Source organism: Oryx dammah, unplaced genomic scaffold, assembly GCF_014754425.2.
Source record: "Oryx dammah isolate SB20612 unplaced genomic scaffold, SCBI_Odam_1.1 HiC_scaffold_21, whole genome shotgun sequence".
NCBI lineage: Eukaryota > Metazoa > Chordata > Mammalia > Artiodactyla > Bovidae > Oryx > Oryx dammah.
The window spans coordinates 41,446,075-41,590,253 of NW_024070205.1; the positions used below are offsets into that span (position 1 = coordinate 41,446,075).

General features: G+C 38.2%; 1 protein-coding gene and 1 non-coding gene across 16 annotated transcripts; one reads left to right on the plus strand and one right to left on the minus strand.

Moving 5' to 3' along the window:
• Positions 1–1,180: 1,180 nt before the first annotated feature.
• PRRC2C (proline rich coiled-coil 2C) lies at positions 1,181–95,905 on the minus strand. 15 transcript variants are annotated; one of them, XM_040263518.1, is made up of 36 exons: positions 95,643–95,871; positions 67,769–67,934; positions 66,699–66,876; positions 65,042–65,151; positions 63,836–63,961; positions 62,105–62,325; positions 59,232–59,314; positions 58,442–58,575; positions 58,274–58,361; positions 56,709–56,853; positions 55,133–55,186; positions 51,634–52,261; positions 45,822–45,991; positions 45,141–45,390; positions 43,679–43,889; positions 40,229–42,496; positions 36,469–36,677; positions 32,237–32,391; positions 30,378–31,191; positions 29,887–29,972; positions 28,647–28,835; positions 28,271–28,522; positions 26,550–26,642; positions 23,588–23,689; positions 19,369–19,570; positions 17,249–17,452; positions 12,449–12,561; positions 12,079–12,215; positions 8,993–9,224; positions 8,646–8,768; positions 7,151–7,369; positions 6,724–6,827; positions 6,204–6,330; positions 5,122–5,358; positions 3,547–3,599; positions 1,181–3,090 (listed from the first exon to the last, which is right to left on the minus strand). In XM_040263518.1, the coding sequence occupies exons 2-36, from the start codon at positions 67,878–67,880 to the stop codon at positions 3,018–3,020; spliced, it is 8,502 nt and encodes a 2,833-aa protein (XP_040119452.1). In that variant the 5' UTR covers positions 67,881–67,934; positions 95,643–95,871; the 3' UTR covers positions 1,181–3,017. The 15 variants fall into 15 exon arrangements, with proteins under 15 accessions (XP_040119452.1, XP_040119454.1, XP_040119445.1 ...); XM_040263519.1 differs by having other exon boundaries at positions 1,414–3,090; positions 8,661–8,768; XM_040263511.1 differs by lacking the exon at positions 3,547–3,599 and having other exon boundaries at positions 1,187–3,090; positions 66,699–66,870; positions 95,643–95,905.
• On the plus strand, positions 70,753–70,824 carry TRNAS-AGA. The gene has a single exon. It is a non-coding gene; the product is annotated as a tRNA-Ser (tRNA).
• Positions 95,906–144,179: the final 48,274 nt, after the last annotated feature.

Consider the following 144,179-nt stretch of genomic DNA (forward strand, 5'->3'; position numbering starts at 1 on the left):
GGCAAGGGCTTCCCAGGTGGTTTAAGTGGTATAAAGAACACACCTGCCAATGCAGGAGACTTGGAGGTTTTGACTCCTGGGTTGTGAAAATCCCCTGGAGTAGGAAATGGCAACTCACTCCAGTATTCTTGCCCTGAGAATCCCCTGGACAGGGGATCCTAGTAGGCTACAGTTCCCATGAGGCCACAAATAGTTGGATACAACTGAGCACATCTCTTGGCAAAAAAGAGAAAGAATACATTGATCCATCCTCTTTCTGTCCCTCTACATCTTCCTTGAACCTAGGACTTTCTCATCTGGAATCTCAAGCCTGATTAATGAAACTCCCTTCCTTTAATTCTCCACTGAATACTAATGCATTTGGGAGCTCCCTTTTCATTTCAGATGAATAAATTGTTGACTTTGCTTTTTTTGCTCAGCAACCAGTTAAGACCAAAATTTACATATAAATCTACTTATTAGCTAGCATGTCAATAAATCAATTAGTATTACTCATATAATTTTAGAAGGTTTTAATCATACAATCAAGTTAAGCAGTAGGGTCATATTTAGGCAGGGGGAAGACAGAGTGATGGGAAAATGGTCCCAGGAAATAGAGGTCAGGTGTCAGTGATGGCAACCTGCAAGACTTGAGCCACCACTATATTATACTCAGGTAAGAACCGTCTTCTACATTCCCAGCACCTGACACACATATGTACATGTTCAATTGACTAAATTATATCAAAGCCTCATCTCTTGCTTAGACTCTAATTCAGGTAAAATATCCTTCTCCTTTGATATTTCTCTGTCCAGGAAAATGTGTGTGCTTTTGACAATAATTCTTTGGAGTAATTCTATGTTGGAACATGGAGTAAATTAGTGAGTCTTACCCAAGCTTTACTAAGATTTATTCTGGGTCCTTCCATTTCCAGCCAGGATGGTGATTCTATCGTCTACATTCAGCAGTTTACAACACCAAGAAAGATGACTCTCCTCTTCCTCGACAGACTGTTTTCAAATGAACATGGCTACCTTGAGAACAGGGGCCATAAATACTATCCTCAAAAGACAGTCTTATTTTGACTAAGCCTTATAGTTCTTCAAAGTCAGAAATCGAGTTTTGGGGTGGTATTTTTTCCTCCTAGAGCGTAATGTACTCTTACTTCAGATTTTAGGAATTGATAGGAAGCTCCAAGACTCATTATTTAGAGAATACTTTATTAGTTTCTGTAATCAAACCCATGTAGATAAGACCTTACATATTTAATACAGTGTGTTACCCCTGTACAAATGGAAAAAATTATGTTTAACGTTTCTAGACCAATATGGCTGTTAATTTCTGTACAATGCCAACCCAACACGGTACAACTGGGATACTTTTTCCAAAGTTGACAGCACAGCTAAAGTTTCCAAAAATTCAAATTATATATATATGTATATATATATAGATTTATTTATTTATATAAAAAGACCAATAGCAGTATGTTATGCATCAATAGCAGCAACAGCTTTTCCAAGTTCTGCAGTCATCTGAACAAAATTATAGAGACATCCAGCACACTCCATTAAAAAAAAAAAAAAGTAAAAAACCAAAACCTCAGAAAACAGCAAAGTTCTGTTACTGTTGTGGTACCTGGCACCATTTTTTTTTTTTTAATTACGTTTCTCAATCATCATCTGGAAAGAAAACATTCTAGAATAACGTCATTAAAAACAGATCTGATAAAGCACGGTCACTACTACATATCATAAAGCAGGTACAAGATATTTTACATTCACAGAGGTATGATACAGTACTGTCCTACATCTATAATACTAGAGGATATAATTAAAAAGGCATTATTTGAGACTTGATTCTACTTTTCCAGCAGAGGGCCCAAAGGATGGTTATGACACAGCTCTGGTACAGAAATGCACCTTCTTAGATAGGATTTCCTTTCTTTATTGGCATAGTTCTAGGTACTGCTCTTCATGAACATCAGCTAAAAACCGTTTAAAAAAATAAACAAAAACCAACCATTGGATTCATACAAAGATGACTGAAGAGAGGCAAGCAGGACTCAACCTAAGTAGCATTTAACCAACTCCATCATGTCTGAATGGTTAAGAGCTTCATGGAAGAAAGGAGATGCCAAGTAGCACTTCAAAGCTTTGGGCCACAACCAAAACACAGCATCATTTCAAACAGAAGCAGTAGCCAAACACTGCCCACTTGGATATGTTCAAGGATGTTGACGTCAGTATTTCATCATCTGCTCACTCATCCAGGAAGAAGGGGAGATCAGTTACTGTACTTTGATTGTGTTCAACTCAATCACCATGTTACAAAAATAGCAAGCTGCCATAATAAAAAATAAGGCTCCTCTATCCAGCACCAGTTATCTTCTGTTCTTCACCACCAAGCCCATAAATGCTATAGCCATATTCCAAGAACATGAGGGAAACCACATCTGATGTCTTAGCTGGGATCATCACATTGTTCAGGCTGAGCTACTCCTCTGTGGTGTTACTTCCCTCATATTTCTGGTGTTTCATCTAACCATAAGGATTTTAGTTCTACATTATATGCACTCAAGGAATGTGTGCACATATTCATGTACAAATTCTGACTGAAGATGCATGGCCGTCAACAGAGTGCATGTTATACAGTAGGTGCAAGCTGGCAAAGCCTCAGTTTACTGGTGCCGCAGCTGTGTGTCAGTGTAAACTGCTCCTATGTCCCTTGCGCACCTCCAAACTCTGGACAGGATAATGTCAGAGGCCACTTTACCCCTTTGGCTGGCGGCATTGTCTAACTTCATTCTCCCTCTTTCCCCTCTCCCTTCCCCTACCCTCTGCAATAACCCACAGACTTTAAGATTTTGTTTCTTCGGTTTTGATCGCCTGAGGTTTGATTGGTCCAGTTCTAATAGGTTTGGTGGCTATGGTGGGTGCAGGGGGTGGCTTTTCTTCTACTTTTTCCTGACAGACACCAGGAGGGTCGGTCAGGGTTTCAGGAGGTTTACTTGAGTCACTGTCCACTTTCTGGGCTTTGCCTATCTGTTTGTTCTGTTGCTGTTCAGAGAAGAACCGTTGCGTGGACTGAAGAACCTCTGCTCTCTGCTTTGCCTTAAAAAATGAGAAACAACAACTGAAAATGCTGCAGTATAACCAAAGCCTGTCAATCAATCTCAGTTCAAATTTTTTTACCAATCACAAATCAGTTTTCCCCACGTTGGTTTGGCCCCAAAGTACCTCATTGATTTGTCAGCTTTTAATGGATAGATTTCTTCCTATTTTTGAAAACATTCCATGTGATTCAAAACAAAACAAAACAAAACAAAACAAAAACTGAAAAGAATAGGACCACCTCCCACCATCTTTCCAAAGTTTGCCCTTGTAAAAAAATAATAAAATATAAATTGCTGTTGGTTTGTATCTTTTCTGTAAAAAACTTATTGATATCGAAATTTAGGGAGCCTGCTTGCAAATTTGAAAACATATAAATGTAATACTTAAAACTTCTATTTATCAATATGTGGTCTACAATAAAATGAAAAGGAAGCACTTATATTGTGGCATTACCAACACCTAGGACCAAATGTCTTGTGGCTGAGTCCTCTTCCCACAGCTCTCTTCTGCAGGGGAAGAGCATCAGAAATTAGTAACTACAACTTCACTTGATCACTAAGTTCTGATAGCTCCTACCACATTCTGAGCTGGTAAAATAATTTCCTAGTTTTATTGATGCTGTGCCCCCAAAGAATATACTTACGTCAATCTGTAAATTATACCACCATAATATACACAATTAAGACTAAAGTTTCTACACCTCTTGCAAATAACAAAAGCTCTTCATGTTCTACAGGTAACCTGTACTATTCAAAGATCTGAAGCAATTTCATGACATCTGTATCCTTTTCCACCCCATTATTAAGCTCTAATGTAATTTCCAACATGCGGATGTAGGAAAATCAAGTGGCAAGGAGGTAATAGAACTGGAAACCAAGGCCAAGTGGTTTCCACAGATTTCTACACATATAGTATTTTTAATAGTTACAAATGGATGGAAATTCTAGGTACGCAGCCTTAATAAAAGTAGGTAACATTCAACAAGTGTTTCACTGCAGGGAAATCTTTAAATTCAGGATCACAAACAAGGGACATCAACCCAGAAAGAAACTTCACTGAATCAACTGAATTTTCTAACAGGATTGTCCTAAACATATTTCTAATTCAGAATAAAGTGTGACTATGGACATTTCCCATTTGAAAGCAGTAAGCTTTTTTTTTGTTCTCATCTTGCCTGAATTGGCAGGAGTACTAAGACTTCAAAAGTCAAGTCTAGGTAAATATAGAAACAGAAACAAATTATTCAGCTAGCTGTCCTGGCAGAGAGGTTAAGTTTAAGCTGCAAGGACTGTCCCCACACAGACTCCTCAAGGCACCCTTCTGCGTTTAGCAAACCTCATGTTTATCAGTGCCTTTTATCATGAAGGATCCCAAAGTGCTTTTTGAGTTCTTCATCTACAACTACACAATCAGTTGTGGAATACGGATGCCTCAGATGGCAGGCAAAAAAAAAAAAAAAAAGATATGAAACCAGTTTGAGAAGAAAACTATACTTGAATGCTTGGATGACTCATGAAGGAAGAAAAATCAAGATAACATGCCTTACCCATTCCAGAGTTTTCACATAACAATGATTTATATCTTGGGATGGGGGTGGGAAGGGAAGAAAAAACAAAAAGAAAGAAAATGGGGAAGCCTATAATAATTCATATTAATTATTTGCTCTTCCCAAAAAATATAGCAGCTAAACTCAGATCTCAAACATTTATTCTATAAACAATTCATTTGGCCACAGAGTTTAAAATGTTAACTTGCTTGCTGACTATAGTTGCAAAAACAAGAAACAAACAAAAAACAAAAACATAAAAAATAAAAAGAAAAGTGTGTGTGTGTGTGTGTGTGTGGGGTGGGGGGAGTAGGAAGAAAAAAAATTAAATTAAAAAGAGGTGGGGATGAACAAAAGTAGTTAGTCTGGTTAAGTCTGCTAAGACAATGAATGCCTGGATATGCAGTTATGGGTCCAGAGGCATCTTAAGACGTGGTTCAGAGACAGATTTGTGCTCTGCTGGCTGTTAACACTGTACTAACCTTCATGTCTTGTTCAGCCTTCAACGCAGCCTGGGCCTGATTACCTCTGACTCCAGATAGTGATCCACAAGGACCCCTGGCTACATGTGGCAAACGAGCATGGCTCATGAGGCCTGTGGTCAGCGGAGGAGGCATCTGACTGGCCAGTGCCATTGGTGGCCTCTGAACAGGCGCTGGGAAGGTGTTAGTATGTGGGGCTCTTACCAATGGAGGGACCAGGTTAGGTTGAGAGAGAATCTGAGTGAAAAAAACAAAACATACAACATTGAACTGTTACAAAAAAAAAATTGCCAACTAGACTAGGTTGGCTTATCCCAGAGTAAATCTGTGCCCATTCTGCCAGCGAAAGGAAGTGTATGGGTTTGTGCCATTCTATTACAGGACCAAGAAGAAACATTCTCCATGCTTGGAGAATCTGACAAAAATTAGGCAAAGCATGCTATGGCACTTCAGCTGGTTCTAGCATTTCAGCTACAAATTCTGAAGGGGAAATAGAAAAGCTATTAAATAGGATATCTTTTAAAAAAGATGTAACTGCAGAAAAGGCACATATACCAAATATAACCTGAAGATAAATGAAAACAGTACTGATCAACAAATATATGAGAGTTCTTATCAACTTTAGTTAGTCCTTCCAAATGATTAGCGAAGGGAGGAGAAGCCAACATGTTTACACATATATTAGAATGTCTTTTAGAATTTCTGTATCAATTGCATATAGTTGTCTGTAGAAAACAAAAACCAAACCCCCCCGCCCAACTTTAAAACTAGAAAATGTTAAGCACTGGGACCCTTCTCTGAAAAGTCAGCTTCTTCAAAAGATAAAAGGTTTGGGACGGAAATAAATTTTTAGAGCTGTGTGGGGAATCTTTTGACTATATTTCAATTGTCTGCTTTAGAAATATATGGTTACTACTTGTGTCTAGCTAACAATTGTACAGAATAAATTTGAATGTCATAAATTTACTAAAAACTGTTTCTAAACTGGTTATAATATGGCAGGATTATAAAGTCAGAGAATTAGCCAGATTAGCAATCACTTGCAAGTAAGTAATATTCATTTCTCATTTATATCTGCCCACCTGGGGTGCAAACTGTGTAGGAAATGGTTGTGTCATTCTCACAGTGGCAGGGGCTGACTGGAACTGCTTCTGATAGACAATGCTGTTCATTTTGCTGGACTGGCTGTTCGGACTTGTGGAAGTAGCCCTTGGAAAGAAGCCATCACTGGTCAGTAACAGTAGTGCTACATAAGTAATGCGGTTAGATTTTTAGAGACATTGCTTTTGGTAGATTCATCATACTTGGTAGTTGATGAAATTTTACTGGAGTTATCAAACATTATGCTGGGAATGGAAGTGCAGATGTGAGAAAGCACACTAGCTTGATTTTCCCAGGGTTAAATTTTTTTCCCCCTTAAAATAGAGTATAACAAATACATTGCTTATAATAGTTAAGCTTAAATAATAGCTTAACACTGTGGGTAAAACTATGAGAATGTCTTATGCTTATTATAGGAAAAGTGACATATTAAGTATCTAACAGAAACATGGTTCTCAGTTATTTGGAAATTCTATAAGCAAATTTAAAAGCCCATTTTACCGGAAAGGACTAGATGTTGGTGTGGTGCTTCTGCCACTGATTGGAGGAGTGCCTGGTTTTATATCAATGCCACTTCCAAAGGCTTTTAGTTCCATTTCAGACATCTGAGGAAGAGCATAAAGTAAACTTAACATTTTTGCAATTCCATAAATTAAAGTGCTGTGTTTAGTATTTTATCTATAATTTCATCTGGCACAGAGCAAAGAACCTTAGAACAAGATTTTATGATTTCTTTGTTATAAGGTAAAATCAGAGGGCCTAAACACATTAATAGTGAGTGGATTAAAAAATAAGTATACTGAGCCTGACATTTTTTGGGGAGTGGAAGAAGCTGATGGACTTGATTCTTATAGACTATACAGATACATAAATCTAAACTCATGGCTTTAAATTCTCAAAGAAGCTGCATACATTCCTCTTCACTTACTTTTCCTGTGGTTGCGATCATGCTATGCTGTGTTCCAGCAGGGATCAATCCCCTGAAAGGCTGGCTTACTTGTGCAGTACGACTCATGCTCTGGGCCTGTGCTTGTGGGGCAGTATGCTGTAATGGGGGCTGAAGAGTCTGAGGCAGAGCAATTAAAGGCTGCCCTGTAGATCCAAAATTAGGCAAAGAAAGCTGGGATGCTGGTAAAGGTACTGTAACCTAGAAAATAAGCAAAAAGAAACTGCAGCAATTTGCTTAATCTGTTGTATGTATATCCCTTTAACTATATACATGACTCTTCAAATACTTTTGAGTAAGATTTTAAACAGAATACTTCAATCTATTAATATATTTCACATGTAAATATCTTGATTAGTGACTACCTCCATTCTTTTATTAAATGTGCAACAATAAAACAGATTAGCAGTAGAGAAACTCTGTATGAAATAATTATGACTGTCTTTGAATCTACAATACGTCTTAATAACCCCAGAATACAATAAAATCATGAACATACACTTTAAGAAAGTAGTTAGAACTTTCATTTTTACAATAGACATTTTTTATATTATTTTAAGGTGTGGTCAAATGAGCTTTGACAAAAAAAATCTTTCTGGTGTCATACAAATAGTATTTAATTTGAATGTCAATATGGTAATATTTTCTTAATTTCCCCCCTAAAATACCCACCAAAAATAGCTCTGAGAAAATGACTAGTTATGACTAGTGGTCTGCCTCTCTCCTCCAGCCCTCTACCAGCTTTTTAAAGAGTAAGCTGATTTATGAGACTGTCAGAAGACAGTTTCATAAACATACACATTTCACTGAAAATTATTATTACATTCATATACTTAAATGTTTTTGTTATTTTTACTCTATCATACTCTGCTACACAGTCCTATGTATTATATTAACTGGTGTGGGTGGTCTTCAGGGTCTTCTTTCAGCTCTAGCATGGATGGGTAACACATTTATCACACTTACATGTAACTGCTTGTCCTGGACAATGGTTTTCAAATCTTTAGACTTGTGGAATCTTTTGTTAAAATAATTGATTATATAAAAATCCATTTTAGGGACTTCTCTGGTGAACCAGTGGCTAAGACTCCACATTCCCAATGCAAGGGGCCTAGGTTTGACACCTGGTCAGGGAACTAGATCTTACATGCCAAACTACAGATCTTGTATGCCACAAAAAAGACCTTGTGTGCCGCAACTGATACAAAATAAATATTAATAAATAAATAAAAAGAAGTCCCCTTTAAAAAGATGTAAATAGCATTACTGATTTTATGGGAAGTGGGGGTGAGAAGAGGGGTGGTGTAAGACTGAAACATGTCCCACTACCAGTGGACCCCAGAGAATTACTAAATTCCTCAGAAAAAAAGCCTGAGGCCACTGGACCATCTCCCCATCTTGGTTCTATTTTAATCCTCCAACAACAACAAAAGCAACAGCAACAACAATTATAATAAAGAAAATTGAGGAAATTTACCATGCCATAGTTTACCTGCTGGAGAGCACTTGGTGACTGGGCAGTGTTATAAAAACTTGTCTGACCAGGCTGTTGTACTTGTCCAGAATAAAGATTTGAAGCCTGGGTAAGATTCGCTCTAGCCTAGAAAATATTTTATAAGAAGTAAGATTGAAATACTTTCCAATTCAGATATCAAAAGGTTATGACTTCAAAGTAATCTCAATGAATCTTATTAGCATTAGACAGAAAGGAAGATCTGTTTTTTCATTGTGTCTTTTAACATTTTTTTTCTTTCAAAATTCTTTCTTAAATAATTTGCTAAATAGGAATACAAATACAGTGCATGATTCTAGCTCTTGCCTTACCTGGAGAAGATGCGTATCGATCAGTTGAGAACCTCCTAGTCCTGATGCCTGACCCAGCTGATGTTCATACAATATGGGAATAGGTTGAGTATTTGAAGTTTGTTGGAAGGCAAGACCTGACTGTGCTTTGGCGAGTTCCTGGTGTTGGACAGCTGGAAAGTTGTGGATGGCAGTACCAGAAAGGACCATAGATGGCTGGGACAGACTGCTTTGCATAAAGGCTGGCTGAGATCTACAGAATATTAAAGAGAAAGGCATGTTTTAATTTGGACTCTTAAGAATGACTATCTCAAATGACCAAATACTCTACTTAGCATAACTAAAGAGGTAGCGAATACAGACAGTGTCTAAAGCACTTGTTTCAAGATTTATTGAGCCCTATATACAGTAAAGCTCTGCATGTTAAACTTCTGGGAAAAGGCTTATTATTACTCTTGCTGAGAAAATGCTGAAGATTTTCTTCTCTTTAACAATGAGAATAATTCTATTTTCCTGTGTTCATTAGCAAGCTCAGAACCAAATCTGTTGTTTTTCTCTTTGGTATTACCAGTCTATTCGAGTTTATAGCACCAACAGTTCTGATTTTTAATATCTGTATTTCATTACAGTAATATATACATAGTATACATATATAAACATGTAGTACATATATTTCAAGACCTCTATGGAATAAAGCAGAGTAGTAGTTAACAACAGGAGCACCCACAAAATTCTGTTTTGTTAATTGAAGCATAATGGACTCATAACATTACACTAGTTTCAGGTGTATAATGTAATGATTTGGTATTCATACATATGCAAAATAACCACCACAATGAGTCTAGTTAACATCAGTCACTACACATAGTTACACATTTTTCTTGTGATGAGAAACTTTTTAAGATCTATTCTCTTAGCAATGTTCAAATATGCAAAACAGTATTATGGTCAAAGGGTATATGACTCCCTTATAAAGGGGATGTAATGTACAACACAGTGACTATAGTTAGTAATACTGTATTGCATATTTGAAGGGTTTTTAAAAACATACAACGCTGAAATCTAACCCCAGACTGCCCTATTATTTCTGGGATGGAGGCAGGAACAAAACCCATTAAGCAGGAACACCTTTCTAGGGACACAACTAACTTTTACAACATCTACTTATAATGCTTCAAACATAAAATGAAAAAAACATCAGGATACAGTTAAAACTACCCCATCCCGGCAGAAATTAATTCCAACGATTCCCTGTTAATAAATACTACGCTAATTAGGTTCAGAACATGAAACAGCAGAATGATGTGGAAGGGATACAAACAACTACTTTCAAAGTCGAAACTGGTGCCTTCCAGGTAGCCATTTGTCACAATTACATAGATATTTACATACACACACACACATATATTACATATTACATATATATACTTAAAAAGTTCATCTTCCAAGGCAATTGTTAAAATGGGGGTTACAAATACAGAATGTCAGTGCATTGCAAATCCATCTCCCATGACTACTGAAGACATTACTAATTACTGAACTCTGTTTAACACAGCTCAAAGGTAGCAAACTTTCCAACAGTGTTTCAAATAGCTAATTAAAAGGAGATTGGTTTTGAGATTAAATCTATTTGCTATTTCTAAATCTACTGAAGTTTTTTTAATGAATATATATTTTCTGGATTTTTACATTTGTGGAGTTTGGTTTTTTGGTTGCTGTTGTTTTAAGTACAGAGTCTTAACCACTGGAAGTCCCTCTACTCAACTTTTAAGTTTTACTACAAATTTCAATATAATCTCAAATTTAACAACATGAAAGAGACTGCCTATAATTATATTTAGGGTAAATAATTTTACTTGTACTGAGAATTTTTTGGAATAACCAAGGTAAATGACAAGAGTAATATCAGAATTATATAATTTGTATTAATGATACAGATGTACTCAATGCTACTGAATAATCTTTAATAAGAAACAAAAGTGAGAGCCACATTTATTAAGTTACCCATAATTCTGCTCCTTTGAGAAAGTATGACTAGCTGAGACCACCTGCTTTAGGAATGAAACATGATCTGTAGAAATGAGCTATATCAACTGATGCCAATTTTAATCTATAAAGTATGGAAATTCTACCTGAATCACTTAAAAGCAAATTTCTAACAGGAAATGCCTAATTTTGCAAGCTTATTTACACTAAATGTCCTGAACGGAATTTATTTTTCTTTTTGATGGTTCATAGCATTACCATGAGTACTGATGACAGATGTACCATGATGACGACTGAGTTATGCCATGATCACTGCTATCATTCAACTCTTAACCCACCCTGCCAGTCCCATTAAGTTGGAGATGAGAGACACCTGGGTTAAGCCCAGGATCTGCCATTTATTTGTACTGTAACATTAGAATAGAAACAAAATAAAACCCACAACCTCTTCAAATGTCAAATAGGGATGACTTGATCTACTTTATCTGGTTTTGGGAAAATCAAATAAGTTAGTGTATGTCAAGGGCTGAGTAATATATATAAAGTTACATAAAGATCAGTTTTCATTACTTGCTTAATTGCAAAGATAACAGGATGAGTCTTTCAAAAGAATGGTTTCTTCTATATTACACTCATATACTACAACATACTCATCACTACTACTTCTGTTCTGTTTCATTCCACTTCACTCGCTTTTATTACACTCCACTTCTCTCGCTTTTATTACATTCCATCCTGGCCTCTGCCTCCTTACATACTGCTATCATCTGTCGTATGTTAGCTCTTACACAGAGCAAGTCTGATTTACAGCTGTTAGCAGTGAGGTGGCACTTATACCTTTAGGTCCTTAAGCAGTTTTTCTCTGTGATTTCTAATTTTTATGAGACTGCCATTAGCCTCTTCTACAAGAAGTTCTGAAGCTTCACTTTGTTCAATAAAGTCTGACAGAAATTATCAGAGGCTGAAGTTCATGACATACATGCAACACAATTATATAATGCAGTTTATAAGAAGGTCATCTTGCTTTTGGGGGGAAGGAGGGAATAGACAGGATATGGCAAGAAGGTTTAGCAATTACATTGTTTCCAACATCATCACAAACATAATTATAAAGCATTTACCTGTACGGCTGAAGTGAAGAACTGAATAGTTCCTGAGCCTGGGAAACAGCAGGCCCAGCACCCAAACTCAGCTGGGCCTGATGCTGTCCTTGCAGTGGGGCATAAATAGGGATTGGGATCTGCTGAACTGAAGTTGGCTGCAATGCAATGTAAAAACAGTATGTGAACACCATATACACAAGTGACACTTGGAAAATAAAAATGTGAGACATGAAACAAAACATTAATGCTATGTATCAGTTCCCTTAGAAAACAAAACAAAATGTGAAAATCTAAAATTCCTTTTCAATCCATTACTAGTCCTAAATTGAACCCCCAAATGCCATTACACCATAAACATGATAGGGTGAAAGAAGCCTGTGATATTTACCTGAGAGAGACCTGGTTGGAAGCCTTGTTGCTGAGCCAAGGATGGTGGAGCCAGTCGTGCATGTTGGGTATTGAATAGATGACTTGTGTCCATGTAGAAAGCTGGGATCTGAGCTACAAATTAGCAGCAAAAACAAGAAGCAATGAGTGTCTCACCTTCAGAATCTTCCAAACAGTAACCCCAAACCAAACTTTAAAGCAGACTTCATATTAAGTGAGCCTTCTGAAAATTCAAATAGCTAAGGAAAAACTAGAAATGTGAAAAGATGCAAAAGGAAAAATATGTAACACTTCTACCTGACAGGTTATGCAAGTTAAAACAATGACACTCTTGTACTCGTGGAAGGTAAGAAAAAAACACTTTCATATAGGTCCGTCTGGTCAAAGCTATGTTTTTTTCAGTAGTCATGTATGGATGTGAGAGTTGGATCATAAAGAAAGCTGAGCACTGAAGAATTGATGCTTTTGAACTGTGGTGTCGGAGAAGACTCTTGAGAGTCCCTTGGACTGCAAGGAGATCGAACCAGTCAATCCTCAAGGAAGTCAATCCTGAATATTCATTGGAAGGACTCATGCTGAAGCTGAAACTCCAATTCTTGGGCCACCTGATGCAAAGAACCTACTCACTGGAAAAGACCCTGATGCCAGAAAGACTGAAGGCAGGAGAAGGGGACGACAGAGGATGAGATGGTTGGATGGCATCACTGACTCAAAGGACATGAGTTTGAGCAAGCTCTGGGAGTTGGTGATGGACAGGGAAGCCTGGCATGCTGCAGTCCATGGGGTTGCATAGAGTAGGACATGACTGAGCGACTGAACTGAACTGAACCAACTAGAATTTGGCAAAATATTTCAAAAGAATTATGCCAATTTATATGCTCACTAGCAATGTGCTTTAAGAGCATAATAATTGAAAGAATTTGGTATAGATTCTTATCAGATTTCTTCTCCATGTTTATATTCACTACTTTGTGTTATGTTGTTTTTATATAACAGTATATTTGGGAGAACTTTCCATATTGCTTTTATTATCATTATAAACAGTACTGCAATGAATGAACACACCCATACATATAGCTCTGATTAACAAGTAGGTTTATCTATACGATAAGACTCCAAACTGGCTCCTGTGGTGGCTCAGTGGTAAAGAAACCACCTGCCAATGCAGGAGAAACGGGTTTGATCCCTGGTCTGGGAAGATTGCACATGCTGCAGAGCAGCTAAGCCTGTGTGCCACAACTATTGAGCCCAAGTGCCCAGAGCCTGTGCTATGCAACAAAAGAAGCCACTGCAGTGAGAAGCCCTCAAACCACAGATAGTGATGATGAACACATAAAACATTCTGAGATACTTTTCTAAAAGAATTATGCCAACTTATATGCTCACTATCAATGTGCTTTAAGAGCCTAGTAATAATACCTATGGATCCTTACAGATACTGAATATTAAATATGCTAAGTATTATCAATCGTCCTAATATTTCCCAAATAGCTTTACTGTCCTTTTATGTTGAATTTAAATCATGAGTGAGCCTGAATATTTTTCAATCGTTTATTTACAATTTAACTCTGATTAACGTGTTCAGTTTTCAAGGCAAAACATTCAATATCATGGTAATGCAAGTTTATGCCCCGACAAGTAAGGCTGAACAAGCTGAAGTTGAACAGTTCTATGAAGACCTATAAGACCTTCTAGAACTAACACTCAAAAAAAAGATATCCTTTTCATTATAGGGGACTGGAATGAAAAAGTAGGAAGTCAAGAAACATCTGCAGCAACAGCCAAATGGTCTTGGAGTACAGAAAGAAGCAAGGCAAAGGCTAATAGAGTTTTGCCAAAAGAATGCACTGGTCATAGCAAACACCCTCTTCCAACAACACAAGAGAAGACTCCACACATGGACATCACCAGATGGCCAACACCAAAATCAGGTTGATTATACTCTTTGCAGCCAAAGATGGAGAAGTTCTATACAGTCAGCAAAAACAAGATCAGGAGCTGACTGTGGCTCAGATCATAAACTCCTTGTTGTCAAATTCAGACTTAAACTGAAGAAAGTAGGGAAAACCACTAGACCATTCAGGTATGACCTAAATCAAATCCCTTATGATTATACAGTGGAAGTGACAAATATATTTAAGGGACTAGAACTGATAAAACTATGGATAGAACTGTCTGATGAATTATGGACAGTTCTACAGGAGACAGGGATCAAGACCATCCCCAAGGAAAAAAAATGCAAAAAAGCAAAACGGCTATCCAAGGAGGCCTTACAAATAGCTGTGAAAAGAAGAGAAGTAAAATGCAAAGGAGAAAAAGAAAGATATAACCATTTGAATGCAGAGTTCCAAAGAACAGCATGGAGAGATAAGAAAGCCTTCCTCAGCGATCAGGGCAAAGAAATAGAGGAAAAAAATAGAATGGGAAAGACTAGAGATCTCTTCAAGAAAATTAGAGGTACCAAGGGAACATTTCATGCAAAGATGGGCTCAATAAAGGACAGAAATGGTACGGACCTAACAGAAGCAGAAGATATTAGGAAGTGGCAAGAATACACAGAAGAACTGTACAAAAAAGATCTTCATGACCAGATAACCATGATGTTGTGATCACTCACCTAGAGGCAGACAAGCTGGAATGTGAAGTCAAGTGGGCCTTAGAAAGCATCACTACGAACAAAGCTAGTGGAGGTGATGGAATTCCAGTTGAGCTACTTCAAATCCTGAAAGATGATGCTATGAAAGTGCTGCACTCAATATGCCAGCAAATTTGGAAACCTCAGCAGCGGCCACAGGACTGGAAAAGGTCAGTTTTCATTCCAATCCCAAAGAAAGGCAATGCCAAAGCATGCTCAAACTACTGCACAATTGCACTCATCTCACACGCTAGTAAAGCAATGCTCAAAATTCTCCAAGCCAGGCTTCAGCAATATGTGACCCATGAACTTCCAGATGTTCAAGCTGGATTTAGAAAAGGCAGAGGAACCAGAGATCAAATTGCCAACATCTGCTGGATCATGGAAAAAGCAAGAGAGTTCCAGAAAGACATCTATTTCTGCTTTATTGACTATGCCAAAGCGCTTGACTGTGTGGATCACAATCAACTGTGGAAAATTCTCAAAGAGATGGGAATACCAGACCATCTGACCTGCCCCTTGAGAAATCTGTATGCAGGTCAGGAATCAACAATTAGAACTGGACATGGAACAACAGACTGGTTCCAAATAGGAAAAGGAGTACGTCAAGGCTATATATTGTCACCCAGCTTATTTAACTTATATGGAGAGTCCATCATGAGAAATGCTGGGCTGGATGAAGCAACAAGCTACAAGCACAAGCACAAGCTATCAAGATTGCCGAGAGAAATATCAATAACCTCAATATGCAGATGACACCACCCGTATGGCAGAAAGTGAAGAGGAAGTAAAGAGCTTCTCGATGAAAGTGAAAGAGAGTGAAAAAGTTGGCTTAAAGCTCAACATTCAGAAAACTAAGATCATGGCATCTGGTCCCATCACTTCATGGCAAATAGATGGGGAAACAGCGGAAACAGTGGCTGAGTTTATTTTGGGGGGCTCCAAAATCACTGCAGATGGTGACTGCAGCCATGAAATTAAAAGATGCTTGCTCCTTGGAAGAAAATTTATGACCAACATAGACAGTATATTCAAAAGCAGAGACATTACTTTGCCAACAAAGGTCTGTCTAGCCAAGGCTATGGTTTCTCCAGTAGTCAGGTATGGATGTGAGAGCTAGACTATTAAGAAAGTTGAGCGCCGAAGAACTGATGCTTTTGAACTTGGTGCTGGAGAAGACTCTTGAGAGTCCCTTGGACTGCAAGGAGATCCAACCTGTCCATCCTAAAGGAGATCAGTTCTGGGTGTTCATTGGAAGGACTGATGTTGAAGCTGAAACTCCAATACTTTGGCCACCTGATGCAAAGAGGTGACTCACTGGAAAAGACCCTGATACTGGGAAAGATTGAGGGCAGGAGGAAAAGGGGACAATAGAGAATGAGATGCTTGGGTGCCATCACTGACTCAATGGACATGAGTTTAAGTGAAGTCTGGGAGTTAGTGATGGACAGGGAGGCCTGGCGTGCTGTGGTCCACGGGGTCAGAGTGTCGGACACAACTGAGCGCCTGAACTGAATGTTGTGGAATTTAGTAGGATATTACCCCTCCCAATATATAAATTTCTTTCTTTGTTGTTCTTGTTTTATTCTTCCCTCATGTATTTTATCATCAATTTGTCAGGTTTCAGATAACAAACTTTGGCTCTCTGTAGAAGCTTGGTTCCAGGATACCACCCTCACTGTCCCCGGCCCAGATATCAAAATCTGTAAATGCTCAAGTCTCCTATGTAAAATTGGGTACATTATTTGCATATAACCCAAGCATATCCTTTCATATACTTTAAATCTCTAGATTACTTATAATACCTAATACAATGTAAATACTACATAAATAGTTATCCCTACACAGACAATACAACCTTTGTTTTTTGGAACTTTGTGAAAATTTTTTTGAACACTTTAAATCCACAGCTGATTATCTGCAGACTTGGAATCCATAAGTACACTAATCTGTCTACTATCTACGTAACATATGTGTAAGAAACAACTGTCACGAGCCCCTGAATACTTACCAAAGAGAGACAGCATTCAATTCTATGAGGAAACAAATTTGCAATGCAAATAAAAAACCAAAAACTTGAAAAGGTAAGGGAAAGAAAAAAAAAACAGAAGCATTAAAACATCTTCATTTTCTAAATTCCTTATATTCAAATCTTAAAAATCTTACCTGCTGCAGACTGAGACACATAGACTTGTGGACTCTGTTGTTGCTGAGCAATAAGGGAAGGCATACAGCTTAACTGTGAAAAATGACTTGCAGAAGGCAGGCTGCTCGTTTGTAATTGTTGGGGTTTCACTTTACAGATATTAGGAGGGTCTGATGTGGTTGTAGATTTTGTACTCAAAGAAGAGGTAGTATATGTACCAGCTCCTACATGGGGGAGAGGAATAAAATGAGAGAAGCGTAGTATATATTCAAGTAAATTTAAACACCAACTGGAAACTGGAAAATTAATATGTATGCCAAGTAAGTACTTATGTTCTTATATACTGCATCTCAGACCAAAAGTGGATATGAAGTGGCTTATAATAGGAAGAAACAATTATCAGCTGCAAATAGGACTACAAAATCTGGAGAAATATAAATAGAAAATTTAAATATAAACTCACAAAACAAGGAGACTGAGAGCCCACAACACTGTCATAGCTTAATGTCAAACTAATACATAATTTCAATCATCACAAAGGATAATCAAGAACTTTATTCATTTATGGTGAGACATAAATACAAGCACATAAATGGGCCCTGACAGACCACAACTGCTCCCCAAATGTCACAGAAACTTAAGGTTAGATTTTTTTCCTCTTTGTGGCAAAATACCTTAAGGAGCTTTAGAACGTCAAAGAAATATTTGAACATCTATTAAAGGCTAGGCATAAACATAAGAAACAAAGGAAAAAGAGCTGTACCTTAAGAGTAATTATTATTAATGTAATATAAAAATTTAATGTAAACTGCTCCTAGAAAGAGATACAAACTTAGACTATTCTTTTCTCTCCTTGTATTAGTAATACTTTAAAAACAAGACAAACTATTAGTAATACTACAGTAAATAACAATACAGGTATTTGATTCAAAAGCCAGATGTAGTTATTATTATTTTCAGACAACAAATGATGTTCTAAGAGGGGACCAATATTGAAGTATCTCTATTCTTCCATTTGGATGACCAGGCAAGAAGGTCCTTGTTAAAAACTTATCCTAGCTGAGGGAAGGGTAGGGAAACTAGACTCCAAGGAAAGGAAGTAGTTGGGTTCCAAAGAAAAAAGCAGGAAACTTCTCAATCTCTTTATTTCCTAATCTTCCTACCATACTCTCTTCCTGGTTCCTTTACAGCCTCACTCCCTATCCCCAAGCAGTCTGGGGCCTACACTGTTAATATTTAAATAATGAAGATGTCTTGCAAATGGGTGGTGGAAGAAGTACAGTTGGAATACTGTCTTTGATGTGAACCTCTGGGTTTGTCTTAATACACATGTCTGATTCCAGATAATATCAAATAACTATAGTACAACCCAAAGTCTAGTCCTTTTGGTGCTTAAAACTAGCACAGAAAGCTGGAATACTGAGAATCATTACTGCAATCATTAAATGAAAACTAGCCAGAGAAAGTAAATTCTGTGCTGTATACATTTTACATGTATTGGAAAAGGAGTTTCCTACTGTTTTGGAAATATAGACAGTATTAGGAAAGCTTAAAATGAAACTTCTATTTTCAGAAGAAACATGGTTATGCATATTGTAAAAGGATGTACCTTCATAGAGTCAAATACTTCAGAAACATCTCTGGTTCTTTAAGAATGAAAAAGCCCCATATGAGATAAAGGATTACACACTAGTGAAACAGTTAAGAAAAACATCTTCTAATTTGGGGTGTTGACGGACTCTCCTTAAAAACAACATAAAACCCAAAACACCAAAGCCAATGGATATCATTTATTCAAGTAACAGATTGGAAAGTCTCTACCCTGTAACTCTTCCCCAGAAAATATGTCAAATCAATAGACTTAGGCCAAGAGCTCCTTCAAATTAGATACAGATCACAGAAAACTTAAAAGCTTTGTGATTCTGTGTTATTTCTGAATGGGTCTAATTAGCTGTATGAGTTAAATAATAAAAATCAAAATGCAAACTGGTAAGAAGTTTATAAAAGAGCTGATAATTATCTCATGTACAATTTTACGTCTTTTATAAATATATTTTTGGGAAGAGTAAATAGGAAAAGATCTTAAAGAAATTTTAAATAATTTAAGATCACTGCAGAAAAGGTACACGAGGATTTCTACCTGATAGTGAAGTTGTGGGAGTGACTGAAGCAACAGGAATCTGAGGCATCGATGCACTTGAGAACGAATTGTAATTAGCAGTGCTTGGTCCACTGGCACTACTGCTAACTCCACTTGCAATTGGAGGTGCTGTGGAAGTTACTGGGGATCCCTTTTCCCTTACATTTGGAGAATTCTCCCATGCCTTGCGAGCAGACTCCATCTGGAACAAAAAGAACATTTTTTAAAGCTGAAAAACAAAAAAAAAAAAATCACTATCCTAACACAGAACTAATACACATATATAAACAAATATATATACATAAATGTATTCCAAATACAACCTTTCAGATTAGGACCATAAGGCTTTTAAACCTTTCATTTTCTCCTTTATCTCCGCTCCTTTACTCAAATTGCAATGGGTTTTAATTTTGTCTCTATAGAGTTTGTTGAATGCTCTGGCAAGCAGGTCAATGAAATATAGTGACAGCTTTAATCATCTAAATATGAGTCCCTATTCCTACCAGTATAAGGAAACGGAAATACCATGTCCTTTCGGACTGATTTAAGGCTCCGATTCTAGTAAGCAAGACAGTAAAGGTCCTCCATTAAATATCCATTCTCTCCAATCTTTCTTTTTAAGCCTTTAAGCCAAATCTCACTTGAATGGCAAGTGAGATGTATCTTCTGTTTGGCTATTTTATGTTCAGTGTTTTAAAGGCAATGTAACCAGACAGGCTTTAGGCTTGGGTTCAGTAGAATTATTTCGTTTCATGTCCAGACACCATTAAGCATTTCAGGTCTGACTGCCACCATTTGTATTTGTGGGTGCTGATTTTACCTGAAGTCTTGGTTTCTTAAAAAGTAGAAATGGGTCTATTTAATCTATTTAGAGCTGTTCAACAGACATAAATGTAAGCCACATGTAATTTTATATTTTCTAGTAGCCACACTTTAAATAATAAAGAGGTAAAACTAATTCTGGTAACATATTTCATTCAACCCAATATATCTACAATAATAAAAGCTATAATCAATATAAAAATTGAGATGTTTTAATTTGAAAAGTAACATTTCAAATCCGGTATCTATTTCCTTTTACACTTACAGCCCACACCTCAACTTGGATTAGCCACATTCAAGTGTTCAGTAACTATATGTGGTGTGTAGAAACTGAAATGGAGAGCAAAGATGTAGATCCTCAACTATCCTGAGGCTCACTGAACAGGAAAGGAACAGATACAGAAATTTTGAAGTTTCTTGTTCTACTAGTCAAAATACTGAGTGGAAAGGAAAACTCCAAGGTAATCTACAAAATTCAGCAGCAATGACTTATATGGGTATATGTATACTATGTGTTAGTTGTATCTGACTCTTTGCAACCAAAGAAGACTGCAGCCCACCAGGCTCCTTTGCCCATGGGATTTTCCAGGCAAGAATACTGGAGTGGGTTGCCATTTCCTACTCCAGGGGATCGTTCTCAATCAGGGATCGAACCTGGGTCTCCCATATTGCAGGCAGATTCTTTACCATCTGAGCCCCCAGGTAAGCCCCATGAGAACACTTTTCACAAATAAGATTTTAAAATATCACTGCTGGGAAGTTTGTAGGTCCCTGAAGTACCAACTTTATAAAAATTTCAACCTGAATTTAATAATTTTAGAAATATTACATATCTCCCTACCCCTTAAAACACACACTATATACAATTTAACCTTGATGGCTAATATCATTACTACAAATTCAAAATATAAGACACTTTTAGGTTTGCTTCTTTCCTTTTCCTCAGAGTCACCTTGCTGATTTCAAATGTGTTTTATTTTAAAACAAAAGTCTCAAGAGGGTAAGAAACAAAAGCAAAAAAATCCCACACACTACCACTTAAGAAGTCCAACAAAATGCAATTTGCTGGAATTGAGATTTTATGACTTAAAGCAGTTTTAAAGACTACAATGCCTTTGAAAACCAGTTTTGTTGTACTGGAAATAAATTATAGCTTACCAATTCTACATAATATTTAAGCCACACACATGGTTTCATTTCTTAGGCAGCAAGAAAATTTAGATTCTAATTTTAGAAATTCAAAGAACCTAAAAAGTATAATTACTTAACTATATTCATTTTTCCTTTTGACAAATATACTGTCAGTAATACCCATATAATATTAATAGAGATTTCCATACTTTATAAATCTCTCAAATAAAGAGAGGCATTAAAAAAAAAAAAGTAAACACAGATAATCAACAAGGACCTACTGTATAGCACAGAGAACTTTACTGACTATTCTGTAATAATCTATAAGGGAAAAATACCTGAAAAATAATGTATATATGCATATGTAGAACTGAATCACTTCACTGTACATCTGAAACTAACAAAACACTGTAAATCAACTATATTCCAATATAAAATAAAAGTACACTAAAAAAATAATAAAGAAACTAGAAAGTCTTAAGCTAATACAATTTAAATTTAGTTTAATTCAACTGTATTTTTGGGGGTATTAAAAACATCCAGTGAAAGGCAATGTGAAGAATCAACACCCAGCCTAAAGAATAACTAATGATATTATATTTGCTTATTCGAGAAATCAAATGTAAGATATAAGTATAAAATACAGGTTGAGACAGTCATTCAAGGGGAAAAAAATCAAAAAAGGCTGAGTATGAGGTTCAGTTCAGTTCAGTGGCTCAGTCGTTGTCCTGCTTTTTGTGACTCCATGGACTGCAGCATGCCAGGCCTCCCTATCCATCACCAACTCCCAGAGCCTACTCAAATTCATGTCCATCACGTCAGTGATGCCATCCAACCATCTCATCCTGTATTGTCCCCTACTCCTCCTGCCTTCAAATCTTTCCCAGCATCAGGGTCTTTTCCAGTGAGTCGGTTCTTCACATCAGTTGGCCAGTATTGGAGTTTCAGCTTCAGCATCAGTCCTTCCAATGAATATTCAGGACTCATTTCCTTTAGGATGGACTGGTTGGATCTCCTTGCAGTCCAAGGGACTCTCAAGAGTCTTCTCCAACACCACAGTTCAAAAGCATCAGTTCTTCGGTGCTCAGCTTTCTTTATAGTCCAGCTCTCACATCCATACATGACCACTGGAAAAACCACCGCCTTGACTTTGAGTAGGAGGAACTGGCAGTAAATAGTAAGGACTGGGTAAAGATGGAGATGACACAAAGCAGAAGTGGTTGTCTTGTAAAAATTTTATCATCTCAAACTTATATTTAAGCAGCTTCTTAAAAAGAAGTTGGGGATATTAAAAAAAAAAAGATGTTGGTGGGGGTCAAGGGGACAAGTGGTCAGGAGGCTGGAGAATCAAACACCAAGAGTCTAGAAACAAACACTGACCACATTATAAAACAACTTAGTTACTTCCTCTCTTGACCATCATCAAAAAGATTCACTGGCAAACAGTGCAGCACGAGAAAGTCCTGCTATATTAGAGGATAAATACTGGCCCAGGTTATAAAACTATAAATACATAGCACCAAAGAGATAAATAATTTGCAGCTAAAAATAACCCTCACTTAATTCCATATCTGTACATCTGTTCTTTTTTAACCACTGACTACTCTTGAGGTGAACAACTGATATAAAATAGTCTCAAATAACTTAATTGTACAGGAGTATTAGTAACATGTAGCACAGTTCAAAATTTTAAGTGTAATAGGAGATTAAAAAAAAAAAAAAAAAGCCTAAACTTCTTGACAACAAAAAGCATGTGCTGTGTAAAATCTCTTTTGGACTCTTATTCAATAATTATCCAACAAAAATCAAATCAAAAATTACTTGTTTTAATCAATTACATCTTTAGAACTACCACTCTGCATCCATTCAATTCACATATGACTTACAGGAAAGACAGAAAACTAGCATTCTTAACCATTATTGGTACTTACGATTAAAAAAAAAAAAGCAACACCAGGTTACTTGGTTTCCAGTAATTATTACAGTCTCTAAGAGGAACCCAACACAAACCAAACATAAAACGCTCTCTTATATTTTTAAGACAAAATTCACAAGCATAGGCCTCATTTTAAATATGAAGATATCAACCTACTACTATGTGGTATTAAAAACTAATAAAATTTTAAGGTGTAATTTGACATCACTCCATTTCTTCAGCTTAGTATTGCTGATTATTGCACTCAACTAGTAAAAATGCCGAGAGTATTAACTTATGTCCCCTTGCATGCAACAATCAAGGACCTTTAGAGATGGATGTTGTACATACCTTGAAGGTGAGGCTGAAAGTAGTGGGAGGAACTGAAGTTAGGCTGGAGCTCTGTTGTATAGTCTCCCTCTTAGGGAGGGGGAGGGTGTTGGGCAGGGGCACCTGAAAAGGTAGGCAACACATATCACAATCTAACTAAGTCTGCTGCAAAAGCCCCATTAAATATAATGCTAATGTATTCTAAGGTTATTTTCACTAGAACCAACAGGAATATTTGACTGAAGTTACACTGCATTTACACTAATTGATAACTCTGGACATCTTAGATCAAACTTCTGAAAAGAAATACTATCTGCTTATTTATACATCACTGACAGAAAAAGAATCTGTCACAGATATAAGGTATAAACTTAAAGGCCATGCTCCTATATTTTAATGTATATACAAAACATTTGGGGTTTTTATTGAAATGCAGATTCAAATTCGCTTAGTCTGGGTACGTCACAAAATCCTGCCTTTCAACAAGCTCCCAGGTAATGCTGATGCTGCTGGTCCCTGGACCATACATTGTAAAGCAAAGCTCCAGGGAATATAATTTCTACCATTTACAGAACCCACAGGTTCTATATGAAGCATTTAACATGATAGAATAAATATAAGAAAGTCTCTCTACAGCAACCTAGTCAACTTATAACTAGATTCAAGAACAAAAGTAATGCTGGGAGCAAAGGCTATAATTATCACCTCACCTCCACCTTGTTACACTAAAGAAATTGTGGTAGCAATACATAATTGTGATAAGTACTGTTATTTAATAGAAACTTGAAGATATTGGAAACTTGCTACCTTTATCTCTTTTTTTCTAATTCTCTGGATCTTAAGATTTTATTATGTTCTACTACATGACTGATTTTGATGGTTTTTCAGTCAGTTGTTTAAATAAAATGAAATGCTGGGGAGGGGTTTAAGATAATCACTTTGTGATACTATGGGCAATCTAACAGAGACTATTTTATAAATCTTTAAAACAGCTGCGCTTTAATGATCAAAAAGACCACCTGCATTTAAATCTTCAAGATTTAAATTGATGTGAATCATTGAAGATTCAAAACAACTGTAATATTAGGTACTACAACCAATAAATCTGTTGAGATCCTTAAAAAAAGTGTGTTAAGCTTCAACAAGGGCAATAAGCCATCTTTCAGTTTAATTTTTATTTTTTAGACACGCCAAGTGGCTTGTGGGAATCCTAGCTCCCTGACCAGAGATTAAACTCACACACTCTAGAAGTGCAGAGTCCCAACAACTGGACTGTCAAGGAATTCCCCAGTTTAATTTTTAAAAAGACCACAGTTCTATGCATAAAATGGAACCCCTAGCCTAATGAATAAACAAAGGACATTTCAAAAAGTCCTAAAAATTTCCCCATACAGGAAATTTGTTTGTTTCTAACACTATATTAAGCTCAGAATCACCACCAAACTTGGCACAAATAAGCAACACTGTGAAATCATTTCACACTCATGACTTTTTATAAATGCTCCCTGACCCAAACTGAGCTTGTTTTCAAATACATTCTGAATACATTGCTAAAAATCAAACACAGACTGTTCACTTATACACAAGATGGGGCATCTTCCCTTCAGTAGTCCTCTGCATACAAGTCACTATGCAGATCAGACGGAAACCATTACAACGTTCATGCGGATATTTAATGAGTTTTAAGGGTTTTGAGATTAATGATCTTTCCTTCCATATTCATATTTTATAAATTAAATTTTTAGAAAAGGGTAGTTTGGCAGAAGGCATCATAATACTCTGGAAAAGGTAACATATTCTATATTTTTCTAAAATGAGAAAAGACAACACAATTCAAATGATAATCCACATAGTGACACTAGGAATTAAACTGACCAAGGCTTTTTGCCCTTCCCTAGTATTCCACTGCTTCCTACACAAAGTTAAATAAACCTTTCCTCAAAAGGTCAGGGGAAGAAGAAATTGGACAAATTACATTCATCAGCTCCAAAAGTGCTCTCCTATCACAAAGACAAAATGTGTGACTTCTTCCTTTCTATACCTTTTCCTTCAGCCAGACTACAAAAGCTGGATTAAATGATCCCTAATGCATTTCACCTAAAAGTCTCTATACCTGACACTAAAGACAAAAACAGAAAACATAGCAAAGATGTAATAAAACATAATTGAGAATTTTTATTCTCAAATTTATAGAATTGAAGCCTTTTAAGAGATCCCTAAATGTATTTGTAAAGGTTATTATTATTATTTTTTAAAGAAAAGCCTTTGTTTATCGAGGACTATATTTAAAAAAGAAAGCAGATGATCAAATTTCCACCGTATCTGCTCTACAAAACAAGAGCCACACATGTAACTTCTAAATGCTTTTCTTTTTTTTTTTCCACTTACCCATTTTTCACCTGTCAGTCTGTGAACTAGGCAAAGTATTGGACTGTACCAATATTTAACAGATTCTTAAATTATAATATGGTTGCTTTGGGAGGTGAGAGCCAGGTTTATATAACTGACTGTCATCTTTTAATAGAGTATTCAAGGGTTTATGAAGATAAACCCTTCAGTCTTTACAAGAGGAATGAAGTTGTTAATGTCCAGTATCATTTTTCAAATTAAAAAAGAAACACATAAATCTTTAGTAATAATCTAATTGTCTTTTTAAGTGAACGACCTTTCACAGCATTATAAAAAGGTGTCATTTAAGAAAAAAATTACCAACAAAATTAAATGCTGAATCAGTAGAATGTGAAAACTAAGAATAAAATTTTTTTACCAAAATCAGGTTAACAGGATTAGTACATATGAAACCAAGCCTAAGCATCACAAGCCTGGGCATAAAAGTGATGATTTTCAGGGGAAAAACAACTCAGCTTTGACTATTTCCTTTAATTACCTTACAGTGCTCCTAAATTCAAACTTACTACCAACTCTTAGGTAACAATAGCCAGGTTCTTATCCAAACCTGCAATATCTCCAGTTGATGACTTACGTTATTAACCAAAGTATCCTCCATCTTTGCATTATTAGTAGCCACAGTGTTAGGCAGAGAGGAAGAAGGTGTAGTATAGTCTGTTACAGACTCCTGTGGAGTTGTAAGAGAAAAAAAAAAGTTTTAAATTCAGTTAGTTACTTTCTAATGGCAGCCTAACAGTTGTAAAGTTATTTTGGAAGAAAGCAGGAGAGGATACCAAACCTTAACACTCAAATCTAGAGACCAACAGTGGGATAAAACAAACACGGACCTACCACATTTCAAGCATTGCTAGAGTCCTATACATTTAAAATATATACTGCAATATAGGAGGCTGCCAACAGTACCAAATATTTATTTCTGTGGATTTCTAAAATAACTCTGTGTGGTTCTTATACTCAAATCTATAGCTTACTTTCAACTATTGATTTTTTGCTTTCTTCAAAATAAAACATGGATAATGAATGTTAAGATCTTAGTTGTCACAATTAGATTTTAGGATAAACTCCGTGTTTATCATCATGAATCTCTCCTTTAAACATGGTAGAGTTAGATCACACAAGCTTTTCACCTCCATGAATTAAGTTGCATGGCAATTAAAAAGAGAAAAATATTCAAGTAACATGAAAGGTTCCATCCACCTTTCTTTTCAGTGAGCATATGTTCCAGAGTGAGCACCAAATGGCAGATAGAAATCTGCTATTCCCGCAAGTGTCGGTCCCCTTCAGTCACTCAGTGTTATCTTGCCTTAATGGGTATTTTTAAAGACACGCATTTTTCCATTCAATGTAGACCCTAAATGCAAGTCAGTCATTCCTCTGGTGCTCAATCGATGAAACAAGACTTGTTCCAACTCTGGAAGAAAACTGGCTATAGTGGAGTTACTCTGGCTTGTGAAGTTGCTCAGTCGTGTCCAACTCTTTGCGACCCCATAGACTGTAGCCTACCAGGCTCCTCCATCCATGGGATTTTCCAGGCAAGAGAACTGGAGGGGGTTGCCATTTCCTTTTCCTTCTCTTAGTACCTGGAGTTACTAAATTTATGTTATTTCCTGACCTCAGAATCTCATTAGTGTGCAAGATAAGGAGGGGGTCCATTATAACTCCATTAACAAAATAAAAAGAAATATGCAGCAATTCTTTCAAAGTCTATAAACTCACTGAAAAGCATTCTGCTGCTGCTGCTGTTGCTGCTAAGTCGCTTCAGTCATGTCCGACTCTGTGCGACCCCATAGATGGCAGCCCAACAGGCTCCCCTGTCCCTGGGATTCTCCAGGCAAGAACACTGGAGTGGGTTGCAATTTCCTTCTCTAGTGCATGAAAGTGAAAGATGAAAGTCAAGTTGCTCAGTCTTGTCTGACTCTTATTGACCCCATGTACTGCAGCCTACCAGGCTCCTCCGTCCATAGAATTTTCCAGGCAAGAGTACTGGAGTGGGGTGCCACTGCCTTCTCCGAAAAGCATTCTAATCTTGTATAAATATTCTTTCACTTTAAACTACTCAGTAGTTCAGAATTAAGAGTTAGTTTCCACAGAAAGAAATAATTTACTGTAAGGAATTTTAGATCACATATGCACACAATGAAATAAAATCTCTGTAGAAATAATAACCCATATAAGCTATAGAATTATATGCCTCAAGCAAAAAAACCCCACAATAAGTATATTGCTGCTGTTTTCCCCATTCATGTTAGACCTGGCTTCCATCAACTGACTTGGTAATCACTGCCTGTTGCTTACCTTCACATTAGTGCCATATTCTGTGGATGAAACTGAGATCATTGTTCCTATTTCAGTAGACATTTCTGAAACTGCTTTGGTTTCCTTTGTTGTCACAGGATCTGTACTTCTGACTGTAGCAGGACTTGGTTTCTCTTGTCCTTCTGGCTCCACCTGTTGGGCATCTTTAACTTTTCTATTTTTTAATGAACGTTCCTTTCCAATAGGACCAGGTTTATGTTCTTTGTTTTCAACTGGACTCAAATCTGGAAGCTAAATTCAACGTTTATGACAAAACCACGTCATGATCAAAGACATTTCATTGAAAACTAAATCCAATTTAAAAACTTATTTATTCTCCTTATACGTTAGTGGCTGGAACACGAGTGGTATTTACCTTCTGGGCTTTGATAGGGCCTGCCCGTGGTTGCTTCTGCCGTTGTTCTTTAGGTTCAGATATTTTGTCGGTAGTTTTTTCCGAAAGCACAGGAACAATTTCATTTTCATTCCCATTTGAAGCTGGAGCACCAAACTGAATTGTGTCAATTCCAATTTCAACTCCACTTTCTTGACTATTCTTTGTTCCCTAGTAAAAGAACATTTAAAAACTTGCTTCAAAGTAGAGTTCAAATTTGACTGAATGATTTATGTAATACTACAAATTTTAAAAGTACAATAGGAGGTTTAAAGCAGTCTACATTTAATTGAGATTAATTGATAATGCATGCATGCTAGTCGCTTCAGTCGTGTCCGACTCTTTGTGACCCCATGGACTGTAGCCCGCCAGGCTCCTCTGCCCACGGGATTTTCCAGGCAAGAACACTGGAGCAAGTTGCCATGGCCTTCTCCAGGGGATCCTTCCGACTCAGAGACTGAACTCACGTCTCTTACATCTCCTGCACTGGCAGACAAGTTCTTCACTATAGCGCCATCTGAAAAGTCCCATCACTGAAATTGGTTGTATTTTAAGAAAGTATCCCTTTAACCACTACTGATCTGTATTAGAAAACAACTGATAAAATAAAAACTAGGGCAAGACTTAAGTTTTAAAGTTCTGGCTTTAATTGCCCTGAACTGTAGGGCAAATCACACCCTTAAATGTAAAAAATCATTTAAAACAAATGTAAAACAACAAATAGATGAATAAATTAATGGAAGACAGAAAAAAGACAGGAATCCCAGTGTCATCCACTTCTGCTCTGAAAATGAAAATTAATATACAAATTAATATACATAAAAGCACTTCGTGATTGGTAATGGAGCACACATACCCGAGGAATTTATCAATTAAACTTCTAATTTATATAACACCTTGTTTGTGCTAGGCACTGATTCAGGCAGACACTACCAATCTAACTTGCAGAATATGCACTATAATGGATAAAGAAAATAAGTAACAAGTTTAGATAAAAGATGTGCAACAATTAAAATATGGTTAAATCACTTAGAAAAAGGTCCTTAAGAGGTCACACTGAAACTGAATCTAAAATACAAGATTAGTGGAAGGTGTTTTTTTGCAGACTAAGAATCAGGAATTAAGCTTTCCAGATGATTCTGACACAGGACAAAGTTTGAGTAACTGTTTTAAGGAAACTGGCATAAAACCCCACAAAAGCCATTACTAAATCTGCTCCTACCTCTGATGAAGTAGCTGATCCAAATGACGTTAGGGGCTTATTCCACGCACTGACAGAAGGTGGCTGTGGTGGACTGATGGGACCTACTGAAAAGAAGAAGTCACGGGAAATACGACCATTAAAATTGGTTAATAATTCATAATCCACTTAACCCTTTCTTTTAATGGTAGCTAGACAATAAAGGAATGAATTTTCACATGCTACTTAAAGAGATTCTTGCACACCAAAATAAATGATTCCCCAAAAAAACTGTACCTTGTTTTATCAACAAAAGTTGTGTCCATAAAATATGGCTGTTAAAAGTGTAACACACTTGTCTTAGAAATAAAGGTTTTAAGAAAGGAAGCTAACATTACAGATTACTGTTACTGCTTCCTACCAAGAAAAAAAGAGATGGCTAGAAAAAACCCGTGCGTTTATAAGTAAAATTGAAAACAAACTCTCAATTCCCACACCATTCCCCACCCCTCACTTCTCTGTTGCACACTTACATTTCTTAGAAATGTCATTCAGCACAGCTGGTGGGGCCACCTTGTTCTCCCATAATTCAGCTGTAAGAGTGCCATGTGACTGCGAGGTCTGGATGGGTTTTCCTGTGGCTACATAATCTGTGCCATTAGGTGTCTGAGCTGAAGGAAGTCTAATTGAAGGAGGTGGCTGTTTCGAAGATTGTGTTGTAGTCTGTAGTGGACTCTGGACGGGTTTGTGAGTCTGTCCCTGCGTCTGACCTGGGGCAGTGGGAGCTGGGACTGGGACCTGGACTAGGGTGGGGGTTGGGGCTGGGGCTGGGGCTGGGGCTGTTGGAGCTGAGGCAGGGACAGTTGGGGCTGAGATGGCTGGAGGTGGAGCTGAAGCTGGTGCTAGGGCTGAAGCAAGGATGGGAATTGAGGCTGAGGTAAGGATGGGGACAGACGCTGGAGAGGAAGCTGAGGCAAGGATTGGGGTTGGAGCCGGAGCTGGAGAAGAGGCTGTGGCTGTAGTTGGGGTGGAGGATGGAACTGGAACTGAGGCTGAGGCTAAGGCTGGGAGTGGAGCTGAGGTGGAGGTTAAGACTGGGACTGTAGCGGGGGCTGGAACAGAAGCTGCAGGTGATGCTAGAAGGGGACCTGGGGTTGAGGCTGGAACTGGAGCTGGGATTGTGGCTGGAACTGGAGCTGAAGTTGACCCTGGACCCGGAGCTGAGGTTAGAGCTGAAGCTGGAGGCTGTACTTGCTGGGTTCCTGTAGCCTGTTTTTTGGCAAATCTTGGTGGGAGCTTAGAAGTCTGATTTCTTCCCTTTTCATTTGCATTCTTTTTATTCCAGACCTTAAAAAATTTGCAGGAATCATTTGTGTCAATAACACAGCTGAAATGTAATAGTTCATGAACAGATCTTCCAACAAAGTCACCTACTACTAATTTAGTTCCTTTACAAAATACCTACTCAATAAAATAAAAACATCAAGGTTGCTAATGAGATTTTAAATTATGAGAAGCCAATATGCTATAGGGGAAAAAACATATATTCTTGATACACAGGTCCACAAGCTCTTTTCCACAATTCTGAAATTAAAGAAATTAAGTAAATTTGCACTAATTTCATTTGGCAGCAAAATCGGACTCTACCTGACAAAAAATTATTGGTTCCACTCAACTGATGTTTGCCACAAAAACATTAATTCTGGGAGTGTTGGTGGGTGTTATGCTATACAGAATGTATGCACTAATTTACCTTCTTAAAACACAGTAACAATAAATGACTTCTGAAAATACCTAGTTCAAGGACTATGCTCAATTAAACTCAATATTATTACACACATAGGATTTTTACAGTGCTTCCTGTTTTAGAACCTTCTAATCTATTAGGGCTCTTTATCACTGTGACCCACGTGCTCTATTTATGTTTATACTGGTCCAGCATTTAGCAAAATGGGTGTTTGGGTCGATAAAAAGAAAAATTTAACTTACTGTGATTCATACTATGCATTTAAATAAACTAATTTAGATTTTAAGAGAAACTGGCTTAGGTCAAGAATCTGCAAGTTATTAGAGATCATGGCAATTGTGTTAGTTAGATTTCCAAGATGATTTAAAAACTTTAACACTGCAATAAAGTAAGATGGGGCAAATAAGCTGCTCTGAAATAAAGATGATCTTCTCTAAGGCAGATAGTAAGATACAGTAATTACGTTTTATTTAAAACTGATCTCACTGCAGTTAAAAACAGTTTAAAGTTGTGAAAAATCAGGTCATTCTCAGCACTTGAGTAATAAATACGGCCCTGACCTTATAGGTGGAAGAAATCTCAACCATTTCCTAGTATATTTTGGGCAATAATCCAAATAAGCAGCAACAAATTGAAACAGTAAACCTGTATGATTTGTTCTTCCTTCTTTCGGCGTTCTTCATCCTGTAAACGCTTTTGCTGTTTTTTGGATACCACTTCAGTAAAACCATCATCATTCAAATTTGACTGGGGGTCTTCAACTACTGTTACTTCAGGATGGTCATCAATTATAACAACACCTATAGGAATAGAATAAGATTTAAAGTGAAATTTTTTCAACTGAAAAGATAAAACAGAAATGTTTACTCCAATAGTGATTAAAAATAAAAAAGGCAAAAATCCAATACTTATAATTCATAAAATAACCCATTTTCCACACCATAAATAGCCATTACTAAAATTTGAAGATTTCATAGATAAACCAAGCCCTAAAACTACCTGCTGTGAATGATACACATCTTTTTTTTCCCTTAACAATGAAGTGGTAATGCCTTTTTTTAAAAAAGAAAAATCAAAAAAGTCTTTTATCTTATAGTCAAATCACTTTACCTCTCCCAGTCTCAAGATGTGTATCACACTATGAAGATCGATGTTAGCACTTTTATCTTATTTGCATCTAACCATTCTAAGAGGTGGGCATTACTATTGTTTCCCCTTTTCAAAGGACGCAGTAAGCTCTAAGAGGCTGATCTGCTAACAACACGGTGCTGACAAGCTAAGCTGCTCTTCTGATTCTTAATGCCTTTAGTTTATGTAGACTATTGTCTACAATGTGAGCTGTTAAAAACATGAAATATATGTTACAAAGTTTCATGGGAATGTAAAGTGATATAGATGTACATATATCATAATAACCCAGCAAAAGAATAATTCAAGATACACTTTCAATGAATTGTCTAACAATTATTCTACTTTGTTAAATTATCCTATACATTCTAGTGAGTCTAAGAAATTTAGACCCATTAACACTTAAAAGAAAAATAAAAACAGTTCAGGTGATGTGATTTTGGGTTGCAGGTATAAAGCTTACACAATGAATGTAAGAAAAGGGTGAGGCAATTCAAATAAATTAATTTGGCAAACAATATAAATATATGGGTTTTTTTAAGCAGGTAGATTCTTTTTTAATATAATTAATTTACTGTGATTTTTTGGTTGCACTAGGTCTTTTGTTGCTGTGTGTGGGCTTTCTCTAGCTATGGAGAACAGGGGCTATTCTTTGCTTGTGGAGCACAGGCCCTATGAGGGCTTCAGTAGTTGTACACGGGCTTAGTTGCTCCAGGGCATGTTGGATTTTTCCAGACCAGGGATCGAACCCATGTTCTCTGCATTGGCAGGCAGATTCCTATCCACTGTACCATAAAGTTTTACACTATGTTGTGATTGGGGAACACATAATTAAAAATTGCTTGGCAATGATATACACACAATTCAGAATGGTGATAACTTGCGGGGGTTGCCAAGAGAATATGACCCAGAGTAGATCAAAGGGAATCTACCTGCAAACAGTTCTTTTTAAATAGCTAAAAATTCACATTCATAGAAATACTCACAGGGAAAAAAAATACTAAGTTTGGCTTTCACTCTTTACAAACCTATTACTGTTAGTCTGTTCAGTAAAAATCTGATTTAAAAGGAAAAACATTGATTCTGATTTATCTATGGCACTTCTATTTATGTTTTAAATCCTTTAAGAAATTAACTGTGTAAAACAAAGCATATGCTTATCTCAATGCAAGGTTTTAGTTCAATATTTCAAAGGGTGTTATGTACTCCAAGAGATTCCTTCATAATTCTGAATTTGTCTTGGTTTTTCACTTAAACTAGAAAGTATGTGTAAAGCTTGTCTTCATAGTCATACCATCACTAATTATTTTCATTTTCTTGCCAAAAAGCTCCTTTAGAAACCTTCTGAATAGTTCACTCAACTGCATAAAGCATTTATGGACATGAGAACAATACTTTGTGATCAACACCCTGTTCTTGTCTGGTGCTACATAAGATTTGGAACTAATTTTAGGAAATTTAGATTATTTTAAAGAACCTAAAGATGACTCAAAATTAATTAAAGGACTTCCCTGGTGGTCCAGTGGCTGAGAGGTCACCTGCCAAGGCAGGGCACACGTGTTTGATCCTTGGTCCAGGAAGATTCCACATGTTGTGGGGCAACTAGACTACTGCCTCACAGCTACTGAAGCCCGTGTGCCTAGAGGCTGTGCTCCACAATAATAGAAGACTTTACAATGAGAAGCTGGTGTTTGTAGCAATGAAGACATAGCATGGCCAAAAATATTTTTTTAAATGTTGTAAAAAAAAAAAAAAACCACACACACAAAACTTCAACAAGTTAAAACTAATGGCTCAATTTTCATTATCAATTCAGAAACAATACTTACCTTTTTATATTGTCTTAATAGTACTATGCAAATGTATTCCAGAAGTTGTTTGGAAAAACTAGTAAACAAATATTTGAAAAGACAAATCTGCCATGTTCTGTGGACTTTTGTTATCTTCATTTGTCATTTTCCAAATGTGATGTCTAGATGGATGCTAGCCTCTCTTCTCATGGACCATACAATCATCCAAATTTCCTATGGATTTACTTTAACCACTTTAAATTAAAGCTTTCTAACTTTAGCACTACTAACATTGTGAGTTAGCTGTTCTGTGCACTATAAAACATTTAGCAGCATTTCTGGGCCTAAACCCACGAATATGTCAGTAGGTGACTTTTCTGGAGGCCCAGTGGTTAAGAATCCACCTTCCAGTGCAGGGGACGTGGTTCAATCCCTGGTCACAGAACTAATATCCCACATGTCAAGGAGCAACTAAGCCTATGCACCACCAACTACTGAGACCTCGAGCTCTAGAGACCATGTACCACAACCTGAGAGAAGCCCATGTGCTGTAGCTAAGGCCTGAGGCTGAAAAATATATACATATATAAAAATGGCAGTAACATCTAGCCACCAGCTGCAACACCAAAAATGTCTCTAGAAATTGTCACATGCCCCTGGGGTACAGAATCATCCCTATTAAGAACCACAGTTCTAAAGAATCTAAAAATTCTTAAAACATACAGTTAAGATTCTTTCTTTTCCACATGGATCCTAAAATGATAGTCTAGAATTAGCTCTCAAGTTTGCATGCAATGGAATTAGAAACCCCTGGAGAACTTGTTAAAACACAGATTGCTTTACATGCCAGGAGTTTCTGATTCAGCAGACCTGGGGTAGGGCCCAAGATTTTATTTTTCTCACAAACTTCCAGGTAATGTTGATGGTCTGAAGACCCTGTTTTGAAAATAGCTGGTCTATAAATAATAATGTCAAGATCCTGGGCCCAAATCAAATTGAATATGTATAGAAAGTGAAAGTGAAGTTGCTCAGTCGTACCCGACTCTTTATGACCCCATGGACAGCAGCCTGCACCAATCTCCTCCGTCCATGGGATTTTCCAGGCAAGAGTACTGGAGTGGGTTGCCATTTCCTTCTCCAGGGAATCTTCCTGACCCAGGGATCAAACCCAGGTCTCCTGCATAGCAGGCAGACGCTTTACCATCTGAGCCACCAGGGAATATGAGCCACCATTAACTAGATGAAAGAAAACTCTTGTCAATATCTCTAATATGCAATAACAACAGTACCTGACCAGTTTCCCATACTACTATCTAGTCTCAACTTAGTAAATCTCTCAATCTTATTCAGTATTTCGAGCTTAAGTCTCATCTGAATGAATGGGAAATACCAATATTCATCTGTATTAAGTGTCTACTCTTAGAGATTCCTTGTTAACGTCTTCATCATATCTTTCCTTCTGGCTGTGTTATCCTTCACATTTGACATCCTATCACTCCATGGCTTTCTGAAAGTATTTATCCACAGCAACACTACCTCCCATCCTATTATTTATTCTCTGTTTACCATATCCTAGATACCAATTTTCTCAAGGTCATAATTCATTGAGGTTAACACTTCTCTCTTTTCAAACACAGCATATATACAAAGCATCTTCATTTAGTTTTCTGTGCGTCCCCCCACATCTGTTTAGCAAGGAAGAGTGGTTAATTTACTTTCTTAAGAAAACTGAAACTGTGGATTATCTTTAACAAGAATTTTATCAAGCACTCACAGGTATGGTAAAAGTTGCTGTTATTTCAGTTAAAGCTCTATCATCATCATCATCATCAGTCTCTACCTTTACCTTGAAGTCCAACTTTCTTTTTCTGATGCCTTATTTATTTATAGTATCTACTTAAATGTAACAGATGGACAGACAGACAACAGATAGACAGACAAAGCTGATCTGAAACGCACTTGCATAGTTGTTGAGATCAAACTGTGACAGCGCATCCACCTTCTCTTTGGGTTTTTTAGGGCCTGGTTTGGGGTCTTCTCTTTTTTTCCCAGTAGAATCTTTGGAGTTCTTTTGCCCTGTACCATTAGGTGCTCCTTCTTGATGGTGTGCAGAGCTGCCATTGATAGGATCAGCACCACTGGTGCCTGCCGACTGGTCATCAAATGGCCTACAAAATAATCATCTGAGATTTTATTACTAGCTCCACATGTGTGTGTGGCATGTGGCTTAGCTGCTCAGTCATAACCGACTCTTTTTTGACTCCACAGACCGTAGCCCGTCAGGCTCACCTGTCCATGGAATTTTCCAGGCAAGAATACTGGAGTGGGTTGCCATTTTCTACTTCCCAAACCAGGGATCAAACCTGTGTCACTTGCATCTCCTGCATTGGCAGGTGAATTCTTTACCACTGAACAACCTGGGAAGACCACTGTCTCCATATCCTTGATCAAAAGAAAAATGCCCTTAGTGGCAGTTTCTAAAGTTCAATCTAAGAAGAAATAACAGTTGGATAGAAATGCCTCAGTGATTTCTGTTGGGTACAACTTTACTAAGATGGAGCTTCCCAATAAAGGAAATAAGACTAGTTCCTCGGAGTTCTTTCCAGCAATTAAATTCTAGAATTCTAATTATTCCCGGAAGGTTCTTACTGTGTCTATTCTTACTGTGTTCATTATGTTTATAAATGAGCTAATCGACACTGTTCATAGCAGAAAATTTCTGTGATCTAAGCTAGTCCAAAGTATTCAATGGTGGATCTTCTCCACAAGAGGGTGGTATATGAAAAAAAAGTGTAAAGAATTCTACGCTTACAAGTCTTTGTTTTAAAAGTTCAATCAGATTTATACATATACATACATATATATATAAACATTTTAAAAACCAGTTTTAATATGGAAACAATTCACTTCACAAACCAAAAGTATTTCTATAGGGTTTTTTCCTGTTAACAAATTCTTTTCTTGGGTTCATTTTATAAAAACTTCAAGAACATACACCATGAAAAATGGGCTTAGCAATTCACTTTCAGCTCAATCTATAGTATTACTCAAGATAAAAGCTTATCAAGAGCCTGACAAAAACCATGATCTCAAACATGTGAGCTATGAATTCTTTTCTTCTACATGTGACACTTAGAAAACATTACTCTATAGCCTGTAACTGCTGTCTGCAGGTTCAGGTTGCTACCATCTATATGGTACAAAAGACTTGCTAAAGTAGCTGAAACCTTGAGTATTACTACTTGAAATTCGAATAGCTTGGTTATAGTCAACAACTACATTGTTAATGTAACTATATATATTATCCTATTCTTCTGACTTTTAAAGAGAGGTTTAAATTCTGTGATAAACTGGTACTCAATAAACACAACTGGTAGTATTACTTTCCTGGAACTTTTTCTAAATTATCAGGAAGTGAAAATATTTTTTACTGACTGATATAGTAACCTGACATGCTAAGTGTATCTAACCAGTACAGATTAAGATAATATTTTGTCTGAATAAATTTCTTATCAGCTCAGGCAGCAAATCTGGGAATTTGTTTTTTTTTTTTTAAACGGGTACACCATAATAATAGTTGCTGACTATATACTAGGTGTTACGCTGTTTCGTAAATATCATGTCACTGAATCTTCACACATTTTTAAAGTTCTACTGCTTTCTCCTCATTTTACTGGTGAGGAAGGAGAGAATTTATACAAACAGAAGTACCAGAGCCTAGATTTAAAACTAGAAATAATGCTACTTTATAATTTTTTTTAGTACTAAAAAAAATTTACTATAACCAACATTTTAATATTTAAAAAGAACAGACCAAATTTAGCACAGTTGAGAAAAATTCTTTTAAAAACACCAATGTCATGCTATTTGTTACTGGTGGCCCTGGTGGTGGGGCAGGACTTTGCTTTCTAAGCCTCTCTGTAAGCTAGATGGTTTACTGTAGGTTTGCAACTTGAGAGGGGAACATAATGTATCCTTAAGTTTCAACATTCACTCTCTAGAAACCAGTACAGAGGTACTGAATATGATTACAACATACTAATTTAAGTCCCAGAGGACACCTGTGAGCCCCACAGTTTTCCAGAGAGAAATCAAGAAAGGCAGGCTACTCATCATCAGTAAGATGATCTCCCAAATGGCAGACATTGTATACGTCCTGTCCTTGGGTGTGTCGATTTTCCCAAAGCTACAAATTTTTAACAGGACTCTTTTAGGAGATGTACATGAACTTCCAGATGTTCAAGCTGGTTTTAGAAAAGGCAGAGGAACCAGAGACCAAATTGCCAACATCCACTGGATCATCGAAAAAACAAGAGAGTTCCAGAAAAACATCTATTTCTGCTTTATTGACTATGCCAAAGCCTTTGACTGTGTGGATCACAATCAACTGTGGAAAATTCTCAAAGAGATGGGAATACCAGACCACCTGACCTGCCTCTTGAGAAACCTATATGCAGGTCAGGAATCAACAGTTAGAACTGGACATGGAACAACAGACTGGTTCCAAATAGGAAAAGGAGTACATCAAGGCTGTATACTCTCACCCTGTTTATTTAACTTCGATGCAGAGTACATCATGAGAAACGCTGGACTGGAAGAAGCACAAGCTGGAATCCAGATTGCTGGGAGAAATATCAATCACCTCAGATATGCAGATGACATCACCCTAATGGCAGAAAGTGAAGAGAAACTAAAAAGCCTCTTGATGAAAGTGAAAGAGGAGAGTGAAAAAGTTGGCTTAAAACTCAACATTCAGAAAACAAAGATCATGGCATCTGGTCCCATCACTTCATGGGAAATAGATGGGGAAACAGTGGAAACAGTGTCAGACTTTATTTTGGGGGGCTCCAAAATCACTGCAGATGGTGACTGCAGCCATGAAATTAAAAGACGCTTACTACTTGGAAGGAAAGTTGTGACCAACCTAGATAGCATATTCAAAAGCAGAGACATTACTTTGCCAACAAAGGTCTGTCTAGTCAAGGCTATGGTTTTTCCAGTGGTCATGTATGGATGTGAGAGTTGGACTGTGAAGAAAGCTGAGCACCAAAGAATTGATGCTTCTGAACTGTGGTGCTGGAGAAGACTCTTGAGAGTCCCTTGGACTGCAGGGAGATCCAACCAGTCCATCCTAAAGGAGATCAGTCCTAGGTGTTCTTTGGAAGGAATGATGTTAAAGCTGAAACTCCAGTACTTTGGCCATCTCGTGCGAAGAGTCGACTCATTGGAAAAGACTCTGATGCTGGGAGGGATTGGGGGAAGGAGGAAAACAGAACGACAGAGGATGAGATGGCTGGATGGCATCACTGACTCAATGGACATGACTCTGAGTGAACTCCAGGAGTTGGTAATGGACAGGGAGGCCTGGCGTGCTGCGATTCATGAGGTCGCAAAGAGTCGGACATGACTGAGCGACTGAACTGAACATAACAATAGGCAACAACTTTTGTGATCCACTAACCTCTTTCTCAAGCACTCTTACACTTTTAGAACAGAAAAAAAAAACCTACAGGACAAGAATGTCTTGATCCTCTATACAGTGGTGCCTTTGCACAGTTCAACCAAGAAGTATAGTTTCAGTTTCTCTGTGCTTCCACTGCCAAGTGCCTAGGTTCAATTCCTGGCTGGGGAATTAAGATCCCACAAGCTGAGTAGCATGCCCCACATCCTCCCCCGCCAAAAGATGCAAAAGTAATTATATGTAACATAAAATACTCACCCTCGCTTTCCACTTTTTGATGGTGGGCCACTTCTCCTTTCATTCCTAGGACCTGAAAAATTCCTTCCAGATTTGGGTGGACCATTGTTACCACGCCGATTCTGGCGATCTATGCCAGGTCGCTGACTAGAAAAACTTCTCTTTGCTATTTCCCTCTTTGGAGGTACAACATTCTCTCCTGTCTTTACCACCAATTGTGCATTCAAATCAGCATTTTTTTTTTCATCCCTCTCACGCCTCTCATTGAAATCACTGCTTTCAGAGGCTGTTTCCCATTCTTCATTTGCCTGATCTGAAGAGTTCTGGTTAGATAAGTCTGGTGTCTTATTCCCAGAAATATCCCCAGCAGTATTAACTGGTTCCTGAACGACATTATTAACTGTGCCATTTGTGGGCACTGCCACCTCATTGGTTTTTGAAGCAGCCTCCCTCTCCCTTAGTCGTCTAAATCGGGGAGGTTTATCTTGCCTTGGTGGTCGCGTAGGACGCTGCCTTCGGGGCCTCTCTCTAGCTGGGTCAAATTTTCGTTCAAATTTTGGAGGCCGTTTATCTGCTGGGATAGGGATAAACTGCTCATGTCTCCTTGGTGGCTCCCCATTGTCTGGTTTAGGAGCTTCTGTCTGCCTTGGGTTCCACTGATTATCCCGATAAGCAGGTCTTCGTAAGGTAGAAGGGCGTGATGGGCGACCTCCAGGATCTCTTCCACCACGTCTGAATGTTCCCCCTCTGCCTCGCCTTGTAGGCTCTCCTTTAGGAAGGAAGCCTGGTTTAGGTTTATCATCATCCCTTACAAAAGGTTTTTCTAGAGGTCTACCATCTATTCGGACATGATTTTCGGGCTTGAAAGAAGACTGAGGCTTTCCCGGCTTTCTGCTCTCAGGCCGCTCCTCTCTTTTGGGGAGCTTACTCTTGCTCAAGCTATCCCTGTCACTCGCGCTCTCATGAATTTCACTGTCTGTGTCAGTCTCTGAACCTCGCTGCCGTCTTCTCTTGGGAACAACTTCAAAGTCCGAGCTCTCACTCCGTGTCTCACTTTCTTCTCGCTGCCTGAGGGGCCCTGGGGCCAGGTGCTCTGCTCGTGGCTTGCTGTCTCTGTACTGAGGATAATCTCGAGTGTGCCCTCTGCCACCCCTGCCACGCCCTCCGTAAGAGCCTCTGTAGCTTCGCCCTCTGGAGTAATATTCACCTCGGCCTCGACCTCTGTATCCCTGATCTGGAAACCAATCTCTATCTCTAGCTTCTTTCCAGTAGGTCCTAGGGGGTAAAGTAGATTCTTTTTTAGCTGTTGGTCTTGAATCTGGTCGAGTTCTCTCTGTAACAAGGTCTTTGCTGATGACTTTCTCAGGTTGCTTTTCTTCCTTGACTGTTGGTGCTGTGACAGTTTGTTGGTTTACGGTTTTAACTGCAGGCTCTACCTCAACACTACTTACAGATTCCAAAGGCTTCTCGGTATCTTGAGGTGGCTTTTGTACCAAAGTTGAAGGCGAAGTTTCTACTGAAGGAAGTTTTTCTGGTTCTGGTTGAGGCTGTGGTGGAACCGACTGTGGCTGAACTGGTGCTGCAGGTGGTGCGGGTGGTGGAGGAAGAGCTTCTTTCTTTTCTGTCTTTTCAGGTTTCACCACTTTTTCAGTGACCTTTTCTCCTTTTTCTCCCTTTTCTCCTTCTTTCTCCTTCCTTTGCTCCCGTTCTTCTTTCATATCTCTAAGTATAGGTTTTTTAATAGGACCTGATCTTCTCACAGGCCTGTCGTTACCTTCTTCTCTTCTGTTGGAACTAGGCCTTGGGCCCCAACGAGTTTCCGATTTAGATTTATACAATTTCTCAGGTTTTGGTCCATCAGAAGATCGGATAAAGCCCTCTTTTTTTGGTTTTTCTTCTGGCCTTTCTACTGGTTCTTTTGAATCAATACCTCTGCTAGTTACTTTAGGAATGCTTGCAGATGGCTCATTCCTCAGCTCCTCTGATTTTTGAGTATGGTTAGATCCATGGCAAACACTTCTTTTCCGGGCAGGCTGACTTTCTCCAGCTGAAATTCGCTCTTCTTGAGGAGTGGCTATAGTCTTTTGATCAGGTACATCAAAACAAGTAGACTGACTATTTGCGTCAGTATGACGAGGTCTAATGTCTTCTACTGATCTGCTTAAAAACTTCTGTACGTCTGTCTCACTTGATTCTCTGACAAAGTCTGGTTTTGGATGAGCCTCTAACTGACCATGTTCTACAGGATAAGCAGCAGTTATCTGTTCCTGATCCAATGGAGCTTCAGGCCTACGATAATGAGAATTCAAAGAAATAATAGCCATCACAGCAAAAAATCTTTTTCACGTGTACATGTACAGCAAAATAATCCCTCCAATTTAAAAACAAAAAATGGGTCCTAATCATAAAGAACCTTATGTCTCTACAAAAAGTTCAGTGCAACATTATTCGTAAGAGCCAAGAGATCGAAACAACCTAAATGTCTACTGCAGATGAATGGGATAAGAACATATATATGCATACAAATAGCATGTTGTTTAAAGAAAGAAAATCCTGCTATATGCTACATCATAGATGAGGAGATTACCCTATGTGAAATAAACCAGTCACAGAAGAACAAATACTGTATGATCCCACTTATATAAACTATTAATATAATAAAACTAGTCCATAAAGAAGTAATTACCAGGGACTAGGAGGAAATGAGTTGTGATTAAATGGGTAAAAAATTTTGGTTGTGCAAGATGAAAAAGTTAGAGATCTGTCATCGATGTCATGCTCACAGTCATCAACACTGTACTATATGCTTAAAAATTGGACAGGAGGGTAGATAGTGTGTTATGTTTCTACTCTCCTCAATTAAAAAGAAATGAAACTCAGTCGTTAAGAAAAAGAAGTTTAGACCATGCTTATGTGAAAGTTATCTATCAAAACTGGTAATTTTCACTTATAACCAGAGTGCACTAGAGTAGGTCCATCTTTCCCAATGAATCAGAATTTTAAAACATCATAAAACAAATTCCTTGAAAGGGCAAAAGCTCTAACATCATTATAAATTACCGAAGATCACCAATTGTCTGATACTTCAAAGTAACTGTAAATTAGTGTTTATCCTTAACTTGACCTCAGAAAATTTCCGTAAGATATTGATAATTAAATGTCTAACATTTCTAAATAAGTGGAAGAATTATATCAACACGTTAGCCAGACTATCTTGACAATTTTGACAGCTACCACTAAATTTCAGTATTTAAATAAACGTACAGAAATAACTATGTTACAAAATGCCCTAATCAATCAATACTAAATGCCAGGAAAAGGAAAATACATCCTAGAATGAAATAAGGCATATTAAATGGGAGAAAATCAGATCTGTGGCTCAGTCCTAAGTCAGAATGATCTCCAGGGAGACTATGCAGTTTTCATTTCCCCACAATATTCTATTGGCTTGCTAATGACTTTAATAATTACCTTATATCCTCAGGTTCTTCTGTTGCTTTGGGAGTGGTGGCCTGCTGAGGCTCAGTATGAGGATAGGGATCTGACCCCCACATCATTCGAGGCTCAGAGAGCGAAATCGCATGATCTCTTGCAGAGCGAGCCAAATGCTCAAATGACTCAGAATTGTTTGGTGACCCTTCCATCTGATCTCGTCTCATTAATGGCTTAGGAGGAATCATTCCTACACAAAAGATCAGAAAAAGATGGGGGTGCGGGGAGAAAACAAAGGAAACAGAATCATTATAGACACAGTATCCAGGTTAATACTTAATTACTATTTGGACATCTCTATATTTAAAGAAATAGTTTTGGCAAGTAAAACTGATTAACTCAAAAAATCATCAGTGAAAATTGAATTTTTCTGTGAATGAGATTTTTATTGTTGCTGTTAAATAAACAGATTTAAAAACCCAGGAAGCAACACAAGCAAAACCGTAAGAACAGTCTATTTTACTTTAAAGGAAAGAAAAGGTAATGCCTATAAAAATCAGATAACAAGTACCATGACTCATGTTAAACATTTGGAGAATTATACCAAGTGATGAATTTTCAGAAAAACATTTTCCATAGAAAATTCTATTAATTTAATTAGTTGATCAGTATGCCATACATTATGTCTCTTAAATTTAAAGTTTTCATATATGATAATATACATGTTTCAATGCTATTCTATATGAAACAGATCGCCAGTCCAGGTTCAACGCATGAGACAGGGTGCTCAGGGCTGGTGTACTGGGATGACCCAGAGGGACAGGATGGGAAGGGTGGGAGAAGGGTTCAGGATGGGAAACACATGTAAACCCATGGCTGATTCATATCAACATATGGCAAAAACCACTACAATATTGTTAAGTAATTAGCTTCCAACTAAAATAAATAAATTAAAAATTTTTCAGTATAAATTTAAAAAAATCAAGATGTAATTCTTGATCGTATTTTTATCACCTCTAAATTTTCCTCTATACCATCTTAGTACTGGATTATCTGAATTTATTCTGATAAACACAGCTATTTGTTTTTAGCTAACCTATTAGGAAATTCAGGTGGTAGGCTGGTAAATGACAGAAAAAATAGCTGTAATATATAACATATGGATAAAATTAAATGCTGAAACACCTGAAAGAATGAAAACAATGAAGCAAACAATAGATGTTATAACTAAGACAGTAATTTTCCATCTGAAATTTTTGAAATAATATTCACAAAACAGAAAGTACAGTATTTTGGTCTTACCATACTGTAGGTACAGTAATTGGAATTTAACTACTCTGTGCTCAAAGAAGATAATCATTTTATGACTAAGAAGTCCTATATAAGTTCTTACTAGATTTTAACTCTCAAAGGAAGTAAGATTAAAATTGTGGGGAAAATGAAAAACTCTAAACTTGCACAATTGCAAGTAAGCCAGGAGACAATGCCAATATCAACTTACCAGGATGAATGGGTGGAATATCCATAGCAGGTCTACCTGATATCATCCGAGGATCCATGTATGACTGCATCATGAGCCACCTTGGATCAAAACCCATGGAAGCCAAATGCTGGGGGTGAGGCTGCATGGGCTGGTAAAGAGGTCTATGTGGTGGTGGAGGGACAGCACTGCTGGATGGCTGAGAAGGAACTGTTTGTGGAAGCACACCTTGCTGTTGCTGCTGCTGCCACTGCTGCTGCTTCATCTGTTCCTGAAAAAATAGGCAGGATCTCACATTTTGAGCCTTTAGTTCCATGTGATAAATTAATACAACCAATCATATTGGAAAACAGGCTTTTTTGAAACCCTGAGGGAAAAGAACTCAAAACACATTTGCCAGTGAGAGATGGCAAGACAAGAGAACAAAGGTTCAGTTATGACATTCTGCCTTATATTTCAGCAACTAATCACTCATCAATTACACTGCAAGAAACCATTTCCTAGAAAGGAAGATGAGGCATAAGAAAAAAAGGAACGTATAAAGCCCATATCAGCAAACTTTTACTAATTTAAAAGAAGCAAACTTTTCAGAGGTAATTTGTATGTTTTGGTATTTTGAATTTTATGTTAAATTATTTCTCATACTACTGCACAATAAACCTTTCAAATCACACGTACAAGATAAAATGTTTTTATTGTTACCTGCTGCCGCTGGAATCGTGGTGGTAAAGACTTCTGAAACTGTTTAAAATAGCCAGATAATACAGCAGGCCGAGGCTGAGACCCTGATTCTGGTTCTGTTTCATGTGCTACCTGCGTGGTCTCCTTTTCACTGCGATTGCTATCTTGTCTAGTGAAAACTGGGTCATCCTCTGTCCAAAGAAAAGGTGAAAGATAATTATACTCATCTCTGACACTTAATATTAATACATGCTGTTCATACTGGAGTGAAATAATCAGACATATTTTAAAAGTTAATCAGGAAGAAAGTATCCTTACTCCAAAACACCATTTTGTACTTTAATATTGGTAACCATCAATTGAATGAGGTAACCTTAGTTTAACAAAACCTGATTTTCTCAAAGCTGGATTCTTAAGATAGAACTCACATGCCCAGATGCTTTATCATGCAAAAGTCTGTATTTGATATTTTGTGATAATAAACCATTTCAAATTCTATTTTTCACTGTTTCAATAAATGTTAACACTGCTGTCAACATTTACTTGTGGTTCACTAGCATTTAGATGAAAACAAGAATGGCCTATAAATACTTAAAATAGAACATGTTGGTTTATAAAATTTTTTTGATTAGAGAATTATCTATAGAGAAAACTAATGAATCTAAACTATGATCATTCATTTTAATGATCATAAAGTGAATGATCATGACAACCAAATGATCACCAATATCTTCAAATATATAAATCATTGTTCTATGTAAAGGGTATCAATTATGATACACAAAAAGAGGAACCATACACATTCCCTCAACCAAAAAAAGTTCTCATCCCAAAGAAAACCAGAGTTATATTCATTCTAGAAAATGACATTTGTTACAACTACAAAGCCATGTTATGTTATAAATTCTTTTCTCAGAGAATCAGAGGTGAATTTTAAGGGGAAAGCTCATGTAAAGCCAATGTAAAACCATGCAGTAAAGAATCAAAAGTCACACTTTGTATTACATTCAATATTAAAAATGTTTTAAAATTTATAAAATATTAGAGGGAAAAGACAGCCAAGATGGTGCAACATTTAAAAATACAATGGGTATATGTTACTGGTAAACCCAGCTAAAGTTAAATTGCCATCAGAGGACATATAAAATGTGAATGAAAATATAAGTGCCACCAAATAATGATCACTAAAAACAAAACCAAAATTAGTTCATGTACAATATATAGTCGCTGTTGACAGTAAATTAATCAGGGTCAATACATGTATTTGCTTGCAAAACTATGACTAAAATGAATTTCCTTGTTTCTAATTCATGGTTTTTTCTCATTAACTGCGAATAAAATTCTCTAAGATTGTTCTTTCAGAATTCATCAAAGTATAAAAGTATTTTTCATTTCTGTGGTGAGAAATTTTGCTTTACCTTTTTTAAGTGTTTTGAGCTAAGTGCTTAGGATACATAATAAAAGCCCATAATCAACATCAAATTATCTCTAGACTGCTTAATATAAGAAATCTGTGCAATTTGGTAACTCAACAATCTGCACGGACTATATCTTATTTTTTAAAAAAGTTGAGATAAAACACTCTTATTTCTCTTTATAGTGACATTAAGGACCACATTTGAAGGCAACTTAGAATACAGATTAAAAACTTAAAGGAAAATTTTAAATAGCTTTATAACTTCAAATAACATTGTCTTATAGAAACAGCATGGGTTTTACAGTAAAAAATTTTCAGTATTTCCGTAACAGAAATGTACTGAAATAAAACTCTATTTTAAATCACTGTTAACTCTACTAAGACCAAATGTTAATTTTGGAGCATGGTTCTATTAATTAGAGTTTCTGATCCAATTTTGGGAAGAACACATCAGCTGATTATAGCTAGCAAAGAAATAGCTTTTTTTGGGGGGTGGAGGGGGTGTGGTGCCACACATCAACAGGTATGAACCCATGCCTCCTGTGATGGAAGCACAGAGTATTAACCACTGGACCACCAGGGAAGTCCAGCAAAGTTTTTTTTTTTTGGGGGGGGAGGGGGGAAGGGGAAGCATTCTGGTAAGCATATAGGTAACCTATGAAAGCTTTTATATATCCAAGCTGGTAGAAAAACAAATATGAAATTATGAACAGAGCAGTCGTTTAATTACGACAATCCAAAATTCCCATTAAGCTCTATTCAACTTAAATTTTAGAGGTATTAACCCATGTATAAACAAAGGAGATTTCATATAGTTAAATCCTGTGGAATCATAAAAGAGTAAAAGAATCAGCATGTAAGTATGAAGCCCATACTATTTTGCTGACAAAATAGAATTGAAGGTCATCTAACTATATGATATCTACAATAAACTCACTTTAGATCCAAAGATACAAATAAACTGAAAATGAAAACATACTCCATGGAAATAGTAACCAAAAGAGAGCAGGGTGGCTACATTGAGATAAAACTGACTTAATCAAAGTTTTACAAGAGACAAAGAAGGTCATTAAATACTAATAAAAGGTTCAATACAGCAAGACACAACATTAATAAACATTTACACACCTAGTAACAGGACCATCAAAAAAACTATGATGCAAAATACTGGGGGATACATACTTGTACATTCAGAGGCTTCAACAACCCCATCTCAATGATGAATAGAACAGCCACACAGAAGTAAGGAAAAAGGACTTAATAAACCAACTAGACCAACTCTGGACTTCCCTCGTAGCTCAGTTGGTAAAGAATCTGCCTACAATGCAGGAGACCCAGGTTTGATTCCCAGGTCGGGAAGATCCCCTGGAGAAGGAAATGGCAACCCACTCCAGTATTCTTGCCTGGAGAATCCCATGGACAGAGGAGCCTGAGAGGCTACAGTTCATGGGGTCAAAAGAGTCAGACACGACTTAGTGACTAAACCACCACCAAACCAACTACATTCACAGACACATACAGAACACTCTACTCAAAAACAGCACATTCTTTTCAAGGACATTTTCAGAACAGACGGTGTTAGGACCCAAATTAACTCTCAAAAGAGCTCAAAAGACAGATATAGAAAGTTTTTTCTCTAACCAAGATGGAAAGAAGTTAAAAACCACTAGAGAAGTAGGAATATTCATAAATTTGTGGAAATTAAATAACTTCCTTCTCTAAGAAATTAAATAACACTCTTAAACAACCAAAAAAATTAAAAAAGTAAGTGCAAGGGAAGTTGGAAAATACCTAAGAGATGAATGTAAACAAAAACACAACATACAAAAACTTACAGGATACAGGAAAAGTAAAGGGGGGAATTTATAGCTATAAATGGTTAAAGAAGAACAGGAAAGCTCTGAAAATCAATAACCTAGAGTTATGACTTAAGGAATGAGAATAAGAACCAAACCCAAGGTACCAGAAGGAAATAAAATTCACAGCAGAGATCAATAAAATAGAGAACAGAAAAATAGAGAAAAATCAATGAAAACAAAAGTTGGTTCTTTGACAAGCTCTACAAAATTGACAAATATTTAGCTGGGACAGTAAACTAAGGGGAAAAAAGACACAAATTACTAAAATTAGAAATGAAAATGGGAAATTACTACCAATTATACAGAAATAAAAAGGGTTATGAGAGAACTATGAACAACTGTACACCAATGAACTGGATAACCTAGATGAAATGTACAGTCTCCCAAACAAAAACATCTACCAACACTAAAATTCACAAAGAAACATAAAATATGAACAGACTTTTTAAACTAGTCAGGAGATTGACTTGGCAATCAAAAATCTTGCAGCAAAGTCAAATCCTGGACCTCATGGCTTCACTGATGAATTCCACCAAACATTTAAAAAAACTAACATCAATTCTTCTCAAACTTCCAAAAACAAAAGAGGAGGGAACACTTCCTAATTAATTTACAAGACCAGCATCACCATGATACCAAAGCCAAACAAGGACACAAGAAAACTGCAGATAAATACAAATATCTCTTATGAACACTGATGCAAAAATTCTCAATAAAATACTAGAAAACAGAATTTAGCAACATACTGAAAGTATACTAATTACCATTACCAAGTGGGATATATTCCTAGGATGCAAGGAAGGTTCAATATATACAAATTGACCAATATACTACACATTGACAGAATGAAGGGAAAATAACATGATCATCAAAATTAATACAGAAAAGGATTTTTGACAAAATTCAACACATTTTTATGATAAAAATACTCAAACTACGGACAGAAGGAAACTACTTCAACATAATAAAATTCACTTATCAGAAACTCACAGCTAACACCACACTCAGTGTTGACAGGCTGAGTTTTTCTCCAAGATCAGGAAGAAGACAAGGGTGCCTCCTTTTGCTACTTTTATTCAACTTAGTATTGGACAATTTTGAGGGGTTCAAGACTGCAGTGGAGGAAGTAACTGCAGATGTGGTAGAAACCGCAAGAGAGCTAGAATCTGAAGTGGAGCCAAGATACAACTGAATTGCTGCAACCTTATGAAAAAACGTGAAGACAGTAAGCTGCTTTCCAATGGATGAACGAAGAAAGTGGTTTTACGAGATGGAATCTACTCCTGAGGATGACTATGAAGACTGTTGAAAAGACAACAAAAGATTTAGATTATTATTACATAAACTTACTTGGTAAAGTGTCAGCAGGGTTTGAGAGGACTGACTCCAATTTTGAAAGATTTTTTGTGGATAAAGTTATGAAACAGCATTGATGTTATAGAGAAATCATTTGTAAAATAAGAGCCAACTGACGCAGCAAACTTCATTGCTATCTTAAAGACATTTGCCACAGCTACCACTCCAACCTTCAGCAACCACCACTTGGATCATGAGCAGCATTAACACTGATGCAAGACTCTCCCAGACCAGTGAAAAGATCATGACTCACTGAAGGGTTAGTGATGGTTAGCATTTTTAGCAATCAAGTATTATTAAGGTATGCACATACTATATATATACATATATATATATATTTATCTAAAGAAAATGCTATTGTACACTTAATAGTCTACAGAACAGTATAAACCTAACTTTTATATGCACTGGGAAATCAAAAAATTCACATGACTTGCTTTATTGCTGTGGTCTGGAACAAACCTACAACATCTCTGAGGTATGCCTGACTCAAAAGAAATGAAAGTAGGGTCTCAAAGAGATATCTCTGTACACTCACAGTCACATCAATATTATTCAAAATAGGTAAAACATGCAATCGACCCAAGCGTCCATCAACAGATTGGGTAAGCAAAATATGGTGTGTGTGTGCATTTACGTGATGGATTAGTAGACTTAAAAATGGAGGAAATTCTATCCTTTCTTTTTTTTCCTTCACTCACGCTACAACTGATGAAACTTAAGGACATTATGATAAACAAAAATGTCAGTCACAGAAAGACAAATACTATATGATTCCACCCACATGAGGCACTGCCAACAGTTACAATCACACCCACAGGAATCACCACCCAGGGGCTGGGGAGTTATTGTTTAATAGATAAAGAATCTTGATTTCACAAGATGAAAGGAGTTCTGGAGATAGATGGCAGTGATGGTTCATTATGAGTGCCTTTAATATCATTTTAATAAAAAATGGTTAAGATGCAAAATTTTATGCTACATGAATTTTATCATAATAAAAAAATTACAGAACCCCACATTTTCAAGTATTCAAATAAAAAAAAAAGTATCCAGTAAAATTCAACCTATAACCAAAAAACATCAATTACTTTTATTTGGGTTACATATTTTAAAAATACACAAACATTCAACATTCACAATATAAGTTAATAGGAAGCCTTTTGCAAAGCTTACATAAGGACAAACAAGACTATCATACCTTTGTTACAGCTGTTTTCACTTTCTGGTTTTTCTACCATAGGTTCTGAAGTAGGTTCTTTGTGTTCAATTTTTTCGTCCACTTTGTCTCTCTCTCTCTTCTCCAACTCACATTCCTTTTCCTGTTCTTTCGTCTTTTGCGGTTCTTTTTCCTTTTCTTGCTGCCGTTCTAGCTCCTTCTCTTTTTCTTGCTTTCTTTCCTTCTCCATTTCTCTCTGTTTTTCCTGTTCTCGCTCCAGTTCTTTTTCCTTTTCCTGTTGCCTTTCCCTTTCTTTTTCCCGCTCCTTCTCTCGCTCCCGCTCTTGTTCAAGTTCTTTCTCACGTTCCCGTTCCTTTTCTCGTTCTTTTTCTCGCTCCCTTTCTCTGATCTCCTCTGGAGAGGGCTGTTTGTCCACTATGCCAAGCTTTTCATCCAGTCGTTTAAGTTTCTCTGCACATGCTGCTTTCCTTTGCTCTTCCATTCTTCGCTCTTCCTCTTCACGCCGTTTACGAGCACGTTCCACTGCTGCAGAAAGTTCTGACTGCTGCCTTCTTCTTTGCTTCCATATTTCATCTTCATCTGGGACCTGCTGCTTGGGAGGAAAAGGGCCTGGTCTTCCAGGTACTGCCTGTCGGTCTGGAGGAGGATGCTGAAATTTTAAAATAAATTCTCAGATGAGTATGACAACACAGGATATATCACAGACAAATAGCAGGAGCAAAATTCTCCACAGAATATCAGAAAATTTCCCTGAAAAACATACACATTAAACGCAAAATCAATGTGGGGAAAATAGTATATCTAGATAAGTTTCTAGAATAGTTAATCCAGCCATCGAATATTAACTGAGCATGTACCTGTCTATTGTGCCAGACATTAATGCTCACTCAGTATTTGCTGAGTAAAATTAGAAGCTGCCACAACAAGTATTTCAAAATCTAAATCTAGAGACAAAGGAAATTTAGAATATGAGTGCTTTATTAACTGCGAGGGATGGAATGCTAAAGAAGGGGAAAGGAAGCCCATAGAGATGCAACATGGCACCACACGAGCCAAGACTGGGGTGCAGTTACAAGCAAAGAGGGGACAGTCAAAGACGCTAAGTGAAGCACACAGAGACACCGCTGCTGCTGACACACCAAAGGAGAAGAAACTCCTAGAAAGCAGCCTGGGTAGAGAATTCTTTTTTTTTTTTTTGAGAAGTCTATGTTTAAAGAGAGATTCATATCTGGAGCCCATGGTGGAGAGGGAATCACCTTAGAGACTGAGTTTTACTGATTTAATTTTCAACTGATGAGCTCTAAAACATATTACTACAAAGTCTAAAATCAATGCCAACAACTGTGCGAAGACAAGCAGAATGAAAAAAAGCACATGAAGAGCTGAAACATCAAGGAACTAAAAATGTGTTTTAAAAATACTGATTTAAAAAAATAAAATAAATAAATAAAAATAAAAATACTGATTTTTAATAGCTACTAGGGTGAAGAAACCTTAAAAGCCATGTAACTATTCAGAATTCCTACAAAAGAGAAAACAATGATATGGTGAAAACACTGGACTGAATACTACAACCAACCAACCAACCAACCAAACCATGAATCCAGACTCTACCATTTACTAACAGGGCTATCTTAAAAAAACTGCTCCATCTCTCTGGTATTGTTACTTAATCTATACCTCAAAGACAAGCTGCAAAAACAAAGTAATTATATAAGCACACCTAATTTACACTGTAAACTCACAGGGTAAGCACTGTTTTGAAAAGCAACTTTACTGAAGTATAATTTACATAAAATGTGATGCATATATTTTAACTGTATAGTTTGATGACTTTGGACAAATGATAAACTTATGTAACTATTGCCCCATTCAACATATAGAGCATTTTCGTCAGTCCTCTTTATGAATCCCTGACCCCATGCAACCAGTAATCTACTTCTGTAGTATAGAGTAGTCCTGCTTTTCCTAAAATTTCACAGAAATGGATACAATAAGTTTTGTTGTTTTGTATCTGGCTTCTGGTGCTCAGGGTAGTAGTTTTAGAGTCACTGTGTGCAACAACTGTTTGCTCAATTCTATTGCTGGATACTACGGCATCTGAAGCATACTGTTTTGTCTGTGGACAGACATACTTTTGGATTGCTTCTAGTTTTTTAACTAGGAATAAGACAGCTACAGACATTCCTGCTTAAGTATTTGTGTAAATGCATGTTTTCGTTTCCTTTAGATGAATACCCAGGAATGGAACTGCCAAGTCATATAGCAACTATGTGTTTTACTCTGTAAGAAACTGCCAAACTCTTTTCCAAAGTGAATACAGGTTTTATGGCTTCATCAGCAATGTATGAGGGTGTCACCTGCTCTATACCTTGCCAACATCTGGTGCCATCAGCCTTGAAAATTCTGACGTGTAACAAAATTTCCATGTGATTTTAGTTTTCATTTTGCTGGGAACTAAAAATATTGAACATTTTTTCATGTGCTTATTAGCCATCTGTATACCTTACTTTACGAAATGAATGTTCAAATCATTCTGTTGGACTCTTTGGTCTCATTGTTGAGTTGCAAGAGTTTTTCAACACACGTACGTGCACCCCCGCACCGCCCAATGTAAGTTCCTTGTCAGATGAATTGCTAATATTTTTCCTGTGATATCTTTTCTTTGCCTTAGAGATGTTTTTCAAAAATCAAACTGATTAATCTCTTCTAATTCATGTCTTTTTTGTCTCATCCAAGACGTTTTTGTTGGCCCAAGTTCATAAAGACTTTCTTCTACATTTTCTGCTAAATGTTTTAGTTTTAGCTTGTATGTGTATAGAAATGCTACAAAGAGCATGCAACAGTTAAAAGGAAAATGACTAGTGCAGATGATGGTGATGGTATGTGCACCTATCACAAGACAGTGATCAGGGAAGGAAGGCCTGTGAACTGTTAATATCTGTGATATCTCAAAAGCAAAATTTTAGAAGGATGGAGGGACAAAGAGATTACCTATGCTAACTGCTGCTGAGATTAAGTAAATGAATACAAGAGAACTGACTGTGGCAAGATGGAACAGTCATAACTAACCTTGATAATAACATTTTTTCAAAGGTATACTGGGAGACGAAAGTATAACTGGAGAGGGTTAATGAGAAAGTGATGGCAGGAAGTGTAAAGAACTCACTAAAACAATTTTGCCATGAAGGAGAATAGAGATATAGGGAGGAAACAAAGATGGGATCCAGGGAACAAGTAGAAAGGTGGTCCTAAGGAACAAGGACAATAGAAAAAAAGTCAGTACAGGAAAGGTACTTGATTAGGAAGAACAGGTGCTTCTTATTTTCTTAGAAAAATTAGGAGCATGCTAATCAGCTGAGAAGGAAGAGGGAAAGGCTAAAGAAAGAGGTGCAGCTACAAGGTAAAGTTGATAACTATTTCATAAAAATTATCAATAAGAAACACAGAACCTTTCCACTGTAACAAATAGGGCAAATAATACCTACAGACCATTAATAAGCATTTAGTTAAGATTTACCTGCTGTGCAAGCAACTTTGGAGGTGGTGGCAAGTGTGATGATGGTCCACGTTCCTATTATAAAGAAAAGAATTTTTACAAAATAAGATAAAAAATATCTACTTCAAATATTTCTGACTGTAATGTTTTTCAGTGAGACCAAAAGACTGTAAAAAGTAAAACATCATTACTCTTTTCCTTTTAAAATAAAAGTACATCAGTCCCTATAATATAACTACATTCTATAGAGTCACTCAGGCATTTCAATAAGGTTACAAACACAAAATAACTTTGTTAAAAGTAGATTCTTAGTGTAAAAATTCTAGAATTGTAGCCCAAGTAATCTGGCTGTGGAGAATTATGCCTTTAATTTCAAATTTTTATTTATATAGGTCCAATTCTTTTTATGGAATTTTTTTCCTAATGGCAGACTAAACTTTTTAAGTTTATATAAAGAAAAGAAACATCTAAAACACTGGAACCGGATATGAATGGATTAGTCACTTGTTATTATATATCAGTATCTCACACACACACATATCAAGATATTGTCTATATTTCTCCGTTCATTCATCATTCCCTATTATGTCAGTTAAAAGTCACACAAAATACAGGTTTTACTTAAAAATTACTTAAAAAAACCTGCTTTTCCAGAATTCACAAATTTACTTTCCAATGACTCACCAATGGCTTATGAAATTTAAACTTCTGGTATAGCATATACTACTCGACCACTACTAGTTCTTACACAGCTCTCTTACTCCTCTAGAATATCATACTGCTGGGGACTTCTTCACAGGGCCATGTTTTCTCGATGAAGCTTTCATACTTCTCTACTCTGGTAGGAACTGGTCCTTTCCCTTTGGAATTGCTCCTTTCCTTTTACTGGCTATTTCTTGCTTTAAGTAGCATGTTTTTTATGAAATCTTTTACATAGAAGTTTCTAAGAACTATGTGCACTCTGTCACTGCACTGTTAGCTACTTATTTTTAACCTCCCTGAAGGCACCATTCCTCCATTTGTTTTGTATGAATTCAACAAATTCATGCTGAGTATACCATGAATTACTAAAGTAGGCTTTCTGGAAGACAGCCCCTTTAAATTCTCGCATTGTAATGTAGTTCTTACTACATTTTAGAAGCAAGATCAAGTGTATCTACTGCCCATATGCTTCCTTGAAAAAAAATGTTTTTCAAAATAGCTCAGACTTCATAGATTTCTTTACTCCCTAGTGTGATTTCCCTACTGGGATAATATATAATTTCACACATGAATACTAACTAGGATTTACAAAGCATCCAATAAACTGAGGAGCACTTCAGGTATGTTTGTTTGGAAAAACAATTTATCCTTCCACTCTGACCTGACCAAGCTGCTATAAGAAGGAAAAGAGTGAAACTTTAGTTTCTACTCGATATTTTTAGCTACTATAGTATTGATAGTTCCCGTTGGTATGCAATAAACCTATGGTTTATGTCTCTTTAAGAAAAAATATATAGTTTCCATTTCCTAAGTCTTTTTCCAACTCTATGATTATAAGATTAATTCATCCCTGTCCCTTATCTGCAGTGACAAGAATCTCATGATTCCCACAAACCTGATTGAACGGCGGTCCTTTCCCATAGGGACCTTTTGCTACTGATGGCTGGGTAGGTATCTGAGAAGATGATTTGGTGTTGGAAACTTCATCTGGTTCTTTTCGGTTTTCAGTATTTTCAGAGGCTTTTGAACCTTGATCCTCACTGAAGAATCAAAACCCAAGTGAAATAATAAGTAGAATGGACAAAATATAAATGTTAAGTAAATGCATTTTCTCAACATAAAAAAGACATTACCTTCATACAGTTTTTGGGGAAAATGCATTAAGGAATGAGATGGCTTTTTAACTGAGCAGTGCAAATTTATTCACTTGAGAAATATACGCTATTATCTACAATGTGATGGGGCCTGGGCTTGGCCAGATTATCACAAGATATAAGCTGCAATAGAGTACTTGTCAAATACAGACACTCACACTTGACACACAATATGATTCCATCATTTTCTATTATTCTATTATTCTCACCCAAAACTCTCATCTGAATGCAACTAATACTCCAGATAATTAATTATTCTCATTTACTCTAATTTGTTCTGATTTAATGAAAAAGAGCAATCAAGCTGTAGTATTTAAAAGTAATGACACATCACAGGCATCTCACAGCTGATCATCAAACAGCAATGATTACAACATTATGGCTGAAAAACTATACTGATATGTATATGCAAGCTCCTGTTTAAGAGCCCAATTTTTATGCTTTATGACCCATATATTCCTGACCTCGCCCCTATATTTAAAAAAAAAAAAAAGAGGAAAAGCTCCCATTTCCCAAGAACTTATTGCTCCTTGCTAAGTTTTAAAAAATCAAAGACTTGAAACAGCTATTGTAACCCAAGTAAGTTTTCTCCAATTTTATAAATATGGATCAGGTCAAGCAAGTAAAAAGTTTTAAATGATCCCTGATACTGTCTCTCAAAGTATCTCCATTAGATGACAAGCATCTATGTAGTTTTTAACTTTTTATTTTGTATTGCGTATAGCCAATTAACAAACAATGCTGTGATAGTTTTAGGCGAACGGGTTAGGGACTCAGCCATATAAACAGCTTCTTTTTTAAAAATAAATATTTCTTTAGAAACATCAGACTAATTCCTTGATTATTCATACTTTGAAAATTTGGCTCATCAATCACCTTCCCACTCAGTAAAAATCCTCAGAGTAGAACGCAGAAATTCTATAAGCAGGGAGGAAATACCTATCAATGAAAACTCTTTGCATAAATGGCTCTTATGGGATTTCCCTGGTGGTCCAGTCCTTAAGACTCCAAATGCCACTGCAGGGGACATGGACTCATGTCCAGGAAGATTTCACATGCCAAGAGGCAACTAAGCCCATAGGCCATAACTACTGAAGCCCACACTCTCCAGAGCCCGTGCTCTGCAACAAAAGCTGCCACCGTAAAGAGAAGTCACTGCACGACTAGAGAATAGCCCCTACTCAACACAACTAGAGAAAGCCTGTGAGCAACAAAGACCCAGAGCAGGCAAAAATAAAATTAAATAAATGGTCCACGTTACATTAACAAATTCACACTATTATTAGTAACAGATATCACAACTTACCTGCTGTTTTCTTTAGGACTACTACTTCCTTGCTCATCATCATCACTGAAATTCAGCTGTTCTGTATAATCCACTTCCATCTGAGCACCTATTAAATTAAGGAGAATTCAGACTGACTGTTTCAAAGTGTATACAATCTAAAAGTGCTTTATTAATCTTGTCTCCTACCTGCCCAACCTTCGTCAGCTTCAGCATCTAGGTTATCAAATTTATCAAGCTCCTTCAGTTCTGACGCACTAAGGATGGAGGGACGTTCAGGCTCAGAGGCCCATGAAGGAGGTGGGCCTCTTCCTCGAAGGCCTCTATGCAGTGACAGGTTATGAGGGAAAAAGGATACTAAGTTTTAATGATACTAAATTAGGAAAATAGTAAAAGATTGGAATTTAGTTAATTTCAATTCAACATTAATGCTTTCTACGTGACTATATACAAAGTATTCTGCACTGACATGTGTATGAAGAGACTGTAAGATTAACACACAAATTTAAGACAATACATAATGATATTTCTTATGTAGATATTTAACAGCAAAATTTTCAAGCATTTAAAATACAACAAATATACATTAGAAGTCTATATGGCTAAGAGTACTACTCATATGAAAATAAAGAACTCGAAGGAAAATCATCATTCAGGAGGATGCTCAAGGTTTACAATTAAAAAAAAGAATGGGGGTTATCAACGTCATGGAAGGAACAAAGAGAGAACAAGTGCCATCCATTTCAGGGGCCACAATTTTCAGTTTTCAGTATTTTATGTCAAGTGACTTAATGTTTTAGATGATTAAAGTAGTTTTGCTCTATCTTGATGAAAGTTAACCAATTACTTGTTGATGACAAATGTACCTTGAAGACAGAATAATAAATCCCCACAATCTACTCAACCTACTGAAAATTTTAACAAGCATATATACATATATATATATACCCTGCAAACTTTAATCATTTAATAGTCTTACTTGTTTGTTTCAGATAAAGAAGGTGGAAACCTCATGGGACCATGTAGAGGAGGATAGGCCATCCTAGGATACTGCTGAAACATCTGCATAAAGGAAACAAAAATTGGTAAATTTAGCTACTAAGTTATTAAAAAAAAAGTTAACCCAAGCCTGAAATTATAATACATAGAAATGATTAAATAGCACTGTGAATATAGAATTTTATCTACTGGTATAGATAAAACTGTCAATAACAAGCCTTTTATAAAACTATTGCCTCTACCAAGTCATTACAAAGAGGTAAGAACTAGGACACATCATATTAAGAACTTGTTATCTGATTAAAAAAGTTTCATAAAAATAACTGTGCATGGAACTGAAAATATAACAAACACAACATGCATGCACCTCAGAAAACTTCAATTTTCATAACCAAGTTTAAAGATGTGAAATGATACAACGTGAAACCTCATCCTAATGCGGTCTCGGTAGATTAACTGAGAGCAGATTTGTTGGTAAAGAACTCAGTTCAGATACAAGGATAGCCCATAACCAGAGAAAGGTGAGGGAGGAAGTGGGCAGGCAGCTAATTGAGGGATTTTCTATGGGTAGGGCACAAGTGGATTCTGAGTCAAGTGATTACACAGATAGTAGTTACATACAAAGGCCCAAAGATGATGCTCTCCATGGGAACTTGGCTCTGTGAATCTGACTTTAGGAGAATTTATAAGATAGTTTATGAAGACAACTAGTAATACCAAGGGAATTATCCTATGGTTTCTAAGGGAAGAAATGTCAAGCAGTGCTTGGTTATTTACTCTTCTCATATCCAGGTTAAATTATGTTTAAAAAAAATGAAATTGTATTACCTTAAATACATAATTTATATCCTGAAATAGATTAGTTTTTCTTTAAAAACAAAAAAACCATTAGATGAGGAAATTACTTCATACTTGAAGAAAAGCTATGCTTATATGATTGTGCTATGTAAAGAAGAAATTTCTAAGCAGGGTTGGAGCAAAAGTTAATTAAGATAAGCAACAGCTGAAACTCAATTGGGGAAGCTTTGTGTTTGGGGAATACTCCAGAGAATTTTTGGTTCCATCTCACTTCCACACTGAAATTAGCAAGTAGATGATTGGAGGCAAATGGTCATAGGTTAAGTTGCATTAGATCTTTCTGATTACTCAGGCATAGATATTAATTTATGTGGTGTTAAATGTTTAAAATTTAGGAATTTGCCTCAAAAACACTGTAGAAACAACTTCTCAATATATAATATTTTAAAAAATGTTTGTTTAGTGAAACACTTTATTTGAATAAATTCATTGATGAAACTGGTAACAGAGCTCACTTGATCTTCCCTCTTAACTTCCCTTATCCCACCCCCACATCTGGAAATTCAGGGGTCCTTGGAAGCACAACTTGAAAAATACCAGGAGACAAGTATTTGGATAACAAATCATTACTCAAGGTCAGGTTAGCATTTAAGACTGATCTTATTATACACCCCAATAATTAAAGAAAATACTCAACAAGCAATTGTACTAATAATTTATTTCCCTCTATCTTAGAATGCTTAAATAAAATGTAAATTTATTTACTTGAATACATGTAACTCGCCATATAACTTCACAGTAGACTGAGAGCAAACAAAAAGAGGGCAACAAATTTATAGGAAATACGGGGGTCAGAAGTATATATAGTAATATATACTTTCAAAATTAAATTTCCCCTGCCACTCTTAGGTTCTTTTTTTTGAGGTGGGGGTGCAATGTGTGGCATGTGGAACCTAATTCTCTGACTAGAGATCAAACCTGCGCCCCCTGCACTGGGAGTGTGGAACCACTGAACTGCCAAGGAAGTCCCCTCAGAAATATATATTAAATGAAACTATAAGGACAGAATCAGCAAAATCCAGACTATGAGAAACTCCACGGGATAACAAACTGTAATAGATATGCTCCAAAGAAAATAAGAGATGGAGGAAAAGATAACCACAGATAATAAAATTGCTAAGAAAAATACCAACCAATCTCAAGAATAGATGGTATCTGGATCCTAATTAAGAGATAATCAGGGAAACTGGAACAATGATTTAGTATTTAAAGAATTTTTTTTATATATGTGTGATAATGGCACTGTGAATTTCCCCCTAGTCTTTCTCTTTTAAAATCTAATCTAAAATATATATGGATGAGATGATCTACTAGGATTTGTTTAGTAATCCCAGATGGTGAGAAATGTAAGTGAAACAAGATGTACCACAAATTGGTAACTGTTGAAGATGTATGGCAGATATGGGTGGAAGAAAGTTCATGCTTTCTATTTTTGAATGTTAAAAGTATTTCATTATACAAAGATTTTAAAAACACTTAAAGGTATATTAATAAACTTAAAGGTATATTAATAAAAACTTTAGAACTAAAGCAGGTATCAACCTTTTTTGTGCTGTGAACAACCCCTTTAGCAGTCTGATAAATCCTATGGACCTCATCTCATAAAAATGTTTTAAAATGCATAATTGAAAACACAGGATTACTAAGAAATTATTTATACTAAAATTCTGTCACCATATTTAAAAAACAAAATTTGTGATATGGTAACATGCATACTTCAATAAGTAACACTAATTTGAATTATGCTGAGTATAAAAAATATTTGCAGTATCTTAAAATAATGTAATGTTATATGAAAATACCTATGATGCCTATTAAGGGTAAAACTCAGGTACTGCTGTGATTGATTCCTAAATTCATAATCAAAGGAAATGTTAATTTTTAGTTAGATGTTAATGAACATAAAGACCTAAACTTTTCCCCATTCCAATTCTTTCCTTGGTATCCAGATCAAAAACCTCTTATTTAGCCCCTTGCTGATCCAACAATACTCACATAAGGAGGCATCATAGCTCTGTACTGCGAAGCAAGGGCAGGCTGTTGTCCATTCAGTTTAGCCTGTGGAGGACCACAAGCTATCCTCTTTTCTACCACTTTGAGGATATCACTTTGCTCTGATGTTCCAGCTGTGCTTTCATCCTGGCCAGGCTTTTCATCTTGGTCAGATGTTAAAGATGAACTAGCAGATTTACCACCATCTCTCCAACAAGCAACATCTGGTGTGAAGAGAGACAGGAAAATAAGAAAACAAAGAAAATCTCAAAATGTAACAGAGTGCAACCAAGTGAGGCATATTTCAAGAATATTTTAGCAAGCACAGTGAAGGAACAGTAAAGTCTAATCTAGTCTGTACTAGATATCTAGACTTTGAAGGTGTTTAGGTAGTCAGAGCAGTGACTTCCAAAGTAGAGAGGATATACCTCAGAGGCTACCTCCAGAAGCAAACACTGAGGTTGGGGAAGAAAATATTAACAATTCCCTATCAAACTGCACCCCAGTTTTTGATACAGAGATTAAAATCAGTTTTACCAGAGCAGTCCTGAGGGAAGGGAGTTCTATACCCCCAAAAGGATTGATAGTGACGCATGCTCTCATTCATTTTTCGTCTATTACTGCCTATTACATGTGCCCAAGTACACAGATTTAGTGTCTGTGTAACCTGATTCAACTACACGTAACCAGATAAAACAGATAATTGGTTTTACAAGGAAACCCTGTTTGGTTCAAGTGGTCTCTACTTCTATTCACACCTGATGTAGTCCACTCAACTGTGTACCAGGATTGGTCTGTGCAACCTGTAGAGTAAGACAGATGTGTTGGCGGTCTTCTCTGAAAACAGGCTATGAAAGCCTGGGGATTTCCATCTTGAGTAAGAGATGTCTGTCTGTCCCTCCTTATTTTTTCTGAGGAAGTCATGTTGTGAGCCGCCCACACACAAACAAGCCACGAGAGAGCTTGACACAGCAGCCCCAGTCAGGCCAGCATCAGATGAGGGCTTCACTGTAATTTTGAAGAGAGAACCCCCAGCTAAGTGGCTGCCAGATTCCTAACCGTCAGAGACTGAAATGTCCAGTTCAGTTTGTTATCTTAAGCTGCCAAATACATTACACAGCAACAGATAACTGGTGAAAAGAAATTAAACAAGAAAATAGTGGAGCTGACACTATTATTCCTAATATAAACTCATCAACCACATAACAATAATTAAAAATAAAAATAAACTAATTAGACATTTTAAAATCTCTCAAAGATTTTACATTTCTATTTTTAGTTTATGTTTTATAATGCACATAGTACAAGTATCTCTTACTATTCAAACTGATTAGCTCCTCAGTTTGAATTCAGAAAGCAAGGGATCCCTGAATATTAGCAGAAAGCAAGTGAATGGACATAATTTATACATAAACAATGCATATTGGGAAGGTTTGATAAAAATGTTGACTACTGTAAAAATAACCAAATACTGATGTAAGTTCCCTAGTCATTTTGTTAAAAAGCTAACTTTTGATTTAGTAGGTTGGGTGTGAGGCCCAAGACACATACTTCCAACAAGTTCTCAAGTTAAACTGATGCTGTTCATGTAAAAACCATACTTGAGTGGCAATCAACTCTAGTTACTGCCTGCCTTTTCAAACTACATATAACAGCAGCAGGCAGGAGGTTATATCAAAACAGAACACAAATATAATCTCACTCTATACTTTTACTAAGAGAAAATATTCTTACTTGGTGGGCGTAAACTGGGTCCAGGTCCATAATTGTCATCATTTGCTTCTTTTTCTTTTTTTTCCTGATCCCCAGCTGCCTGTAGGCTGGGAAATTCTTGTTGAAAATGACTATTCACCTGGATTCCTATGCATTAAAAAAAAAAATACATACAATACTGAAGATAATACAAAAACTCTCCCAGGATAGAGCTCTCTCCTTTTTTGGGTAATTTATTCCACACTGCAATGACTGTTCATATCCATAAAATTTTCAATTTATCTAGAATTAGAATTCTTTGGAAAGTTAATGAACAGCCATGAAGAGAAACAAAAATCTGAGAAAGGCATCTGCCAGACATCGTTCTGGCAGACTCATTAAAATTGGTGCAGCAAACAAGTAGAGTTTCACTTCTGTTTCTCTTTTATTATGACTCCTTTCACTTTCAACACAAGTTAAATTATTTTGCTAATAAATAACACTAAGAACCAGTTCAAACAACATTACTAAAACAGAATTTATGAGTCAACACTACAAATATGGTGAGGCTATGATGTTTTTGTTTAACTGCTGAGATACTGATGGCACCTCACTATTCACTCATTTGCCTATCTACCTGCCTGCCTATGTATTTTACACTTCCATAAATTAAAAGAACTGACTTTATTAGCTTGAGGGCCTAGATGGGTTTCTCTATATGTTTTACAGACATATTTGCAAGTGGGGAAATTATATTTTGTTGGGGAGTCCATCATTCCTAGCGGGGAGGGAAGTATTACAGCTACTGTCCTTGATGGCTATTCTCCTAGATCTTCTCTGCCGTGAAACTGGGAGTAGCATGCTTGAAACAGAAAAGGTTGAAGGGCACGGATGGAGATTAATATGGTTTACAGCAATCAACATTAATGTCTGCGTATTTTCTGTCTCAGAACTGAAGGCACAAGATTTTGTCTGGTTACAGAGGGTAAAGACAGAGTAATGTGGTGCTTGGGGTATCTTAAAGACTACTTCTTTGATTCCTATTACTGGCTCATATATAGGTCTTAATACTGAAACTTAACTAGACCAAAAGATTTTTTTAAAAGATCCTTTTTTTTAAGGGTCTAATAATTTCTTCTGACAGTGTTCTCTGCCCCTGCCAAAACAGTCTAATTTGTCCCTTATCTTCTGTATGGCTGTTCAGTAACTATCAAGCCTAACCAGTTTCCCCAGCTAATGTCTACTTACCATCTCCTTGCCCACCTTGCTTGTTACTGGCCCATGATTTGGGAGCAGGTGCTACTTCTGGGGGAGCTGTAACCCCAGGTTTTGGTTGTGCTGGTGGAACTTCTGGTGCTCTTAAAAAAATATGAATCCATTATTTCAGATATTATATGTTTAAACAAAATAATTATTTCACTTAAGCTAAATCTGTATACAAATGATTTTGGCTACATATTTACTCAGATGCACCCCCCCATGCGTTCTCTCTGCAACATTCCTTTAAAAGAAGTACAGCTATTTTTGTCCTCTTTTATTTGTACCCTTGAATAACCCAAGGAGATGACAGCTTTGTTTTTAATTTTGGAAGGAAAGGAAGGGAAGAGGGAAGGAAGAGAGAGAGAAAAAATAGAAGCACTCATTATTGAACATAGCTACCAAAAATTACTTTTGAAGAAGTAAACATTTATAATTAGAAATAACATTATAGGCATACATACAGTCTGGATTGGTGGGATTAGCCAGGAGCTAAGGCTAATAAGCAAGCTCTCCCTCAGCAGTCAACAGGTTCACCGCTACATATTACTGTTAATCAAAAGAAGTCACAGCAACCTGACTGATGTGTCCCCATGAGTAAAACGTGTTTTACAAGGGTCTACAGTTTCAACTGACATCCCTGGTGGCTCAGATGGTAAAGCGTCTGCCTACAGTGTGGGAGACCTGGGTTCAATCCCTGGGTCGGGAAGATCCTCTGGAGAAGGAAATGGCAACCCACTCTAGTACCCTTGCCTGGAAAATCCCATGGACGGAGAAGTGTGGTAGACTACAATCCATGGGGTCGAAGAGTTGGACACGACTAAGTGACTTCACTTTCACAGTTTCATTCAATCCTTGCAATGAGTTAAGGCTTAAAAATAAAACAATTAACAGACTTAAGAAATGCAATATATTTCTGGTATACTCAGACCTAAAACTGACTTGCTACTACAAAATAATTCTATTAACTAAGAAGTAGAGAACAATAAGCCTTTGATAAGCTTCACCCAAGTAGTAGCATTTATCATATAAAGCTCTCCAGAATAGAGCTTTAGTAACAGTTATAGACAAAAAGTATCAAGTACTCATTTTCTTATCTTATTTTCAAAAATTACCACTACTTGGCTTGGTCGTTCAATAAACCAAGAACCCCGCATAATTCTTGACACAGAATACTAAATATTTATTGAATGAATTATGATTAAGAGGGACATTACTAATTCCATGCCAGTTTTCTTGTTAATTCGTTATTCATTCAAATAGTATTACTTGATTACCTATGATGTACATCAGGTAGTTTCAATGAGACAGGCAGGAACTCTAAGCTTTGTGGAAATTATTTAACAGAATCAGCTCTTAAATCATAGAAAGAGAATGCCTGATTTGGTGAGGAATAGGAGGGAGCCTAACACAGTGTACGATAAAAGGAAACTTGTGATCAGTATTTCTGTCATCTGTCCTATTCTGACACCTGAAAATACTGCCACTAAACCCACTCCTAGTAAAAATTACACAAGAGCTGACTATATATAAAACATTTTAAAGGGCATGATATCTGTAAGACACATAGCATAACAGCTAGCACATAGAAGGGACTCAAACATAAAGAATGGAGAATGATTTCATTTTTTAGTAGACTCTGACTTACTTTTCTTCTTCGTGTTGCTCTTGTTTAGATGCCCATCCTGTGCCGTCTTTAGGTACAATGTTCACATTAGGATCATTGCCTTTGTTTTCTGCTTTGAGGCTTGGGAGGTTAGCAGGTGGAGGCATACGCCGAGAAATACCAACTTTTCCAAGACTCTGTAATCCATGGCGAGCTGCAACTAAAGATCAGTAACATCAACTTTCTTAGTAACTATTTTATTCTTAAAATAACACAAAAGACAATAGGAATTAATGGGAATCTTGAGCTATTATTTTCTAGTATTTTAAGAAAAAAAGTGTAAAACTAAGCCACAAACCTGCAACATAACCCAAGGTAGAAGTTGTATTCAAATTTAACTATCAAGTCACTGAACAGATGCTTGAAAAATTCTAACAGATGAACTAACTCTATAAACTACAAAAAAGAAAACACTGAAAGTGCTGTTTTGTACTTTTTCCAAAGGAACTGATTTTAAACTCAAAACTTCATACGTGAAACAATAAATATGATATAAAACAATCTCACAGACGTATAGGACCGACCTGTGGTTGCCCAGGGGAAGTAGGTGAAATGGGAGTCTGGGATCAGCAAATGCAAACTAGTACATATAGAATGGATAAACAAAGTCCTTCTGTATTCAATATACTGTGATAAATCGTAATGGAAAAATAATATAAAAAAGTATATATATGTATAACTGAATCACTTTGCTATACAGCACAAATTAACAAACACTGTAAATAAACTACACTTGATTAAAATAATTTTAGCTTTATACCTATTAATCTCATTAACCAAAAACCCTTTGGAACCATATAGTTTAACTTATTTTCTGCTGACAACAAACTGGAAAAAAAAAACATATTTTAAAACATTTATAAACTTTTAACTTTAAAAACTTCATATCCCCTCAAAGATATGTATGTACATAAAAAGCCCAATACAAACAGGGCTGCTTTAACACAGGTTTGCCTAGATCCTAACAGCAATAGCTCTAGTTTACCACTTAAGAGTAATAAAATGAAACCATGAAAATTACAAAAAACATAAAGCCACTTGATTTTACTCACCTGTGGTTTTCTGAGTTTCTAATGATTTACCCTTGTAAGTATTAAATAAACTGAGTGTGGCATACTTTTTCCCATCCTTTGCTTTTGTGCTCTGGCCTGACTTCTCCGACATTTCGGTGGAAACTCATCGAGTCTAGAACCTTCTGCCACACCCTTTAAAATCAGTCTGTAAGATTAACAGAAGAAAAAGAAATAAGGAGGAACATTTTAGAATTAGTTTACTAAAAACTTAGTAAATTCAAATGATCACAGAAATTCTGAAAAATAAAAACAAGATGTTAAATCATTCTTTAATAACTCACATTAATAATAATTCCATGAGCCTGTTTAATACTGTAAAATTCCAACAACCAACATGTGACAAAGTTAATCAAAATAAACTGCCATGTGCTTGGTGAGTATACTATTTATGGTTTGTAACCACTTAACTATTCTATAGAGAATAAGGGTTTTAAGCCATACTGAGATGAACAGTTGAACTACAGTTAATCGACGGAGAATGTCTTTCTAATAAACAAATATTATTCAACCTAATATGACTGATGACTGGCATGATCAGCTTACACATATGGAATCCAAACGTGACAGAAGGATAACATCCTTTTCTTATAAACTGCATGCCTGTGTTTTCAGGCAATATGTGTCTAACAAGAATCTTTTATTTGTTTAACAGTCTAGAATAGAAAGAACATTCTATTTTCTCTGCATTCTGCAAACGGTAGAACACTCCCTCATAAATCTAAGACACAAAATTCTATTTCACTACAGAGTAAGTGTTCAATAAATAGTGTAAAAAAAATAGTGTACACTTGTCAAAAGTCTCTGTATATATGAGAAGTAAAGAGTATTTTAATGAATATTCATATACAAAGAGAATGTTCATCTTTGGAATTAATATACCCTAATTAAAAACTAGCCTAATAATACACAGGGGAGGAGATACTGATTAGCTCTCATACTATTTCTCTTCAATTTATTAAGGTATACATTATCAATCTTAGGAATTGTTTCTTTTTTTGTGCATGTTTGCTTTATTTGTTTTGAGAGTAGAAGTAGGGCAGGAGGTAGTGAATCTAACAAGAAACCAACAATAGCTAAAAGCATGGGAGCTAAAGACAGTACAGAATAGGATATAATGCAAAAAGCATTCAAAGTCAAGGAATGCCTGAGTAGATCCTATGATCATAAAGATCCTCTCATGCATTGGTTTTACATTTGTCAATTACAGAATAAGCATCACATCCAGAGGTATGATTTTACATTCATATCAACATACAGTATTCATGTAGTTCCATAAAGTTTATCTGTAATCTTCATATCTATTATCTCATTTTAGACTAAAAATGTTATGATACAGTTAGCATTCTGGTTTTACAGATGAGGAAACTGATGTTCATAGATAAACGAGACTGGCTTTGAAATCAAGGCTTCTGGTCAGTCGGTTTATACCATGCTGCCTCCTAATTACTTAGCTTCTCCAACTATACATTTACAATTTGAAATAAACTGTGTAAACCACTCACCTGCAACCAAAAGAACTACATTAACATATAGATCACTTGCAATCATAGGTGCAAGTGAAGTGAAGTTGCTCAGTCGTGTCCGACTCTTTGCGACCCCATTGACACCAGGCTCCTCCATCCGTGGGATTTTCTAGGCAAGAGTACTGGAGTGGGTTGCCATTTCCTTCTCCAGGGATTCTTCCTGACCCAGGGATCAAACCCAGGTCTCCCACATTGTAGACGGACGCTTTACCGTCTGAGCCACCAGGGATTTAACATGTATATAATTAATTTTATCCTAAGGGTGCTAATGATGACAGTGTGAAGACAGCTATACTCACGAGAATCTCTCTTGTTGACATATTTTTACCAATAACATGGACAAAGACATACAGGAAGAATATTCGTCTCCAGTGACAAAAAAGAAGACAGTGCATTTTCACTAGATGACAAAATTAAGATTCAAGGCTATCTTTCTTCAGGTGAAAATAAGGTAACTTGTGTAGAATAAAAACTGTCAACTTCTTCTTTCACCCTCATTTGATGGCAATTTAACACCTAACAATCTCCAAACTTCTCTTAATACCACAACTACTACTCATGGAGACCCTCACCTGCCTACATCATAAAAAAAGCAGTAACATTAAGAAACTTAAGTTTCCTTGGGGCAAACCTACAAGCCCACCTGCATCTACATCCATCTTTCCGAAGGGTTGCCTTTCCTTCACCTGTTGTTGAAAGTGGTTCTCAGGATCATCCAGAAACTTGTTAGATATGCAAATTCTCAGGATCAAAGTCATACCTACTGAATCAAACTGAGGATAAGACCACTGTGCTTTAAAAAGCCCTCCCAGTGATTGTGAAAAAACACAGAAGTTCAAGATATAATGATTTACTATAACCATGTATATATGCTAGGGCATCCCTGGTAGCTCAGCTGGTAAAAGATTCTGCCTTCAAGGCAGGTGACCCCTGTTTGATTCCTGGGCCGGAAAGATCCGCTTGAGAAGGGATAGGCTACCCACTCCAGTATTCCTGGGCTTCCCTAGTGGCTCAGGTGACATGACTGAGCGACTCACCTTCATATATATGCTAAGCAGTGGTCCTTAATCCTTGCTGCAAATTAAAATCACGTGGGGATTTTAAAACACACCAGTTTCTAGAGTTGTGAGGTGGGATCTGATTATCAATTCTTATTTTGAAAATGCTCCTCAGGCAATTCTAAACATGTAAGCAGTCTTCAGAATCACTGCAATAAAGGAAGTGTACCTTTCCTTACATTCCATCAAAAACCAATCCTTCCTTCTGTGCTACCCATCCTCTCACCACTTTCTTTCTCCTTCTAAATTTGTCTGCAGGAAATCTCACCCACTTCTAAGGCTTCAACTACCAACTGTGTATGTCAAATTTGTGTCTCCAGCCCAGAATTCTGTGTTCCTAAAGAATCCCACTGCCTGTTTACATTCCTCCTTTGTTTTGGCTTCCCTGGTGGCTCAGACGGTAAAGCGTCTGTCTAGAATGCGGGAGACCCAGGTTCGAGCCCTGGGTTGGGAAGATCCCCTGGAGAAGGAAATGGCAATCCACTCCAGGACTATTGCCTGGAAAATCCCATGGACAGAGGAGCCTGGTAGGCTACAGTCTATGGGGTCACAAAGACTCGGACACGACTGAGCGATTTCACTTCGTTTTGAACAGTGTTCCAACTTTACCTGGAACACAGGCATCTACTTCACATTAAGGGTTTCAGATGCAGACCAACCAAATGTTTACAAAGCATGTGAGGAACTGGAGAGGGGGGAGGAGAGGATACGAATTGAGAGAGTAGTACTAAAACATATACAATTACCACAAATTCGCAGGGAGCTCAAAACACGTGCTCTGTGACAACCCAGAGGGGTTGAATAGGGTAGGGTGGGAGGTGGGAGGGAGGTTTAAGAGGGAGGGAACATATACCTATTCATATGTTGATTCATATGCTGATTTGTGTTGATATATGGCCAGAAACTACAATATTGTAAAGCAATTATCCTCCAATTAAAAATAAATAATTAAGTTGGGGGGCTTCCCTAGTGGTCCAGTGGTTAAGAATCCACCTTCCAATGAAAGGGACAAGTGTTCAATCTCTGGTCGCAGAACTAAGATCCCACATGCCAAAGGACAATTAAGTCCACTCACTGCCCATGTACTACAGAGAAGACCCAGCATAATTCAACCCCCACAAAGCTGAGTCAACAAGAAAAATATCTCAACATTTGACAAAACGCAAATGTTATACAAGAGCTCACAAACTGAAGAAAAAACTTGAAGAAACCCAATTATTAATTATTAATGCTATGTTAACAGACAATTCACTAGAGAAATAATACCACTAAGCAAATGTATTGAAATGCTCAATTTTATAAATAAACAAAACTAACAAGTTAGGGCAGTTCAGCCTGTCCATATGTTTACACAAGGAAAACAAAGTAACATAACACAATTTAACCATAGGGTGATAGAATATCTAATTCAATTCAGTCATCACAAAACATTTAGAGCTTGGAAAAAAAAATCACAAAATGAACTTTAATTTTCCTACTTAAAAGTAAAATGAAATAAAAAATGTCTTATAAATTATAAGGAATTCCAAATACAAAGAAAAAGAAAAATTCCGGAAAATATACTAAAAAATTCTGTTCGAGTAGTTCTTTTTAAGGTTCAAACTTCTGTACAGAGTTTCTCCTTCCACTATTAACAAACTACTGCCTATATGGTACTCCCTTCAGTGCATGCTCTTCCACCAAACAGATAAACCAAATACATCCTGGATGTATTCTGAGGTAAGAAAGATGGACAGAGTCAAATTCTCAGGCCAACAGAACAGAGAATTTATTCTTTCATATGCATATGAGTCTCTCTAATATAAAACCCAAGAAAGCTTTACAGTACCAACTAACTCTCCCAAAAAGTAAATCATCAACACACATGACTGAAGCTAGTACAAATGATAATTATGAAAAGATAATTCAAAGATGAAACTATCACAATGTACCCATTTTTATAGGAGTGTATGCATTTCTAAAGACAAAGAATTTGTAGCCATAAACAATGCTGGATACATGAGAAAAGCCAACTGCACCATCATGGTTTGCCAGTTATGTGTGGGCACTTTTAGCAATCCCATTCCTAGGCATATATGCCAAGAAAACTCTAGTGTGAAGACACACATGCACCTCCCCCCAACTTCATACCAGCACTATTTACAATAGCCAAGAAACGGTAGCAACCTAAATGTCCACCAACAGATGAATGGATAAAGATATACATATACACAATGAAACACTACTCCGGCATAAAAAGCAATGAAATAATGCCACTTGCAGAAACATGGGTGGGTGGACCTAGGGACTGTCATACTAAGTGAAGTCAGAAAGAAAAAGACATATACTATATGATGTCACTTCTATATAGAATTGTGAACTTCCCAGGTGGTCCAGTGGTCAAGAATTGAACTGTCAATGCAGGGGACATGAGTTGGATCCTTGGTCCAGGAAGGTCCCACATGCCACAGGGCACCACGTGCTGTAACCACTGAAGCCCTCGTGCCCTGGAGCCTGTGCGCCGCAACAAGAGAAGGCACCACAGTAAGAGACTTGCCCACTCTAACTAGAGAAAGTCCATGGGCCGCAACAAAGACCCGGAGTAGCAGAAAACAAACAAAATTTAAAAAAAAAAAAAAAGATGGGTTAAGTTCTGGAGAGATAATGTACAGCATTATGATTACAGTCAACAATACTGTATATGTATCGCAAAGCTGTTAAGATGTTAAATGCTGTCACCACACTCAAAGTAATATTATGCATGTGATTTGTGGAGGGTTTAGCTAATGCTACAGCCATAATCACCATTCACCTTAAACTTACACAATATCATATGGCAATAACAACTATTAAAAAAAAAAGAACTACAGACACAGACAAAATGTAAAACCTGAAACCATAAAACTTTTAGAAAAAACATTGGAGAAAATCTTTGCAACTCTGGATTACATTATATAAAGACTGCTTAGTACTCTAAAAGCACAATCTATAGGGAATTCCCTGGCAGTCCAGTAGTTAGGACTCTAAACTTTCACTGCTGAGGGCATGGGTTCCATCCATGGTCTGGGAACAAGCCACATGGGGGTTGGGGAACACAATCCATAAAAGGTGAAATTTCTAAATTGGACTTTTGCCTTTTGAAAGTTCTCACTGTTGAGAATGAAAATGCAAGCTACTCTCTTGGAAAAAAAATCTGCAAATCATGTATCTGACGAAAGACTTATCTAGAACATGTATAGAACTCTCAGACCTAACAGTACAATCCAGCTGTTTTTTAAAGAGCACAGGATTTGACACCAGAGATACCTAAGTGGCAAATAAACACATGTAAAGATGCTCAGCATTTCAGTATCTGGGAAATTCAAATTTAAACCACAGTAAGATACCTCTATACTTCTACTGTATTGGCAAAAACTACAAATTAAACCAACTGTTGATAAGGATGTGGAAGAACTGGAACTCGCAAAGTCTGCTCATGGGGGTGTAAAATGTTATAACCATTTGGGAAAACAGTTTGGAGGTCCTTAAAGAAGAAAAAACATCCAACAACCATACAATCACAATTCCATATGTGATTGTCCATATGGAATTGTCCATATGTCCATATGAAGACTCAGACTTGTACTCTGGTTCATAGTTTTATTTGTTAACAGGCAAGCACTGGAAACAACCCAACTGTTTACCAACAGGTGACTAGAAAACCATACTGTTGTATATACATAAAAGAAATGAATATCCAAGCAGTAAAAAAGAATGAATTACTGGTAAATGTAACTACATGGATAAATCTCAAAGTGATTATGCAGAAAGAAGCTAGATTTCCAACATATGCACTATATACAGAATTTAACTCTGGATGAAAAATATTGCCTTCCATTATCAGTAAACAAAGGATATTACTGCCATCAAGCCAGCAGCTACAGCTGACAAAGCCAACTGTGCACCCTGAGGGGATTCAGGATGAAGAAAAGGAGGACACTGGCCCAAGACAGTTAAGGTGCATATAAAAGGAATGATTTCAATGGGCCCAGATCCTTGAATCATACATAGAAAAACACTAAGTTCATTAACTTGAGATGTCTGGTTTTCTTTAATTAACAGTAATTTTTCGATGTTCCCACTACCTGGGTTTCTTTGTAAAGTTTCTATATATCCTGGCTCCTCCCTTACCTCTTTGGACTGATTTCTAAGAGCCACCTGAGAAGCTAACTTCCAGACTTAAGTCTTCAGTTTTGTTCACCAAATAAAATGTAATTCTCAATTTTTACGTTGTAGTCGACTCTACAAAATGCAAACATATCTATGGTACAGGGAATGGGTAGGAACAGAAGGAATTTTTATTGATATGTTCCTTATCTTGACTGTGGTAAGTTTCATGATGTGTATATGCAAAATATCAAATACTTCACTTTAAGTATGTACAGTTTATTACTTATCAATAAAAAATATTTTTAAAAAGATCAAGGCCCTGTAGACTGAAAGCAAACAAGAACATTACCATGCAAATCTACCAGGGCAAATTAAGGAAGAGAGGGCTTCCCTGGTGCCTCGGACAGTAAAGAATCCACCTGCAAAGTAGGAGACCTGGGTTTGATTCCCGGGTTGGGGAGATCTGCTAGAGGAGGGCATGGCAACCCACTCCAGTATTCTTGCCTGGAGCATTCCATAGACAGAGGAGCCTGGTGGGCTACAGTCCATGGGGTCACAAAGAGTCTTTAATACTTTGTAATAAACTGGTGATCTAATAAGTAAATTGTTTTCCTGGATTCTGTGAACTGCTCTAGCAAATTAATCAAACCCGATTTATAGCCAGCCTGCCAGTCAGAAGCATGGGTAACAATCTGGACTTTTGACGGGCATCTGAAGTGTTGGGGGATAAGGGACAGTCTTGTGCGACTGAGCCTGTACTAATCTTTAGGATGTGATGCCATCTCCAGGTACCTAGGTCAGAAATGCGTTAGATTTTAAGACACCTGGATAACGGCTCGAGAATCTAATTGCTTGGTGTGGGGAATCTCCCCCCACCCCACAAGGCAAACAGAAATGTCAGAAGTAAAGTAGAATATTACAAGTACAGGAGACATAAAATAGTGTTTTTAATTTGTAGAAGAAGAAGATGGGGACAGCAGAGAGGGAAATAGGCTGGCAAGATACGAAACTGGAATCGGTAGGCCTGATAAGGAATAATGAAGAACAATGTAAAAATAGGGCTAATACTGAAGCAAAAGAAAATATCAGAACATAATAAGCAAGAAATCAACAAACTGTTTTTGTTCCCGGGATTGGTAAGAAAGCAGTTTAAGATTCTTGTGGCTATAAAGTTAACCAAAGGACAAAACTAGAAACATACAAGAAAATCAACTGGAAATGAAAAATAAACACATCTCTTGTCAAACTATGTTGCATACATCATATAATTGAAAGGAATGCTCTTAAGTACTTTCGTTACCAGACAAATCATTTTAAGTTATCTCAAAAAGAGCAGAAAAATCAAATTAAAAACAGAATAATAATAACTGATAAATTCAAGAGCTGACTCTTTTGGAAAAAATAATATAGAAATTAGCTGAGTCACTCTAATTTTAAGTTAAACACTAAGAAGAATGAGATAAATACAATAAAATACACACATGAAGAGAATGCTCTGAAATAAGTATTTTCTAGGAAAACAGAAATTACCAGATCTGGCTGAAGATAAACAGGCAAAAACAATAAAGGAGAAAAAAAACCCAACAACTCTGTTCAAAAACTGCCCATCCTCAAACAGTGTCTGGCCCAGGTGATTTCACAAGAGAATTTTGACTTTAAACAGAGACAATTCACATGCTATTTACAGTGAACTAAATGCAGGCCTTGGCAAACTAAGGCCTATGGCTAAATCCAGTCTGTAGCCTGTTTTGTAAGGCTTGAAAACTAAGAATGTTTTAAGCTGTGCTGCTGCGTTCTAAACTGAAGTCTAACGTGCAAAATACATACACATAAGGATATTCACTATGATATGGTATGTGATAAGGTCAGTCATTAAGTGATCCATATTTTGAAACATTACTGAACTGGAGATTTAAGAGCTAAGAATCTGCTCTCACAGATCTTTTCAGTTTGATAACTCAAATAACAGGTAATCAAAGTCATTTCACATGATGACAAATACTGTAAATAAAACCAAACAGGACAACAGGAGAAAGTACAAAAGGGCAGGTGATGGACAGGGAGGCCTGGCGTGCTGCAATTCATGGGGTCGCAAAGAGTCGGACACGACTGAGCGACTGAACTGAACTGAACTGAACTGAAAGTACTTTAGATCAGTGGATCATTATCAGCCTCTCTAGAGAGAGCTTCTGACTTGAATCTAACAGAGAAGCAGGCAGCTTCAAGGCTTAAGAAAATACAAATGCAAAGGCCCTCCCGCACTGATATGCTAATCATGTTCAAAAACAAAAAAGTGGTGAAGTGGAAGCTATTAAGAAAGGGAGGATTGGCTGGATGACCATTAGGATTTAAAATTTTATCTTTGAAGCAAATGAACTCTGAGTAGAGGCTTTTTGTTTTAAAGATATTCTGGGAGTTCCCTGGTGGTCCTGGGGTTGGGATTCGGGACTGTCACTGCTGTGGCCCAGGTTCAATCCCTGGTGGGGGAACTGAGCTCCCCACAAGCCTCTTGGCATGGCCAAAAATATATGTATCATTCTGGCAAGAACGTGGAGAATGGATTGCAGGGGCTCACATGTGGAATATGAAGATACCAGACTGTCACAACCTAGGGACAAGAGGTAGGCCGTGGCTGAAAAATGGAGACTAGTCACAGGAGTGTAGGAAAGAGGAGTCAAGGACAAGGAGTCAATGAGTCAAATTTTACGTTAACACTAAGAAGAATGAAAAAGATGAACGTGAAAAGCTAGACATTAAGTAAGGTGGGAAGCCTAGATTTAGAGAAGATGGGGGAAGAAAGAAGCTTCCCAGGTGATGTTAATGGTAAAGAACCTGCCTAAGAGATGAGAGTTCAATCCCTGGGTTGGGAAGATCCCATGGAGGAGGACATGGCAATCCACTCCAGTATTCCTGCCTGGAGAAATCACAGACAGAGGACTCTGGTGGAGAGTTGGACACGACTGAAGCAACTTACCATGCAAGCACAGGGGAAGAAAGCAAAAGAAGCTGTTGAGTTCGTCTCACTTCTCATCTGCCTTGTAGTTTACACAACAAATAAAAATCAGAAAGTAGTACCCAAATACATGTATGAAAATACTTTGTGTTCATTAGGTACAACACCATTGTCATTATTCCTCCCTATATCGTAAAAGGTGCTTCCAAGTGTGGTAATGAGAAATGCCTCTTCCTTCTGAGCACTGGCATGAGAACCTAACCCACATCAACACCACTGTATCCAAGGGACAACATATCTTCTCTCTTGTGTGCTCTTGCCCTTGGATACTAAAACCTAAAATAATGAAACCTACGTTCTCTTAAAGCCTGCTGGAGTAATTAGTATAGTCTTGAAATATAATTTAGCAAAGCAACCCTCTACAGGTTACACAGAAACAACAAGTCTTCTGAAATACCTCCCTATTGCTGCAGTGACAATATCCATTCAACACTTGTATAACAAAATGTGCTGAGAACTAATAAACTGCCAAATGTTGTTTTAAATGTTCAGTTGCTCAGTTGTGTCCAACTATTTGCAACCCCATGGACTGCAGCATGCCAAGGTTCCCTGTCCATTAGCAACTCCCCATGATGCCCGTGTTCATGGAACTTATAATAATAAGTACATGAAAACATGGAAATGAAAAAACTGGGTAAAGAGACAGCAGAGAGGAAAGAGACTTTAGACAGGATGATGAAGGTTTGAAAGACCTCTATGCACAAGGGGATATGAGTTAAGAAAATCCATCTGTGGTTCTCAATGTAGGTTGCACAGACTTATCCAGGAAGATTTTGAAAGGTAATATATGTCCAGATCTCAGTGCTAGACCAGAAATCAGAACTTCTGGGGCTAGGTCCAACAATGGCATTCTTTAAAAAGCTCCCCAAGTGTCTCTCAGTTCAGTTCAGTCACTCAGTCTTGTCTGACTCTTTGTGACCCCATGAATCGCAGCATGCCAGGCCTCCCTGTCCATCACCAACTCCCGGAGTTCACTCAAACTCACGTCCATCCAGTCAGTGACGCCATCCAGCCATCTCATCCCCTGTCGTCCCCTTCTCCTCCTGCCCCCAATCCCTCCCAGCATCAGAGTCTTTTCCAATGAGTCAATTCTTCGTATGAGATGGCCAAAGTACTGGAGTTTCAGCTTTAGCATCATTCCTTCCAAAGAAATCCCAGGGCTGATCTCCTTCAGAATGGACTGGTTGGATCTCCTTGCAGTCCAAGGGACTCTCAACAGTCCTCTCCAACACCACAGTTGAAAAGCATCAATTCTTCGGCACTCAGCCTTCTTCACAGTCCAACTCTCACATCCATACATGATCACTGGAAAAACCATAGCCTTGACTAGACGGACCTTTGTTGGCAAAGTAATATCTCTGCTTTTGAATATGCTATCTAGGTTGGTCATAACTTTCCTTCCAAGGAGTAAGCGTCTTTTAATTTCATGGCTGCAATCACCATCTGCAGTGATTTTGGAGCCCCCCCAAAACAAAGTCTGACACTGTTTCCCCATCTATTTCCCATGAAGTGATGGGACCAGATGCCATCATCTTAAGTTTTCTGAATGTTGAGCTTTAAGCCAACTTTTTCACTCTCCTCTTGCACTTTCATCAAGAGGCTTTTTAGTTCCTCTTCACTTTCTGCCATAAGGGTGGTGTCATCTGCATATCTGAGGTGATTGATATTTCTCCCAACAATCTTGATTCCAGCTTGTGCTTCTTCCAGCCCAGTGTTTCTCATGATGTACTCTGCATAGAAGTTACATAAGCAGGGTGACAATACACAGCCTTGATATACTCCTTTTCCTATTTGGAACCAGTCTGTTGTTCCATGTCCAGTTCTAACTGTTGCTTCCTGACCGGCATATAGGTTTCTCCAGAGGCAGGTCAGGTGATCTGGTATTCCCATCTCTTTCAGAATTTTCCACAGTTTATTGTGATCCACACAGTCGAAGGCTTTGGCTCTAAAGGACAGCTATGGTTGAGAACCACCACCAGAAAAACAAAGCAATTCTGATCTTGAAAACAAGGCAGGAGAGGAAGTCAGGTAGACAGAGGTCAAATTTTGCAGAATATTTTAGGCTAAGATAAAGAATATCGCCCATGTGTTTGTTCTAAATGCCATGAAGAGCCAATGGAGGAGAAAAAAGAAAGAAAGAAAATGAAGTCGCTCAGTCATGTCCAACTCTTTGCAACCCTATGGACTGTAGCCCACCAGGCTCCTCTGTCCGTGGGAATTCTCCAGGCAAAAATACTGGAGTGGGTTGCCATTTCCTTCTCCAATCGAGGAGAAAATAATAATAATAAAAAAATCTCAATTTCTGAGTAAATGCATGGCTGCATTCAGCAGACCCACATCGTAAGTAACAAAGGGGTACAATTTACATAAATTACTAATTAAAGAAAAAAAAACTTCTGAAGCTGTCTGCTCAAGAGGAATACTCTCTTCAAACTTGCTATCTTCTGACTTCAAAAAAACACATGAACAGTTATGAGAAACCAAAGAACTATATCCTCTACTTGTATCCCTTTAACTTTGAAAGCTTTTTATCATCTGTATACTATAAAGAATAGTTTTTAGTTCCATGGTGGCCCGGGTTCAATCCCTGGTCAGGGAACTAAGCTGCACAGTGAGGCCAAAATACAAACATACATACATATTTATATTAAATATATACGTATCTTATATGGCTTATACATAATAAACCACAAATATTTGCATTTTCTGGACATAAAACTGATTTTAAAAATTTATATATATATAATGTTACTATCCTGTCTACTACATACTTAAAAGTCTAAATCATCATGATTTGAGGGTCAGTCTGCAAAAACAAAGCTGTGTGAATAATATATCCTCTTTCTCTGTTTAACAAAAGAAAAAGAGAACATCTAAATTCAAAGTTCTATGACTCTGAGCAAAGCTGGTAAGAAACTAGTTGTTTTTCCCACTGCAATTAGATGTAGCAAAACATGCACCTACATTTTCTAAATTTTGAACAGTGAATATGTTACCTTTTTTGAGCAAAAACCAAAAAAAAGTTAAAATGAAAGGAAGAAATGGAGGAGAGTGGAAAAAAAAAGGAAGTCAGTGCTTTCAAAGCAAACAGTCTGTTTTCAAAAGGTCATAAGCGAAATTTGAAAGGCAGCAGTTTACCATAATATAAATACCAACCTTTTGAAATGAAAGAATGGAACAATGGTAACACGAATATGGTTTTCATGAAAGAATAGGTATTGCAGGCTGAATATTTGTGGGAAAAAAATCTTAAGGGATATCCACACATCAAGAGATTAGGTACCATTTCTAAAATTTCTTCAGGTGACTGATTTATAATTACAAAAGTATTTGTAAGTATTCCATACCAAAAATATTAAGTGATAGTTAAAATCTAGTATATTAGGGGGGCGAACACCATACTTTTGTAAATCACCAATCTACAAAATTCAATTAAAGGGCAGAATTATAATCTTTCTGGCCTCCATGAGCTTCTAGGTATCCAAGACCTGTTTACTTCTCTTCCCTCATAGTTCTTATGGTGATTGTTTAGTTTCTCTAGGAAACACAGCACAACGTCCCACTCATTTAACTTGCTTAACATTAAAAAGAAACTGCAAACATTTCCAGAGAAGCGCACTGGACACATTTAACAAATGTTTTATTGAACAAATAAAAGAAGAATATATACTAATAATAGTCAAGTATCACATACAAATATAAAGACCTTATGTGTAAACCATTTTCACTGGTTCCTGTAACTGACATCTGTATCATTTTTTTTCCTATCCCTATACAGGAGAGTTGGTTTTGTTAGCTTTCTCTTCTCTATGTGTTTTCCTCTTTGGCCATCTAACCTACTGTTCACTACTTCAGTAAGTATAATTCCCAACCAAACCCTTCCATCAGTTTTTTTAATTGTGTATAAAACAAAATATCCTCACTTAAATTTACTGACAGAATCACAAACTAAAAATGTTTAATTTCCCCACTCAAGCACAAAAACATTTACTCAGCGTGTACTATATTATCTACTATTAGTACTAGGAACAAATGAAAGAGACATGCTGATCTCCATCAACTGAGTATAGGTTTGAGAAGGCTGGAAAAGATGTTCAGAGAACTGGGAGGAAAGAAAGTCAACAATTAAAATGAGGCATTGAAAACACAGAAGCAGCTGGAAACCAGGGACACAAGTATTCCCAAGACTGTGGTTTGAAGACTGTTAACAATGAAAAATGGAGAAGGAAATGGCAACCCACTCCAGTATTCTTGCCTAGAGAATCCCAGGGATGGGGGAGCCTGGTGGCTGCCATCTATGGGGTCACACAGAGTCAGACACGACTGAAGCGACTTAGCAGCAGCAACAATGAAAACACCTGGCTTATGGCATCACTTCATGGCAAACAGATGGAGAAACAATGGAAACAGTGAGAGACTCTATTTTCTTGGGCTCCAAAATCACTGTGGACTGACTGCGGCCATGAAATTAAAGACTCTTGCTCCTTGGAAGAAAAACAATGACAAACCTAGACAGCGTATTTAAAAGCAGAGACATTACTTTGCCAATAAAGGACCATATAGTCAAAGTATGGTTTTTTCACAAGTCATGTATGGACGTGAGAGCTGGACAATAAAGACTGAGCGCTGAAGAACTGATGCCTTGGAATGGTGGTGAAGGGTCCTGAGAGACTCCTGGACTACAAGGAAATCAAACCAGTCAATCCTAACGGAAATCAACCCTGAATATTCACTGGAAGGACTGATTCTAAAGCTGAAGCTCCAATACTTTGGCCAGCTGATGCAAAGAGCTGACTCGCTGTAAAAGACCCTGATACTGGGAAAGATTGAAGGCAGGAGAAGGGGACGACAGAGAATGAGATAGTTGGATGGCATCACCAACTCAATGGACATGAGTTTGAGCATACTCTGGGAGATGGTGAAGAATAGGGAAGCCTGGCATGCCGCAGTCCACAGGGTCACAAAGAGTTGGACACGACTGAGCAACAACGTTCAGCAGCACGTCTAGGAGTGAGGAGTAATAGGAGGCTTTGTAAGCAGCTGGATTGAATATGAAATTAAGAGTTGTGTCAGATAAGTGTAAAGAAAAGGGAAGTAAGGATACTGCCAGAATGATTAGAGTAACATTTCAAGAAAGTCTAAACTTCACAAGAATGAAGAGAAGTTGGAAAAAAATAAGGAAGGTAGAAGGGACTGGAAATTTCAAAAAGACTGAATTAAAAACTTTAACAATAGTGATTATTTAATGCTTGCTGAATCAAGTTTATTTCTGATTGCTTTGTTCATTTAACAACAACAACAATAACAACACCAGGAGAAAGTGTACTATCTGTGCGAGAAAAGTGGAGGCATAGGAGCTTGTCATTTGAATTTAAGTTTACAGGTAATGACAGGGTTTAGATCAAGACATTAAAAGTTAAGTACACGTAATATGCACTGAGTGTGTACACATGTACAACACAGAAAATGGTAAAACAAATCCAGTAATAAACCATTAATAGTCAGGGAATATGGATGAACAGATGTGGAAATTCTTTGTACTGTTTTTTTAAAATATTTATTTTACTGCACCAGGTCCTAGCTGCAGCATGTGGGATCTTTGAGATCTTCACTGTGGCACTGAGGATCTTTAGGTCGCATGTAGACTCCTAACTGAGGCATGCAGAATCTAGTTCTCTGACCAGGAATCAAACCCAGATCTCCTGAATTAGGAACACGGAGTCTTAGCCAGGGAAGTCCCTCTTGGAACTATTTTTACATTTTTGGGAGATTAAGATTATTCTCCCTCCCCTAAAAGAAGTTTTAAAAAAATGTTTATCTGCTTTCCAAAACATGTTCTTCTCCCTGATTTTACCATAACCTTTTCCACTAACCTCTGGTTTAAAATCCTGAGTAATCTTTGATATTTATGTCTCCCATTTCTAACATAAAGAGGGATCCAAGTTCTATACATTCTAACTTGGTAGTGTCTCTTGAAGCCACATTGTTACTTAAATCTGAGCTATAGAGATGGGGAATGTAAAAATATCAGGTTGGATATAAGAGCTCAAAGCCTAAGTCACCAAAACTTACCAATAAAGAAACAACTTTAATAAAACTCGTAATGTAGGAAGTGATGACTTGATGTCAAAGCCAGTAATCAAGGGAAACTCACCATATGAAAATCAGAACTCAATTTTCATTACAGAAGAAATAAATATCAAACATGTAATAATAAATATCACTTAAAACATGTAATAATAAATATCATTTGAGGTTAAGAGATTTTAAAAGAGTCAAGTTATTATTATCAAAACTTACTGTATTATAATAGAGTTGAATATAAAGAATAAAGAGTTAAAGCAACAAGACAATGATATCTCAATCAACAAATCTATTTCAACTGTTGTAGAAACATCATTTTGAAGTATATTAATGCAAAAAGCATAAGAATCAATGCACTATAGACTGTAAAAGGAGGGGTGACTACTAACTGAATTGTGTCTCCCCAAAATTCACATGCTGAAGCCCTAAACACCAATTAACATAAGGTATTTGGAGCTGGTACCTTTGGGAGTTAACTAGGGTTAACTGAGGTGATGAGAGTGGGCCTCATATGGGATTAGTACTCTTATAAGTACTATAGAATGGGAACATATATATATTGGGTTAGAATGGGACAAACATAGAATGGCCAAGACTAGAGATCTCTTCAAGAAAATTAGATACCAAGGGAACATTTCATGCACAGATGGGCACAATAAAGGACAGAAATGGTATGGACCTAACAGAAGCAGAAGATACTAAGAGGTGGCAAGAATACACAGAAGAATTGTACAAAAAAGATCTTCATGACCCAGCTAATCACAATAGTGTGATCACTCCCCTGAGCCAGACATCCTGGAATGTGAAGTCAAGAGGACCTTAGGAAGCATCACTACGAACAAAACTAGTGAAGGTGATGGAATTTCAGCTGAGCTATTTCAAATCCTGAAAGATGATGCTGTAAGTGCTGCACTCAATATGCCAGCAAATTTGGAGAAAACAGCAGTGGCCACAGGACTGGAAAAGGTCAGTTTTCATTTCAATCCCAAAGAAAGGCAATGCCAAATGTTCAAACTACCCCACAACTGCACTCATCTCACATGCTAACAAAGTAATGCTCAAAATTCTCCAAGCCAGGCTTCAACAGTATGTGAACCAAGAACTTCCAGTTGTTCAAGCTGGATTTAGAAAAGGCAGAGGAACCAGAGAGCAAATTGCCAACATCTGTTGGATAATACAAAAAGTAAGAAAACTCCAGAAAAACATCTACTACCCTAAAGCCTTTGACTGTGTGGATCTCAACAAACTGGAAAATTCTTAAAGAGAAGGAAATCCCAGACCACCTTACCTGCCTCCTGAGAAATCTGTATGCAGGTCGAGAAGTGACAGAACCAGACATGGAACAATGGACTGGTTTCCAATTGGGAAAGGAGTACATCAAGGCTGTATATTGTCATCCTGCTTATTTAACTTACATGCAGAGTACATCATGCGAAATGCCGGCTGGATGAAGTACAAGCTGGAATCAAGATTGCCTGGAGAAATATCAATAACCTCAGGGATGCGGATGACACCACCCTTATGACAGAAAGCAAAGAGGAACTAAAGAGCCTCTTGATGAAAGTGAAAGAGGAGAGTGAAAAAGCTGGCTTAAAACTCAACATTGAAAAAACGAAGATCTGACATTGAGTCCCATCACTTCATGGCCTATAGATGGGGAAACAAAGGAAAGAGTGATAGACTTTATTTTCTTGGGCTCCAAAAATCACTGCAGCCATGAAATTAAATGATGCTTGCTCCTTGGAAGAAAAGCTATGACAAACCTACACAACATAAGTAAAGAGATGTTACTTTACCAACAAAGGTCTGTCTAGTCAAAGCTATGGTTTTTCCAGTAGTCATGTATGGATGTGAGAGTTGGACCACAAACAAGGCTGAACACTGAAGAATTCATGTTTTTGAGCTCTGGTATTGGAGGAGACTTTTCAGAGTCCTTGGACTGCAAGGAGATCAAACCAGTCAATCCTAAAGGAAATCAGTCCTGAATATTTATTGGAAGGATTGAAGCTGAAGCTCCAATACTCTAGCCACCTGATGCAAAGAACTGATTCACTGGAAAAGACCCTGATGCTGGGAAAAATTGAAGGCAGGAGGAGAAAGGGATGAGAGAGGATGAGATAACTGGATGGGATCATCGACTTGATGGACATGAGTTTCAGCAAGCTCCAGGAGTGGGTGATAGACAGGGAAGCCTGGCATGCTGCAGTCCATGGGGTCAAAATGAGTCAGACATGACTGAGCGACTGAGCTGAACTCTTATAAGAGGAAGAAATATTAGAGCTCTCTCTCAGTCATGTGAGGACTCAGCTAGAAAGCATTTAGCCATGTGCAAGCCAGGGAGACTTCACCAGAACCTAGGTATGCTGGCATCCTGGTCTTGGACCTCCAGCCTCCAGAACTGTGGTAAACACATTTCTGTTGTTTAAGCCACCTTGCTTATGGTATTTTTCTCATGGTAGCTGGAGCTAACAAAGATAGAGAAGATTGATATATAACTTCAGAAAACAGCATTCATCACTCAAATTTTAACTTGATCTTTCATTTAAAATAAAGAAGCCAAGACATTCACCACTCTTGAGTTCCAGGTCAACTAGCAGTCACAAAATTCTACCTTTCTTTTTAAAATTAACTTTTGTTGGAATATAGTTGATTTACAATGTTGTAAAATATTATCTTTCTAAAAACCTTACTTTTGATTAATCCCTCCTCCAGTTGCTTGACTTTAAACACACTAATCGAAGTACTCATCTTTATGTACTCCTTAAATACAAGACAAATGAGAATCACACAGTATTTGAGGCTGAAAACTATTTTATATTTGAACAGTCAATATGAATTAATGGGACCAGAAATATGAATATATTGGACCCTGTCCTTTCTTATTTGTCAAAAAACTCAATAGAGACCTGGAAAGTAGACACCACATATGACACATACATCTGAAAGAGTAACAATGCATTAAATGACTTTCTTAAGACTTAAAAAGATCTTCAAATGTTGAGTAGAACTAAATTGGATCTAATAAATAGCTACATAGTCATACTTCAAGAACTGACTTTCATAAATATAGAATACAGATTTAGTCTGTTCATATCAAAAAGGACAGTTAGTGAACAGTGAGCAATGTGATACTACTGTTTTATAAACACTGCTACTTTAACAGAAATCCAATGTACAACTCTGGAACTCTGACAGTTCTACTGAATCTTATGCTTATCACACTGTTTATAGAGTATTACGCTCAATTTTTGTCTTCATTAAGATAACCAATAAAAACAAACGAAACTGGATACGAAAGAAAAATTTTCTGTTCAGTTTATCCACAGGTGGAACAAGTTATATCTTAAACTCATTCTCTACTTTCACCATTAGCCAAGCAACCCAAAGAGCTGTGAAATGAAGTGTTACGTATTTTTGCTGAGGCACAAAATGTGCATCCAATACCATGAGGTATGTGAGAGAAGGGTGCTTCTAGGAAATAAACCTAAGATATTCTCTCTCATCTCCTGTTGTTCCATGCCCATGGCTTGTTTTGGTTTTTAGAGAAACAGTAACTCTTGTGAAGAGATACATAACTGTTTCTGTGTTGGGGGGCCCAGGGAGAGGAAGAAGAGCTCTGAAAAGAAAGCCAAATCCTGGTGCAGATGATGGAAGCCAAGAGAAAGTGAAGAGGTCTGAATACTATTACGGTGTTCAAGTATTTGGAAACTTAGATCTTAAAATATGAATGTTAAAGGTCAACTACAGCATCTTCCTGGGCACCAGATACATTTAAGCAGAAGAAAGATAAGCCTCTATCAAAAATATTTTAAAAGGTAACTTCTGCTTTGAATGAGAAGTTGCACTGGTCAAGTTCTGTGGTCATTTTCATTTTTAATTGTTATAATCACTTTGTTGTTGTTTAGTCGCTAAATCGCATCCAACTCTTTTGTGACCCCATGAACTGTTGCCCACCAGGCTCTTCTTGTTCATAGGATTTCTCAGGCAAGAAACTGGACTGGGTTGCCATTTTCATCTCCAGGGGATCTTCCTGACCCAGGGATCGAACTCACATCTCCTGAACTGCGGACAGATTCTTTACCACTGAGCCAACCAGGGAGGCTCATAACCAGTAATTCTGAAGTCAGAATGACATAAACGTTATTTGCAGCAACATGGATGGGCCTAGAAATTATCATATTAAGTAACTCTGACAAGAAAAACAAGGATATGATACTGCTTATATGTGTAATCTAGGGAAATAACAAATGAACTGACTTACCAAACAGAAATAGATTCACAGACAAAGAAAACAAACAGGATTCCCAATGAGAAAAGGGTTTGGGGAGGCGGGGGGCAAAAATTAGGAGTTTGGGATTAACAGATACATACTACTATATATAAAAGAAAGAAACAAGGATCTACTATATAGCACAGGGAACTATATTCACCATCTTGTAATAACTTATAATAGAAAAGAATATATATGTATAACTGAGTCACTGTGCTGTACACCTGAAACTAATATTGTAAATCAACCACATTTTGATAGAAAATAAATTTAAAAAAATAAAGCAAAGAGTGACGGCCAATATTTCTTAAAATCATCTGCTTCTATAATAGTAAAGCTAAGAATATCGCCATATGTTGAATGCCTCTACTACAATATCACTACAGCAAAAGCATTAAAAATTGTCATTTTAAAAAACAAAGTGTAATATAAATATCTGTTGGCATTCTAATCAAAATGGTAGAAGCACTCAGGCTGTTCTTAGGAACTTAAATGTAAAATTAAGACTCTGGGGCCAAGAAAGCCGTAATAATCAGAAAAGAAATGTAGCTATCAAATCTTCTGTACTATATAAGCTACTATAAACCAGCAAAGTGAAGGTGTGTGCCTATCACTTCCTCTGTAAGGTGATTGTCAGGGCACTCTTTGGACAACCTGAAATATTTTAAAATTGTTCCTATTTACACAATTACTTCTCTTAAAAACTGATTCAGTTAAAATCTCAGCTCTAACATTTAGTAGTTGGGTGATATTTTTAGAGCATAATTGTGGCATACACATATTATGGCATAAGCATTTTCTGTCATTAGATGTAATTCTGAATTTTTCTTTCCCATCTGTGGGCTACATCTTCTGGCCTGTTGTGAGTCTTAAGTGTGTAGAGAGCTGTTAAATGGTACTAATAATGAGTTTAATAAATGGTAATTTAACACTTTCAAACTTAAATGTAATAAATAAAAAATAACACATAAATAATTTCTTAGTCAACTTTGTTTTTTTGCAAGGTTAAGTATATTGGGTATTATGGAAGAAAAAGAGAACCACTCTCTTAAGATAGTCATCCAACATCATTAATTATTCAAAACTTTTCATGACTCAAAAGCTGTCTTTATGGGTTGGAATTTAAAGTTTAAATTTTTAACTGTAGAAAATTGGTTAGCATCCCTTCCCATCAAGCACTGGCTCTATTCCTCCACCATTAAAATGATCTGTCTCAAGACATGTTAACTTACCCAGCTCTTTCTACTTCCATTTTTATACTATGTTTTCAGGTTTGTGACAAATACAACCAAAGAAAAAAAATTTGGGGGGGTGGGATGGTGATGGTTATGGTGAGGTCAGAATTTCAAGCAATCGGCACATGTAAGCTGTTCTTGACTTTTCAATCCATATTCAACAGTTCTTTCTTCAAAAGAGATAATTTGTCTCCAAAATGTCAGAAGACTCTGATTCTACAGCTGGGAGATATTTCACCTTTCTACATTCTGTATTGTGCAGCTGCATGTAACTGCTGCTGCTGCTAAGTCGCTGCAGTTGTGTCCAACTCTGTGCAACCCCATAGACGGCAGCCCACTAGGCTTACAGAACTGTACATTGAAAAATACAATTTTTCTTAATCTAAATTTTAACACTTATACAGCAATATAACTAACCTTCCATATCTCTGTCAAAAGCTTTGTTTCAATAACATCTTTTCCCTGCTTTTGAAACAAAATTCCTCTATCTGTCCCATTTCAGAAGCAATTTTTCATGTAATATTCTTCAGTTAAGATCTACAAAATTTAAACCAAACATTAAGTTACTTAAAAGTACAGGTCAAGAAAAGCCAAAATATTTAGTTTTTTTTTTAAAGATTAAATAGTAAGTATAGTTTTACTCATGTATGCTCTTGCCTCTCTGAAAGCTGATAATCTATGTGTATTTTAGTATACTGTTCCCAAATTACTAGAAATATTTAATATGCTACAGTGCCCATCTTTAAAATATATGAGATAAACTGAAATTCTGTACTTGTTGTTGTGCAACTACTTAACCCATCTTGGTAGTAAGTTCTAGGCTTTCTGTTCCTAGAGACCACTTCTCCAGTCTCCCAATTGTTTTTGATGTTCTAAACGCATCTTTAACATCTCTCCTTAAGGAGCCTTTCAGAGCACTGGCCTTCACAGGGCCTTTGTGCACAGGAAAACAAAACTCTGGGAAGAAACAGGTACTCCTCTTGGCGAGGGGGTTGATGCCTTGGGAGGGAGAAGAGGAAGCACAAATTTCCCTAGGAGGCCTACCCAGGGCACAGGACTCTGCAAGCAGATTATGGATGGATTTCAGCCCTTGCTACCTCCCTCAGCCTGGCATCTCTGTGCAGTACACAAATGGTACAACCATAGCCAGCAGCCCTGCACTTTCAGATTATACATTAGGAAAGAATGAGGAAGGAAAATCAATTTTAACTTCTGTAAACACCCATTCTCTAACTACATATACACCCATGAGGCGATCTTCCAGTCTCATTGAGAATATCCTCAATGGAAGCTTTCCAATTTCTATTTTTCATGTTTTTCTGTTTTAAATGTCATTAAGACTCATGTTAGTCACTCCGTTGTGTCTGACTCTGCGATCCCATGGACTGTAGCCCACCAAGCTCTTCTGTCCATGGAATTCTCCAGGCAAGAATACTGGAGTGGGTAGCCGTTCCCTTCTCCAGGGAATCTTTCCAACCTGGATCAAACCTGGGTCTCCAACGTTGTAGGTGGATTCTTTACTGTCTGAGCCATCAGGGAAGACTCATGTGATATCAAAGATTACATTCAAAAAGCATAGGAAACACATTTAATGTGATCTTTGTAACAATCCTCTAAGATAGGGAAAACAGGTATTATCTTTATTTTCCAGATGAATACAGTGTATCTACAATTTGAAGAAGCCAAGTCACTTGCCCCAAAAGTTTAACAGCTTTTGGCACAAAGTGACAAAAGGACTAACCCTAGGTTTTAAAAGTCCTAGTCCAGAGCTTATTTGAATATTCAACCTACCTAAAAATTAAGAAGTCTCACTACTAATTCCTCCATGCTTAACCTTTCAACCTCATTACCTGATTTACATTCTCTTAGGGTCCACCACCAATCACTGAAGCCAAAGCCAAGAGCCAGTTTTCACATATTTTTCTGAACTTGGCTACATTTGGCTCTAACAAAACCTAATTTTCAGACTTTTCTCTTCCACTTTGATTTCTGTAGTGACAAGTTACTCATCAGTGTTCTCCTCTTGCCATAGATTGTCTTAGACATCCTATTACATTTCTCTAAATAAGCCCATTCTACCTTGCAGTTTATCCTGGTCATGGCTGACCCAAGTATGTAGTTAAGGTTCTAATTTATATCTCTACTCCTGCAGTGCTACTATTTCCTGTTTGATGAATCTATTTCTAGACTTTCATCACTTCTGGCCTTCATTAATTCTAACTGCTGCCTGATTCTATGCAGTATTCATTTCTTACAGCAGTTCTGTTCCAAAGGGTGGAATACAAATGACTACTGATGGTATATTACATGATTTTAAGTGGTCCATAGAGGGATATTTAAAATTACATGTTTACTTCAACATATGTTGAGGGAAAACTCTAACACCAAATAGTCATGTAAATTTTTCTTTCAAATTCATTTGATTAAAAGACAGTAAGCTGAATTAAAGAAAAACTTTGACAGATGGTTTGAAGATAAAGCAAAAACTGTAAATGACTAAAGTTTGGGAAACAATGGCCACTGGGAAATTCATGTAGTATACAAGTTAAGCACTGAGGCCCTGGGTCAATGATTCAAACCTCACTTACTAGCTAAGTAACTTTCAACAAATTACTAACTCTCTTTAAATCCCAGTTTTCTACTTGTGTCATATTAATAAAGTAGTCCACATTGTAGGCTTACTGTATGGACTGAGAGAACCCTCAAAGTGCTCTTGGTTCAGTACCTGGCATGGTGAGTGCTCACCGAATAGCAATAACTACAGTTCGTCTCTTCCAGCCATCACACCTTTACTTGTCATCAGCTGGACACTTGACCTGTACTAGAGACAGTTTTCCATATATGAATTTTCTGCCCAAATTTTCATTGCCTGCCTGTATATTTTTAATTTTCCAGGATGAATCCAAAGATCATGCAGTAACTTTTAATATTAAAGACTGTGAGCATCTTGGAAGTAGGAACCAAAAGCCATTTTCCTCTGATGCACTGTGCCTTACAAAATTAAAAGAATCTGTAATGTTTGTTGAATAAATCTAAAAATTAGGAAGGATAATCTGATGCAAGTAAATCTCACAAGTTACAGTACAGAAACACAAACTACCTGAAAGCATTTGATTCCAATAGGTAAATAAAGGTGGGTGTGTGGGGGGGAATGATGGGGTATTCTTTTGCCCCACTATTTGTCAGCTGAACCTTAGTTGTGGGTCTAATCTTAATGTTTCCTAATCTCATTCATTAGCATATAACAAACTCTAGGCATATGCCAACTATTGTACAAAGTGATAAGAACACAGAAACTGTCTAGTAAGGGAAAACAGACTAGTATCAGAACAGACAAGTAAACAGACTACTACTAGATACTGTTATGTAAATAATACCCAATAATGTTTTGAAGTGCTCCACAAATGCTGATGATGTCCTGCTCTTCTTTAATGTAGAACCCCTGGCACTACCACATATGGATCAGTATATTACACTGACAGAAATAATTTCACTGCTATCCTGTGTTCAACTCTAGGTACAGACTAACCACACAAACGTTTCTGTCTGCCAACCAGGCAACTGTTGAAACTCAGTAACAGCCTTTCTTCTGATTTACCAGCAAATATGTTCACACACAGGCCCCCAAATGTGATAGGCATTCTGTCAATCAAGAGCAAAATAATGACTAGAAATATAACTGGCAAAAAGGTCAGACTATATTTAGCCTGGGGGGAGGGTGGTGGTGGTGGATAGATACACAATAAAAAGTTTACTGTAAGTTAGCCTCCCCAGTGAACACTTTTACCTCAAAAGATGTACTGACTGAGGCAACAAGGGCATTACTGAGAATTTTTAAATGTTATGACTCAAAACTAACATATCAATTCTCAAGACTTCTAAACAACAGTTAACACAGACTGAGAAGTTTTCATGGGGTTATCCAGTTCATAAAGTGACAAGTTTTGCTTTACTGAAGGTATATCAGTCATAACTCAAGCAGACACAACTTTTGGATCTCCTTCATAGTAAGAATAGGGTTCTATACCAATTTGTGTTAACATTTTATCAGTGATCAATCCTTGCCTTACACAAATACAGCATAAATAGAATCTGAAACACAAGTTACTCAAGTGACTTACATACTGAAGTGCTGTTTGGGGAATGACAGAGGGAGGAAACCACTTGGGAGGTTTAACATAGTCTTGGAGGACATAATTTAGTCTTCAAAGATATATTACCAGTAAAGACAGAGGGGTAAGTGTAGAGGAGAGAGAGGAATTGGGATGACCCAGAACTTCTGTATTTTCAGTCATGCCCAATATATTGATACCAGGTGTACTGACTCCAGAACATGAAGAAATCTTTAAGAAACAAAACCTAACACACATGTGTTTTGTAAAAAAGATATTTAGGTCTAAAAATATCTTAAAAAAAAAGGGGGGGGACTATTTATTAAGTTCTCAAAGAAGGTATACCCTATTCTGAAAATATACAGGTTACCCTCTGCTGAGAGTGTTTTCTTCTATCATTATCCTGCCATTCTCCTTCCACTGCTAGTTGATGTCTTTGTATGAGCACAGCAATAAGCCCTTTCCATACATTATCTATGATAATCCTATAACAAGACTTTGAAGGAGTTATTATAATCATCTCCAGTTTACAGATGAGAAAATATTTTATCAATACAGGCCATATAGCAGAATTTAAAACTCATGTTGTACCACAGAGTTTTACTCAACTGGCCTTTAAATCATAAAAAGTACAAAAATTAGCTTCTACCCCATCCCCAGAATAGCTGTTATCTATTTTTTACATCTTGCAACACTTTAACCTTAGCATGCAACAATGTTTCTATACTGACTCAAGCAAAACAAAAAATAGGCTAATAATACTGTATCTTAACTTAGTTACTATAGTTTATAAAATTACAAAGAACAGGGAAACAGCTTGATAGCTCAGAGCATCCCCTTTCTGTTTAGACAATCCCCCTTGCTGTTTAGACAATCTGGGTTTGAATCTATGCAGCACCATCAAAAACTGCCCTGTGACCTTGGTCAAACCACTTTAATTTCTCAAATTTCATTTCCTCCTCTGTAAAATGGGGATGATGATAGTACCTTCCTCAAAGGCTTGTTGTAAGATTAACAGAGAGAATGTCTGTAAACAGCATATTTCTGTGCTCAGTAAAGGTCAACTAGTGGAGGTGGGAAAACCACCATATATAGACCAAAATATAAACGTAAAATTAAAAGTCTATATTCTGAAAATTCCACTACGGAAAAGGAGAGAATTATTAGTTGACTATATGCTAGAAACTCAAATTCCATCTATTCCTCCTCTTTTTAGGAGATCAATGCATCTGAGGGGGGCCAGGAAAGATGCTGCAGTGCATCTGATGGCACACACCTAAAAATGGCTCCAGTCAGAGCAGCATCTTAATTACCAACAGGGGCGGTTAAATCTACTTTTAACAAATGCTGGAGTTGGACTTGGTGGGCGCTTAAGTTATCATCCCATCATTTCTATCTGCAGGAGTAAGCTATCAAGCCTTCAAATCAAGAATCCTGATTCTTCTGAGGGCATTACAAATGAAAATCCTACAGCACAGCCGCCTACTGTACAATTCAAAGTACCCTGGCGAGGTATGAATCTATGGACCTAGGTTGAAGATCGGTCAATGCGGAAATCCGGGTAGCCTTAGAAGCCAGCAAACATCAGGCATGTCAGAAACCTCAAAAGAATCTCAGATCAGGTCAAAACATATATACACCCCTTTAAAGGAATTAGACACATTCCCCTCGACGAAAGGAAGAATTTAACAGGATTCCTATTGCCCGCTCCCACCCACCATTCCTTTTTCTTCAAGTCCTAAAGTGGGGCCTTTACCGTAACACCAATACTAACGCTATCTCAAAGCCAGGAAGCTGAAGGGTGGGATTCACCCTGCAGGTTAGGGGATGGAGGCCTAAGGGGAGAAAAGGCTATCTGAACCCGCCTCTGGAGTGGGGGCAGCAAGTCCCTAGCGGAAGTAGGAATGGTGCCGATTCCCTCAAGAACCCCTGACCGAGCCGATCTTTAACCCGGTCTCTCCCGCACACGACTCACTGCAAATTTCACCCTCCACTGAACGCGAAGAAGAGGCAGGCATTAAAAGGCCTATATGAGCCCTTCAGTCTGGGGAACGCGCACCCGTCTATCCTGCGGGAAGGAAAACTCCCTTCCCTTAACCGGCAACACGCGTAATCCCCTGCAGGGCCTGAGCTAAGGCCTGGGTGGGAGGAGACCGACGGGTCCGGAACTCCCGCTGCAGACCACATGGGGCGGATCCGACTCCGGTTTCCCGCTCCCCGAGCAGGAGGCCGAGGCTCCCCCAGAAGCAGAGACGATGGTAGTAAGCGAAGAAAAAAGGGGATGCCCGACCCGAAGGCCCCACTGCACGCGGCTCCCCCGACGGTGGGCACCAGGGTCGGGGTGCGCTCCCATGCCCCGGGCCGCCCCACGCCAGCCCTCCCCGGTGGGGCCCGCTTTGATCGCAGCTCCTACGCCCTCGCTTTCCTTACCCGCCAGGGTGAGTGTCAAGCTGAGTGTGTTTGCGCACTTCGAGGGGCTCCGCCGAGTTCTGATACGGGGAAAGGGAAGGGGGAAATAGGGGTAGGGAGCGGCTGGAAGGATCACGGGACCCGGAAAGCCTAAGCTACAGGGTGGACAAACCGCCAAAGCACTTTCGCTGCCGCCCGAGAGGGAGATAGCGAGCGAGAAAAAGAAGCAAGATGGCGGCTAGCCAGCCCCTACGTGCGACGTCATGCGGCGGCGTGCGTAAGGCGAATCCCCGCAAGACCGCCCCCACGGCGCGGAGACGGCCGGCTCACGTGAGGACTCCGTGGCGGCCCAACCCCGGCGGCAGGCTACGGCGCCTCTTGCTGGACTGGGGGAGTTCCTAAGATTAGAGCTCGCGCTGAAGGGTAAAGATTTTGTCTGAGATCTTTCCAAAAACTTGGAGAGACCTCAATTACAGGTTGTTATGCTTCAGAGAAGTGAGCGCTCTTGGTAGGTGCTGGATAGTTGTGTGACTTGGTTCAAACAGTTTGACAGTTTAATTAAAATTAAGCTATGCATAAAATTTAACCTTGATATTTGGCAATATGTTGGTATTTTCTAGAAAGGTGCAAACACAACACTCAGTACTCATAACACCAATACTTGTGTGTTGATAAAGATATAGAGATAAATGCATTATGATATATTTATATTATGGAATATTTGGAAGCCATTAAATTTTGAGTAATGTCTAAAGATAAGGGAAATGCTTAAGCCGTAATATGCTTATGCCGTAAATATGCTATAAAAACACACATATTAAAAATAGACATATATGCATGTTTATAGGAAAAAACTTTAAAATGTATTTTGAACTATTTGTAATGGCAAACACATTAATAGTGTTTAGAGCCATCAGATTTTTTTTAAAAAATGTTATGTTCACCTTTCTATAATACCCAGATTTTACAGTCAGAAAAATGGTTTTTTTTGTTTGTTTTGTTTTAAAATTTTTGGCTGCACCCACGGGCATGTGGGACCTTAGTTTCCACACCAGAGATTGAACCCTTACCCCAACGTTGGAAGGCATAATCTTAACCTCTGAACCACAGAAGTCCCAGGAAGTCACAGAGTTTTAATGTGTAATGAAAAAAATTCATAACTCATAAAATTGTTATGAGAAACAAATGATAAATGTGTGTGTACATATATACAGTGTATGTATATGCAGTGCGCATGCGTGTGTCACTATAGAGCATTGTGTTTCAGGTTTTAAAAGATTGCATTTTTTTAGGCTTTAAATAAAGCTCAAACAGGTTAGTTGTCTTCTACACCATTATGATTATGAAATTGTCACTGTAGAAGTGTTGGAACAAATAAAATAGAGGTAAATCACAGGCATTCAATCCCCACACCATTGATATCAATGATCTTTTGAAATGGAAGTGCTTGGCTGGTATAGCCAGGGAAAGGCCTGCTGGCTGCCCTCAAGCAGACAGGAAGCATTACTTTGGTGAATTTTCCGGAATACTCTAGAATGTTGTCTGGAGTTTGTTAGAACAAAAATATTTTTCATTAGCAACATGGAACAGCTCCAGCAATCAGATGAACTTACCTTAACCAAGGTCACAAGACTGGCACGTGTAACCAGAATAGTTATTAATTTCCAAGAGCTGTAATTTGTATACCTGAATACTCACGATGGAAAGCCAGTGCATTTTCTATGTAGACAAACTTATTCAGGAAACCAAAGACATTATCAGAAGGTTGCTCGATGAGCACAAATTCAGAACAAGCTGAGTTGTGTGTATAGACTGTTCTTGATTCATCTATCTCCATGACAGGACAGTTTCATCCCAAAGATAGAAATACTCAGTTTCCAATAGTTGCAGCTTTATATATTGATCTCCAGTACAGTAGGGACATCTTGCTAGTCTGTTGATTTGGGCTTCTTCTCTCCTGACAGCATTTGGATGGACACTAGCCCTCAAGTGCCTCTGTATGCTCTTTTCTCTGTTTCCATGGCTACCCAAACCTTTTAGTAATATTCTTCAATAAAAATCAAGTCACAATCAAGTCAGCCAAGTTTGCATTTTAAAGGTGACTTTGCCTACTTCTGCTCGTGTCCATTGTGTATAATCTTAAAGTTTAACTTTCAGGAACCGGTCTTACCATCCCTATTTCAAATATCTTGGGAAAAATCTGACTGCCATCACTAGGTTTTGGTACAATGTCCAAAGCCAAATAGTACTCTTTAAAAAGTTTTATTTTGTTTTGGATTATTTGCAAATCTCCCCTAACACCCTTTTGGTGTAGATAAATTTGTCATAACAAAAATGTTTCATGACAGTTTGAATGAAAACATGCGTTTAATTTCCTGTTCTACTTTTTAAACATTAAGATAACTATCAAATTGCCAACTGATATATGAAATAAGGACAGTCTAGTTTTTTTACTGAAAACAAATTGATTCTCCAAACAATATGACCTACTTTGTTTGTGATTGTCCAGCTTTATTTGCTAGTGGTTTCATTGAGTTTCTACCCTTCTCATTGGAATTGAATCTGTAAACCTGTAGATACTGAAAATTTATAAGGTATGAGATGAAAAATAAAAGAACCAATGAAGGTTTCATTCTTCATTAGTAATGGTGTTTCTTAAATGTTTGTGTGCACCTGACAATTTTAGTTTCCTTTCACCAATAGTCCAGCAAATCATATTTAGTAAATTCTGAAATAGTATGAGTCTGATGTAATGAAAACCATAATTCCCAAATACTGAATGAAATTGTAAGCTCATTTTATAAACCTCAACAGATATTGTAGTTTTTCCAATAAAGAAAATGTATTGCCAGTGCTTTGAAAAATTACTTTTGTGAACTTCTAAGAAGTTATATACTAAATATATTGTATGTTATATAAAAATATTCTATTATGTATAAAATAATAGAATATTACTTTAAAGATTTTCATTATTTATCAGACTATTATTAATTTGCTTAGCAGACCCTTTTTTAAAATAATAGAATAAAAGGTACGTTTTGGCTAAAAGCATTGTTCATTCATTGCAAGTTGTGTGTCAAAGAAATTTGAATAATTGGGATTTACTGTCCACCCCCCAGAATCTTCTTAGCTGAGAAGAGAAACTAAGTTCTTGGAGCCATGGATTTAAGTCAAGAGGGTATAATGTCATTAATGAACTGAGAGTATCATGGAGAAGAAAGGAGGGGAAGAGGAAGGAGATGGGGGAAAGAGACTTACTGGTTTACAGTTTTGCCTCAGGTTGGAAGTTACTCACTGAAGTCAGGAAGTGAGTAATGTTATAGGGCAAGGATCCAGAGGCCAAAAGGAAAGGGAGAGATCTAGGGAATGCAAAGTAGAAATGATTACAAACAAGCTAGGCAGGTGGTAATTGAAAATACAGAAAAGGTGATTTATAAATGTTTTAGGCCAGATAAGAGAAACTTGAGATGTTGCTGATAAACATAAATACAGTACTCAGTTATTACATCTAAAATTGTAACTTTGGTTGCTACCTGTAGCATTTCTGAAAGTATAAGTCACTTTTAACTTTTTTGTTGCCCAACCAATTGTATATAAAATGTGTAAATGAAGCCACAAATTCAAATCATTTATTGTCACATAGTAATGAAAAGAAGTAAGGTTGATAATACATTTCTCTTTTTTAATTGACATATATATATATATCTGTGTTCTCAGATTCTTTTCCATTATAAGATATAGTTCCATTATAAGATATAGTTCCTTTATCTATTTTATATAAAGTAGTATGTATCTGTTAATCCCAAACTCCAAATTTATCCGTCCCCCACCCCTTCCACTGTAGTAATCATGTTTGTTTTGTCTAAGTCTGTTTCTGCTTTGAAAATGAGTTAATTTGCATCTTTTTTTTAGATTCCACATATAAGTGATAGCATATGATATTTATATTTCTCTGACTTAATTTTTCTTGGTATGATAATCTCTAATCCATCCACAGTTCCTGCAGATGGCATTGTTTCATGATAGTAGCACTAGAGTTAGATATTTTGAATAACCTTTAGGCTTCTATAGAAGAAGAGAATTTCATGTGGTACAAAATTTCATGCCCAGTTCAGATTCTGTTTCTTTGTATTCTCCATTCTTATTTCTGCTGGGGTTAATTAAACAGTTATTTCAGAAATAGTTCTTTGTGTTGCTGAGAGTATCAGTGAGTTAATTGCTTCAAATGGGAATTAATAGCACAATACTCAAAGGACTGGACTATTGTTAACTTTGTAAAGAAAAGAGGAATAGTGAGTCAAAGAGAATTGAGAAAAAGCTTCTCAAAGTTTTCAACAGCTTGGGTAAATTGCAATGAAATGAAACTCTTCATTTCAATGTTTATTATTACCTACATGAGAGTTTTAATTGGAAAGTGTTAATCATTATAGTATTAATAAAATGTATTGTTGTTCGATCACTTAAGTCATGTCTGATTCTTTGCAACCTCATGGATGCCAGGCTCGTCTGTCCTCCACTATCTCCTGGAGTTTGCTCAAATTACTGTTCATTTAGTCAGTAATGCTATCTAACCATCCCACTACTTGTTAGGCTACATATTATCAGGCCACCTGCCCAACCTTGGAAAATGCTAGGATGATAAGTCATCTCAGTTTGCCTGAGATTGTCCTGATGTTAGTACTGAAGGTCCCATGATCCAGGAAACAGTCCAGGGCAGAATGGGGCAGTTAGTTACCCTATACTGGCCACAACGAAGCAGAGGCATAGATCTTAGTTCTAAAGTTCTTCCACATTAAGGTCTCTTTTTGATCTCTGTGATCTGCTGAGAAGATGCCCTTTCTGGAGACCACTAACTCACCTGCCAAGACATTAGAGACACGAGTTTGATCCCTGGGTCTGGAAGATCCCCTGGAGCGGGGCATAGCAACCCACTCTAGTATTCTTGCTTGGAGAATCCTGTGGACAGAGGAGCCTGGTGGGCTACAGCCCACTGGGTCTCAAAAAGTTGAACATGACTTAAGCGACTTAGCGTGTGTGCACGCAAGAGGAAGGGAGCCCTGTCTGATAAACAGAGAAGGTTCTCTTAATCTTGAGGAGTTAGCCAGTTTGCAGAAAACCAAGAAGTTTGGCCTGAGGAGCCCCTGGCAGCAACTGAACACATCAGTGCTGTGTTCCTCACTTGGCTGTTAGTGCTGCATTAACTACTGCATATAACCCTGGTATAGCTGCAAATTATTACATGCTGGGACTTCCCTGGGGGTCCAGTGGTTGAGACTTCATCTTCCAATGCAGGGGGTATGGGTTTAATCCTTAGGATCCCACATGCCTCGTGACCAAAAAGCAAAACACAAAATACAAGCAAACTTGTAACAAATTCAATAAAAACTTAAAAAAATTATCACATGCTTAATGGGGGCAAGCACTATTCTAAATCCTTTTAATACAGTTCAGTTCAGTCACTCAGTCATGTCCGACTCTTTGCGACCCCATGGACTGCAGCATGCCAGGCTTCCCTGTCCATCATCAACTCCTGAGGCTTACTCAGACTCATGTCCATTAAGTCAATAATGCCATCCAATCATCTCATCCTCTGTTGTCCTCTTCTCCTCCTGCCTTCAGTCTTTCCCAGCATCAGGGTCTTTTCCAGTGAGTCAGTTCTTTGCATCAGGTGGCCAAAGTATTGGAGTTTCAGCTTCAGCATCAGTACCTCCAATGAATATTCAGGACTGATTTCCTTTAGGATTGACTGGTTGGATCTCCTTGCAGTCCAAGGGACTCTCAAGAGTCTTCTCCAACACCACAGTTCAAAAGCATCAATTCTTGGGCATAGCTTTTGTTATAGTCCAACTCTCATATCCGTACATGACTATTGGAAAAACCATAGCTTTGACTAGACAGACCTTTGTTGGCAAAGTAATGTCTCTGCTTTTTAATGTGCTGTCTAGGTTGGTCATAGCTTTTCTTCCAAGGAGCAAGTGTCTTTTAATTTCATGGCTGCAGTCATCATCTGCAGTGATTTTGGAGCCCAAAATAAAATCTGTCATTGTTTCCATTGTTTCCCCATCTATTTGCCATGAAGTGATGGGACCAATGCCATAATCTTAGCTTTCTGAATGTTGAGTTCTAAGCGAACCTTTTCACTTTCCTCTTTGACTTTCATTAAGAGGCTCTTTAGTTCTCCTTTGCTTTCTGCCATAAGTATGGTATCATTTGCATGTCTGAGGTTATTGATATTCTTCTGGCAATCTTGATTCCAGCTTGTGCTTCATTCAGTCCAGCATTTCTCATGATGTACTCTGCATAGAAGTTAAATAAGCAGGGTGACAATAGACAGCCTTGATATACTGCTTTCCTGATTTGGAACCAGTCTGTTGTATGTCCAGTTCTAACTGTTGCTTCTTGACCTGCATACAGATTTCTCAGGAGGCAGGTCAGGTGGTCTGGTATTCCCATCTCTTTAAGAATTTTCCACAGTTTGTTGAGATCCACACAGTCAAAGGCTTTGGCATAGTCAATAAAGCAAAAGTAGATGTTTTTCTGGAACTCTTGCTTTTTCGATGATCCAACGGATGTTGGCAATTTGATCTCTGGTTCCTCTGCCCTTTCTAAATCCAGCTTGAATATCTGGAAGTTCACCATTCACACACTATTGAAGCCTGGCTTGGAGAATTCTGAGGATTACTTTGCCAGTGTGTAAGTGAAAGTGAAAGTGAAGTCGTGTCCGACTCTTTGCGACCCCATGGACTGTAGCCTACCAGGCTCCTCTGTCCATGGGATTTTCCAGGCAATAGTATTGGGAGTGGATTGCCATTTCCTTCTCCAGGGGATCTTCCCAACCCAGGGATTGAAGCCGGGTCTCCCGCATTGTAGACAGATGCTTTACTGTAAGATGAGTGCAATTATGTGCTAGTTTACATGTATCATTCTACGTGGCAGGTTGCAATGCAGTTAATAAAACTGTGCTCAAAAGGATCTGGGGCTTACTTTGAGCTCACAGTGCTGATTGGTGCTAGAGTTGGTATTTGAACTTAGGTCTAGCTTCAAGCAAGGCTGATATCATTCTCCCAGCTTGTCTGGAAGGCTCTTTGCATACTTTCTCTGACCCTTCACTCAAGGACTGTATCTCTTCATCACTTGCTGTCTAACCTGGAGGGACAGTGATGATGCTATTGACTAGATTAGGCTCTTTTCTTACCAGTAGAGCATTATGCCACATGACCATTACTAGTGAAATCTCCCTCAACTCAACGACAGGACGTGATTTAAAGTGATTATTTAAAAAGCACAGAAAGAATAAGCATGAACAAATATTATTCATTGTTAAAAGGTCAACACCAAAAGCAAGAAATTCTGTTGCTTAAAATCATTAAGTAATACATCATCAGTAATTTGGTCTGATTCAAATAAAAACACTGAAATAACCAGCTTATTGATTTAGAGAGTGAAATCCACAGTCATTCTCCTTAAAATTCAAATTGAATCAACAATTCAGCAATGAATTAATTATCCAGTTTTACCAGTGTTATGAAACGAGGAGGTAATGAGAAAGTATTTATGCTTATTTGGTACCATGCAAATATAAGTTCTAGTTATTTGCTTGACATTTTGACTTTTTTTTTTTTTTTTGCCAGACTACATAACATGCAGGATCTTAGTTCCCTGACCAGGGAGTGAACCTGTGCCCCTGCGGTGGAAGTGCACCAGGAGTGCAGTGGAAGTGGACCACCAGGAGAGCTTCTTGACCTTTATCTAAGGTCAAAATATGAAAGAAAATTTGGGCTCAAGATTATTATCATTACTTTTTGCTCACTCAAATTTGCATAAGGTAAGTTTTTTCCAGGTACAGTGGAGAAAAAAAACAAAGAACAACTTGTTGCCTGTTCTCTAGCAATGTGACTTATGGGCTGGCCAGCCAACCCCTGGTAATAATTGAGGGTTTAAGGGCTTATTAAGATGAAGTGGATTGTTAACAAATCATAACTAACTATTGTCACCTTGTATTAGAAGAAAGTTTCCCTAAATCAGCCTAGAGGGAATTTTGCTTTAAAGAATTGACATCAATCTTGCAAGTAAGTGTTGCATAGAACTTCCTGAGGTCAATAAGATGACCTAATGTCATGGGGATAATTCACCTTTTCGAAGTGGATAGCATAAAATAAATGGAATGGGAATTCTTAATACATTACTCAAATGGCATATTTGCTATTTGTCTATTTGTAAATGTCATGATGTTTATCATGAATCTGTATTTTTTGCTTTGATTTTAATACGTAACACTTAATATATGTTATGCTTTCTTTTTCCTTCAACAAATATTTATTAAGAACTTACCAGGTGGCACAGTGGTACAGAATCCGCTTGCCAATGCATGAGATGCAAGTTTGGTCACTGAGTTGGGAAGATCCTCTGGAGAAGGAAGTGGAAACCCACTCCAGTATTCTTGCCTGGGAGATCCCAGGGACAGAGGAGACTGATGGGCTGCAGTCCATGGGGTCAAAAAGAGTTGGACATGACTGAGCATGCATGATATTCTAGGCACTGTGCCAGCCACAAAGGAGATAAAAATGAATAAGACAGTCTAAACTCCTGCTCTCAGGGAGAGTATAATCAAGTGGGGTGAGAAAGGGGTGAGGTTAAAAAAAATTATAAGCAGTTTTAATTAATGGTGATAAATGGTCTGATGAGAGAATCAAAAGGTAGCATGTGAGCCGAAAGAATGGGCACCTAAACCAGATTTGCAGAGAGGGCTGGTCAGGGAACATGAATCCTAACATTGTATAGGAATTAGCTACATATGTGGATGTATGTTAAGAGTGAGTGTGTGTCTGTGATGGGGGAGGTATGGCAATATTTGGTGGGACAGTATTTAGGGAAAGAGAGGCAGTTGGCTTGTATATAGAGAAGGGTGAAGAATGGTCCAGGCAGAGGAAACATCATGTGGAAACACACCCCTAAACCAAAGGGAACATGGCATATTTGAGGAATTAAGGAGAGAGAGGAGAGGTAGGAGTAAAAAGCGAAGGTGCAGAGGTGATCAGAGATTATACTGCCAAGAACCTTATGAACTGAGTCAGATTCTACCCCAGGGGCAAGAGGAGCCTTTGGATGAATTTACACTGGGATATTATTTAGTCTAGGTGAAATTCATGAATTTTCGTGGCATTACACATTGAATACAGTGTAATGTATATTATTCCTTGGTCATTTTTTTTCTTTCAACAAGTATTAATTGAGCAGGTACTATGCACCAGGCACTGTGCTAGCTTCTGGTTAGTAGTTAGTATAAATGGTTAGCATTTGAAATGTAGAGAACAGGTTGGCTGAGCATAGGAGCAACTGTTTTAGGAGGCTAGAATGATAATCAAAGGAGTAGTCAGGGTTTGGGGTGGGGAGGTGGGTTTGAATCCTACCGTGTGGATGGAGAGAAATAGAGAATAGACAGAGTCAGTCTCCTCAGATTATTTTTATTTCCAAAGAAACTTCCTCATTATCATCTTAAGAAATTGGAGAGTTTTTCCTGCAGTGGTGTGATTTCAGAAAGTGAGGCTTCTAAAATCCTTCTGTAACCATCAGATTTAGACTTTATCAAACTATTTATAGAATCCTCCTTGAGTGCTGTTTGTGCCTTCATTATAAGTAAAGTTGTTATCAGTCTAAGAACTAAGTGTCCTGTGTCTCTCAGTGAGAGGGTCCCCAACAGTGGAGGACCCTGGTATCTGCTGCCCAAATTAATGACTTATTTTTCTGGTTCCTGAGAGATGGCTAGCTGGCAGTGGCCTGCAGATATGAGTCCTCTTTGGGGATTGCCTCATCTGAAGAGAGCTGCTTTGCCCAAGGCACTCCTCCGTCCTCTTGTCCCATTGGTGTGATGGTGTAAAGGTCTGGCCTTTCCACCTCCTCTGTGGGCTATTTGAAGGGCCATCTCTGTTCCAGAGCTCCACAAATGGCTAGCTAATTCTCTGTCTAATTCTGCTTTCTTCTCCCCCTTTCATTGGTGTTGATCTCAAGAGCAGTCTAATTAAAGTTCTGCATGCTAGTTTTTGTTTCTTGTCTGGGGAACTTAACTTGCAATACCACCATCTACCTAGCTTGCTCAAACTAGTAATCTGGAAAATCCCCAGATTCTTCTCTTTCAGACTTTATCCTTCATACCCTCCATATCCAATGAAGCATCAAGTTTTTTCTCCATTCCAGTTGCCACCATCATGATCTAAGCCCTCACCATCCGTCATCTAAGTAGAGTATTTTGGCCACTTCTAATTTGTCTTCCTATCTTTGATAAAAATTACTTATTTTTTAAGAAAATAATTTATTATTTTTAATCCCTGTCATTGATCACAACCTTGTCATGGCGAAGGGGCTTGTGTAACTCAATAAAGCTATGTGCAGGGCCACCCAAAACGGATGGACCGTAGAGGAGAGTTCTGATAAAACATGGTCTGCTGAAGTTCATGGCAACCTACTCCAGTATTCTTGCCATGAGAACCCCATGAACAGTATGAAAGGGCTAAAAGATCATGACACTGGAAGGTGAACCCCCCAGGTCAGAAGGTGTCCAATATGCTACTAGGAGGAGTGGAGGGCAATTACTAATAGCTCCAGAAAGCTGGGTCAAAGTGAAAGGTATGTTTGACATAAAATATACTGCATACGCTTCCCAGGTGGTGCCAGTGGTAAAGAACACACATGTCAATGCAGGAGACATAAGAGACATGGATTCGATCCCTGGGTCAGGAAGATCCCCTGGAGAAGGTCATGGCAACCCACTCCAGTATTCTTGCCTGGAGAATCCCATGGACAGAGGAGGCTGGCAGGCTACAGTCACAGAGTCAGATATGGCTGAAGTGACTTAGCACACATGCACATACTGCGTATATTTAAAGTGTAAAAGTTGATAAAATTTGACTAATATCTGTGAAGCTATTACCACAATCCAGGTAACACATTCATCACTGAAATTACTAAAGCTGCATGTGCAAACTAGTTGGAAATTATTACACACACATACAGGCATATGTAGTTGTTGTTCAGTTGCTAAGGTCTTGTCTCACTCTTTGTGACCCCACAGACTGTAGCCCACCTGACAGCCTCCTCTGTCCAGGGGATTTCCCAGGCAAGAATACTTCAGTGGGTTGCCATTTCCTTCTCCAGGGGAATCTTTCTGGACCAGGGATAGAATCTGAGTCTCCTGCATTGGCAGGCAGATTCTTTACCACTGAGCCACCAGGGAAGCCTGTCAGTTCAGTTCAGTTCAGTCGCTCAGTCGTGTCCGACTCTTTGCGACCCCATGACCCGCAGCACACCAGGCCTCCCTGTCTATCACCAATTCCCGGAGTCCACCCAAACCCATGTCCATCGAGTTGGTGATGCCATCCAACCATCTCATCCTCTGTCGTCCCCTTCTCCTCCTGCCTTCAATCTTTCCCAGCATCAGTGTCTTTTCCACTGAGTTAGCTCTTCGCATCAGGTGGCCAAAGTATTGGAGTTTCAGCTTTAGCATCAGCCCTTCCAATGAACACCCAGGACTGATCTCCTTTAGGATGGACTGGTTGGATCTCCTTGCAGTCCAAGGGACTCTCAAGAGTCTTGTCCAACACCACAGTTCAAAAGCATCAGTTTTTTGGCACTCAGCCTTCTTTATAGTCCAACTCTCACATCCGTACATGACCACTGGAAAAACCATAGCCTTGACTAGATGGACCTTTGTTGGCAAAGTAATGTCTCTGCTTTTGAATATGCTATCTAGGTTGGTCATAACTTTTCTTCCAAGGAGTAAGCATCTTTTAATTTCACTGCTGCAATCACCATCCACAGTGATTTTGGAGCCCCCTAAAATAAAGTCTGACATTGTTTCCACTCTTTCCCTATCTATCTGCCATGAAGTGATGGGACCGGATGCCATGATCTTCATTTTCTGAATGTTGAGCTTTAAGCCAACTTTTTCACTCTCTTCTTTCACTATCATCAAGAGGCTCTTTAGTTCTTCTTCAATTTCTGCCATAAGGGTGGTGTTATCTACATATCTGAGGTTATTGATATTTCTCCTGGCAGTCTTCATTCCAGCTTGTGCTTCTTCCAGCCCAGCGTTTCTCATGATGTACTCTGCATAGAAGTCAAATAAGCAGGGTAACAATATACAGCCTTGACGTACTCCTTTTCCTATCTGGAACCAGTCTGTTGTTCCATGTCCAGTTCTAACTGTTGCTTCCTGACCAGCATATAGGTTTCTCCAGAGGCAGATCAGGTGGTCTGGTATTCCCATCTCTCTCAAAATTTTCCACAGTTGATTGTGATCCACACAGTCAAAGGCTTTGGCATAGTCAATAAAGCAGAAATAGATGTTTTTCTGGAACTCTCTTGCTTTTTCGATCATCCATCGGATGTTGGCAATTTGCCTATATATACATAGTGAAGGTGAAGGTGAATTCGCTCAGTCGTGTCTGATTCTTTGTGACCCCACGGACTGTAGCCTACCAGGCTCTTCTGTCCATGGGGTTTTCCAGGCAAGAGTACTGGAGTGAGTTGCCATTTCCTTCTCCAGAGGATCTTCCTGACCCAGGGATCGAACCCAGGTCTCTAGCATCATCATAGGCAGACGCTTTACCTTCTGAGTCACCAGGGAAGTCATATATATATATATATATACACACACATACATATATATATGTATGTACATAAAATGAAACAGAAATTCTCTCCACCCTCCCTTGGGGTTGTCTTTTAAAATTTGAATCTCAACAACAAGTCTCTTCTTGTCTTAAATTCCTTTAGATGCTTCAGTTGCCTTTGTACAAAGATAAACATCTTTACTTGAAGGCTTGATGTGGTCCCCACCTACCTGTCCAGCTTTCTCTGGCAGAGCTCTCTACAGCAGGGGGCCCCAACTTCTGGGATCTAAGGCCTGATGATCTGAGGTAGAGCTGATGTAATAATAATAGAAATAAAGTGCATAATAAATGTAATGCACTTGAATCATCCTGAAACCATCCCCCTTCCCCAGGCCTGTGGAAGAATTATCTTCCATGAAACTGGTCCCTGCTGCCAAAAAGGTTGGGGACCTTCTCCAGGACTGGATCTTACAGCAAGTTATGTGATACTTTGCCCCTCTTAGCTTAGGGCCTTTGCCCTGCATTTTCCTTCTCCTACTGCTCTTTTTTCTGTTTTACCCCTGCTTTTGTATATTCTTAAATATGAATGAAAATTTTAAATAGCTGTTAATTAATGATTATTGAGTGGTTACTTTTTGTCAGTTTCTGTGCTTTACATACGCTGTATCTCTTAACCTTCACAAAATCTGTAACTGGTGTTATTGTCATTATTTTGCAAATAAGGAAGTGTAATTCTCCCCAGATCCTGCAGCTGGGAAGTGAAGTTCCTGACTTTAAAGGATTTGGCTACTTCCTGAATCCTTAGACCAAAATAAGTTCCTGGTTACCCGCTCCTGAATAATATCCTGTAGTTCTCCCTTATAATCCTCACTGCATTTACTGTTAAATACCTCCTTTTCCAGTTAAACTAGAAACTGTATGAAGACAGAGACCCTGTGTATCTGCATCTATGCCAGGACCTAGTATATAGTAAGTGCTTATTACATACTTCTGGAGTGGATAACATTGAATGGATAATAAACTCCATTGAACAATATATAGTAGCTTAGGGTTTATAGCTTCAGTTCTAGACTCAGAAAGAAGAGAACTTCAAATATAAACTCTGTCAGTATATAATTGTGAGATGTATTTAACCTCTTGAAGCCTCAACTTCTTCACCTGTAACCTAGAGATGATAATACTTTTCTCCCCTAGAGAATTGCTCTGAGGAATGAATAAGATGGTATCAAAAGGCTCCCAGCACAGGATGTGACACATCCTTCTGTCTTATCAACTTGAATATTCAAGGTTAAGTATCAAGTCTTGTAATCATTCTGTATCCTCTACTGTGCCTGCCACATATACAGTCTATAGTAGATAACCAATAAGTTGTTATGTTGAATATCAGGAGGTATTTCTGTGAGGCTAGGGTTTATGATTTCAGTCTATTTACTTTACTGGTCGAGGGGTGAAAATAAAGCAGTTTTCTTATCACTGTTTTTTGGCTGAGTAAGATTGTTGGTGGCTGCTTGGGGTAGAATGGGGTGAGGTCACACAGATCAGAATTCAGTCAGCATCTGTCTAGGTCAGACAATGCAAGCTGCAAGACAGAAGAGACTAGACCTTATCTGTACGAGAGGGCTGAGATCAAAGGTTCTTTAGGAAAATTCAGTGAAGTCATATAAAAACAAAAAAAAAGAGACTAGACCAGTAGATCTTGGGTGTGGTTAGAACTCAGAGAGTTGCTGATTTCCACAGTCTTGACTTATTCATTCATTCATCAAATATATGTGTGTGTGTGTGTAAACATTTGTAGGGTTTTTATAGCCCTGGTGGTCCAGTGGCTAAGACTGCAGCCTCCCAATGCAGGGGACCTGGCACCTGGGTTGATTCCTGGTCAGGGAACTAGATACCACATGCCACATGCCACCGTAGCCAAATAAATAAATATTTAAAAATTTTATATAAAGTAACTGTATATAGAGTGATGTTCTAGGTATTCTGGGCAGTGATTCTCACACACTCTTGGTGCTGGCCATAGAAAAAGCATCTGAGGAACTTAAGATCACAGATTCTTGAGTCTCACACTTTGGTATTTGTGATAAAGGGCTGGGGGTTCCTGGGCATTCATGTTTTTAAAAAATTCTTTCTATGATTCTGATATAGTTTTCTAAGAAAGCAAATATACTGAAGGCATTATTCCTGTTAACAAAGATGATTGAGAGAGGAGTATAGCTAATAAGAAAAACTTAGTCAAGCCACATCAGTTTCTTAAAAAAATTCAGTTAGTTGTTTTTGGCTGTGCTAGACCTTCTTTGCTGTGTGCAGGTTTTTTCTAGTTGCAGCGCGTGGGGACTAGTCTTCATCATGGTGGTTTCTCTCATTGCAGAACACAGGCTCTAGAGTTCATGGGCTTCAGTAGTTGCAGCTCCCGGACTCTGGAGCACAGGCTCAGTAGTTGTGGCACACGGGCTTAGTTGCTACGCAGCATGTGAGATCTCCCCAAACCAGGGCTTGACTCTTAACCACTGGATCACCAGGGAAGCCCAAGCCACATCAGTTTTTGTTGGTTGGTTGGTTGGTTTGATTTTGGCTCTAGGTAGTATAAATGGAACCAGAGATCAAATTGCCAACATCCACTGGATCATGGAAAAAGCAAGAGAGTTCCAGAAAAACATCTATTTCTGCTTTATTGACTATGCCAAAGCCTTTGACTGTGTGGATCACAATCAACTGTGGAAGATTCTGAAAGAGATGGGAATACCAGACCACCTGACCTACCTCTGGAGAAACCTATATGCAGGTCAGGAAGCAACAGTTAGAACTGGACATGGAACAACAGACTAGTTCCAAATAGGAAAAGGAGTCCGTCAAGGCTGTCTATTGTCACCCTGCTTATTTAACTTCTATGCAGAGTACCTCATGAGAAACTCTGGGCTGGAAGAAGCACAAGCTGGAATGAAGATTGCCAGGAGAAATATTAATAACCTCACATATGCAGATGACATCACCCTTATGGCAGAAATTGAAGAAGAACTAAAGAGCCTCTTGGTGAAAGTGAAAGGGGAGTGAAAAAGTTGGCTTAAAGCTCAACATTCAGAAAACGAAGATCATGGCATCTGGTCCCATCACTTCATGGGAGATAGATGGGGAAACAGTGGAAACAATGTCAGACTTTATTTTTGGGGGCTCCAAAATTACTGTGGATGGTGATTGCAGCAATGAAATTAAAAGAAGCTTACTCCTTGGAAGGAAAGTTATGACCAACCTAGATAGCATATTCAAAAGCAGAGATATTACTTTGCTAACAAAGGTCTGTCTAGTCAAGGCTGTGGTTTTTCCAGTGGTCATGTATGGATGTGAGAATTGGACTATGAAGAAAGCCGAGCGCCGAAGAATTGATGCTTTTGAACTGTGGTGTTGGAGAAGACGCTTGAGAGTCCCTTGGACTGCAAGGAGATCCAACCAGTCCATCCTAAAGGAGATCAGTCCTGGGTATTCATTGGAAGGACTGATCCTAAAGCTGAAACTCCAATACTTTGGCCACCTCATGTGAAGAGTTGACTCACTGGAAAAGATCCTGATGCTGGGAGGGATTGGGGGCAGGAAGAGACGGGGCCGACAGAGGATGAGATAGCTGGATGGCATCACGACTCGATGGACATGAGTCTGAGTGAACTCTGGGAGTTGATGATGAACAGGGAGGCCTGGCGTGCTGCAGTTCATGGGGTCGCAAAGAGTTGGACATGACTGGGCGACTGAACTGAGCTGAATATAAATTTTTTTGCCCATATCATCCCTCCTGCAAAATTCAGTCTACGGCTTCAGAGAGAGGCCAAGTGCTATTGTTTTATTCATGTTACTGTTGAGAGTAAAGGCGTGCTGCCAAACTGATATGTGGGCTGATGGAATGTGTTTATATACAAGCTGGTATGTGATTAGAAGCATACATGATAATGTAAAGTCTACTTAGGTCTAGTGAATTCTAGGTCAGGAAAAGATGAAGCAGAATTGTCTGGAGAGGTCTGATGTTCTTACCGAGTAGACTTTCTGGAATTAGTCCAGAAGAATTAGTGTAAAAATAAAATGTTGACCAGTACCTTCCTATCAGTGTCCAGAACATGCCCCCATTATCACCTACTCTGTGGACAGTCCTCTGGCTTTCCTGAAATTTGGGAGTGGGGTTGAAGTAGAGATGCTGCAGTCTCCATTCACACAGATGCAAATTCAGCATGAACCCTGAATATAAATGTATAAATTGGGGACAGCAGAAAAAGCGCTGAGTGCAGAGCAAAACACGTATGAGAAAAAAACTTTTCTCCTCCTCGGTTCCAGAATGTGAAGTAACACATATCTGTTGCATTTTACATAATCAGGAATTTAATAGTTACTGTGTCGAAAAGTTTGGTTCCAGTGTTAAACCCAGTCAGCAGGTGTTCTTGAGCACCTTCTGTGTATGGCAAGGTCTTCCAACAGAAGCAAAACGCTGGTACTTTGACTCCAAAGTTTACTCAGAGTTTTTTTTTTTTTTTTTTACAAGCTATCTCAAAATTTCTGTTATTAGCATCTGCTTTTAGTATGGAAGGTAATGTGACCTGTCACCCAATTACCATTAACTTTTTGTGATGTTTTTACATTTCTAGGTGTGAATTTTTTGAGGGTGTTTTGTGAGGGTGTTATGAGGCAGATAGTTGAGTCATAGGACAGATTATTAATATAAGACTTTCCAAGTGACTAAGTAACACTTCATCCAAGGTCGTGGATACAGACTCTGACAACCACCCTGATTTAGCTTTCAGTGTATCTTTTGGTCAGAATTTTCCACCTCAACCTAAAATATTTTTTCCCTGAAAAAAAAAAAGTGTGATTAGACATATTAAACTGATTTTGAATTAAAATATCAGGAAGAAACATAACTAAAAATAACAGGATATGATTAATGGTTTTGATTCATAGACTATTTTTATCTTCTTTTGGAATCTGAGTGTCCAGATTTATATTTGCAGAGCAGCACAAGAAAAAAATGAGATTGCAGTCTTTAGTTTTGAAGTTCTTTTCTTCTGAATTCTTAGCCTTATTGAAAGCTTATCAAGCCTTATTGAAAGACTTGTAATCTTGATTCATTCTTGAAAACTTCCATACAGCTAAATTTCTCCTGAACTAGATGTTAGCCTTTTAAGGGTTTATTGTTAATTTTAAGGGGTATGATAATATTACTGTGAAGCCATGCAATTCAAATTGGGACCTGAACCCATGGTTTTTTAACTGAGATCACACACCTGGTTTCAAGACTTAATAAAGCTCAGTTGATGTCTCATCGCAGAAAGAGTTCAGCGAGAGACTAAGTGATAGGTAAGAGATGGATTTATTTAGAGAGAAACACACTCCATAGAGTGGGCCATCTCAGAAAGTGAGAGGTCTCGAAATATGGCTTTGTTAGTTTTCATGGACTGGGTAATTTCATAGGTTAATGATGGGAGGATTATTCCAACTGTTGTGGGGAAGGGGCAGAGATTTCCAGAAATTGGGCTGCCATGTAGAGGAAAAGAACAGAATGGGAAAGACTAGAGATCTCTTCAAGAAAATTAGAGATACCAAGGGAACATTTCATGCAGAGATGGGCTCGATAAAGGACAAAAATGGTATGGACCGAACAGAAGCAGAAGATATTAAGAAGAGGTGGCAAGAATACACAGAAGAACTGTACAAAAAAGATCTTCACGACCCAGATAATCATGATGATGTGATCACTAATCTAGAGCCAGACATCTTGGAATGTGAAGTCAAGTGGGCCTTGGAAACATCACTACAAACAAAGCTAGTGGAGGTGATGGAATTCCAGTTGAGCTGTTTCAAATTCTGAAAGATGATGCTGTGAAAGTGCTGCACTCAATATGCTAGCAAATTTGGAAAACTCAGCAGTGGCCACTGGAATGGAAAAGGTCAGTTTTCATTCCAATTCCAAAGAAAGGCAATGCCAAAGAACGCTCAAACTACCACATGATTGCACTCATCTCACATGCTAGTAAAGTAATGCTCAAAATTCTCCAGGCCAGGCTTCAGCAATACGTGAACCGTGAACTCCTTGATGTTCAAGCTGGTTTTAGAAAAGGCAGAGGAACCAGAGATCAAATTGCCAACATCCGCTGGATCATGGAAAAAGCAAGAGAGTTCCAGAAAAACATCTATTTCTGCTTTATTGACTATGCCAAAGCCTTTGACTGTGTGGATCACAATCAACTGTGGAAAATTCTGAAAGAGATGGGAATACCAGACCACCTGACCTGCCTCTTGAGAAATCTGTGTGCAGGTCAGGAAGCAACAGTTAGAACTGGACATGGAACAACAGACTGGTTCCAAATAGGAAAAGGAGTACGTCAAGGCTGTATATTGTCACCCTGCTTATTTAACTTATATGCAGAGTACATCATGAGAAATGGTGGACTGGAAGAAACACAAGCTGGAATCAAGATTGCTGGGAGAAATATCAATAACCTCATATATGCAGATGACACCACCCTTATGGCAGAAAGTAAAGAGGAGCTAAAAAGCCTCTTGATGAAAGTGAAAGAGGAGAGCAACAAAGTTGGCTTAAAGCTCAGCATTCAGAAAATGAAGATCATGGCATCCGGTCCCATCACTTCATGGGAAATAGATGGGGAAACAGTGGAAACAGTGTCAGACTTTATTTTTGGGGGCTCCAAAATCACTGCAGATGGTGATTGCAGCCTTGAAATTAAAAGACACTTACTCCTTGGAAGGAAAGTTATGACCAACCTAGATAGTATATTCAAAAGCAGAGACATTACTTTGCCGACTAAGGTCCGTCTAGTCAAGGCTATGGTTTTTCCTGTGGTCATGTATGGATGTGAGAGTTGGACTGTGAAGAAGGCTGAACACCGAAGAATTGATGCTTTTGAACTGTGGTGTTGGAGAAGACTCTTGAGAGTCCCTTGGACAGCAGGGAGATCCAACCAGTCCGTTCTGAAGGAGATCAGCTCTGGGATTTCTTTGGAAGGAATGATGCTGAAGCTGAAACTCCAGTACTTTGGCCACCTCATGCGGGGAGTTGACTCATTGGAAAAGACTCTGATGCTGGGAGGGATTGGGGGCAGGAGGAGAAGGGGACGACAGAGGATGAGATGGCTGGATGGCATCACCGACTCGATGGACCTGAGTTTGAGTGTACTCCGGGAGTTGATGATGGACAGGGAGGCCTGGGGTGCTGCGATTCATGGGGTCGCAAAGAGTCAGACACAACTGAGCGACTGAACTGAACTGAACTGAATACTTTCTCAAACTTAATATGATTATTTTCCTTACTTGCAAAGAGTGAGATCAGGATGCAGTAACATCGCGGTATTAGGACATTGGGAAAACTTCAATTTTACCTACTATTAAAAGAACAAATAACCAGGGTATCCTGAAGAAATGAATTCGAAGTAAATGTGGATAATGTGTTTAGCAGAAGCATGAGGTTTACAGGGTGATAGCTTACGGTGGACAATGTGTGATTCGTGATCTTTGAGGAAGATTTAGCTTCGGGACCAGGGACCAGGCTTGATCACTCAAGAGCTTTTGTGTAGCAGAGTTTTACTAAAGTATAAAAAGGGATAGAGAAAGCTTTTGACATAGACATCAGAAGGGGGACAGAGAGTGTCCCCCTGGCTAGTGTTAGCAAGGGAGTTATATACTTTTTAAATTAGCTACTACAATAAATCAAAAGAATGTCTCAAGGTTGTAAAGATCTTAATAGACCCCCTCCCATAACTTACTTTTAAGATAGCAGGATTAGCCAGAAGGTTTTCAGGAAGGAGAAACTGTCCTCAAGCAGGTTACATTGTTGTTATATAATCCTTAGTACAGAGTTTAAGGTGAGTTGTTTGTTGTGTAATCATCAGTTCCAGGCTTAAAAAAAAAAAAAAAAAAAACGTTTTATGTGACTAGGAATGTAGAGGAAAAAAAAACAAACCAACAACCTTTGTCCTTTCCTTCTCATTGCAAATTCCAGACCCCTGTCTCCTCAAGAACCCCAGACCCCTTTCTCATCTTCGGGGACCCTGGACTTCTTATCAACCTGCCTAAGAATTAGCTCTCTAAAGAGTTAAAAGTTTCTATGGAGAATTCAGAGGTTAACTATATATATATATGTCACCACAGTAAATGATAAACCAATTCCCACAAACCATCTTTTCTTTGAAGTTTTCCGCACTAAATCAGAATTGTTTGTATTCTTTGGTTGGGTTTTGTTGGTATTATTACATACAACAAATACTTCTTCTAAATACTGTCCAAATAATATTTTACTGGGGAGGATTAGAGATATATTTTGCCACCTACATGACTAAGTATGTGTCCTTCTGCGACCTTTTCCTGGGAACTAGGAGTACAGAATGCAACTGTATGCCTTAGCTAACATTTTTATTTGCAGGAAATGTGCAGCTGGGCTGACAGGAATAAACTTAGGTAAGTTGGTAACTTCATTTTTCTTCTGTTTTACAAATGAAAGAAAATGTCTGTTTGTTCATTTTTATAGATGCTTCACCCATTGTTCTTTTTTTTCCTGCAAACAGTTATGAAATTCTTTCTGTGTGTCAAGTTCTAGGGATTTAAAGAAGTGAAGATGGGGTTGTGGTAGAGAGGAGGTTCTGACATTCCAGTCATGAAGAAAATTACAGGACTTCCCTGGTGGGCCAGCGGTTAAGACTCGGCCCTTCCACTGCAGGGGGCACAGGTTTGATCTCTAATCAGGGAACTAAGATTTTACATGCCCAGAGGGGGAAAAAAAAAAAGCCATGAATTTAAGACAGAGCTGTGTACCACTGCTTTCCAGTCAGCAGCTCATAGTTCTGTTTCTCTCTTCAGCTCTGTAATTGTATTTCCAATTTTTATTTGGATATTTTTCTAGCTAGTGATTGCTAACAATTAATATTGAGCTTTATGTGCATTTTCTCTTAAATTCTCCTAAGAAACCATTAAGATGAGTACTCCATGCTTTGTGATAAGAAAATAAAGGTTTAGAACAGTAAAGTAAATGGCTGAACCTTGGATTCAAATTAAGTCTGATGGCAAGCATCCATGCTTTTCTGCCATCATCACTCTGCTTTTACCAGGATCCCAGTCCCAAATGTCTGTGAGAATGAGGGTCCAGTTCAGACTGTGCAGAGTTGGGGAATTCCTGCTACATTAAGTGGTGGGAGCTGTTGATGGGTTCTATGCAACTGAGGCCAGACAGAAATGTAGTTTTGATGTTACAGTCATTGTGATCTTTTGAAAGAAGCTGAATGTAGATCTTAAAAAAAAAAAAAAAGACCTCCCAGCTATCAAATAATGTTATTTAATTACACACACATTTTAAAATAATGTGAGGGTCAAAATATGTCTACAGGCACCAAAGCCTCAACATTTCTGCAGCTGTATGCATCTCTTCAAAACCTGTTCACGCTCCTGTCCTTATCTCAGTAATTACACCTCTTGTCACAGAATGTGCTGGATTCAAAACTGAAGTTGTTTCTGGCTCCTTTTTCTCCTTCACTCCACATTTCCAATCTCCAATACATCTCTCAAATTTGATACTCCTCTCTACCCTCACCCCAAACCCTCACACTACTGTCTTGGTCACATCCTTATTTCTGTCTGGACTGTGGCAGTATTTCTTACCTGGACATCCCTGCTTCTCATCTCTATTCCCTGCAGAACTGCCAGTTAATTTCCAAAAAAAAAAAAAAACCACAAAAACAAAAAAACCTGTTTTGCTCCCAAGTCAATAAGAGAAAGAATGGATTGTTAAAAAGATAATTTGGGGGAAATTGGCTCATTATATGGGGAAAATTAAGACCTACTTTCACCTAACACCATATAAAAGAATGGACTATGGATGGATGAAAGATCATGTTTGTGATTTCAGGTCAGAAAGGACTTCTTAAATAAAAGCTTCAACTGTAAGAAAAAAAAATTAACAAATGTGATTATATCAAAACTGAGTAGTTCTATAAATGATGTTAACAAAGGAAAGAATAGGAAGAAGTATTTGTAATGTCTAAACCTACCTGAGGACAGTAGAATGTAGACTATTTTGAAAGTATTCTTACAAAAGACAGCAGCCCCAGTGGGAAAAAATGGCTAAGAATTAAAAAAAAGGAGGGGGGTGGGCAAAGATGTTTACAGAAGAGGAAACTTGAAAAACCAATCAGTTTATGAAGAGAAGCTGGTTGGTAATCAGAGAAATGCAAATAAAAACAGGAACGAAATGTCAATTTATACCAAATAAACTGGCAAATACTAGAAAGTGTAGGCAAGGGGAGGGAATTTACCTTCATTCATTACTGGTGAAAGTGTAGCCTAGTGTAGCTTGGAGAGCAGCCTGGCATGATATAGTCAAATTAAGTATATGCATGTTGTACAGCAGAAACTGACACAACATTGTAAAAAAAGCTATACTCCAATTAAAGAAATTTTTAAAATAATGTTAATTTCAGGAGGAAAAGTATATACATACCCTGTGACCAGTAATTCTGCTCTTGAGTATGTTTTTTGGGTTATTTTGGGGGGTGGGGTGGGTGTGCAGCATGTGGGATCTTCCCCAACCAGGGATAGAACCATTTCCCACTGCGTTGCAAGCATGGAGTCTTAACCACTGGACCACCAGAGAAGTCCCAGCTCTTAACTATATATATGCCAAAGGAATTCTCATACAGATGTATGAAGGACACATAAGGGGACTTTCACTGTAGCTTTTTTTTGGTATGATAGTAAGAAGTTGGATGTTTATCATCTGAAGAGTGGGTAGTAAAATGTAATGACTGCACACCCTTATGTACTGTATAGCAATTACAGTAAACAGATTAGATATACACAGAGCCATATGGATACATTTTAAAACCACAATGTTTAGTTAAAAAATGCTAAAAAAATGGCAGCAAAAAAAGGAAAAAAAACCCACTAAGAATGAACTATGTGACAAAGTAAGAACACATAAAACAACAAAAAAATATTGTTAGAGCTTCCTTGGTGGTCCACGGGTTAAGAAGTCAATGCCAGTGTAGGGGAGTTGGGTTCAATCCCTGGTTGGGAAGATTTGAAGTGCCGCCTGGCAGCTGGGCCTGTGCTCCACAACTATTGAAGCTCCCACACCTAACGCCCATGCTATGCAACAAGAGAACCCTCTAAAATGAGAAGCCTGTGCACCAAAACGAAGAGTAGACCCTGCTCACCACAACTGGAGAAAGCTCTCACAGAGCAAAAAAGACCCAGTGCAGCCAAAAATAAATAAAATCTTTAAAATATATATGTATATCATTATACATAAATCTTACATATATATATAGTCACCCTGCTTATTTCACTTATATGCAGAATACATCATGTGAAATGCCAGGCTGGATGAAGCTCAAGCTGAACTCAAGATTGCTGGGAGAAATATCAATAACCTCAGATATGCAGATGACACTACTCTAATGGCAGAAAGAGAAGAGGAACTAAAGAGCTTCTTCATGAAGGTGAAAGAGGAGAGTGAAAAAGCTGGCTTAAAACTCAACATTCAAAAAACTAAGATCATAGTATCCAGTCCCATCACTTCATGGCAGATAGATGAGGAAACAATGGAAACAGTGACAGACTATTTTCTTGGGCTTCAAAATCACTGTGGACAGTGACTACACCCATGAAATTAAAAGTCACTTGCTCCTTGGAAGAAAAGCTGTGACAAACCTAGACAGCATATTAAAAAGCAGAGATGTCACTTTGGCAACAAAGGTCCGGATAGTTAAAGCTATGTTTTTTCCAGTAGTCGTGTATGGATATGAGAGTTGCACCATAAAGAAGGCTGAATGCCAAAGAATGGATGCTTTTGAACTGGTATTGAAGACTCTTGAGAGTTCCTTGGCAAGCAAGGAGATTAAACCAGTCAGTTCTAAAGGGAATCAACCCTGATATTCATTGGAAGGACTGATGCTGAAGCTGAAACTCCGATACTTGGGCCTCATGGTGTGAAGAATTGACTCATTAGAAAAAGACTCTGATGTTGGGAAAGATTGAAGGCAGGAGAAGAAGACGACAGAGGATGAGATGGTTGGATGGCATCACTGACTTGATGGACGTGAGTTTGAGCAAATTCTGGGAGATGGTGAAGGACAGGGAAGCCTGGCGTGCTGCAGTCATGGGGTCACAAAGAGTCGGACACAACTGAGCAACTGAACAGTGAACAGCAGTGTGTATCATTAAACCTAATATGATTGCATATTGTAGGCATTAAGGGCAATGAGAAAGAGTATTAGGATAAAAAGAGAATAAACAAAAGGAGTTTTGTCAGGATAAAAAAATGATAAGAAGCCATGACCTATCAAGTATGATTAACTCTCTCTGCGTGTCTGAGTTCTAGTAAGACTAATATCCCTACACATGTGAACCCACAGAACAGAGAGACACACTGTCCTTATCACTCCCAAAGTGAAAACCCTTCATTGAAAATTTCTGTCACCTATAATTGAAAGTCAAATTTCATAATGATCTGGCCCTAAGGTCCGCCTCTTCCACCTCTCACTAAAATTCTTGCCATTCCTATATACACCTTTCCTATTGTTTCTATCTTGATAGTTCAGTTCAGTCACTCAGTTGTGTCTTAGACTCCTTGGGACCCCATGGACTGCAGCACTCCAGGCTTCTCTGTCCATCACCAACTCCTGGAGCTTACTCAAACTCATCCTCTGTCGTCCCCTTCTCCTCCTACCTTCAGTCTTTCCCAGCATCAGATTCTTTTCCAGTGAGTCAGTTCTTTGCATCAGGTGGCCCAAGTATTGGAGTTTCAGCTTCAGCATAAGTCCTTCTAATGAATATTCAGGATTGATTTTCTTTAGGACTGACTGATTGGATCGCCTTACAGTCCAAGGGACTCTCAAGAGTCTTCTCTAACACCACAGTTCAAAAGCATAATTTCTTCGGCACTCAGCTTTCCTTATAGTCCAACTCTCACATCCATACATGACTACTGGAAAAACCTTAGCTTTGACTAGACGGACCTTTGTTGGCAAAGTAATGTCTCTGCTTTTTAATATGCTGTCTAGGTTGGTCATAACTTTTCTTCCAAGGAGCAAGCATCTTTTAATTTTGTTGCTGCAATCACCATCTATAGTGATTTTGGAGGCCCCCCCAAAATAAAGTTAGCCACTGTTCCCACTGTTTTGCCATCTATTTGCCATGAAGTGATGGGACTGGATGCCATGATCTTAATTCTCTGAATGTTGAGTTTTAAGCCAACTTTTTTAGTCTCCTTTTTCACTTTCATCCAGAGGCTCTTTAGTTCTTTGCTTTCTGGCGTAAGGGTGGTGGTATCTGCATATCTGAAGTTATTGATATTTCTTGATATTTGACCCTTACCAAATTCTGTTATGATAATTTGTTTCCATGTTTGTCTTTCCTGTTAGTCTGTGAGCTTCTAAAGATCCCAAGGGCATATAAATTAATAGAATGTGATTTTAATCCTCAAGAAAATTACAGGTTGTCAGATGATACTTGTTGTCCACATATACAACCGTTTATTGAAAGGTTTCTAAATGCTTGTTGAATTAAGTAATCAGTGAGTTATCAAATCCAGCCACAACCTTGAGAAAAGAAATCTGTATCCAATCAAACCTCTGATGTCTTCTGGAATTGAATATTGCTGTGGGGTAATCTGGGCCTACCCTGACTTTTTTCTCCTTCATAAATGGTTTAATCTTTTGCCTCACTGTACAAAGAGTTTTTTAATGTATATTTTCAGCCCAATAACTTTACTAGGATATACTTGTGAAATAAAATCCGTATTTTGTAGCAAGGTAAGAAAAATGTAAAGAAAAAAAATTTATCTGCCCATTGGCCTTCTCTCTTCCCTCACTGTGCATTGCATGTCTGTATTAAGCAACATCAACCTCACTTCCCCATCAGCAGGAATACCTGCTCAACTATAAAGAACAGTATTCTTCTAGCATCAGTAAGGCATGTCCTTGAAGGGAACTGTCCTGCATTGTTGGTGGGAATGTGAATTGGTTCAGCCACTATGAAGAATAGTATGGAGTTTCCTTAAAAAAAAAAAGCTAAAAATAAAGCCACGATAGGACCTGGCAGTCCCACTCCTGGGCTTGTATATGGAGAAAAACATGGCCTGAAAGGATATATGCATCCCAGTGTTGACTGCAGCACTGTTTACAGTAGCTAATACATGAAAGGAACCTAAATGCCCACCAACTGAAAAATGAATAAAGAATATTACACAGCCGTTAAAGAAATGTCATTTGCAGCAACGTGAATGGACCCAGAGATTGTCAAACTGGATGAAGTATGTCAGACAGAGAAGCAGAAACATTGTATGATGTGGAATCTAAAAAGACATGATATAAATGAGCTACTTACAAAACAGAAGCAAACTCAGAACAAGCTTACGGTTGCTGGGGGGAGGAGGGGAGGAATATGGGGAAGGGATAGTGAGGGGGTGTGAGATAGACAGGTAAACAGCCTTATATTTGAAATGGCTAACCAGCAAGGTCCTACTGTATAGCACAGGGAACTCTGTGTTATGTGGAGACTGGGTAGGAGGGGATTTAGGGGAGAATGGGTATGTGTGTATATGTATGGCTGAGTCCCTCTACTGTCCCCTGAAACTATCACAACATTGTGGCTATACGCCAATACAAAATAAACAATTTTCTTTAAGAAATAAGGCATCTCCTTAAAGATAACATTACTTACATGGTGCTTAAATCTGGATTATGCAAACTGTCAATAATACATCATTTGATGTACAGCCCCCATCTCAAAAAAACTTACATAACTATACCATGACTTCTAATGGGCAGAGTTCTCAGAGGTTTCTGAGATGTTCTTCCTAGGTTACACTCCTCAACTTTGACTCAGATAATATTTTTTAGATTGACTGATTTATTTTTTATCACCATCTTTTTTGGATTGATTTTCTCTGGTATTTAGTATGTTCTTCCAAAATGTACACTCATGTCCCCATGTATAAAGTTTTCTTGGATATCTTTATTTTTTATAACATTATTTTGATTTTCTTCTTCAAGATTTTAAATTACGTGTATGCTGATGCTTCTTTACTTGTTTCCTATATAATTTGCCTTCCTTTAAAATTTTTATTTTACTTTTTAAAAAAACAATTCAGTATTTATTTGGCTGTGCCGGGTCTTAGTTGTGACATGTGGGATCTAGTTTCCTGACCAGGGATTAAACCTAGGTCCCCCACATTGGGAGCAGAGTCCTATCCACTGGACCACCAGGGACGTCCCTTTATTTCACTTTTCTTATTGTTAAACTCTGTGATCCTTAGTTTTCCTTCTGTGTCTACTCTCATTTTGGTTGCTCTATATTGTCCTAATCTCTTTTGGGTTTACTTTTTTCCTGTACTTCTTTCAGTTCATATTTTATCTCCTATTATAGTTTCATCATCTCTTTCCAGAATTCTTTTTTTTTTTTGCTTCGTGAGTGTCTTCCAGATATGCAATTACTTCATAAGATTTCTTAAATTAATGGTGAAAATTTTGGTTACAGTTTCATGTTTCTTGATAGCTATTTTTCTCCTGGTTGGTATGATTTGCCCATTGATAACTTTGTAATGTTTTTACATTTAGAAAATATGTATCAGTGCTGGGCCAGAAAATTTTTTATTGCCTAATAATGAATGAGTTAGGTTTTCTTAAACCATCTTTTTGCATACTATTGCACAGCAAGAGAAGCAGGTTAGGGTGGCCTTTCATGCTTTATAACCAAAGGTTCTCTCCTCCTCTGTTGGTACAAACACATACTGCTCCCAAAGATTTGAATTAGCTGTGTGATGTTTGGGTAGTCCCTCCACCTCTACTTCTCTAGACCATACGGTGTCCAGGAAGGCTTCTATTAGAGCCTTGATATCCAGATTTCCACAACACTTTTTGCAAAGAAGTGATACTGCCTCTCAGCTGCAAAGTGAGTTCCTCAACTTCAGAAAGTGAATTTTTTTTTTTTTTTTTTACTTGTTGGTTGCACTGGGTCTTTGTTGCCTCACATGCGCTTTCTCTAGTTGCAGCTCACGGAGGCTATTCTCTAGTTGAATTGCACTGGCTTCTCACTCCAGTGGCTTCTTTTGTTGTGGAGCACAGGCTTTAGGCACTTGGGCTTAGTAATTGCGGTGCATGGGCTTTAGTTTCTTCTCAGCTTGTGGACTCTTTTCCAGACCAGGGATAGAACCTGTGTTCCCTGCATTTGCAGGCAGATTGTTATCCACTCTACCACCAGGGAAGTCCAGAGAGTGAATTTTTTTTCCTGCTGTTTTCTGAACTCTCTTATAAGGATCTGTGCAGCTATCCACTGCAGGACTTTTTCATCCTCCTAGGCTTCATCTCTGTTAACCTATTAAACACTAATTCTCCATCTTCCTCTTGCCACAAAGAAAGATGTTCTACTGTTCTACTTCCTGTCTCTCTAAATTTGACTACCCTGGGTAATAAGTGAAATCATACAGTATTTGTTCTTCTGTGTCTGGCTTGTTTTGGCCATCTTGTAGCACATATCAAGTTCATTCCTTTTTAAGGCTGAATATTTCATTGTGTATCTATGCCACATTCTGTTAATCCATTCATTCTTCGACAGATATTTGGGTTATTTCCAATTTGGGGTTACTGTGGATAATGGTGTTAATGGCACCCCACACATCTATGTATACAAATTATATGTTTGTTTTTATGTTTTATTATTGTTTTCTTTTTTGGGGGTGTGCTTTCCAGGAGGTTTAGGATGCTAATTTACACAGGTTTTATTATTCTGGCAGTCTTTTGGAAGCTACTATTGGGCTTCTCTTGTGGCTCAGCTGCTAAAGAATCTGCCTGCAATGAAGGAGACCTGGGTTTGATCCCTGGATTGGGAAGATACCCTGGAGAAGGAGAGGCTACCCACCCAGTATTCTGGCCTGGAGAATTCCATGGACTTATAGTCCATGGGGTCACAAAAAGTCAGACACAACTGAGTGACTTTAATTTCACTTGGAAGCTACATTTAAAAATAAATATTTCAATCCTGAACCCCTCTCCCACCTCCCTCCCCCTGTACACTCGTGGTGGATTCATGTTGATGTATGGCAAAACCAATGCAATATTGTAAAGTAATTAGCCTCCAATTAAAATAAATAAATCTAAAAAAAATATTTCAGATATTCTTATGATCAGGCAAGTTTTTACCATTTCCATCTGAATGAAATGAAACAAAAATAGTATCAGGGATAATCTGAGAAGAGAAGGAACACTCAGAAATTTGGGTGAGTTTGGAACAGGAGAAGCATTGATGGCAAGAGAGAGGACTGGTGCTTATGAGCAGGCTACATGCAGAGAAACCAATTGTTCCTATTAAGCAGTGTCTGCCAGGGCAGCTCCTGCTTCTGTGAGTCTCTAAGCAGGCAGAGAGAGGGTGAGATAGATGGATTAAAATTGCCCAAGTCCATTTCCGGGCTGACTGTACCTACGGAAAATCCCTATTTGGCTCTGCTTTCAAGAATGCCAAGCTTAGCTCAGCACTTCCTCTGTACATCTGCTGACGCTTATATTTTGGACTGGAGGTAATCCAGTCTATGTCAGAGTAACTGTTGGTTCTTAGTTTTAACATCATAATTTAAAAACTTATGAAGTTTTCCAAGAGTTAGCATCTAGCCTGAACTCACTCTTGTGTATCTTTAGGATTTGCACCAAAAGAATATTATGAGTCCCCCAAGGGACAACCTTGATGACGTAACCAATTTCTAGTCTTGGGAGTATCTCTGAAGCAGTTGTCACTGAATTGCTGTTCAAACTCCATAAATCAATGTGATAGCAACTCAGGTAAAAGCAATTTGGGATTTTATGGCCAGGAGGGAGACATTCAGGTGGTTTTCCAGAGGAAGAAAAAACATTCACTAGTTGCTGACACATTTGTATTTACTCAGCAAATATTTATTGAGCTCCTATTATGTTCTAGGTGCAGTAGATAAAGCAGAGGAAAAGATGAAAAAAAAATGTTCCTGAGCTTTTATTCTGGTGTGGGAAACATAATAAACAAGTGAACAAGTATAAAGAGGTTTTCAGACAGTGAGTACAAAGCACCCAGTGGACCTAATTAAATACTTAATAGGGATTGATTAAAGATATTGCAAAAATCCTTAAAGTGTAGGTCCAATAGTTTATTTCAGTTATGTTTTATGTATATAATTTACAAACAACAAAAAAAAGTGAAGTCACTCAGTCGTGTCCGACTCTTTGCGACCCCACGGACTAGCCTGCCAGGCTCCTCTGTCCATGGGATTTACAGGCAAGAATACTGGAGTGGGTTGCCATTTTCTTCTCCAGAGGATCTTTCAGACCCATGGATCGAACCCAGGTCTCCTGCATTGCAGGCAGACTCTTAACTGTCGGAGCCACCAGGGAAGAATCTAATTTAAAAACAAATGTTCCTGAAAAAAATTACTTTGCAAAGTAAGATCTTCCTTTTTCTTAATGACTGAGAAAACATGAAGATTTATATGTAAAGAGAACTAACCATATCAGTTAATAATAGGGTTAAGTGCAAACTGGCTAGTACAGATTCTAAGTGCCATGACATTTCATATAAGCACCAAGGTTTTACTTGGTTTTGAAGTCTCACAGTTTGGAAGCTTTTGCATCCTCAAGCAGGTTTCTAACTTCACCCACAATTTCTTAAATTGGCTTATCCACTCGTTCACTTTCTTAAGCATTTCATTCCTCAGAAGGGAGTGGGAGGTGCGAGGAGGTGGATGATGTTATTATGTACTGCTCCCTGTGGGCTGCATGTATATAAAAATGGCATACTGAAATTGTTAGGGTAGTGCTTGTTGTGTCTAACTGGGGATGGCAGTGGTTGAATTTTTTTTTTTTTTCAAGGAAAATGTAGAAAGAAAGATCCCTGGATTTGGGGTGCCTTGATGTCCATACCCTTTAGTGGAAAACTGTAATGCTACTCCGGGATTTGACAAACCCCTTCAGAAGTGTAACACTGGTCATTCTGACTCTGAATGTGTTTTACTTCTTTTTGATAATTCTGTGCAAATTACTTTTCTGAAATATTTAAGTTGAAAGAATGATTAATGTTCAGGAACACTGCCTGAAAGATTAGAAAGGGAATCATCACTACAGATTAGAAGCATAAGAGATTAAATTGGTGTGTATCAAAGCGTAAAATCATTAAATCAGGTGAGATGTCACCACTGAGTCTAGACTCTTCATGTACAGGTGATTTTTTTTTTCTCTAGATGACTTTTGAACATGAATGAAATTCCTCTTTTAATTAAGTCCATGTCTAATATTTGGAATTTCAATTTTTAAAAAAATAGATGTGTCACTTCCAAGTTGGCTCCCTTTCTGAAGAAACATTTAGAAAATAGGAAACTATATCCACATTTTTAATCCAGATTAGCCAATAGACTTCACTTTTATGGTGTTCAATTTTATGTCAAACAAAGAGAATTTCATTCTTATGAAAGAATTTACAAATAAGAGAAAGCATACCTATTATTCAGCTAAGTATTGTCTGGTGAGTGTGTCATTATCTGTTTATATCATAAAGTCCCAAAGGCATAAGGGAAATAACTGTACACAAATTTCTGTCCTTGATGGACTGAAGCAATTAGCCTGAAAACTATTTTAGGACTACTTCACAGACTTGTTTATAAGGACTTTTCTTTTTTTTTTCCCCATTGAGGGGACCTGGGAAAAGCTGTTGACAGCGGAGATGATTAATGTTTTTCAGTCAATTTTTTTTTTTAAATCAGAAGAGTAAAAGAATCCTTTACACAGACTAAAACCTATTAATTATGTTGATAGTTAGAAATCAAGCTTAAAATTTTCACTTTCAACATAACTTTTAAAATATGATTTTTTAAAAAATGGTTCATACAGTTTTTCTTTTCACTTACTTGTAAGTGCTGGTGGGCATTGAACTGATCAAAATTGACTGCTGCTTCTTTAGTCAATAAAAATTAATAAGATTAACTTTTCTGAAATTGTGTTATGTCCTTCAATACCATTAGCACGTGGCTTGAACATGTAATCTTTGCTTTTTCACTGTTGGTTTTATAATTGCAAGACAAATCAAATTAGAGATGTCTTGAGGTAAATAGTAAATTATATTTATATAAGAGATTGCTTATTATAACAGAATCATTATGAAATAATTAGAAAATATGTTTGGTATACTAGGAAGAATATAATGAGTATGGAAATCTCATAATTTTGGTGGTCTGATTGTTAATACAAATGTCCTGGAAATCGTTGGAATAATTATGAACCTAAAATGTGCATACTGATGATCTATTCCATAAGTGTACAGCTTCCCTCCCACCTCCTTCTCCTCTTCCTCCCTTCCTTTCTCTTCTGCTTCCTGCTTTGTCTTCTCAACTCCACAGCGTTGAAATCATTTAGTCATTTGTTCAGCATGTTCTTTTTGAGTCTGTTTGTGTCAGGCACCATTCTAGGCTTTGGAAATACAGCTGTGAATGGAATCTACAAAGCAGGAGATAACATTGATAACTTTGGGACAGACCAACATCTTTTGTCTCTGAGGACACCTCACTTCTGCAGTATTCCCACCAAAATCCCACAATCTGAGTCTGATCATGAGGAACTAGATGCAGGACAGCCACAAAATAAGCGGCCTGAGCTCTTAGGAGATGTCAAGGGAAAGAAAGGCAAAAAAAAAAAAAAAGACTGAGGAGCTTTTTTTAAAGTTCCAGATTAAAGGGGAAAGAGATGGGAATACCAGACCACCTAACCTGCCTCTTGAGAAATCTGTATGCAGGTCAGGAAGCAACAGTTAGAACTGGACATGGAACAACAGACTGGTTCCAAATGGGAAAAGGAGTACGTCAAGGCTGTATATTGTCACCCTGCTTATTTAACTTCTATGCAGAGTACATCATGAGAAATGCTGGGCTAGAAGAAGCACAAGCTAGAATCAAGATGGCTGGGAGAAATATCAACAACCTCAGATATGCAGATGACACCACCCTTATGGCAGAAAGTGAAGAAGAACTAAAGAGCTTCTTGATGAAAGTGAAAGAGGAGAATGAAAAAGTTGGCTTAAAGCTCCACATTCAGAAAACTAAGATCATGGCATCCGGTCCCATCATTTCATGGCAAATAGATGGGGAAACAGTGGCTGACTTTATTTTTCTGGGCTCCAAAATCACTGCAGATGGTGACTGCAGTTATGAAATTAAAAGACGCTTACTCCTTGGAAGAAAGTTATGACCAACCTAGATAGCATATTCAAAAGCAGAGACATTACTTTGCCAACAAAGGTCCATCTAGTCAAGGCTATGGTTTTTCCTGTGGTCATGTATGGATGTGAGAGTTGGACTGTGAAGAAAGGTGAGCACCAAAGAATTGATGCTTTTGAACTGTGGTGTTGGAGAAGACTCTTGAGAGTCCCTTGGACTGCAAGGAGATCCAACTAGTCCATCCTAAAGGAGATCAGCCCTGGGATTTCTTTGGAGGGAATGATGCTGAAGCTGAAACTCCAGTACTTTGGCCACCTCATGGGAAGAGTTGACTCATTGGAAAAGACTCTGATGCTGGGAGGGATTGGGGGCAGGAGGAGAAAGGGATGACCGAGGATGAGATGGCTGGATGGCATCATGGACTCGATGGACATGAGTTTGAGTGAACTCTGGGAGTTGGTGATGAACAGGGAGGCCTGGCGTGCTGCAATTCCTGGGGTCGCAAAGAGTCGGACACGACTGAGCGACTGAACTGAAAGCTACATGACTACTAAATGCAATGCCTAAACCTGGATTGAGTCCTGGATTAGGAAAAAATAATTATAGAAAACAGTATTGGAATAATTGATGCTACTTGAATATGGACTGTGAATTAGACAGTTGTTGTTCAGTCGCCCAGTCATGTCTGACTCTCTGCAGTCCCATGGGCTGCAGCATGCCAGTCTTCCCTGTCCCTCACCATCTCCCGGAGTTTGCCCAAGTTCATGTCCATTGCATCGGTGATGCCATTCAGCTATCTCATCCTCTGGCACCCTATTCTCCTTCTGCCCTCAATCTTTCCCAGCATCAGGGACTTTTCCCCATGAGTTGATGTTCATTTCAGGTGATCAAAATAGTGGAGCTTCGGCTTCAGCATCAGTCCTTCCAGTTAATATTCAGAATTGATTTCCCTTAGGATTGACTGGTTTGATCTTCCTGTCCAGGGGACTCTCAGGAGTCTTTTCCAGCACTGCAGTTTGAAGACATCAGTTCTTTGGCACTTTGCCTGTTTACAGTCCAGCTCTCACAGCCATATGTGGCCACTGGGAATACCATAACCTTGACTATATGGACCTTTGTCAGCAGAGTAATGTCTGCTTTTCAATACACTGTCTAGGTTTATCATAGCTTTCCTGCCAAGAAGCAGTCGTCTTCTGATTTCATGGCTGCATTCACCATCTGCAGTAATTTTAGAGCCCAAGAAAAGGAAATCTGTCACTACTTCCACCTTTTACCCCCTCTATTTGCTGTGGGTGTAATGGGGCCAGATGCCATGATCTTAGTTTTTTTAATATTTAGTTTTAAGTCGGCTCTTTCACTCTCCTCCTTCACCCTCATCAAGAGGCTCTTTTAATTTCTCTTTGCCTTCTGCCATTAGAGTGTTACCATCTGCATATCTGAGGTGGTTGATGTTTCTTCCGCCTATAGTAATTCCATCTTGTAACTCATCCAGCCCAGCATTTCTCATGATTTGCTCAGTGTATAGGTTAAACAAGCAGGGTGACAGCAGACAGCCCTGTTGTTCTCCTTTCTCAATCCTGAACCAATCACTTGTTCCATACAGGGTTCTAACTGCTGCTTCTTGACCCACATACAGGTTTCTCAGAAGGCAGGTAAGATGGTCTGGTATTCCTATCTCTGTAGGAGCTTTCCACAGTTTGTTATGATCCATAAACCCCTTCATGGATCACTACCTTATTGTGACAAAGAGACTTGGGTAACTCAATGAAGCTATGAACTGTGCTGGGTAGGGTCACCCAAGATGGACAGGTCATAGCGGAGAGTTCTAACAAATTGTGATCCACTGGAGAGGGAATGGCAAACCACCCCAGTATATTTGCCATGAGAACCTCATGATGGAGAAGGAAATGGCAACTCACTCCAGTACTCGTGCCTGGAAAATCCCATGGATGGAGGAGCCTGGTGGGCTACAGTCCATGGGGTCTCAAAGAGTCTGACAGGACTGAGCAACTTCACTTTCACTTTTCACTTTCATGCATTGGAGAAGGAAATGGCAACCCAGTGTTGAACCCTCCAGTGTTCTTGCCTAGAGAATCCCTGGGATGGAGGAGCCTGGTGGGCTGCCGTCTATGGGGTCACACAGAGTTGGACACCACTGAAGTGACTGCAGCAGCAGCAGCAGCAGAACCTCATGAACTGTATGAAAAGACAGAATTAGATAATAGTATTGTATAAATGTTTAGTTTTGAGGTTTGGGTACTTCTACGTATTATAGTTCTATATACGTATATAAAATATATATAATAAACACATGATATATAGCTAAATATATATTTATCATGTATTTTCTATATATCATATAGAGTGTATTCTTCAAATTTATATATGTATATAAATATTTATATAGACGCACATAGGTGAGCGAGAACAAGAGAAAGGTGAAGACAATGGGATCAAAGGGATAAATGTAAATAACTGGTGAAATTAGCTAAATAATAAACTGGAGTTTCTCAATCTATTCTTGAAACTTTTCTATAAATTTAAGTTGTATCAAAATAATGGGCTTCCCTGGTGGCTCAGACAGTAAAGGGCCCACCTGCAATGCGGGAGACCTGAGTTCGATCCCTGGGTTGGGAAGAGCCCCTGGAGGAGGGCATGGCAGCCCACTCTAGTATTCTTGCCTAGAGAATTCCCATGGACAGGGGAACCTGGCGGGCTGCAGTCCATGGGGTCACAAGGAGTCAGACACAACAAAGTGACTAAGCATAGCACAGAACTTAAATTTCCTGGTCTAGTGGAACTTACCTTTGTGTGTAAGTGGGTGGATGAGGTGGGGTGCTGTGTCAGATACCCTTTAACCTCTGACAACTACAGATTACTGCTTTTTCCAGAATGCTGTATAGTTAGAATCATGCCATATGTAGTCTTTTCAAACGAGCTTTTTTCACTTAGAAATGGCTGTACCATCTTACGTTTCCACCAGCAATGAATGAGAGTTCTTATTCCTCACCAGCATTTGGTGGTGGTAGTTTTTTAGGCTTTTAGCAGGTGTGTCATAGTATCTCCCTGTTTTAATTTGCCATTTCCTTTTTGACATATGATGTTGAGCATGTTTTCATTTTCTTGTGTGCCATTTGTGTATCTTCTTTGGAAAGGTGTCTGTTCAGATCTTTTGCCCACTTTGTTCAAATATTTTGTTCACTTGAGGGCTGAAGTTTTAAATAGTGTGGTTGGAGAAGGTTTCACTAAGACTTCTAAATAAAGATCTGAAAGAGGTGAGGGCATGAGTTGTTTGTAACTCTAAAGAAAGATCATTCCAGGAAGCAGGATAAACACCTACCTACAAGGGCCCTAAATAAAGGGTGTGCTTGGTATGTACTAGAATAGCTGGAGGCCAGTGTGGCATTAGGGAGTGGCCAAGGGGAGAGGTTAGGAGATATGGCAAAAGAGGCAGAGATATATGAGTGGTGTGTGTGTGGGGGGCATCCAGCTCATGTGGTCTTGTGCATCGTTAGGACTTTGCTTTTTTATTCTGAGTGAAATGGAAAATCAGAGGATCTTGAGCAGAAACTGATGTGATCTGACTTGTTTAATTGGATCATTCTGGTTGCCATGGTGAAAACGGACCAAAGGCCATCAGATGCAAAAGCAAAGAGACTAGTTAAGAGACTGTTGCCAAAATTAGCTGGGAGGTGATGGTGACTAAGCCCAGGGTGCTATTGATGGAAAGAATGACAAATTATTGGATTCTGCATAAATTTGGAAAATAAGGGATTAAAGGATTGGATGTGTGAGAGAATGAAGGAAATCAGGGATAAACGGCAACCCACTCCAGTACTCTTGCCTAGAAAATCCCATGGACAGAGGAGCTTGGTGAAGGCTACGGTCCTTGGGGTCACAAAGAGTTAGGCACGACTGAACGACTTCACTTTCTGTTAAAAGATAAACTATGACATATTAAAATATTTATGTCTATCTGAGCAAGCACTGATTTTAATCAGGCAGTGCCAAACCGGGAGTGGTTAGGGGCAAGGTTTTTTATAGAGGAAACAAGGAAGCAAAGCAAGGGACTGGTTTGAATGGCTTTAACTTAAGGGATGTATTATTTGGGAAACAGCTAGTTGGCAGTTTGTGATTGGTGGTTCTTCTTAGCCCTGAGGCATTTACGAGATTGACTCTTGATTAGGTTTGCTTACATAGGCTATCCAGGCAGTAGATTCACCTCAGACTTATTGTTTGGTTATTTTTAACAGTTCCAAGTTTGCTTTGTTTGTTTTTTCCCTAAGCAACTGAAAGAATGGCATCAATCACAGTCATTTTAGGTCTACACTGGGACTTCTTTCTTTCCTCTTTATTCCTGATCTCCATTCTCATTACTTCTATATCTCTCATTGGCATCCACCAGTATGCTTGAGACTTAAATATTATTTAGAGTGTTTTAAATTTACATGGTTACAGTACTATCAGTTTTACTCTGTGTTTTACCTGTTTCTTGATAGATTCTATGTCTTAAGAGCTTACCATACAGCTGAATATATCTGATTCATTAATTCTGACTGCTGCCTACTTTTCTGCTGAATGAATACATCACACCTGATAGAGTTAGCTCCTTGTCTACTAGCCCCCAGGTGGCTTCCAACTCTGTGCTGTTGGAAACAATGCTGAGATGCACACCCTCTTGCAGATTCCTACATAAAGACCTGCTTGCATGTTCTGCCAGGTATATTCCCAGGAGTGTGTTGCTGGGATGTATTTAGTTGTGTAACTACTGGTAATAAACTCTCCAGTGTGGCTGCGTCAGCTAATAGTTGCAATAGCTTTTGAGAATGGGGCTTCCCAGGTAGTGCTAGTGGTTAAAAAAACTGCCTGCCAATGCAAGAGACGCAAGTTTGATTCCTGGGTCAGGAAGATCCCCTGGAGGAGGGCATGGCAACCCACTCCACTATTCTTCCCTGGAGAATCCCATGGACAGAGGAGCCTGGCAGGCTAGAGTCCATAGGGTCACAAAGAGTCAGACACGACTGAAGTGATTTAGCACAGCACAACACACACCATTTGAGAGTAACCTTCCCCTGCATTCTTACCAGCTTTTCCTTTTTTTGGCCACACCATGCGCTGCTTGTGGGATTTCAGTTCCCCGACCCAAGATTGAACCCAAGCCCTCGGCAGAGAGAGTGTGGAGTCCTAACCACTGGACTGTCAGGAAATTCGTATCAATTCGTGATACTAAGTTTAAAATTTCTTAAAAAATGCTATCTCATTTTTATTTTAACTTGCATTTTCAATTAATAGAGAGTTTGAGCATCTTTTCATAGATTTTTTTTTTAGACATTACAATTCCTCTTTTTGCCATTTGCCTATTCTAATTCTTCGTCCAATTTGCTATTGAATTTCCTGCTTCTTACTTGTTGATATACAGAAATTCTCTGTCTTCCTACATACTAATTCCTTGGGTTTTAGAGGTGGCAAATATATTCTTCTAGGTTGCCATTTGTCTGTTTACTTTGTCAATAATGCGCCCTTCTTTGAAAAGAATTTCTATTTTTATATACTGAAATCCACAGATTCTCCCCCATCCTTGATGATTTGTAGTTTTTAGGTTTTTCTTACTAACTCCCTCATTTCAAGGTCAGAAAAACATTATTCTATAATTTTCTATCTTTATTGGTTTCTATTTCAGATTAAAGTATCTCATCTACTACAGTTAGCATTTCTATGTAGTATGAGGTATGAATCCAACTGTATTTTTATCCACATAGTGAGTCAGCTCTCCTAGAATGATGTTCTAAATAGTCTTATCTTTTCTTTGTTGGTTAGAGATATCACTACTATCATATAGAAAGTTTTCATATACATGTGGGTCTGTTTCTGTATTTCTGTATTATTCCATTGATCCATTTGTCTATTCTTATGCCAGTATTAAATTATTTTTGTTGCTGTGGCTTTGTAATATGTCAGTATCTGGTAAGAGAGGTCCTCCATCTTTGTTCTTTTTCAAAATTGCCATAGCTACTTGCGCCTTAGCTGTTCATTGTACTTTTTTTGAATCAATTTGTCACATTCCCCTCAAAATTGGGCTGGAAATTTTGACTGAGCATATATGAAATTATGTTATTTTTAGAAGAACTTACACATTTTTACTGGTGAACTGTTCTTATGAACATTGTATTCTTTCTTTTCTGGCCTTTTATGTTTAACAGGATTTGTAAGACATTTTTAGAACTCTTGAGTATGGAATTCATTAGAGATGTATTTAAAGATACACAAGTGTGGCTGTGGTTTTTCCAATGGTCATGTATGGATGTGAGAGTTGGACTGTGAAGAAAGCTGAGCTCCGAAGAATTGATGCTTTTGAACTGTGGTGTTGGAGAAGACTCTTGAGAGTCCCTTGGACTGCATGGAGATCCAACCAGTCCATTCTAAAGGAGATCAGCCCTGGATGTTCTTTGGAAGGAATGATGCTAAAGCTGAAACTCCTGTACTTTGGCCACCTCATGCGAAGAGTTGACTCATTGGAAAAGACTCTGATGCTGGGAGGGATTAGGGGCAGGAGGAGAAGGGGACAACTGAGGATGGGATGGCTGGATGGCATCACGGACTCGATGGACATGAGTTTGAGTGAACTCTGGGAGTTGGTGATGGACAGGGAGGCCTGGCGTGCTGTGATTCATGCAGTCGCAAAGAGTTGGCCACAACTGAGAGACTGAACTGAACTGAGTATTTAAAAACTACATGTTCTATTTGCAATTTTTTAAGGAATCTCCACACTGTTCTCCATAGTGGCTGTACTAGTTTGCATTCCCATCAACAGTGTAAGAGGGTTCCCTTTTCTCCACACCCTCTCCAGCATTTATTGCTTGCAGACTTTTGGATTATAGCCATTCGGACTGGTGTGAAGTGGTACCTCATTGTGGTCTTGATTTGCATTTCTCTAATAATGAGTGATGTTGAGCATCTTTTCATGTGTTTGTTAGCCATCCATATGTCTTCTTTGGAGAAATGTCTATTTAGTTCTTTGGCCCATTTACTCAGCCATGAAAAAGAATGCATTTGAATCAGTTCTAATGAGATGGATGAAACTGGAGCCAATTATACAGAGTGAAGTAAGCCAGAAAGAAAAACACCAATACAGTATACTAACACATATATATGGAATTTAGAAAGATGGTAATGATGACCCTGTATGCGAGACAGCAAAAGAGACACAGATGTGTAGAGTGGACTTTTGGACTCTGAGGGAGAGGGAGAGGGTGGGATGATTTGGGAGAATGGCATTGAAACGTGTACTATCATGTAAGTAACGAATCGCCAGTCTATGTTTGATGCAGGATACAGGATGCTTGGGGCTGGTGCACGGGGATGATCCAGAGAGATGATATGGGGTGGGAAGTGGGAGGGGGGTTCATGTTTGGGAACTCGTGTACACTTGTGGCGGATTCATGTCAATGTATGGCAAAACCAATACAGTATTGTAAAGTAAAATAAAATAAAAATAAAAATTTTTTTAATAAATAAATAATGCCCCAAGGTGGGGGGATTAAAAAAAATAAAAACTACATGTTCAGTAATAGAGAAATGGTTAAATAAATTGAAAATAGTTTAATGTGTTCATTCATAGAAAATTACATCAATAAAAACCATACTTTACAGAATTTTGCTGTTTTCTGTAATGCAATTATCCTTCAATAAAAATAATTTTAAAAAAACTTCTACTGGTTGACAATTGAATAAAAAGATTGTGTTGCAAAAACAAGAAAACATACTTTCAAAGAATCTTTAATGACATGAGAAAATGTTTTTGCTAAATACTACATCATTAGTAAGTGACATTATAGGGATTTAAATTGTCTTTATTATGTGTTTCTGAGTATGTCCCAAATTTTCTAAAATGAACAGGCTTTATTTTTGCACTGTTTTTTTTTTTTCCTTTTGAAAAGTTGTTGGAAGCAAATAAGGTTTGCATTTGCCATCTGACTGTACAGGAACATTGGGAAAATGGCTTCTGACTCATCTGATGAGCTCATCAAGTAAGAAAGGATAACTCATATGCAAATTTCCTAGCTCGACTGTCAGCTTGCTCCATCTGCTGGGACTTTTCATACTTTGTCAGACCACCTGACTCAGCTATGTGTGAGTAAATGTAATTTCACACATTTGCTTTTTCATGTAGCAAATATTTAATAATCTGCTGCTATGTGCAGAGCACTCTATTAGAACCATTGAAGAAAAGGGATGCATTAAATAGCTTTAGCCCTGAAGGGACTTAGCATGGCATATAAAGATCAAGAATTTGCCAGAGTTTCAGGTCTACCTTTTGTATTAACTCATAATTCTTTGCTCCAGGCATCCCAGACTTTTTTCACTTTTCTCCTACTGTTCTCTGACTTAGGATGCTTTCCTCTCCTTATCCACCTATAAAAATGCTACTTATTTCTCACTGATCTGAAAGGACTTCCATGATCCTCATACTTCCTCTAGCATTCCACCAGCACTTTAATAAAGTACAGACTTGGCACACTCTTTTTTTTTTTTAAAGCAAAAGTTTAAAAAATTATATGTTTATTTCTGGCTGCACTGTGTCTTTGTTGCTGCATGTGGGCTTTCTCTCGTTGCAGTGAGTGGGGGCTACTCTCTAATTGTGGTGCATGGGCTTCTCACTGCGGTGTCTTGTTGCAGAGCACAGGCTCTAGGGCTCAGGGGCTCAGTAGTTCTGGCACACGGGCTTAATTGCCCCATGGCATGTGGGATCTTCCCGGACCAGGGATCAAACCCATGTCCCCTGCATTGGCAGGAGGATTCTTAACCACTGGGCCACCATCGAAGTCCAAAGCAAAAATTTTTCCAAAAGCAAAGATAGAGGCAAGATTGTTGTTTGCATTAAGTACTATATTTCTGGTCTTAGGGGCCAGGAAAGATGGAAGTTTAAGCAGCTGTGTTTTAGAACGACAACTCCATAACATTTTTTCCCTTGTGATGTTGGTCAGCAGATAGGAAGAGGAGGGAAAATTGTGCTGGTAATCTTGGGCAAGTATAGGACCTCATTAGCAACAGGCCACCTGTGACTGTTTTTATTCAAAAATTTCTATCAAAAAAATTGTCTGATGTCACTGAGTCTGAGGAGATATTTATAGAGACTTGAGGGAAGCAACAGATCTTGATAACTTGAGACTAAAAAGAGTGAATCCATCAAGAGCTGAACAGACAGGGCTTGTGGGTATGCCTGGGGACCTCGTCCTGGGCTCCATCCACTTGGAGAAAGTGTCTTATTCTAATTCCCACAGGTCACCTTCCAGTCACCATGCTTTGCTCCCCAGGGCTGTGTTCACCTATGAAGATGCCTCTTTGGACTTTTCAGACAGGAGATATATATGTTCCAGCTGGCCGTTGAGCAGAGTGGACTCTGCTCAGTCTCATCCAGCAATGTACCCTCTTCTTCCACAGGGAGGAGTGAGTGAGAGGAGTGTTTCTTCCACACTCTTCTCTCCTGGGATGTGAAGTTGAAGTCCTTTACACCTTCCTCCACTATGGAAATATGGAATGCCTTCTAACAATCATCTTAAATCGTTCTTACAACTACTTGGCAGTATTCTTACCATCCGTGTATAAATCTGTGAGAAACTGGAGACAATAAGGATTGACTGATCACTTTGGAATTTTGAATGAAAAGAGCAAAAAAGAGTTTGAGGGGAAAAGTCAGGGAACTTTTTTTTTTGGAAAGTAGAGACTTGTTTATATAAACAGAGAGTTTGTTTCTCTTGAGTGTGTATCAGAGTCACCTAGAGGGCTTGTTAAAACAGGTTGCTGATTATACTCACAGTTTCTGATTCAGTAGGTCTAGGATGGAGCAGGAAAATTTGCATTTTCAACAAATCCCCATGTGATGCTCTTTCTGTTGGGCCCACACTCCAGGAACCACTCCTATGTAGGTTAAGGCAGAGGTTGGCAAAATATGGCCCATCACCTGTTTTTGTATCACTCATGAGCTAACAGTGGTTTTTACATTTATAAATGGTTGAAAAATATCCAAGGAATAATATTGCATGTGAAATACAAAATTCAGATTTCATTGTCCATAAATAAAGTTTTATTGAAACACAGCTCTGCTTATGCATTTTGAATTGTTGAAGGCTCCTTTCATGCTAAAAGAGCAGAGTTGAGTAGTTGTGACAGAGACCATATAGCCTGCAAAACAGAATATTTACTATCTAGTCCTTTATGGAAAACGTTTGTTCTCCCATCCTGGCCAGGACTCCATTGTGATGAAGAGGTTAATAATAAAGGACAGAGGTAGCTGATTGAAGGGGCAGCATCCTGCTTGAGGCAAGAGGGAATGCAGTTAAGAAAGAAGGATGTCTTATCTGAAACTGGAGGGAAGTGAGGATTAGAGTGAATTTCAGTAAAACTAGGTGTGCCAATTGGTTGAGTGTGATAAACATCAATTGCTGGAAGTGAGGGGGAAGGAGAATTGATAAAATTTGTTAAGGTTTAGAATAACATTTAAGGGGAAATAATAAAAATCACATGAGACCCAGTTGAGAATGAAGATCATTAATTTTTAGTGGTCCACTCATATATTCTGTATCATTCTATTCAATTTTGCCTATTGTCCCAATATATTAGTAGCAGAGAAGATAATCATAGACACAGAAGATAATCCAGAGTGTAAAGATGTGTGCCTTGAAATGAATGATTTCATGAAAGAATTGTGCATATGATAAATTACATGAGTATCACTTCAGGGCAAATAGGTAAGGAAAAAAATGGAAACAGTAACAGACTTTATTTTCTTGGGCTCCAAAATCACTGCAGACAGTGACTGCATCCATGAAATTAAAAGATGCTTGCTCCTTAGAAGAAAAGCTATGACAAACCTAGCATATTAAAAAGCTGAGACATTACTTTGCTGCCAAAGGTCCATGTAGTCAAAGCTATGGTTTTTACAGTAGTCATGTACAGATGTGAGAGTTGGACCATAAAGAAGGTTGAGAGCTGAAGATATTTATGCTTTCAAACTGTGGTGCTAGAGAAGACTCTTAAGAATCCCTTGGACTGCAATGAGATCAAACCAGTCCATCCTAAAGGAAATCAGTCCTAAGTATTCATTGGAAGGACTGATGCTGAAGCTGAAACTCCAATACTTTGGCCACCTGATGTGAACAGCTGACTCATGGAAAAGACCCTGATGCTGGGAAAGATTGAAGGCAGGAGAAGAATGGGATGACAGATGAGATGGTTGAATGGCATCACTGACTTAATGGACATGAGCTCCAGGAGGTGGTGAAGGACAGGGGAGCCTGGCATGCTGCAGCCCATGGGGTCACAAAGAGTTGGCCATGACTTAGCATCCGAACAACAAGGGGTGCCAGGTTTTTGTGGAGCAGTAACTGTTGAGGGAGGGAGGTGATCCAAGTGTATGAAGACGAGTCAGGAGGTTGAGACCATTCTATAGTGACTGGGAAGCTGCAGGATCGTCTTGGGAGAACACAAGGTAGGTGCTATCACTATTCCCTAAAGGTTCTGAGAGAGAGCAAGGGGCTTGGACTAGGTTGGAAGTTCCCAGTGTGGGAGGAAGGATTCAGTGAATAAATGAAGGGTAGGGAACAGGAGTGGCAGCGACGGCAGAAACCCTGTCCTCCCCACTGTATTAACAAGCTGGTGTGGCCCAGAGGGAAACACATTTCTACACAGTCCCAAACTAGAACAGTAGAGAATTATGATGATTGTCATATTTATATCTAATTTGTATCTAAAATTTTATCATGGCTAATAGAAAAATAGGAGGTTTGTGCTCACTCTCTCGTATGGGAGAGGGTAGAAAGGAGGTTTACTTCTAGCTTTTAGAATTAATAATACTAATAATAGCCAACATTTTAGTGAATCATAAAGAATTTATCGAAGGCCTAGTGCTTTGTGATAAAAAGTAATTTTTTGCTACTATATTCCTTAGACATAAGGTATTGTACAATATTGGATTGCACACATTAGACCAAAATGCTCTCTTCTTCAAACTTTTATAATTCTGGAGACTTCCTGCAAATTTTATGTAAGTGAAGGAATTCGCTTACAAGTCATTACAAACAACTTGTTCTTTTTCTTCATGAGAAGTATAAAGGGACTATTACTGAAATGCAATAGGATAAATATGAGGAAAAAAGTTGAAAATGTTGATTATTTTACTCATAGATGCTAAAATTAGAATATTGAGAAGGCTGAACTTTTCTGCCATAGTATTTTTTAAACACAGTGGTTTATGAAGCAGTTTACTTAAAATGTTATGTGTAATCATGATTGAACATCTTAATTCATTTTGCTAAATGCAGGCATCAGTGTACCCATCACCTGGTTAAGGTATGGAACGTTGTACTGGGAAAGATTCTTGTCTGCACTTTTCATTTAGTTTCTCTAAAAAGCAATCATTATTCTGATTTCCAGGTCATTGATTAGCTTTGCTTGTTCTTGAACTTTATAATTGACAACCTGCAATAGGTAAAAATAATAATATCCAACATTTATTGAGCCATCACTATTGTCAGGTGCCACATTTAATTATTAATATTACAGAACTCAAATAGGTACTTCTATATCCTTTTAGAGATGAGAATCTGAGGTTTAGTAAAATATTAACAGCTTGGAAGTGGTTAAGTCAACACTCCAACATTGACCTATGGGTTTCCAAAGACCATGCTCCTAACCACTAGGCTCAATTGCTTCCTTATGGCTTGTACATCAAGGGCTTCTGTACACATCCTGCCTCAGGTGAGCTCTCATAGAAGGCACTCTGGCTAGGGACACAAGTTTTTGTTGAGGTGGGAAAGAAGAGGAGCTGGGACTGACTCAACACAAGTTCTAGTTAGCTTTGCCCTGAGAAGACCAAGTCCCCTTAGGCATGACAAATGAGCCGGGAGGAAGAAATGTGAGGATTTTGAGAGGACATGAGAAAACCCCAGGTTGTAGGCTGGTGAGGGGTGTTTTGTCCTCCCTGCAAATAGTGTTCCTATAAACCCATCTATCTCTAGGGACCCTCTACCTTCATTATGTCAGATTCTTTCCCCCATATACACATTCCAAAATATTGGTCCATGGCATGATGTGAAATGGGAAGGCACTGAAGGATTTTAAGCAGGAGTTTAACTTTTTACATTTAAAAGCGATTACTCCGGCAGGCTGAGAGAGAAGCACCTCAACACTTCTTGTAATGAAGTGCTTTCCGATCCTCTGTGACCCAGGGGTAAGGAGGGAGAGGAAGAAAGAGTTCACCACCTCTTCCCTTCTACCAACCCCTTCATTAAAGTTCCAAGATTTCCCAGAAAGCTTCTCTTTTTGCTCACTTCAGCAACTTAACCTGACCCATCCTGGAATGCCAGTCAAATTACCTTCACTATGCCTCATCAGGGCCCTTTGGACCTTACCAGAAAGATCAGTACAAAGAAAAGTTGTACATGTGTTTTAAGTCATTTTGGTCATGTCTGACTCTCTGTGACCCCATGGCCTGTAGCCCGCCAGGCTCCTCCAGCCTTGAGATTCTCCAGGGAAGAATACTGGAGTGGGTTGCCATTTCCTCCTCCAGGGGATCTTTCTGACCTAGGGATTGAACCCCCACCTGCATTGGCATACAGATTCTTTATCTCTAGCACCACCTGGGAAGCCTGCAAAGAAAAGTCATGCCTTTGTAATGATGTACCACTGAGTAATATCCTGTATCAGTAATTCTAATAAGGGCACAGGTGCACTGGAAGTGGTGCATAGTGCTACAGTTCAGTTCAGTTCAGTTCAGTCGCTCAGTCGTGTCCGACTCTTTGCGACCCCATGAATCGCAGCACGCCAGGCCTCCCTGTCCATCACCAACTCCCGGAGTTCACTCAGACTCACGTCCATTGAGTCCGTGATGCCATCCAGCCATCTCATCCTCGGTCGTCCCCTTCTTCTCCTGCCCCCAATCCCTCCCAGCATCAGAGTCTTTTCCAATGAGTCAACTCTTCGCATGAGGCGGCCAAAGTACTGGAGCTTCAGCTTCAGCATCATTTCTTCCAAAGAAATCCCAGGGTTGATCTTCAGAATGGACTGGTTGGATCTCCTTGCAGTCCAAGGGACTCTCAAGAGTCTTCTCCAATACCACAGTTCAAAAGCATCAATTCTTCGGCGCTCAGCCTTCTTCACAGTCCAACTCTCACATCCATACACGACTACTGGAAAAACCATAGCCTTGACTAGACGGACCTTCGTTAGCAAAGTAATGTCTCTGCTTTTGAATATGCTATCTAGGTTGGTCATAACTTTTCTTCCAAGGAGTAAGCGTCTTTTAATTTCATGGCTGCAGTCACTATCTGCAGTGATTTTGGAGCCCAAAAAATAAAGTCTGACACTGTTTCCACTGTTTCCCCATCTATTTCCCGTGAAGTGATGGGACCCGATGCCATGATCTTAGTTTTCTGAATGTTGAGCTTTAAGCCAACTTTTTCACTCTCCTCTTTCACTTTCATCAAGAGGCTTTTTAATTCCTCTTCACTTTCTGCCATAAGGGTGGTGTCATCTGCATATCTGAGGTTACTGATTCCAGCTTGTGTTTCTTCCAGTCCACCGTTTCTCATGATGTACTCTGCATAGAAATTAAATAAGCAGGGTGACAATATACAGCCTTGACGGACTCCTTTTCCTATTTGGAACCAGTCTGTTGTTCCATGTGCAGTTCTAACTGTTGCTTCCTGACCTGCATATAGGTTTCTCAAGAGGCAGGTCAGGTGATCTGGTATT

Coding starts and splice junctions, on each gene's coding strand:
- PRRC2C (XM_040263509.1), bottom strand. CDS start 67,880: ATGTCGGAGAAGTCAGGCCAGAGCACAAAAGCAAAGGATGGGAAAAAG. Junction 56,854..58,273: donor AGTCCTAAAGAAAACAGCAG/GTAAGTTGTGAT, acceptor TTGATTCTTCAG/TGAGGATCAAGGTTCAAAAG. Junction 12,216..12,448: donor TCCAACCAGGTCTCTCTCAG/GTAAATATCACA, acceptor ATTGCATTGCAG/CCAACTTCAGTTCAGCAGAT.